This window comes from Salvia hispanica, chromosome 5 (genome assembly GCF_029641045.1).
Source record: "Salvia hispanica isolate PSC_SH4W2 chromosome 5, Shi_PSC_v1, whole genome shotgun sequence".
NCBI lineage: Eukaryota > Viridiplantae > Streptophyta > Magnoliopsida > Lamiales > Lamiaceae > Salvia > Salvia hispanica.
This window is the reverse complement of record NC_142696.1, coordinates 46,545,083-46,654,529: the sequence shown is the minus strand read 5'-3', so window position 1 is coordinate 46,654,529 and position 109,447 is coordinate 46,545,083. Positions and strand designations below refer to the sequence as shown.

At 35.5% G+C, this 109,447-nt stretch overlaps 16 protein-coding genes and 4 pseudogenes across 26 annotated transcripts; 5 read left to right on the top strand and 15 right to left on the bottom strand.

Annotated features, from left to right (window-relative positions):
• Positions 1-2,094: 2,094 nt before the first annotated feature.
• Positions 2,095-4,379, bottom strand: LOC125187229 (putative F-box/LRR-repeat protein 9). The gene is made up of 3 exons (XM_048083779.2): positions 3,913-4,379; positions 2,349-3,060; positions 2,095-2,267 (listed from the first exon to the last, which is right to left on the bottom strand). The coding sequence occupies exons 1-2, from the start codon at positions 4,284-4,286 to the stop codon at positions 2,361-2,363; spliced, it is 1,074 nt and encodes a 357-aa protein (XP_047939736.1). The 5' UTR covers positions 4,287-4,379; the 3' UTR covers positions 2,095-2,267; positions 2,349-2,360.
• A 1,035-nt stretch (positions 4,380-5,414) lies between these two features.
• LOC125187146 (putative F-box/LRR-repeat protein 9) lies at positions 5,415-6,857 on the top strand. Its single transcript, XM_048083676.2, has 2 exons — positions 5,415-5,749; positions 6,097-6,857. Exons 1-2 carry the CDS (start codon positions 5,415-5,417, stop codon positions 6,698-6,700), a joined length of 939 nt encoding a protein of 312 aa, XP_047939633.2. The 3' UTR covers positions 6,701-6,857.
• A 3,298-nt stretch (positions 6,858-10,155) lies between these two features.
• On the top strand, positions 10,156-11,058 carry LOC125186817 (two-component response regulator 24-like). The gene is made up of 2 exons (XM_048083269.2): positions 10,156-10,628; positions 10,759-11,058. Exons 1-2 carry the CDS (start codon positions 10,422-10,424, stop codon positions 10,936-10,938), a joined length of 387 nt encoding a protein of 128 aa, XP_047939226.1. The 5' UTR covers positions 10,156-10,421; the 3' UTR covers positions 10,939-11,058.
• Positions 11,059-11,371: 313 nt separating this feature from the next.
• LOC125188258 (putative F-box/LRR-repeat protein 9) lies at positions 11,372-12,919 on the bottom strand. The gene is made up of 2 exons (XM_048085026.2): positions 12,464-12,919; positions 11,372-12,158 (listed from the first exon to the last, which is right to left on the bottom strand). Exons 1-2 carry the CDS (start codon positions 12,838-12,840, stop codon positions 11,555-11,557), a joined length of 981 nt encoding a protein of 326 aa, XP_047940983.2. The 5' UTR covers positions 12,841-12,919; the 3' UTR covers positions 11,372-11,554.
• A 1,273-nt stretch (positions 12,920-14,192) lies between these two features.
• LOC125186226 (putative lipid-binding protein AIR1 pseudogene) lies at positions 14,193-14,590 on the bottom strand (annotated as a pseudogene).
• A 7,835-nt stretch (positions 14,591-22,425) lies between these two features.
• Positions 22,426-22,785, bottom strand: LOC125187383 (putative lipid-binding protein AIR1B). The gene has a single exon (XM_048083967.1). It carries the CDS (start codon positions 22,783-22,785, stop codon positions 22,426-22,428), a length of 360 nt encoding a protein of 119 aa, XP_047939924.1.
• Positions 22,786-26,917: 4,132 nt separating this feature from the next.
• LOC125187382 (putative lipid-binding protein AIR1 pseudogene) lies at positions 26,918-27,488 on the bottom strand (annotated as a pseudogene).
• Positions 27,489-28,950: 1,462 nt separating this feature from the next.
• Positions 28,951-30,810, bottom strand: LOC125187381 (putative F-box/LRR-repeat protein 9). The gene is made up of 2 exons (XM_048083964.2): positions 30,444-30,810; positions 28,951-29,713 (listed from the first exon to the last, which is right to left on the bottom strand). The coding sequence occupies exons 1-2, from the start codon at positions 30,797-30,799 to the stop codon at positions 29,095-29,097; spliced, it is 975 nt and encodes a 324-aa protein (XP_047939921.1). The 5' UTR covers positions 30,800-30,810; the 3' UTR covers positions 28,951-29,094.
• Positions 30,811-34,806: 3,996 nt separating this feature from the next.
• LOC148926928 (putative lipid-binding protein AIR1 pseudogene) lies at positions 34,807-35,154 on the bottom strand (annotated as a pseudogene).
• Positions 35,155-39,246: 4,092 nt separating this feature from the next.
• Positions 39,247-41,497, bottom strand: LOC125186474 (putative F-box/LRR-repeat protein 23). Its single transcript, XM_048082845.2, has 2 exons — positions 41,069-41,497; positions 39,247-39,917 (listed from the first exon to the last, which is right to left on the bottom strand). Exons 1-2 carry the CDS (start codon positions 41,410-41,412, stop codon positions 39,404-39,406), a joined length of 858 nt encoding a protein of 285 aa, XP_047938802.1. The 5' UTR covers positions 41,413-41,497; the 3' UTR covers positions 39,247-39,403.
• Positions 41,498-43,693: 2,196 nt separating this feature from the next.
• On the bottom strand, positions 43,694-45,961 carry LOC125190730 (putative F-box/LRR-repeat protein 22). Its single transcript, XM_048088106.2, has 2 exons — positions 45,547-45,961; positions 43,694-44,447 (listed from the first exon to the last, which is right to left on the bottom strand). The coding sequence occupies exons 1-2, from the start codon at positions 45,903-45,905 to the stop codon at positions 43,814-43,816; spliced, it is 993 nt and encodes a 330-aa protein (XP_047944063.1). The 5' UTR covers positions 45,906-45,961; the 3' UTR covers positions 43,694-43,813.
• An 838-nt stretch (positions 45,962-46,799) lies between these two features.
• On the top strand, positions 46,800-48,230 carry LOC125189215 (uncharacterized). Its single transcript, XM_048086496.2, has 2 exons — positions 46,800-47,105; positions 47,176-48,230. Exons 1-2 carry the CDS (start codon positions 47,021-47,023, stop codon positions 47,979-47,981), a joined length of 891 nt encoding a protein of 296 aa, XP_047942453.1. The 5' UTR covers positions 46,800-47,020; the 3' UTR covers positions 47,982-48,230.
• Positions 48,231-48,349: 119 nt separating this feature from the next.
• LOC125189213 (protein BREAST CANCER SUSCEPTIBILITY 1 homolog) lies at positions 48,350-52,924 on the bottom strand (annotated as a pseudogene). Its single transcript, XR_016130600.1, has 14 exons — positions 52,678-52,924; positions 52,526-52,579; positions 52,367-52,437; positions 52,150-52,263; positions 51,636-52,018; positions 51,365-51,472; positions 50,351-51,295; positions 50,138-50,232; positions 49,736-49,922; positions 49,558-49,658; positions 49,310-49,442; positions 49,055-49,220; positions 48,797-48,915; positions 48,350-48,706 (listed from the first exon to the last, which is right to left on the bottom strand). The product of XR_016130600.1 is annotated as a protein BREAST CANCER SUSCEPTIBILITY 1 homolog (transcript).
• Positions 52,925-52,959: 35 nt separating this feature from the next.
• Positions 52,960-57,384, top strand: LOC125189214 (Tetratricopeptide repeat (TPR)-like superfamily protein). Of its 6 annotated transcripts, none has more exons than XM_089058809.1 (4): positions 52,960-53,150; positions 53,230-53,287; positions 53,682-53,848; positions 54,652-57,384. In XM_089058809.1, the coding sequence occupies exon 4, from the start codon at positions 54,754-54,756 to the stop codon at positions 57,226-57,228; it is 2,475 nt and encodes an 824-aa protein (XP_088914935.1). In that variant the 5' UTR covers positions 52,960-53,150; positions 53,230-53,287; positions 53,682-53,848; positions 54,652-54,753; the 3' UTR covers positions 57,229-57,384. The 6 variants fall into 6 exon arrangements, with proteins under 6 accessions (XP_088914935.1, XP_088914936.1, XP_047942451.2 ...); XM_089058810.1 differs by lacking the exon at positions 53,682-53,848 and adding an exon at positions 53,354-53,496; XM_048086494.2 differs by lacking the exon at positions 53,230-53,287.
• An 11,965-nt stretch (positions 57,385-69,349) lies between these two features.
• On the bottom strand, positions 69,350-71,040 carry LOC125186894 (tyrosine decarboxylase-like). Its single transcript, XM_048083380.2, has one exon. It carries the CDS (start codon positions 70,937-70,939, stop codon positions 69,416-69,418), a length of 1,524 nt encoding a protein of 507 aa, XP_047939337.1. The 5' UTR covers positions 70,940-71,040; the 3' UTR covers positions 69,350-69,415.
• Positions 71,041-81,477: 10,437 nt separating this feature from the next.
• Positions 81,478-81,780, bottom strand: LOC148926927 (tyrosine decarboxylase-like). Its single transcript, XM_089059298.1, has one exon. The coding sequence runs from the start codon at positions 81,778-81,780 to the stop codon at positions 81,478-81,480; it is 303 nt and encodes a 100-aa protein (XP_088915424.1).
• A 682-nt stretch (positions 81,781-82,462) lies between these two features.
• On the bottom strand, positions 82,463-84,164 carry LOC125187762 (tyrosine decarboxylase-like). The gene has a single exon (XM_048084393.2). It carries the CDS (start codon positions 84,082-84,084, stop codon positions 82,561-82,563), a length of 1,524 nt encoding a protein of 507 aa, XP_047940350.2. The 5' UTR covers positions 84,085-84,164; the 3' UTR covers positions 82,463-82,560.
• Positions 84,165-92,523: 8,359 nt separating this feature from the next.
• DLAH (alpha/beta-Hydrolases superfamily protein) lies at positions 92,524-94,158 on the bottom strand. The gene has a single exon (XM_048082955.2). The coding sequence runs from the start codon at positions 94,127-94,129 to the stop codon at positions 92,609-92,611; it is 1,521 nt and encodes a 506-aa protein (XP_047938912.2). The 5' UTR covers positions 94,130-94,158; the 3' UTR covers positions 92,524-92,608.
• A 2,426-nt stretch (positions 94,159-96,584) lies between these two features.
• On the bottom strand, positions 96,585-99,913 carry ERD4 (Early-responsive to dehydration stress protein (ERD4)). The gene is made up of 6 exons (XM_048086274.2): positions 99,445-99,913; positions 99,084-99,232; positions 98,716-98,991; positions 97,767-98,611; positions 97,325-97,580; positions 96,585-97,216 (listed from the first exon to the last, which is right to left on the bottom strand). The coding sequence occupies exons 1-6, from the start codon at positions 99,713-99,715 to the stop codon at positions 96,836-96,838; spliced, it is 2,178 nt and encodes a 725-aa protein (XP_047942231.1). The 5' UTR covers positions 99,716-99,913; the 3' UTR covers positions 96,585-96,835.
• Positions 99,914-105,943: 6,030 nt separating this feature from the next.
• Positions 105,944-109,206, top strand: LOC125188573 (WD repeat-containing protein LWD1). Of its 5 annotated transcripts, none has more exons than XR_007170751.2 (3): positions 105,944-107,194; positions 107,886-108,015; positions 108,673-109,206. XR_007170751.2 is itself a non-coding variant. In XM_089058941.1 (2 exons), the coding sequence occupies exons 1-2, from the start codon at positions 106,148-106,150 to the stop codon at positions 107,892-107,894; spliced, it is 1,056 nt and encodes a 351-aa protein (XP_088915067.1). In that variant the 5' UTR covers positions 105,944-106,147; the 3' UTR covers positions 107,895-109,206. The 5 variants fall into 5 exon arrangements, 3 of the variants coding, with proteins under 3 accessions (XP_088915067.1, XP_088915068.1, XP_047941464.1); XR_007170749.2 differs by having other exon boundaries at positions 108,122-109,206; XM_089058941.1 differs by having other exon boundaries at positions 107,886-109,206.
• The last annotated feature ends 241 nt before the right edge of the window (positions 109,207-109,447 follow it).

Here is a 109,447-nt window from a genome sequence, read left to right as displayed (position 1 = left end):
ATGCAAAAGAAGCTCAAAAGTGACCTAATTTTCTAAATTCCTGATGTTTCCAATCGCCATGGGACAAAGGGAATGCAAAAGGCAGAAGGTGAGCGATATTACGGTGGTTGGTTCATCTCCGTTGCCGCCGTGGATCGAACTGCCGGAAGATGTAACTTTCAATATTATGCATAGGCTGGGGGCGGAGGATTTATTGTGCAGCGCGCAGCATGTGTGTAGTACGTGGTGGAAGGTATGCAAGGATCCCTCCTTGTGGCGAGTCGTTGATTTCTCAAACCCTTATCAAGAGAATTCGACCGACAAGTACGCTGCCATGTACCGCAGAGCAGTGGATCGTAGCCAGGGACAATTGGTCGAACTCACCATTCACTACTTGGGCGACGACACACTCATGGAGTACATCGCCCATCGGTATATTACGATACAATCATAATATATGATATGATGTGATATGATATGAATATGTGATTAGGGATGTCAATGTAGCCCGCAACCTGTGGGCTGCCCCGAATAGCCCGTCAAATTTGTAGGGTTGGGGCTGAAAATTTCTAGCGCGATAAAATTAAAACCAGATTAGCCCGCACCTAATTAACCCGCGACCCGTTAGGGCCAGACCCGAAAACCCGATAAAGTTTATATTATTCTATTTTTTTACTTCTAATTCGACACTTCATTGATTAATTTTAGAGTAGATAACTAAAAAAATTACTTTCAATTTTATATTAAATATAAAAATTATATATTGAATTTTTATTAATATAATAGTTAATAAATAATTAAAAACTTCAAATTCACTTTAAAAAATATTTAAATTCCTAAAATATGCATTAAAATTTCACGAAATATCTCAAAAATTAGTATTTGATCATGTTTATGATTGAGTTTGAGCATATATCTCAAATTTATCATAATTAAACATTTTACTCTTTATGAATATATCTAATTTTCATCATTATTTATTGGTTTGATCGCATGTTAATCTTATTGGTAGTAACCCGATTAAATATGCATTAAAATTTCACGAAATATATCAAAAATTAGTATTTGATCATGTTTATGATTGAGTTTGGTCATATATCTCAAATTTATCATAATTAAATATTTTACTCTTTATGAATATAACTAATTTTCATCATTATTTATTGGTTTGATCGCATGTTAATCTTATCGGTAGTAACCCGATTAACCCGTTGGGCTAGCCCGAAACCCAAGCATTTAGGGCAAGGGTTGAACTTTTATAACCCGAAAAAAAATCACAACCCGATTAACCCACTCCGATTAACCCGCAACCCGATGGGCCGGCTCTATTGACATCCCTATATGTGATGTCTTCTAAGAGGTAAATTGGCATGATTTTATATTTTGGGTGAAATGTGGCTAATCCTTTGATTTTTTTTTAACAGATCACCATGTCTCAAACGCCTTCATCTTGAATCTTGTCATCTCACGTCTAAAGATTCTATAGAGAAAGCGGTGGCAAAATTTGGAGATTTGGAAGAATTGCACCTTACTATTACTATGAGGCCGTGCCTGGTTGGCGGCGACATTATAGTAAGGGGCAATTCGCGCCCAACGTTGAAATCATTCTCATACAACGGATATGCACCACATCATAACAGAACATGTACTACAAGATTCCATGAGAGTGATTATTTCCGGCATCAATTTGAATTAGCATTGAATCGGCAAACGCATGCTAGAAGAATGCTAGATTGGACGACTAATAATGAAGAATTTGGAGCCACCATCCTTAACGCCTGTCCGCGCCTCAAATCACTTGACATCCGAACAAACTCTCTTGTCCAATACTTATGAGTCGGACATTATGGCAAGGCAACAATCCGTTTGGTTCTGTCTATTGTTCTAGCAGCAATCCTAGGCCTGGAGGTTTCAGCTCTGGTTTAGTTGTGGTTGTGCTATTATTTTGGAGGTTTAGTTTTATCCTTAGCTTATCCCTTCTATTAGTAGACTCTGCCCTTAGTTAGAAAGACTTTGTAGCTAGTATTTAACGAATTTGAATAACAATATGTTTTTATTTATGAATAATGATTGATGTGTCATTACCACTTATAGCAGACAAAGAAGACAACCTGATAGGTAGTAGAAAGAGGTTGATACAAAGCCATCTAAAATGAACAACAAAAGCAAGAATAGTCAAAATGAAGGCAGAGTCATAAGCTTGCTAATAAAAGATAAAAGGGTCTATTGATAAAATGAAAGCTCTAACATGCTGATATAATCACTTGAAATCAACTTATCCAGCAAACCTACACATGGGGAAAAAGAAGGTGAGTAATATTTGTCCAGATATCTTAAGCCATAAACTGTTACAAGAAAGAAAACTTTACCATCTGCCATACTCAGAAATGGTCGAGTTCGAAAAACCCAAGCCCGTCGTCATTGAAGAAACCATAACCAAGAGGAGAGAAGTAGTCGTCGTAATACTCATAATCTCCATAATCTTCATAATCTTCGTCATAGTCATAATCGCTAACAACTATGCCGTTACCAAACGAGTCTCTGCCATCCCATTCAAGCCACGACATAGTACTGACGGAGTCATTTGGGAGTCTAAGATCTTTTATCTGCTGACGGCATCTTTCCCCCAAATCCCCTCCAAGCTCGAGACCAAGGCATCGCCTGATGTCAAGTGATTCGAGGCGTGGAAAGCCATTAAGGATGGCTTCAAGTCCTTCATTTTGCATACAATGTGCACAAAGTTGAAGATGCTTAAGATTAGGCATGCTTTTGACGATTGCGAGAGCATAATCATTCCGACCGAATCCTTTACTAAATTCATCATCATCATCATAATCATCATCATCACCATCATCTTCCAATCCTAGTGGAAAAGGATGCTCTGTTCCATGCCCATTGTATGAGAATGATATCAACTTTGGGCAAGAATTTCCTATAGCTTCAATGTGGGCAGGAACAATCCATGGTTTACCAGTAAGGTGCAATTCTTCTAACTGTTGAAGTTTTGCTACCGCTTTAATCACAGCATCTATTGAGATCTCATGAAAAGATCCAAGTTTAAGGCGTTTGAGATTTTGTGACCTGTCAAATAGCAAAATATCAGACCACATAAGCGTATTTTTTTTTGTTGTACAGAATAAACATGAAGCAAGATAAAGGAATCTCTTGAAAGCAAAGACTACTACACTGGTTTCAGAAAATGTCCAAAACAACTCAAATATCTTTTAAAATCCAGTGCATAAATAAAATAACTGAAAACCTTTAGGGAAAATAGTAAGCAAGGAGAAAACACAAGCAATATATTCGCGTAAAATAATACAAAATGCATGATTTTTTAGCCTAGAAGTGCAGAGCATTGAGTACGAACCTCGAGTAAATCCTATACTCGCCAAATCTAATCTTTCATCCATCGTTATTACGAAGGAAGTTGTGCATATGTTCAACCAAGTACAGTATCCTCTTCTTTTCATAATGCAACCTCACATCATCATTAAGTGACCAAAACTAACAAGATTTCCTGCCTCAGCGATATTAAAATGAAAATCAAACCTCCTCGAACATGTTTTTATATCTGAATTTCTGCAGGAGGTGTTCTAATTTCTAAACACAGGAAAATACAATTTCAAATACAATTTCTTAACACACACAACTGCAACTTCAAAATACAACCAAAATGCAAAGGCTTTTCACAATGCAAGTACAACACGCCAATGCCATACATGAACCAAAACACAATCATTTTCTTATTTCAACAATCCCACTAGCACTAGCAGCCTCATAGAACACAATGAACATAAAATTCGATAACGATAAATCACAATTCTTCAAGTAACGAGTTCAACAATCACACTAGCAGCCTCATAGAACACAATGAACATAAAATTCGATAACGATAAATCATAATTCTTCAAGTAACGAGCGCGGAATATTTACCGATCAGCAATATACTCAATGAGTTCGTCGTCGCAGTAGTTCTGAATTGTGAGGTCGACCAATTGTCCCTGGCTACGATCCACTGCCCGGCGGCACATATTGTACACGGTGTACCAATCGATCAGCATAGTTTTTGAGAAATCGATCACTCGCCACAAGGCGGGATCCTTGCAAACCTTCCACCACGTACTACACACTTGCTGCGCGCTGCTAAGTATCGCGTCTGGCCCCAGCCTCTGCAAAATATTGGCGGTTATATCTCTCGGAAGTTCGATCCATGGCGGCGGAGGGGCTGAGGATGAAGCGACCACCGCCGGCGCCGGAATTTTGCTCTTAACCCTAGGCCTCCGGTTTCTGCCTTTTCTACGTCCCATGGCGATTGAAAACGGGAGAGGAAATGAATAGGAAAAGGTTTTTATTTGATTGAGGTTTTAGGCGGAGGAGATTTAAGGCCGTGTTTGGATTGCAGAGGGGAAAAATTCATTTAAATTTGGGGAGATTTTCAGAGAATAATTATGCATAGAAAAACACTTAATTTTGATTTTGCACATAAAATAAGAATTCTACTATTTACAATCACACAATCTTTCAATTGCTTTAATTTTACACATAACTTCCAATTTCATGACTATAAATTAAAAGTAAGAAATAAATATCCTCGTAGGCCACGTTAAAATTACACATATTCATGGCAACGTGGACTGAATACTTAGGAATTTTTTATTTAAAAACATTTCTTTGTATTACAGGATAATCACCATTCATATTATTGTGATTACAACTCAATTTATTTTCTATTTTGAACTTCAATATCTAAAAGGAATTTCTCTAGTGTGGGACAAGAGACTAATATCTATGTTCGATGATATAGTATTGTGATCACATTTAAAATAAATTATATTATGAGTGTTGGACAGAAGGCTAATAAACAATGTCTATGTTCGATCATATAGTATTGTATCGTTGTGATATCAATGGATCATAGTGTCATATTATTTGTAAATATTGTGGAAAAATTGAGATTTATAAAATCTAATTACTACAAAAGAAATTTCAGAAAAAGGATGATTAAATTCGGAGCTTTTAGATTTTGGGATGTGAATGAGAGATTTTTGCATTTTTCTTTCTTTTTATTTATATATATTTGTATGTTTTTAGTTATTTAATTTTTCAGTATGTTTTTAATTATTTAATGAAATATTTTTCTTATTTTTATCTTTTTTTTTTTAACAAAACGTGGAGTATATAGTATATCCCTTTAGATTAAATTATTTGATTTTTGAAAATCCATTTGACATATATTCTGATATAGCTATAAATCAGGTAACCGTTGAACAAGTTCTCCCTTCCATTGCGCCACGTTACCTCTATCACCATTCATTCAACAAGTAACCGATCAATCCAATATCACAGTCACGAAATGACTTGTTCAATTCCCTTCAAATTAACCTTAATTATATATCCATCCACGCCTCCATCACCACTCCTCATTGAGCCTATTCATGCAAGCTCGCCGCATTCCCATCGATATTCCGGTTGCCGCATCCTCACCACCATGGACTGAGCTTCCGGGAGATGTAACGGCCGATATTCTGCGGCGGCTGGGGGCCGCGGGGATGCTGCTTATCGCGCAGCGCGTGTGTACCACGTGGTGGAAGGCTTGCAAGGATCCCGCCTTGTGGCGAGTCATCAATTTCTCCGACCCTAATGAAAGGAAATGCACCCGCAAGTACATTGCCATGTGCCGCCACGCAGTGGATCGTAGCCAGGGACGGTTGCTCGACCTCACCATTCAGTATTTCGGCGACGACGCACTCATGAACTACATCGTTGATCGGTATAAATTTTAACCTAGTTTCATTTTAAGGCATTTCTGTTTATTTAATTTGAGGCATTTTTTGTTTTATGATTTTAAATTCGAGATTGGTTTATATGGTATATTGTACTCCCTCCGTCCTACAATAGGAGTCGCACGAGTTTTAAGAAATGTGAGTGAAGTGAGATAGTGGAATGTGAGACCTACTTAGTATTTAAAGTGACTCTGCTTGTGGGACGGACCATAATGGCAAAGTGTGACTTTTATTGTGGGAGGAGGGAATATTTGGTGAAAAACCATTTTCTCTCAGATTATATCACATAACCTTTTTTATCTCACTCCATGTCTAATCTTTTGTTGATTGACAGATCACCAAATCTAAAACGCCTTAAACTTGGATCTTGCTTTTACATATCAGGATATTGTGCAACTAGAATGGCTGCAAAACTTGGCCATTTGGAAGAATTGCACCTTACTCTTAGACCAGGCATTGGTGCTGCCGACATTGAAGCTATTGGCTATTCTTGCCCAATGTTGAAATCATTCTCATGCAACGGATTGAAGTACAGGTTTCCGCCATTGTTAACAGGTGTTTATTTACCCGTATACTATCGGAATCTGTATGCTTTTGCAATCAGTAAAAGCATGCCTAATCTGCAGCATCTTCAACTCTTTGCACATTGGATCGAAAATGAAGGACTAGAATTGATCCTTGGCGGATGTCCGCGCCTCGAATCTCTTGACATCAGGCAATGTTTTGAACTCGATCTTCGAGGGGATTTGGGGGAAAGATGCCATCAGCGAATGAAAGAGCTTAAACTCCCTAACGACTCCGTCAGTGATGTACCGTGGCCTAATTGCTATGGTGGCGATCCGTTTGATCCTTCTACCCCCATGGTTGAATATTACGTGTATGACTATCATAAAGAATATGGAGATTATCATGGACGTTACCCCAACAACTTCAATTGATTCTTAGCATGGTAGACGTAAAGGTATCTTTCTTCTATATATTTCTAGCTTATATAGTCGTGGTTATGCTTTGATTCTATTTTATATTTTATCAATACATCTTTATGTCTTTATTTAATAGGCTCTATTAGCATGATTTTGTAGCTACATATTTTTAATGCACAACAATATAGTATATAGTACATATTTTTAATGCATAACAATAAAGTAATTTTACTAATTAGCCATTTTTCCATAATAACGATTGCGTTATGCAATATCGACAGTTGATGAATTTGAACTGTGAAACAGAAAGAAGAATCGAATTCAGAGTCATTAGAGAGTTTGGGCATGATGAATTTGGCTATCGAAAGTTGTTTGATATGGGAGTGCATTAGAGTTGATGCAGCGAAAATTTTATTTTAATGTTATGCAGATTTTATTTCCTTATTTTTTTGAGGTTTAGATGTAGTGGGAAAAACTTTTTATAAATGTAGTTTTTGATATTGAATAGAAGCAAGGTGCCAAGAAATTTGGGTTGTTTTGGATTCTGCTAATTCAATCTTGTAGGTCCATAGACACCAATATATGTATACCTAATTTCGTGTTAAAGATTTCAATTACAATTCCATACAAGTGTTAATAAGATTAAAAGGTAAATATATAAGGCAGGCATATCAAGTGTTTAGTTGTGGAGATTGGTTGAGCTTTTGCTTGAGCTGCTTGGTGCCCTTGAAGATGTACTCCATCACCATGGTCATGTAGGCGGCGACAGCCTTAGTCTCGCCCTCGATCACGCCCTCCACCAGCTTGGTCACGTCGTTGGAGGAGAGCATGAGCTTGGTGTACTTGTGGAGGCTGTCGCGGTCGTCAGTGTTGGGGCCGATGGTGAACACCACGGGGACGTTGAAGTGGAGCTTGTCGTCGGTCATGGCTCGGAGGTGGAAGGTGTACTGGACAGGGGAGAGGTCGAGTCAGGTGCATCTTTGCCAAGGAAACACCCACGATTTTGTGGGTCCTACTTTTATTATTATTATTATTATTATTATTATTATTATTATTATTATTATTATTATTATTATTATTATTATTATTATTATTATTATTACACAAGGGAATTGCACGTTGACACTTGTATTCTAAATTAACTATACAACTTTAATTTAAACAAAAACATTCAATATATATGCATCATATAAATATTCAAAATATTGATTTTACCATTAAAAATAACAAAAAGTGAAATACTAGATCAAAATCCAATAGCTGATCACACAAATATTACATATGAGTTGACGTGGATTTTAATCTAAATATAATAAATACTCGATAGCATCACAACATATAGCACCACCTTGTTTGTAATGTCACAATCAATATAATTTTTTCCATGATTTAAAATTGGATTTTTGCAATTCAATAGTTGCGTATGAAATTTGACATTTATATTTCATGCGTCCTCAATCACTACCATTGTTTTTTCAGTTTGACATGTCTATAAAATTTAGTGGGGAAAGCCATCCACTGCAAAGTAAAGCCAAACAGAGAAAATTCACTCCAAATTTTCTAACTCCCAAAGCCAACATCATGTCTACCAAGTCCATAAAAAGAACCATCACCTCTCAAGCTTCCATCCACAACCAGCCGGCGAAATCACCAACGACTGATCCTCGTCACGAGAAGAAGCTGATGACGGAGCCAACGGGATCATCAAAGGGAACCGTAGAAATCCATGCTCAACAACACAACAAAGGTAACAAGGACAAAACCAAACTTCAAGTTGAAGAACTAATGGAGTTGGTGGACAGACAACTCCAACGAGCCGCCGGACCATTGAAGGAAAACATAGTAGCCGCCATGAAAATCCTCCAGACGAACCATCGCCTGGCTAAGGAGAAGACACAACACGCTGAGCGTCAGAAAAGGCTCGCCGAGGATGACTACATGCTGGCTCAAATCGAACTGGCTGACGCGGAGGAGTATGCAGAGGCTACACTGCTGAAATACGAGAGAATGATGAATGAGGACGTAATGAAAAATAATCAAGTCGAAGCTGAAGCAACGGTGGAGGAAAAAACGGAGGGGGAGGTGAAAGAAAACCCTACTAGCATTGAAGAGTTGGAAGAGTTGATGAATGAACACCTCCACATGAGCGATGGATTGACGAAGGAGATTGCGAGAGCTGAGATAGAAGCTCTCTCCTCGCAGCGTAAATTGTTGAAGGAAAGATGCATTGAGGCCGAGGAAGATATGGAGAGAGCTGGCAGGCTTTTTGAAGAGGCGCCTCCCGGTGAAGATTGGGAAGCCTATTGGATGAAGGAAACGACGACGAAAATATACGAGGTGTCACAATTTAATTTAGCGAAAATGGAGGAACGAATGAGGGGGTACTTGCAGAGGCTTAGGAAGCGAGTTGCGAGTCAGAAACAGCCCTCGATCCGTTAAAGGATCAAAGCGTTCGACCGAGCAATGAATCAACGAGTTTTGTAGAATCCGTGTTGCATTTCATTAGACATATATTTTTAAGGGATAAAACATGATGTGATTATTTTTATTAGAGTACTTCAATAAGCATATTTACAGGGAACGAGATGAACTACTATAAATGAAATCTTGAGTAGGGTACCTTTACAATCTCTTAAAAATTAGAGTGTTTCATTATCGTGTGATTTAAGATGGGAATTGCACGTTAACATTTGGTATTACAAATTATTTAACTTAGAACAAAAATGTCCCGAATTATGTGATATGGATAATTAAATACTCAAAATATTAATCTTACCAAAATATGAAATACGGAGTGTATCGAAATCCATCACAGAGATCATATATGGCTTGGCGTAGATTTTAATTGAAATACAATAAATTTGAGATAGCATCATAAAATATTATTTGTATTTTTTTAACTTCATAAGCAATATATTTTTCATGATTGAAATTTGTTTTATTGCAATTAAAAAATTGCTATCTAATTGTAGTTATATATTTCATGCATCCACAATCAACACTATTGGTTTTCCATTTTGGCATGTCTAAAAGTTAGTCTCTTTCTATTTTTTTTTAAGTTTCTCTAATAAGGTGACACCATTTTACGATTAATAATATTTCAACTATTTATTCTATATTAAAATTTAATAGTGTCCACTATTAAGACTATTGATAGTGAATGGATGGAGTATTATTTATGAAGACCCAAAACAAATCCACCTAAATTGAACCCATTGCCAAACTCTTGGCCAATATCATCACTTACAATTTCATTATCTCAGTTAGGAAAAAAGGAAACAAAATTGATGTGATTTCACCTATAACAAGAATTTGTTCGAAAAACGTGCAAAATCCCAATATGAAAAATGGATCACACCACATGATTTCATAAAGCTACAAAATGTTTAAACCATTAATGGCAGATTTCACAAATAAACACTGCAAATCCACTCCACAGATATTCATTCGACACTTGAACATGATGAATGCCAATCCCCATTCATTACATACGAATTCAAAATCTCCTAATTACACACCAAAAAATCTTGGATCGACCAAAATATATCTACCATGGAAGAAATATCACCTAAACCAAATCCATCATGCAAAAATTCTAACAAAGGCAATAAAGTAACCTTTCATATCACTCTCCAAAAAGTTGTTCTATTAGTATCTCTTCTTCTTCTTCTTCTCTCTCTTTTCTCTCTCTATATATACATTAAACATGCATATGTTGTGCTTACTCTGAAAGAAAATGAAAAAGGTAGAGCGAAAATTTAGCGCGCTTGTGGTGGACGACGACCAAATGATCCGTAAAGTTGAGGAGAAGTTGTTGGCGAGTTTCGGACTCGAGACAAAAGTAGTGAACAATGGGGAGGAAGCTTTGAAGTTGTTCCTTGAGGGGTATACTTTTGATGTTGTTGTCATGGACATGGAGATGCCCGTCAAGAATGGGCCCGAGGTAGATATTGTCAATTTAATTAATGTTACCATCTTTCAATTTTTTTTTATAGAGTAAATGCCAAAATTGGTCATAAACATATGTTTATTTTATGGAGTGTATTTATATAGTGGTATGGTGGCACGTGCAGGCCACTCGCGAGTTGCGAGCAATGGGGGTGGACTGCATGATCGTTGGGGTGACTTCCCGTGGTGACGGACCCGAGAAGGTGGAGTTCGAGGCCGCCGGGTTGAATTGCTGTTGGGAGAAGCCGTTGAACGCTAAGATAGTCAGGACAATCCTCGACGAGTTGGAAATGAAACTATCTTGAACAACCAAAATTTTATTGTTGTTGTACTAAACTTTTTGTGCTTAAAACAGTTGTACTTCCCAAAAATGAACAAATGAGAATCAACGAAATTGTTGCCTGTGGGCCGTGGTTATAACTAAATTATCTATATTTGGTAGTACATATTACTCATTTTATTTAATCAAAATAAATTAATTAATCATTTTTAAAACTATTTTTATTGGGACAAATGGAAGTGTTATTTTTTCATTTAATTCTTTCACGCGAAACTAGTTTTAAGATTTGAATACTCGTTTAACATCGAGCTATATAAATTTTATCATCAAATGCGTTATATATAATCACAACTTGTGACATGAAATTGTAAATTTTTCTTTGAAATCTTTAGTACCAAATTACGTTATGTATATTGGTAGCTATGGACTTACAAGATTGAATTCGCAGAATTGAAAAAAAACCTTGGTACCTAACTTCTTATTCAAAGGAGTATCAAAACGCGAAGGAAATTTACAAAAAAAAAAAAAAAGATATAGTACTAAAATCAAAAATTAAAATAACAATAAAATAAAATCAACTTAAAAATAAAATACTAACATTTTCGCTCCACCAAACGACTTCCAAAATCCAATGTGCAAAATCAATTGAAGTTTCCCTCGTAACGTCCAAAATAATCTTCATTGTCTTTATAATGGTCATACACGTAATATTCAAACATGAGCGCAGAAGGACTAAACGGATCGCCACCATCGCAATTAGGCCACGGTACATCACTAACAGAGTCGTTAGGGAGTTTAAGATGTTTGATTCGCTGATGGCATCTTCCCCCCAAATACCCTCCAAGATTGAGATCAAAACATTGCCTGATGTCAAGAGATTCGAGGTGCGGACAGCTGGCAAGGATCATTTCAAGTCCTTCGTTTCCAATCCAATGCGCAAAGAGCTGAAGATGCTGCAAACCAGGCATGCTTCTGCTGATTGCGATAGCATACATATTCCGATAGTATGCCTCATCAGAAGCACCTTTTAACGACGTAGGAACTTCGTATTTAGATCCGTTGCACGAGAATGATTTCAACATTGGGCAAGAAAAGCCAATAGCTTCAATGTCGGCAACGCCAATGCACGGTCTAAGAGTAAGGTGCAATTCTTCCAAATGGCCAAGTTTTGGAGCTATTCTAGTCACACAATATTTTGATATGGAAAAGCAAGCTCCAAGTTTAAGCCGCTTGAGATTTGGTGATCTGTCAATCAATTAAAAATTAAACTAGTTTTTACACGGAGAGAAATATCTTAAAATAAATAAATAGAAAAATAAAACTATATTCCATTCGTTCCATAAGAATATGCACTTTCTAATTTGGGAAGGTGTGACTCATTCTTCACTAATAATTCACTAATAATTTTTTAATTACATTTTCTCTCTATACATCTCTCTTATTTTACCAATTTTACATTAAAACCTGTGCCAAACCCAAATTGCATATTCTTGAGTATTTAAATATGTATCGATCAACGATGTAGAATGAAACCAGATTTAAATATTTACCGATCAACGATGTAGTCCATGAGTGCGTCGTCGCCGAAATACTGAACGGTGAGGTCAACCAATTGTCCCCGGCTACGATCCACCGCGTGGCGACACATGGCAGTGTACTTGTGGGTCCACTTCCCTTGAATAGGGTCAGAGAAATCAATGACTCGCCACAATGCAGGATCCTTGCAAGCCTTCCACCACGTGGTGCACACGCGCTGCGCGGTGAATAGCATCCCAGAAGCCCCCAGCCTCCGCAGAATATCGGCCGTTACATCTCCCGGAAGCTGAGTCCATGGGGGCGAGGATGCAGCAACCACATAGGGCTCGAGGTTTTGGATCCGGAAGCGGGGAGGGCCGGCCCACATCCACGGGGAGAGGTGGCCCTGCATGAAGAGGCTGAGGAGGCCGAGGCGCTGGTCGGGAGGAGTGGCGGAGAAGTCGAAGTATTCGTTGATGCGGTTGCCGTCGAAATGGGAAGGGTTGATGTAGGCGTGGATGAAGGCATGGGTGCGGAGAGAAGGATGAGGAGGGATGTAACTATAAGGGGGGTTAGTTTGAAGGGGAAAAAGAGGGGGTATAATAAAAGGGTCAATTGGGAGGGGGTATGGACCTAAATATTGCTGAATAGTGACTGGGAAATTGGGTTCATTGCTTAGTTGTGGGATGAATATTGGTGAAAGAAATAGATTGGACATGGTGGAAGGGAAGGGAGTAGCAATTGGATATAGCAAATACAAAGCCTCTATTTATATTTATATAGAACAAATCCTATCATATCTGAAAATAAGAATATTCAAGAGAATCGGATTAAATGGTTACCTGATTTATAGAGATACTATCATACTATAAGATATGGAAGTTGAGAGTTTGGAGGGCGTAGAATAGCGGAACCGGTTTCAATTTACTATTTTTAATAAATAGACTATTTACTAGTAATTCATTTTTGCTCCTATTTTATTGTAAACATAAAAGGGGAGTGATGGGTGTATTTTTTTTATATTTTTATTGGAAATTATCAAAGATATCTATCGGCGAACTTAGTGACTATTTTCCGATTTAAAGCTGCTCAGAGATCAATTCCCTGACTATTTAATTAATAATGGACGAGTCTCATGTCACTCGACCACACCCTTTGAATTAGCGACGTGGGTATTCTAATATTTCATTTACTAATTTTCATTCACTAGTTTTAGTAAATTGGACTCACCAAGAAAAATAGTGTAGTGGCACCCCCACACTAACTTGCCCTTTATATAAGTAGTGCATTTTTAAGGAAGTGTAAATATTTATATATTTATTTTAGTCAAACTTATTAGCAATTTTAGTCATTTTAGTCAAACTTAATAAATCGATCGTTAATAAAAAAACCTCCCCCTTCTTAATAAATCGATCGTTAATATTCATTTTAGTCAAACTTATTAGCAATTTTGCACTATATTTATTATCTTGTTGTTTGCGAGCCCACCTTTTGTTTAAATATTTACAACGAAATTATCATGGAGTACTACATTACAGACCAATTACATTGTATCCTAATTAACTAAAGATATCGTCACACAACGTACACGAGAAATAAATGATGAATGCGCCATAGACAAATAAAATATAGAAATTATCACAAGTTGAACTTAAAGCAAATTATTTAGTACTAGTATAACTCAACAAGGGTTACTATTATAAGATTTGCAAGTGAGCAGTACACAACATCCATAATTGGGGTACAAATCACAATCCAACAAAACATTGTAGAAACTTAAATCACTAGAAATTGATCATTTAGGCACATTGGAAGCCTGATGGATCCTTCATGGAGCAAGCATTGAGAAGCAAACTAACAGAAATGGGAAGACTGAGGTGGTTGTCCAAAATGTCGGCCTTGAGGGCGGCGCAGAGGCACACGGCCGCCTCAAGATCGACCAGCCCGTCGATGAGGGAGCAACACGGAGTTAACGGGGGATCAGTCCCGATTATGACACCAATCAATGCACCAAGCAAATCAGAGCAAACACCAAGTTTACGGATATCGATAGGGCAAGTATCATTGGTCACCTTAGGTGGTGTAGAGGCACTAGAAAGAGTGAAAAATAAAAGGTTTAGCACTAGGAAAAGAGCAAAGGGTGTAGTGCTCTTGGAAGCCATTTTCACTCTTAGGATAAAAAGTTTTGGTAGAAGAAGTTAATTTTGGGATGTGCAAATTTGATGCAGCAAATGAAGTTTTTATAGGCAAAAAAAAAAATTGCTTAATTGTCATTGCATGCTGGTGATATAAATATTTATTGCTTGTAATAAAATCATATTTCTAGTATTTTGATAGTAATTCAATGTACGTAGGAGTTATTACCAGTATTTTAATACCAGTAAATTTAATGAAATTAAACAGAAGGGTGGAGTTATTAGTAATTTCCATGAAAGCAAACGGAATATGAAGTTATTAAACTCAATGAAAACGAATGGATGGCTGAGTTAAATCCTATTACCAATATTTTGATGATAAATTCCATGAAAACAAATAGAGTAATAATATGATAGAACGTGAGGTTCTATCGAGGCAAAAAGAGCACGCGTACGACAGAGATTGATCAGAAAATATGATAAACACACCTAGTTTTAGTTCTAGGGTTTTGGAACAAGAATGAGAAAAGAAGTATTTTATTTCTTAATTCTCAATGGATCAAAATGATAGAAGTTTCTATAATTTATAGAATTCTAAACCCTAAAGCCTATCTTGCTAAGCAAGCAAAATATTTTAAAAAGATTACAAAAAGATATGCAAAATCAAATCAAATACTATTAAAAGATACTTTGGAGATTGAGAGAGATTTGGACGCGATCTTGGGCGTGATTTGGATTCTCGAGGGCCCTATCAACTCTCCCCCGGTTGAAATCCACCTTGTCCTCAAGGTGGAAAATCTGAATTGCAATAGTATGTCCACGGAAATCACCAAGCCGCTGCCGAAGCCTTCGTAAGCTCCAATCAGCATCTGCCCTAAATGAGAACCGTAAATTATCGCGATGAAGGCTTCTCGGGCTCATAACAACATCAATCTCATCCGACTCAAATATTCCTGGATCAAATATGCGAACTCCTTCTTCTCCACTAAATTGAAGAGTATCACGGCTATCGACGCCATCAAGTAAAAACTCAACCAAGTGCCCATATTTGTTGCTTGAATAGTACCAAGGTGCACAAACAATAATTGAACAGAATTGATAATAATTAGAAGCAAAAGCAACGGTGTAGTATGGATCAAGAAGACCCGCTGCATCACCGGAAAACCCTCGTTTAGTTCGTGGCACACACTTCAATCCACCGTCGTTGCTGGAATCGACGTCATTATTTTTCTCCATAGCAATGATCTCAGTTGGTTGTACAGAATCAACCGGGCCATTGAAAATAACATCTCCAACCTTCACAACAATATTTTCTGACTCCAATACAATATTAGGAACAAAAGCTCTCGCTTCATGAGGTGAGTCCCTGCTATTTGCATCAAAACTTTCTCGATCCATGAGCGGCGGTGGTGGCTCCGTGCTGATAATATCCTGCACCTGCACCGGCGACATCGTGTTGTGGACGTGCTGGCGGTCATCACGGGATGTATATGTTGGTCGAGGGGAGGCTCCTTGCACGCCAACCAAGGTTTGGCAGGTCTGCTGTAGGGCTGGAAGACATTCTACGTACTCATTATGTGAATCGGGCTCGAATCGCTGTTTGACAGCAACTAAAAAATCGTCCCAACCTTTGCCTTTATTGTTTTCCTCCCAATACGTCATCCACTCTGATGCCGGATGATCAAACAAGTATTGCGTCAGGTACAAACGATCATGGAGCGGCATGTACTGATGATTGTAGTAGGTTTGGATTTTATGAATCCAATCTCGAGCATTGTCACCGTCAAAGCGAGGGGGATCGAAGCGAAGGTGCGGTAAGACCTCAGGTGCAACGCCAAGAGGTGCCTGCGTGAGCGATGGCGGAATTTTCCATCCCCGTGTCGTGGTCGCAGCTGCTGGTGGGTCAGGCGGCTCCTTTTGCGTCGTAAAGATGGCAGCCAATTTGGCCAGGTTTTCCTCAATTCTTTTGTTGAACACATTTTGTTGTCGTGCGAAGGCCTCCAACTCAAGCTCTTGTGTCAACAATTCCTCGTCTTGCTTGGCGAATCGGATGTTCATATCGAACAACATCCGACCGATGTCGTTGAGGAAATATGTTTGTGGTTGCGGTGACATTGTGCGCTTGGCGGTGGTCGCAGCCATGGAAGGAGTACCAGATTTGAGAGAGTTGTTGTGGCGGGGCTGCCAGATCTGGACGACGACTCAGCAACGGAGGAGATGCTTGAGCAGCGAGTGCAATGCAGAGAAACGTGGGTGGTGACTGATGTACGGCGGCGAGACCGGCTGACGCTGACTCCACAGCGATGGCGGTGGGACCTGGCTGGTATGGACTGTGGTGTAAGGCTCGGCTATTGGATTGTGGAGCGTGAGTTTTTGGTCTTGGAGATTTGAGGTTTTAGAGAGGTTGAGGAAGATGGAAAACAACCGTGAGTGAGGTTGAGGGATGGAGGAAGAGTAAATCAATGGAAGCACCAATTGATAGAACGTGAGGTTCTATCGAGGCAAAAAGAGCACGCGTACGACAGAGATTGATCAGAAAATATGATAAACATACCTAGTTGAAGTTCTAGGGTTTTGGAACAAGAATGAGAAAAGAAGTATTTTATTTCTTAATTCTCAATGGATCAAAATGATAGAAGTTTCTATAATTTATAGAATTCTAAACCCTAAAGCCTATCTTGCTAAGCAAGCAAAATATTTTAAAAAGATTACAAAAAGATATGCAAAATCAAATCAAATACTATTAAAAGATACTTTGGAGATTGAGAGAGATTTGGACGCGATCTTGGGCGTGATTTGGATTCTCGAGGGCCCTATCATAATACATTCCAATATATTGCTTGCCAAAATGTATATCATGCGATTGGCGTATGGAAATAGAATGACTATCACTTTCTACGACCATTTGTAAAAACCACCAAAAAATAAGATGCGTCATTTCTAATATATTACTCGCTCCATCCCGGTTAAGTAACGCAATTTTTTAGCAAGAAAAATATGCTAAGTGTGTTAAATTTGGAGAAAAAAAAAGAAAGAAAGAATAAAGTAGTACGGCAAATAAAAATAGAGAATTGATTTTATTTTGACAAAAACTGAAATCAGTCAATTAAGTTTAAATGCCTCAAAAAGAAATACGAATCAATTAGTTTAAAATAGATGGAATATGTTTGCTTATTTGACTCTCGTGTTTATCATAATTAGAATATTATTATTGCAACTATCGAAAATATCGTATGTTAATAACATTAATCGCAAATATGTCGCGCTAAGATAGCTACACTAATTTTTATAAGGTCATGTTAAAAATGGATATAGTGATCTAATTCAAAATTAAGATCAATCTTGCACCACTAGATCTTAAAATGAGTGAATGAAATCAAAATTCATGGATTTCAATAAATAATAGATAAAAGGTCAATAAAAAGGTAAAATCGTCAATATATCATAATATGATAATTTTCATGATTTTTCTAATATCAACATAGTGTATTACAAATATCGACACAATGATTATGAAAACGAAAATTTCAACACAATGTTATTGATATTGTACATGAATTGTACTTATTGAAACTTTTTGATGCATTTATTAACCTATACGAAAATTTAAATAAAAACTACTCTATCCGTCCCACTCTAAGTGAAACATTTCTATTCTAGCACATGATTTTATGTTGTGTTGTTTTGTGAGTTAAATGAAGAGAATAAAGTAAGAGAGAGTGAAAAAATAGAGAGAGTGATGTTTCTATTTTTAGAAATGTGCCATTTAGAATGAGACATCCAAAAAGGAAAATGGTTCACTTAGAGTGGGGCGAAGCCGATCATCGTCGGAATATATGCAATTGAGATTTTGTTAGAATAATTACCTTTAATTTGATACTATATTTTTTAACGAAAAAATAATCCAAATCGAGACAACTACATAAATTTAAAATTTTTAAGATGATTTTGAGGAAAGAGAAAGTCGTTAGTTTTAAATACCATACATAAACCCTTTAATAATTTAAAATATAAATATAATTTTTAAGATGATTTTTAAGAGGATTTTGAGGAAAGAGAAAATCGTTATTTAATAATTTTTAAAATTTAAAATATAATTTAATTGACATTATTTCAATCATTAAATTTTCTAATTTAATAGCTAATAATTGACCTTAGATTGATATCGCTAACTAGCAACTGATTACCCTCATTTTTATACTTATATTATAGTCACAAACTACACGAAATTCTTAAATATAAAAAAATAAGTTATTTTAAATAAATTCCACTTAGGAATAGTATAAGCCCGTACATTTACATGATTAATTATCATAAATAATACTCCCTACATCCCAACTAAATTGAGTCATATTCCTTTTTGGGATTTCCGAACTAAGTTGAGTCATTTCCTTTTTTAACAAAAAATAAAAAATCCAATCACACTTACTTTATTCCACCATCTACTTTACTCTCTCTTTATTTTTCTTACTTTGTACATCTCTCATATTTTTTAACACAATTTCTTAATCTTCATGTCAAAAGATTTATCTCAACTATGGAGGGAGTACTCATTCCCTTATAACTAAGTTGAATAAAAAATTTTAGGCACGCAGATTAAAAAATTGTAATGAAAAGTAGGAGAAGAAAATAAAGTGAGAAAGATAAGCATGAATGATTAAATATTTTGTTTTTATGAAAAGAGTAAATGACTATACTTAATCCCAAAAAAGAATATGACCCAACTTAGTTAAGACAAAGGGAGTATTAGACTTAGTCCCAAAAAATTCACATTATATCGGCATTTGCTTAAAATGTTATCAATTTATTCTATGTATAAGACGGATTTTCACAAAAAAATCACATCAACAAAATCAACATAATTTTACAAACTACTATATATTTTTAAGGATAATTTTTCTGTAAATACACAAACTTTCAACATTTTTTGGTTTTTCCCCTAAACTTTTATTTTAAGAATGCAAATAACTTATTTTGGAATTTTGTTAAAAAAAATTCCAATAAATACTTTCAGTCAAATTAAAACTAATGTGGAGTATACTTGACATATTATAATGTGCATGACAAAAGGTGACAAATCTGTATGACATGTTATTAGCACGTAAATATACAAACTTTCGACATTTTCAAAATTTCCCTAAATGTTTCGTTTTCTCATTTAAATGATTGAGAATTTCTAATTTTTTTCTCAATGAAAATTTTCAATCAAAATAATTTTTGTTTTTTTGAATTGCTCTAGTTTTACCATTTTCTAAAATTTGATTTAGGTTGTTTAGACGATAAATAACTTTTTATTTATATTAAACAATGTCAAATATTTTGAAAATTTAATAAAGTTTAGGATATATTATGAATTAAAATATTTGTGATTTTTTTCTTTGACTTTACTTTCTCAATTAATATCACTAATGAATTACTATCTCTAGTCTCTAACTATGCCTATATCTATCTCTACCAATTAATTACTATCTCGGTCTCGATCTATTTTCATTCCAATCTATCTAACCTTAAGGTTTTACTTTAATTTCTCAATAAATATCTGCAATTTAATTATCTCTCAATCTATTTACTGCATTTCTATCTTACTATCTCTATCTGCAATTTAATTTACTCTCAATCTATTTACTACATTCCAATCTTACTATCTCTATCTCTATGTCTATCTCCAATTTAATTAACTCTCAATCTATTTAATGTACATTCCAATCTTACTATCTCCATCTCGTTAATTTCATTCCAATCTCTCCGTCTCTCTAGAAATGGACGCATACATTCATTTTAATTATATTCCCATATCTCCTCCATCAATAACCATCGAGTTATGCTGAATACTATTATAATCTCTCTCTAAAGTACTGCAATTTTTAACTCCATTCATCCATCATTAAATGTTTTTATAAAATCACCAATCCAGGTCTTCCCTAATCTTCCCTAATGTTCAGAGTTGTTCTGGTTTGAGATGAGAAAGGAGCACCGGCCGAGCGCCATGAATGAATAAAAAATTGACAGCAGAGGGAATCAATGATTCTTATTCGAACGAGTTATAGCTAGCAAGATGTCGATTACACACTGGAGGTTGGTAAGAACTGAGGGGCAATTCCCCCTAACCTAAGTGGACTTACTCTCTCTATTCTGGCACATAAATGATAAATGAAGGGATGACAATCATTAAATATTTTAATTTTTTATTCTTTATCATAAAATATTTCATTCTATTTTTATTATTTTTACTAAAATATATATATGTCACTGATCACCAGTGGTGGACGCAGAAATATTTATCGATAGAGACTGAAATTTTTAAATTTTATTTTAGTGTACTTTTATATAATTTAGATTATTTGTAGGGACTTTTCCATTATAATTTACACTAAACTTGATTAAATTTAAAAAAAAAAAACAATATCAATGAGGGCTTTAGCCCCTCCCTCCTCTTACTTGGGTCCGCCCATGCTGATCACCCATGAGCGAAACCCGCACTTCGTCTTCTTCGATGAAACGAATTTCCTCTTACACTTCTGTACTCTATATCCTTACAAATAGGAACCAAGAGGCACAATAATTCAACCAAGATTTGTTTTAATGTTGTCGACGAAGTTCAACATTGAGAAATTTAACGGTAAAATTAGTTTTGCTATCTACTCATTTTTTGTAATTAATTTGTTTCCATCTGACGACGGTACCTTAATTAGAAAAATGAGAGAACCAAAAATATGAAATATTTGTGACGAGAAATATTCTCATAGTAGTATTATTTTTCAGAAACGATAATCTAGTTATATTAACTCACTGGAAGAAAATCGTGGCTCCCGAACCTACTTGATTTCATAAGGGTTCATTATATTTGAGGAAATGTATATATTTAGGATAGTGTTATGGTGCCACCACATCTTAAAATAACACCATACCATCATTCCTAGCCAATCATTTGTATACGTGGATAAATAATAAGCTGTCATGTGGCAAAAAAAAAAGGTAAGAAACACGGCCAGCAATATGCAACACCTTATAAAGCAAGGCCAACAATATCCAATACACCTATACAACAATCTATAGATTGTTGTGTAGCGTTTATAATATTGTTGTGTAGCGTTAATAATATTATTGTATATGTGGTGTCATGGTGTCACTTTAAGAGTTGTTGTCATTTTAACACAAATCTATTTAAATAAATAAAAACACCTCCCCTTTTTAATAAATAGACAGTATATAGTAGTTAGATCAAACTTATTTTATATTTTATCTGGTTTGTTTGCGAGCCCACCCTTTGTTTAAATATTTAACAACGAATTATCAAGTCATGGAATACTAATTCCGTCCTTTAATAAAATCATAGTAGTACTAACCATTTTCATTTTTTTTTTCAATTTTTTAAAATTATACAATTTCTACATTAAGAAACTTTTGAACAACATAACACTACTAATGTGGAATTAGTGTAAGTGGGTAACACTATTTCTGATATTTTTCACTTTCACTCTCTTACTTTATTCGAAAATTGATGCAAGAAATAAATGTGTCATTTCAAATTCAAAGAAAGGATGTAGTATATATATTTTAGACCAATTACGTTGTATTATCCTATATAATTAAGTCAAGATATCGTCATACAAAGTACTACATGAGATATAGTAAATGCTTAATGCAAATGCCTTAGACTAGTAATATATAGAAATTGTCACAACTTGAAATTAAAGTAAATTATTTAGTATTATAACTCAAAAAGGGTCACAATTAGCATCTCACTCTCTATCACATAGGTGAGCATTCAACTTCCATATTGGGGGTACAAATCACAATCTAGCAAAACATTGTAGAAATTTAAATCACAAGAAATCAATGGAAGCCAATGGTGTGATCATTTAGGCACATTGGAAGCCTGATGGAACCTTCTTAGAGCAAGCATTGAGAAGCAAACTAAGAGAAATGGGAAGATTGATGTGGATGCCCAAAATGTCGACCTTGAGGGCGGTGCAGAGGCACGTGGCCGCCTCAAGATCGACCAGCCCATCGATGAGGGAGCAACATGGAGTTACTGGGGGTGTTCCGATTACGAGACCAAGTAATCCACTGAGCAAATTAGCACAAACACCAAGCTTTAGGGTATCAATAGGGCAAGTGTCCTTAGTTAGCTTAGGTGGTGTAGAGGCACTAGAAAGAGTGAAAAATAAAAGGTTTAGCACTAGGAAAAGGGCAAAGGGTGTTGTGCTCTTGGAACCCATTTTCACTCTTAGGATAAAAAGTTTTGGTTGAAAGAAGTTAATTGGTGAATTTTGGATGTGTAAGTTTGATGCAGGAAATGAAGTTTTTTATAGGCAAAAAACTTAGATGCTTAATTGTCAGTTGCTGGTGATATAAATATTTATTGGTTTTAATAAAATCTTGTTACTAGTATTTTGATAGTAATTCAATGTAAATAAACGTAGGAGTTATTACCAGTATTTTAATACTAGTAAATTTAATGAAATCAAACAGAAGGTGGAGTTATTACCTACATTTTAATAGTAAATTCCATGAAAGCAAACGGAATATGAAGTTATTACCTGTATTTTAATACATAGTAAATTTAATGAAAACGAATGAATTTAATGAATCATATTACCAATATTTTGATAATAAATTCCATGAAAATGAATTTTTGATTCTTATTTTTTTGACCTAATAACCAATTCCGACCAAATTAAAGTTGATCTTGTACACTTGCCACTTGGCATATTGCAATCTACATGGCGAAAAGTGGCAAATTCGTATGACATGTTATTAGCCCGCAAATATACGAATTTTTTACCTTTTTTTATTTTTGTTCTAAATTTTTTTAATTTTAGACTATACTACATTTTCTTAATTATATTAAACTATGTTTAATGTGTTGAAAAATTAGTACTCCTACTTCATATGTCCTATAAAATAATCTTCTTTTTTAATTCTCACCCATTTACAAAATTAGTCCACTTCTATTTTTTAATCAATTTTTCTTATGAAGTGAAGCCCATTTTCCATAAATAATATTACGATCACTTTTTTATTTCTGTCTTTCATGCTTTACCAATTTTGCATTAAATTAATATATTTTTTCAAAATATCTATTTTTATGGACAAATGGAATAAATTTTATGATAGATATTGTGAATTGAAATATTTGTAATTAATTATTTGCAATAATAATACTAGCATTTAATTATCTCTATCTCTAATTATTTCTATATCTTTAATTTCCCAACAAATATTTGCAATGAATTATCGTTATCTATTTAATTATCTCTCTCCCAACCTATTTAAGGCTTTAATTTCTCAACAAATATCTGCAATTTAATTATCTCTCTCCCAACCTATTTACGTTCCAATCTATCTATCTTTCTAAGCCTTAGATATCAAACATGCAAGCGAGATTTTCTTGGAACATAATATTTCCACGGTTCCACCTAGTCTTATACGGAAGCGTATAATCTCTGGTCTCTTAGGCCTTATCATTTACAAGAAAAGGATTAGTGATACGAACATTACTTAGTTTAGATTAGGGATTTGTATATCTTTTCCGTATCTTTGTTTTCTTTATTGTTAAGTTAGTTATTAGTATTATATATATGGGTCAATTGTTATATTTTGAATCAATCAATGATATAACATATTTTGCCCTACTTTTTTTATCGTTTATTTTCTTTCTGCAAACTCAACTCTAGTCATAGATTGATTGACGATGCTCATTTTCCTCACGACTTTCTCCTATCTTTCTACTTGCCTTATCAATTGATGCTTTTATAGGAAGATAGGAGAAAGTAAACATCGTTCTGTCAACAATCTTAGGATTCTTGACAGAAAACTAAATAAGGATAAAAGCTAAAATATATTATTTTATTGATTGATTCCAAAATATAACAATAGCTCATATTTATAATACTAATAAATATATGGAAAAAGATATGTAAATTCCTTATTTATCTAAACTAAAGAATGATCTTATGATCGTATCAATTAGTCATACTCTTAACTATCAAAATATTTCACAAAAATCAATTCAGGGGGTGTGGTCGAGTGTTATGGGACTCGTCTAACCTTAACCAAATGGTTAGGATCAATCCCTTCCTTTGGGGTGAGAAAAATACCCAAAATCAATCCCTTTCTTTGGGGTGAGAAAAAATACCCAAAAATCGAATATTCAATTCGAACCAAACCGAAATTTGACATTTGTTCGGTTTGTATTTATGAAAACAAAAAAATTGAAAAAACTGAATTTTTCTTAATATTAGTAATATTACATATGCCTAAAGAAACTCTATGTGTTGATTTATATCCATAAATGTATTAATATTTAGATTATACTAGTATATTAGTTGTGTTATTTATAGAAAATTAATTTTTGGACTTTTGATTTTTTGGATATATTTGCAATTCCGGGTTAGGATTTTGTAGTTGAATTTTGCTTTTTCAGGTATATTTATATAATTTTGATTATTTGGTTCGAATCGAATTTTATGGTTTGAATTTCAATTTTTCCAGTTCAATTTAGAAAAAAATCGAATAAAAACTGAATATTCATGACCCTTAAGTATATATAATAGCTCTATCAACCATGCATACTAAATCAAGATAAATTATTACTACTATATATCAAATTAACACTTCTTATCTATCAAATGAGAAATCAAAGATGTCGAAATATCCAGAATTTAATTGTAATTCATGGTAATCCCAACCATCATCAGATTCAAATGGATTGATAATTCAATCCATACAAGTGATAGAGTCGAAGAAGAGCATTGCTCAGAACATCGTTCGCCTAGACCCTCATACCACAATCTATGTCGAATTTATACAACTTTTTTTTTCTTCTTATTTATCTAAAATCTAAAGCTTATACTGTTAAAGTGGTTAATAAGATTAATATCTTTTGAACTTTTCTACTAATTTAAGTGCTTGAATTTGTGTAATTATAAAAATAATTATAAATTAGTCCAATATAAAATTATCACCGAATTTAAACGACTCACACCCTTGTTTTATACATCGAACTCCCTAAGAGAAAAACCGTGGCTCCCGACACCTATTTGCACTTCATAAGGAGTGCATTATATTTGAGAAAATGTAAATATTTAAATAAATAAAACGCATCCCCCAAGAAATCGACAGTATGTCGTTTGTTCAAACTTATTATGTTTTTTATATCTTGTTGTTTGCGTTCCATCTTTTGTTTAAACGTTTACAAGTACCGTCCTTTAGAAATGACCATCCGTCTTTTAAAATTATGCAATTTCTACTTTATTAAACTTTTAAACAACATAAACACTACTAATGATGTGAGTCTCACAATCCACTAAAACTTACTATTACTATTTTTTCTCTTTCTAATCTTTTATTTACCAATTGTACATTAAAACCTAGGGATGTCAATTCAACCCGAAACCCGTGGGCCGGCCCGAACAACCCGATAATATGAGCGGGTTAGGGCTATAATTTTTTTACCCGAATACAAAACGGGCTAAACGGGTTGGCCCGAATGGGTTGGTGGGTTAAATGGGTTGGCCCGAACGGGTTGCGGTCAGCCCGATGGGTTGTGAGTTTTAATTATAAAATATTAAGTTTTAGGAGTTTTTCATATTTTTGAATCCCCAATCTTCATTCTACACAATCATTGGTCTTATTCAATCTTTATTCTACACTTTTCCACTCGATCCCACAATATCAGCTTTCAAGTTCTATCTCAACTCATTATTGCATCGTCCCATCATCTGCCACTAGTGTCTTACCACCACCAAAGCCAATCAAGACAAAATTAAGAACTAACTCATCAAAATCTTAATATATTTATCATTTTAATAATGATTCATGTAAGATATGATTTTTAATTTCCATAAAGAATTAGTTACAAGCAATGCCATAATAACGACACGAACACATGCTTTAATTTATATTGTAGTTGATCGAGATGAAAGGCTTTTTTTGAAGTATTATTGAAGAAAACTATGAAAATTTGAAGATTTTATATGATTATATACTAAAAAGAAAAAAGTATCTAAAATTTAAAATCATTTTATAGAAGAAAATTTTGATACGAGAGATTATTTTCGAAAGCTTTTAGGCAAGAATAGCCCTATGGGTTAGCCCAAAACCCAATGGGTTAGGGTTAGGATTGAAAATTTATGACCTGAAAAATCCATAACCCGAATAACCCGCACCCAAATAGCCCAGCAACCCGAGTGGGCTGATCAAAACCCGAACGGGTTAGTCCGATTGACATCCCTATTAAAACCTATGTTTTTTTTCAAAAGTTGCTAGTTTTAAAGGTCGGATGTGTTATATTTTAGACCAATTGCATTGTATGCTAATTAAGTACCTGAGAAATAAATGCACAATCCCTTAGACAATAGCACTCCATATATAGAAATTGACACAACTTGCACCAACTCAAAAAAAAAGGCAGTTAACATTGTGCAACTTCCATAATCAGGGTACAAATCACAATCTAACAAAACATTGTAGAAACTTAAATAACAAGAAATCAATGGAAGCCATTGATTTGATCATTTAGGCACATTGGAAGCCCGATGGAACCTTCTTGGAGCAAGCATTGAGCAGCAAACTAAGAGAAATGGGAACATCGAGGTGGATGCCTAAAATGTCGGCCTTGAGGGCGGTGCAGAGGCACACGGCCGCCTCAAGATCGACCAGCCCGTCGATGAGGGAGCAACATGGTTTTACCGGGGGAGTTCCGATTATGGCACCAATCAATCCACCAAGCAAATTAGCACAAATACCAAGTTTTAGGGTATCAATAGGGCAAGTGTCCGTGTGCAGAGTAAGTGGTGTAGATGCACTAGACAGAGTGAAAAATAAAAGGTTTAGCAACATGAAAAGGGCTAAAGGTGTTGTGGTTTTGGAACCCATTATACCTCTTAAGTGATATTTTTTGGAAGAAGAAGGTACTTGGTGAATTTTGGGTGTGTGAATTTGATGCAAGAAATGGAGATTTTATAGCGAAAAAAAAAAATGTTTAATTGTCATTGCATAGCTGGTGATATAAGTACGTAGTGCTTGTAGTTGAAACAAACGGAAGGTGGAGTTATCACGAGTATTTTTTATAGTAAAGTCAATGAAAAAAAACAAAAGGACGAAGTTGAATCATATTAGTATTATGATAGTAAATTCAATAAAAACAAAGTAGAATAATAGTCGGTTGGCAAAATTTATGTAAGGTGGTTAGTGCAGTGGTAGATACATATTGGAAAAATGGAGGAGCATGACCACTACTAGTAAAGACTTCATCTATCATAAAACTACATTAGAAGAGAACACCAAAAGTCAATGATATTAATTGGAGCTAAATCACATTGGTATTTTGATAGTAAATTCAATGAAAATAAAATGGAGTACTTCCTCCGTCCCATAGTAGTCGTGTCATTTTGTTATTTTGATACGTTCTATAGTTAGAGTGACTCATAATATGGGACGGATGTAGTATTATTTCTGAATTAACAATGACATCGTTTTATCTATTAGATCTTTAATTTCTATATAGTCTAAATTTGAGAAAAGTCAAAAAACCGACCATACACGACGCTCAATTATTGATATATATGCACGAAGGACCAACGGTTATCCCGAAATGATCTGCAACATCAATAGAAGGGTACACCTAAGGTGTAAAACCAATTTTTTTTTAAGACAATTATAAATGACCAAATATGGATTTTAGTCTAATTTAAATGACAAAATTTTATTCAAAGTCTGATAAGATATTTTGGTGATGTTTGAAGCCATTTCACAAGAATTAATATTTTTATTTTCCTTTCTTTTCTTTTCATTACTATTTTACAAAGCAACGTAATTTTGGACATAATTAACTAAATGATATATTGTTTTATAGGGGTGTACTAGTATAACAACTAATTTTAAAGTTACAACGTACATCCAACCACGTGCTGCCACATGGCACGAAAAATGCAATATTGTATACAGAAAAATGCAATACGCATTTGTAGAAGCTATAAATGAATTTCGGCGGATTGCATTTTTGTTATATGCATATTGCATTTTTTATCATTGAGTTTTGCATTTTTTATATTGACTGTTTAATTTGCATTTTATATATAGACGAATTGCATTTTTATATGTGAAAATGCAAAACTTAACAATAAAAAATGCAATTTATGTGAAAATGCAAAACTCAACACTATAAAATGCAATTTACATACAACTAAAATGCAATCTGTGAAAATGCATATACAACTAGATTGCATTTTTGTGTTTAAAATATTGCATGTTTTGTGCCACATGGCAGCACCAGATTGGATGTACGTTGTGACTCTAAATAAGGGGGCACTCTAGTGCTCCCCTATATTGTTTTATACACAAATGAGCGAGTACAAAAAATTAAATGTCAACATTTAATGTTTCATTTTCAAATCTCAACTCAATGGCTAGAAATTAACCAAATTGCATAATTTAAATGAGTAACATAAAAGTAAAGTAGCACCATTGTTAATCAACCTAACATCTCAGGACCTAGCACTTTAACCATTATAATCTTCAAAAAATTAATCATAATCACTATCACTATCACTATTCTGCTTCCAATAGCTGAAATCAAAGACGTCGACCATCCTAGAATTTGATAATAATTCATCCCAATCCACATCATCACATTCAAATGGATTGGTGGTAAGCCAATCCAAATCAATGGTAGAGTCAGAAGGGAGCCTCAAATCTTTCATTTGCTTAGAACATCTTTTGCCTAGACAATCCCATTCTTGCAGTTCAAGGCCAGAGCATTGCCGAAGATCGAGTGATTTAAGATGGGGGCAGCCATCGAGGATCGCTTCTAGTCCCTTATTGTTCATCCGCTGATCCAAAATTCGGAGACAACGCAAATTAGGCATGGTTTTTCCAATTACTACACCAAGCTCATTGGGGATAGTGTTATCATAATCCCACAAATCTTCGAAGATATCTGGAGTCACACGCCGGGGTTCATTATACGTAAACGATTTCAACATGGGGCAAGAGATGCCAATTATTTCAATATCTTCGGGGCCAATGAATATAGTCCCGATAAGGTGCAACTCTTCCAATTGTGGCAGTTTTTTCATCACCTCGACAAAAGATTCTCCGAATATAGCATAGTCCACAAGTGTAAGGCGTCGAAGCTTACTCGATCTATCAAAAGAGTAGAAGAAAATAAGTAGAAGACATAACAAAAACCAGAAATAGCCATTTCCTTTAGCCACATGAAATTCTTTGTTAACATATTCAACAAGATAAAAACACAAGTGCTATTAATAAGAAAATATCGGATCAAGTATATAGCCTTTTCTTGTGATAGGCATGTTCGAATAAACAAACTCAATAAACGAATTTATATATAGATCTATAACCATAGGAAAAGATTGATCAATATTTATTCCAGAGGATATACAAGATTAACTATACAACCACATCAATTCAAGAAAATAAGTACTCTGCTTCCTTGCGCGCAGAACGAGATTTTATTCAGTTTTATTTTGTATGTTAAGGGGAGAGAATAACTTAAAAGAGATTAAAAAAATTTCTATTTTTAATAATGAGTTACCAGGACAAACTAAAAAGAAAAACGAGACATTTTCGGTGGTGGATGGAGAGAGTATATACTACCTCCGTATTTTAAAAATAACAACTCTTTCCATTTTCATACGTCTCTTAAAAATATAAACTTTAGAATCTTTCTATTTATATATGTAAACCCACAATCCACTACTTTCACTAATTTTTCTCTTCCTCTCTCTAACTTTATTCAATTTTTTTTTCATTCTCTTTCTTACTATACCAATTTTTCATCCACAACCCACAACCCAGATTTCGTAACAGAACAAAATAAATAGTACTATCAAATGCAAAGGAAAGAATATACCGGTCGGCTACGTAGTTTAGCAGCCTATCCTCTCCAAAAGCGGTAACCGTTAACTCGACCAATTGTCCCTGGCTGCGATCTACCGCGCAACGGCAAATGGTCTCAAATTTGCGGTGCGCGGAATCATAATATCGATAATTCAAATCAAGCACGCGCCACGTGGCGGGATCCTTGCAGACTCTCCGCCACGTGGTGCACACTATCTGCGCACTCTCGAATATCTCTTTAGGATCCAGCCGTTGGAGGATATTCGCCGTCAAATCATCGGGCAAATCGATCCACGGCGCCGGCGGAGGGACCGGGGATGAAGTAACCACCGCCGGCGCCGGAAGCTTTCTCCTTTTTCTTCGTCCCATGCCGACTTTACTATCGAGGAGAAGTGCGTATGACTGTATATATAATGTTGATTCAAATAATTTGAACACAACAATAAATAAAAAAATGTAACCATCAAAGAGTTTCATAATACCACACGAATAGGGTTCCCAAACGACGCCGTAATCGGGACGCGGAAGAAAAAACTTATGAAGGGTTAATCATTTATCTTCGAGAATACAGAGAGATATCTGCATGTGTCCGTTGTATTTTTTTAATTTATTTTTTTACATTTTTGAATTGCACGTCCATTTAATTTGATAATCAAAAGAATTTACTCACTCCTGTCCTCATTAATCGACTGCTATTTTTATTTGGTCATTGTATCTTTTTTTAATTTTTATTTTAGTTGAGGAATTATATGCTACATATCTTATATGGGCTCTTTATGTGAACACTACTCTCGTTTGACATACTTTTAGCATTGTTCGTTTCAATTTATCTATTTAGTTTAATTCTATTACATTAAAAAATGTTATTGAAATTTTTAATTTCACAAAATTCATAAAAATCAAAGCTCTACTGAAAATATAGTCTAGTCCATAGAAATATAGTTTAGGTTATCTTTGGTTGTCAGGATTCTATATGGGAAAGTACTTTGATTTCTTAAATTTTACTACCTCCCGTCCCTTAAATATTGACACACTTTGATCCGACACCGGTTTTAAGAAATGTAATGAAAAGTGAATTGAAAAAGCTGGTGGGATGTGGGTCCTACTTTTAAAGTATTAGTTTTATGATAAAATGTGAGTAGAAATGAGTTAGTGGAATATGGGGTCCACTACCAAAAATGGTAAAAAGTGAAGTGTGTCAAACTTTGAGGGACGAACCGAAATGGTAAACTGTGTCAAACTTTCAGGGACGGAGGTAGTAAAATATTATGTTTGTTTTGGTTTTTAATCAAACTAATCAGAATCCAGAGTCAAAGAAAGTTAGTACTTTCCAGAATTCTAAATCCCAATTTTTCTTAGGTATTCTTTTTCAAAATTTTAGGATTCTTACATATTTAATGCAATGTAAGTATAGTTACATATGTCAAGTGGGCCGGGCCGGCCCTGCCCGGCCTGGGCCCGTCGAGGCCAGCCTATATTGAGGCCCGGCCCGGCCCGGCCCAGGCCCATGTCTGAGGCGGTCCGGGTTGGGCCGGGCTTTTTCTAATTTTGCTAAGCTCGGCACGGCCCAGGCCCACTTGCCACATGGGCCCGGACTGGGATGGGCTTTGTTTAAATTTTTGTTTAAGTATTTTAAAGATATCCTAAATGTATTATATGCAAAAATAAAACATATAACTTGTATTTTTATATCACATTAACTAAATCTAAATTTAATAATGTGTAAGTTCATCTATTGACTTTAAGTCAACAATATTTTTCATGTTCTTTATTCTATTTTAAAGTTAGTGTATAACTAAAGGAATAAACAACATTGTTAGTTTTGTTTTATTAGTAGATGATGACATATGGGTAGATGTTGTATTTTTAAAGCTACGAGAAAATATAAACGTACATCAATTCTACGTACATAATACCCTTTATTTTTTAATTGGACCGAACCGGTTTTATTATTAATTATATTGTTTAATTACTAAATTACCCTTTAATATATTTTAAATCTTAAAAAAACTTTAACTGTAGTCATTAAATATCTCATCAAATTATATTCCATATCTAAAGAGTTGAAATGCGCCCCTCACATCAAAATCTTATCCAGATTTTTTCTTTAATTTTCTTTTCTTCTACCATTCTCTATCCTAGCTATTTTTAATTAAGAATATATATCCAATCGTATCACACTGCTGTTTACTCCATCCCTCCCCCGAATATTCTCTTCAAACTTTTTTGCTAGCTACGGCCTCATAAATTTATTTGTTGATTTCTCATCACCATATTTATTAAATCTCACACTTCATTCTATCAATTATCATTCACACCAAGAACGTGCACAACAGTTCTTCCTTTAATAATAATAAATAAATATATAAATTATCGTACGTAGATGGACCCAGTCAAAGGATTTCCTGTAATTTGATTCAGATAGTGATTTAGCTCCTAAACATCATTTAAAAAATATATAAACATGACCTTTTAAGAGAACAAGTAACGACTAATTCTAAGCATGATGTATGATGACGCCGAGCAGTGTTGCAAGTGTAATTAATTTGAAAGTGTAATTAATTAACTAATGGAGTAGTAAGCTTCACCTCATCTATAATTAATTCCAATCATATGTAAATTTATAACTCACTGTAACATCGTCACAAGTGTTAATTCGTAAGAAAACCACAATTTCATGTTTTCAACTTTTAGTTGAAAGTTATGAATTTCATATACTCTTATATGTACACAAGATATATATAATTAAAATTATACATATATTATTGAAATTCACAAAAAGAAAAACAGATGACGAAATTGCACATTTCATTGTTTAGAAAATAAAAAAAAAATGAAAAAAAGGAGCAAAAATCAGGAACTGTTCAAGAGCGCGTCTGCATGTTCTTAAACGATTTTCCAAACCAAGATGACGTGTCTGTTTGCATGTATATCTTCCCCGATTCGATTTTTATGGTTTGAATTTCAATTTTTCCAGTTCAATTTAGTAAAAAATCGAACCCAAACTGAATATTAAACCTTAAGCATAGTAGCTCTATCAACAATACTAAATGATAGGAGTAATAAACAGTTAAAGTAGAGAATTGGTAAAGTAAGAGAGAGTATCTCGCTAACTTTATCATTTTCTCTATTTTAACTATTTATTATCTTTTTTATAAAACGAGTGGATAAACGTGACCGGAATTCTTAAAGTGGTACAAAAGGAGTATCAAATTAACACTTCTTATCTATCAAATGAGAAATCAAAGATGTCGAAATTAAATATCCAGAATTTAATTGCAATTCATGGTAATCCCAATGATCATTAGATTCAAATGGATTGATAATTCGATCCAGACAAGTGATAGAGTCGAAGAAGAGCATTGCTCAGGACATCGTTCGCCTAGACCCTCATACCACAATCTATGTCGAATTTATACAACTTTTTTTTTTCTTATTTATCTAAAATCTAAAGCTTATACTGCTGAAATGATTAATAAGATTAATATCTGTTGAACTTTTCTAGTACTAATTTTAAGTGCTCAAATTTGTGTAATTTAAAAATATTTATAAATTAGTCAAATATAAAGTTATCATTGAATTTAAACGAGTTACACCCTAGTTTTATACATTGAACTAACTTCCTGGGAGAAAAATCGTGGCTCCCGACACCTACTTGCACTTCATAAGGTATATGTGAGAAAATGTAAATATTTAAATAAATAAAAATGCCCCCCTCAATAAATCGACAGTATTTCGTTTGTTCAAACTTATTTTGTTTTTTATCTTGTTGTTTGCATGCCCACCTTTGTTTGAAGGTTTATAAGTACCATCCTTTAAAAATAACCACCCGGTCTTTTAAAATTATGCAATTTCTACTTTAGGAAACTTTTAATCAACATAAACACCACTAATGATGTGAATCTCACAATCCACTAATACTATATCTGTTTTTTATTCTTTTTTTTATCTTTTGCTTTACCAATTATACATTAAAGCTATGTTTTTTCAGAAGTTGCTATTTTTAAAAGGTCGGATGTGTTATATTTTAGATCGATTGCATTGTATCCTAATTAAGTCACGATATCGGTGTATAAAGTACATAGAAATAAATGCACAATCCCTTAGACAATAGCACTCCATATATAGAAATTGACACAACTTGCACCACCTCAAAAAAGGCAGTTATAAAATACATGAGAAATAAATGCACAATCCCTTAGACAATATAGAAATTGACACAACTTGCCCCAACCCAAGAAAGGCAGTTATCACACAGCTTTGCAAGTGAGCATTGTGCTATGCAACTTCCATAATTGGGGTACAAATGACAATCCTACAAAACATTATTGAAACTTAAATAACAAGAAATCAATGGAAGCCATTGATTTGATCATTTAGCCACACAGCAGGGTGTGAGATGTAATCTTCCTGGAGCAAGCATCGAGAAGCATATTAAGAAAAGTGTGAAAATTGGGGTGATTGCGCCAAACGCTGGTCTTGAGGGCGGTGCAGAGGCATATGGTCACTTCAAGATCGTCCAGCTGTTCGAATAGGGAGCAACATGGAGTTACTGGGGGAGTTCCGACTGTGGTATTAAGTAATCCATCAAGCAAATTAATACAAAGACCAAGGTTTTCGGTATCACCAATGCAAGCAAGTGGTAAAGAAGCACTAGACAGAGTGAAAAATAAAAGGTTTAGCACTATGAAAAGAGCAAAAGGTATTGTGGTTTTGGAACCCATTATACCTCTTAAGTGAAAATATTTGGCAGAAGAAGTTAGTTGGTGAATTTTGGGTGTGTGAATTTGATGCAAGAAATGGAGATTTTATAGCCAAAAAATAGGTGCTTAATTGTCATTGCCTAGCTGGTGATACAGGCACGTATTGCTTGTAGTTGAATCTTTATAATTTGATAATACTTCAATATTAACACACGGAAGGTGGCAGTGTGTTTTTATTGTAAAGGATCAATGAAAAATGAAGTTGTAGACTTGTAGTATTATGATAGAAAATTCAGTATAAACAAAATAGAATAATAGTCGATTGGCAAAATTTGTGTAAGGTGGAATATATTGTTTTACTTTATTCCCTCTTCATCTCTCTATCTTTTTCATTTTCTATTTTATTCTTTCTTTAATTAATTCACTTAATAATTTTTAAAATCGTATGCCGAAAAAACATCTCCACTTTGCAGAATGGATGGAGTAATACATTGTAATGTTGCTATGTCTAACGGTTGGTGCAGTGACGGATACAAATTCGGAATGTGATGAAGAAGAACGACTACCACTAGTATAAACTTCATCTATATATAGTTCTTATTTGTTATAGAACTACATTAGGAAAAAAAACATTAAATCACAATGTGGGTCATTTTTCAATATATATTACTAGCGGGTAGTGATAAAATGCAAATTTATATATTGTACAAGCTCAAAACTCATCAACACAGTTTCAATACAATATCAACACAGTGTAAAATTTCAAGATTTAATGTCAACACAGTATCAACACAGTTTCATTTACTGTTAATGTTTTTTTGTAATCTGTTGACATTTTTCAATGATCTAGATCATAATTTTAAGTTTGTACAATATTTAGAATTTTTTATTTGATCACATCACTATTACTGTCCTGGGTGAACTTCGGCAACTCATTTTAGCACGAAAAAAGATGTTAAGTTAGGTCAGTTAAATTTAGAAAAAATAAAATAAGAAAAATGATAGAATGAAGTAGTTGAAATATAAAAGGACACGAGAAAAGAGAATCAATTATTTTGCCAAATTCAACTAGCTTGAAATGACCCAAAACTAAAATATACCAATTAATTAACTTGACACCGATTAAGTATATTATTTTATTTGAGTCTCGTGTTTATCATGATTAGAATATTTTTATTGCAATTATTAAAAAAGCATCATAAGTCATTGACACTAGGCGCAAATAGGGTCGTGCTATGATAAATACTCTATATTTTATATTTTTACCCAGAGGGTCCTATTCTGATGATTATAACACCCTAAAATAAAATTAAGACTAAATCTCTACTCTTGGATTTTAAAATGAGTGGATAAGATTAAAGCTCACAAAGCTCAATAAATAGTAGACAAAATATCAACAAAAGGGTAATATCGTCATTATGTTATCATATAATAATTTTCGTGAGTGTTTTTTTATATCAACATTGTGTATTACAAATATCAACAATATGACATTAGAATATCAATACAAGGACACGAAAATATCAACACATTTTTATTGAGATTGGACATGCATAATATTGAGATTTTGCCTACAATATATTGAGATTTTTTGTTGCATTTGTTGATAAAAGCTGCTTATCAACATGTAAAATTGAAATATAATTTATCAAATTTCATCATCCGAACATCGTCGGAACATATGCAATTGAGATCTCGTTGAAATCCTTATTAAATTATCTTTAATTTGATATATTTTTTGCGAAAAAATAATTTAAATTGAGAGAGTTACGTAAATTTAAAGATTTGAGATGATTTTGAGGAGAGAGAAAGTAGTTAGTTATAATTACTACATATAGGATTTTGACATTAATACCCTTTTAATTTAATTAATAATTATTTAAATTTAAAATATATTACACTTGACATTATATACACTTGGTAATTAGTTAGCAATTGATTACATCCATTTACCCAGATACTACATGAAATAATTAGACATAATTATGTCTAATATAGAGCTGTATATAAATTAAATATATACAAAATCTTTATATTTATAACTCAGTAATATAGAGCAGTACATAAGTAACATGATTAATTATCATAAAATAGAACATACGCAATAATAAATTATTTTAAGATCTAAATATTAATACATATCATGTCAACAATTGCATAAAAAAGTTTGCAATTAATTCTACGTATAATAAGGATTTCACTTATAATCGGTGCTCGGATGGTTGCAAATGTCCGAGCACTTGTAATGCTTGGAAATATGTGCTTGCTATTGGACATTTTGGAAATATGTGCTTGCTATTGGACATTTTTTTTTTGTAGTGTATAGTAATACTACTAATTTATATTATTGAGGAATAGATCTATAGATCCATTTAAATAAAATACAGACTCCTTTTATAATACTATATGCAAATTCTTTCTGTTCAATAAATACATATTCAATTTGCTAGTATATTATAGATTTGCTTTTAAAAACACGGAATGTCACATATGCATTTTGAAGGCGTTAGATCTTAAAATTTAGCCGTCCAAATTTGATTTTAATTGGCATATAAGATGGTCTTAGTTGTCAATTAATTAACATATAATATGTAATTATCATTTGAACATATAAGTTATAACTCATATTATATGGCAATATATTTTTTATGGTAAAATTAACTCTTTTAGAAATGCCCGGAGGATTGGATGGGACAAAAGCAAATTTAATTCGACGGATGGATTGGACTGGATTGGATGTAACACACAAAATACTCCTTCCGTCTCTGTTTAATTGTCACTATTTGATCGGACACAGGTTTTAAGAAATGTAAGGAAAAATTGGTTGAAAAAGTTAGTGGAGTGCGAGACTCACTTTTTATATTGATTTTCTAATAAAATATAAGTGATCTAGAATTGGTGACTTATTTTGCTTAGCTTTTCAAACTTAATCATGCCGATGTATTAGCGACCTATATTTTCTAGGTTATGTTGCTTTTGTCATGAACTGATCTGTTTATATTGTATTTTATTTGCTTTGTCGTAGTGAACAAGTTGTACTGGTTTGAAACTGGTGTTTTCCCTTGGCGGGTTCTAGCTTTCAGGGACAGCTCCACATCCTCATTATCAAACTGAGGGATGAACAGATTGGAATATCCACGGTACATATTCTGCTCCTCGTTTGCTCCATATCTATATTCAGGCTACTCCATTACTTGATTTACCACTCCCTTATCTGATCTCATCACGATATGTTTTGTTTCGTCTTGTCATTTGAAGCATAGAGTTTCTTGAACACAGGATGCAAATGTTGCAAAGCTTTTCCCCAAATTTTCAGAGCAAACGAAACTTAGTATGGTCTTAAATAGCAACTTGTCATGAGCTATAAAGAGATAATTTCTTGTGTGTGAGTTGACCTAGTGGTAGTGCGGTAATGCCCGAGGCTAAAGGTCTGATGATTGAAGCTTTAATCTACCAAGAAACTTATGTGCTATGGTACTAAACAATTGTTTATTGCATCTTAATAATCATAATGAGTAACTAGTTTTCCAGATTGCATCTCTTGAAAGATTGCATCTACTTGCTGCAAATTTCAACTGTTTACTTGTAGGATTAACCGTGGAGATTTGGGGATATCAAAGTATATTGCCGTTTGAAAGTTTATTGTGTGTATTAATTTTGCAGGAGTCATAGTAACTAAAGAATCTACCCCAACAATCAAGTCACTCCTGATGTTAATGATGACGATGATGATGATGCTACTAGCTAGAATTTATGATGCTGCTGCTGCTGCTGCTGCTAGTTATTAGAATTGATGTCTCACAAAGTAACTTCTAAACTTGATACACTATGCTTCCTTTTGATTCGTACAATATTGGTTATGTTTTGGCAAAGAATCCCGAAGTTTATCTTTTGTGATTGTTATTTTGTTGGTCATTATTTATTTAATTATATAGCTAGAAACATGATATTGTGTATAGGCATGATGAAAAGTGAAATGGTGCTGTATAAAATTTCTGGTAATTCTCCAAACCATAATCATCAGTTACCCTTGGTATAAAAAATTTGCGAAAATGTACACAAATTATTAAGATGTCTTGACAAACATATAATGCCATAAAAATATACTGGAACTAGCAAAATCATCATGATCCATTAGTAAAAACAAAGTTCCCGAATCTAACACAATACTTAACACAAAAAAAAATTTCAAAATCAGAAATAGTTGAAACCATCAGAATCATAATCACAGAAGTAGTCTGATTTCAAGTCCTCCCATGTAATAACATATTCAGGTGGTTTGAACTTGGCGACTGAAATCACTGGTACAGTAAATAGGGAGCTTCAGATCTTTTATACGCTTACATCTTTTAACTAAATCCCATTGCAGAACAAGACCGCGGCATTGCCGGAGATTAAGTGATTCGAGGTGGGGGCAGCCATTGAGGATTGCTTCCAGACCCTCATTCGTCATCTTAAGTCCCCAAGGTTGGAGATGGCGTAAATTAGGCATGCTTTTTCCAATGGCTACACCATACTCTTCATCAGCGTCCTCAAATTCTGAACGATCCTCATTCCAATATTGATTTTCTGCATGTAGACGAGCCTCATCCCAATATTTAATATATTGAAATGATTTCAACGTGGGGCAAGAGATGCCAATGTTCGCAACCTCTTCGGGACTGACCGCTGACCACATGATAAGGTGCAGCTCTTCTAACTGTGGGAGTTTTTTTATAGCCTTAGCCAAATCAGTTGCCTTATAATTACAATCCACAAGTGTAAGGCGTAGAAGCTTGCTCGATCTGTCAAAAGAGTAGAATGAAATAGACCAGTTAAGTGATTCTGGGAAAAAATATCTACCCAAAAAGTAGAGGTTACTTCTAAAAGAAAGAACTAATTCACCAAGTGTATTAAGGTTGTACAAAGAGCATTCACATTGAGAGCACATGATCAGGATGATAAACAGAATATCAAAATTCAGTATTGTTAAAGAATAATGATACGCGTTGGAAGGTGTACAACCGCGAAAGCAGGGAAGTTGAATAGAGGAAGGAGTCAAGCCTATAAATATTGAGATCTCCAGAGACGAGAAATCATCTTGGGAACTCGATCTTTTGGGCGTTCTAGCGCAGGCCTCCTGGTGAGGATTTATTTTTCATTCACCTGTTCGTTTATATCGATCAAATAAAGCCGAGCCATTTTCCTCTTATTTACCATATCCATTGTGTTCTTAATTTTCAGCAATTGAGTAATCTATCCTAAGTAATTTCCAGAGCACCTCTTGTGCTCCTCACTTCCGCCGGCCTTTACTCTATCAAATAACTACATGATACACACAAGCACTTATCCTAAAATGAGCATAGTACTATCACAGAAACAGTTGTGAGGTTTTTGTACCAATAACCAAGATGAATATGAGCATAGAGTAAGCAGAAAACATAACAAAACAGTAGTGCTACACATATGAGCTCGTAACTGCACTGGCCACAGATTTGTATAGCGATACGACTTTCTACCAAGGCTGTCTGTTACACTTACACGTACCACAACTTCAAATATTGAAAACAGTCATTAATCGACCCAAAATTAGTTCAAACACTACTTCTCAAAGCTAATTTTGCGCAAGTTCTCCCATTCAAGGGATATTTAAATCACACACAACTAAATACTAAAGTTTCATTCACATACTTGCAAGTTATTTCCATTCAAGGAAAAGTAATTACTGAGTTTTCAGTCATTCTCAATCTCATCAATCATCCCTCTAAAAAAATCAATCAATCTCCCGCAAGCTCTACAAAACTCAGCATCAACAAAATTAACAAAAACCAATCACCAGCCTCCATAAAAAAAAGTTAAATTACTGCCACATAAAGCAGAAGCAATCGAATTTGGTGCTAGGACAAATTAAAACACAGAGAACAGAGGATTATGGCAGCAAAGGAAGGAATTATACCTCTTGACTACGTAGTCTAGCAAATCCTTCTTTCTATAACAATATACCTTTAGGTCGGTCAGTTCTCCCTGACTACGATCAACTGCGCGAGTGTAAAACCTTTTAAAATGGCTGCCGCCGTAACGATGAATATCCAACTCAAGCACGCGCCACGTGGGAAGATTCTTGGAGACTCTCCACCATGTAGTGCACACTTCCTGCACTCTCTCCAGTATATCTTCAGCGCTCAGCCTTTGCAGGATATTCGCCGTCAATGCATCGGGGAGGTCGATCCATGGCGGAGGCGTCGGCGCGGCAGTGGAAATTGGAGGTTCAATTTCGCTGAATTTTGCTTTTCCTTCCATGTTCGATTTCTAGGGCTCCGTTGTGAAATGAAATGAGACGCGATTTGGGTGGAATTCTAAAGGTGGTGATAATATAGTCTAGTCAATAGAAATACATTAGTTTAGTGTTAAAATTTAAACAGTTGTTATTTGTTGATTCTTGAAGGTGGTGATAGATGTCGAAGTGATGGTGGTTTAAAATACTTTGTTGCGCAATCAATTCTTTGCTATTTAAAAATGCAATAATGTTCAATTATAAAGAATTGAGCGTCCATAATGGGGCGTCCTATGCGACGCCCTAAGATCTGTCCTAGGCACAGTCACATCAGCATTTTATCCTTCGCCCTTTTTCACATAAAGTGGGACGGATTATAGCCCGCCCTAAACATTTTACTTCTATTTTGTATTTATATTTTTATGTTTACAAATGTAAATAAAAATAAACAAATAAAAACGACACAATTAAAGGGAAATTCTAAATTTACTTAACTAAAAGAAAAGGTTACAAAATGAGAAATAAAAAAAGCACTAAATACAAAAAAAAGGAGGCTAGTCTAGAGTAGTCCCAACTTGCAGATGAGGCCATCGATCATCCGCTGGATGCCTTCGATTTGAGCCGGGTTGGTCGTCTGCATGAGGGCGGTATGCGCATCCAACAACGTCCTGTAGTCGGAGGAGACCGCCAAATCCGCGTAGGTATGGGCCGCAGTCAAAGTCGCGGACGAGGTCGAACTTGGGGTCGGCGACGGGGCCTAGTCAGGCGGCGTGGCGGAGGTGGATGTGGCCTTGCCCTTGCCCTTGGCAGCCTTGACGCCAAGGGGACGCCGGGAGGACATCGGTGTGCCGGAACTCTCATCCTCGAACACCGGACTGTTGAGGTCCATTGGAGACGCGCCGCTATCGCTACTTGTATAATCAGCGAAGGTGCGCTTCGACGCCCTCCTCCTCGCCGCCGTCGATTGGGGAATCACACCACCAACGAACTTCTGCTTGTCCCTCAAGAGCGCCCAGGACTGGTAGTGCTTGAAATCGTCGTACAATGAAATGTACGACTGCATCGCTTTGTCCCGCACATCCGCGAGACTCTCGCCACTGCCCTGCTCCCTCTCGGACTTCTCGTACTCCCCCGCGAACAAATTTACCTACTTCTTTTTTTTATCCCAGTGCTTGCGGAGCTGTTCCCTGCGGCGCTTGTACGTGTACGCGGGCTTGGCCGCGTTGTATTTCTTAGCGATGCGCTCCCAATGCGCAATCACCTTCTGGTTGTTGGCGTACACCGGATCCTCTGAAACATCAATCCAACATCTCGTCAAGACGATGGATTCGGGGTCGGAGTAGTTCGTCCTTCCTAGAGCGAACTCTTCACACACCTCCGTTGTAGACAACTTTTGGGCTCGTGCCTTGGTCCGCTTCTTCTTGGTGGCGGAGTAGCGGACCCAGACGCGGCGGCGGCGGCGGGCCGGCCGCGAGGTGCGGCGGCGGCGGAGGGGCGGTGGGGAAAAGGCTCCATGTCGGACAGCCCGTACGAGCCGGTGCTGAAGTCGGGATCGTACTCGGCGTTGGTGTCGAATGGCCGGTATTTGTCGGGTTCTGTATCCGGCCATCGTGCACCACCAAACATCGGACTATTCAGATTTGGGTAATCTCCGGAATCCATTTTGCTTGAAATGTAGAAAATGTAGTGTGAATTTGAGAGTGAAGAGAGTGAAAAATGAAGTGAAAAATGAGAGGTATATATAGGTTTTGAAAATTTAATAAAATTAAAAAAAAAACGGAAACGTGTCGCATCGTCCGCGTCGTCCACAGTGGCGGACGATGCGACGGACGATGGGTATCCTCCGCGCATCGTCCGCGGACGATACGCGGACGGTAGTTAACCCATCGTCCGCACCATTGCGGATGCCCTAACAATACGAATCAACACAGACATGTTATAGATGCAATATGACTAGATTACATAATGTAGATGTGATTGTGGTTGTGTTGCGAGATGTCTTGGATTTGTATATCAACACAAATTATTAAGATGTCTTGAAAATCTATGATAAGTAGTACTCCCTCCGTCTCAGATAATTCGTCCCAGTTTTTTATTTCGGTCCGTCCCACATAATTTGTCCCATTTCACTTTTACTATTTTTGGTAGTGGACCCTATATTTCACTAACTCATTCCTACTCACATTTTCAACCCACTTTTCATTACAATTCTTAAAATCCATGCTCCGTCAAAGTGACCCGAATTATCCAGGACGGAGGGAATAATAAATTTAATGCAAACGTTGACAAATATATAATGCCATAAAATTCTGGAACCAGCAAAATCATCATGCTCCATTAGTAAAAACAAAGTTCACCAATCTAACACAACACTTATACAAAAGAAATTAAGACCCTTGTCTTGAAATCTTAGGCCTCACAAAATTTTCAAGGCCAGAAATAGTTGAAACGATCAGAATCAGAATCAGGATAACTGAAGTAGTCTGCTTTCAAGTCCTCCCATGTAATATCAGCATCAGGTGGTTTGAACGAGCGGCCGATATCACGGGTACAATCAGAAGGGAGCCTCAGATCTTTTATACGCTCAGAACATCTTTTACCCAAAGCCCCTTCCAGATCAAGACCAAAGCATAGCCGGAGATCAAGTGATTCGAGGTGGGGGCAGCCATTGAGGATTGCTTCCAGTCCCTCATTCGTCAGCTTAACTGCCCAAAGTTGGAGATGGCGTAAATTAGGCATGCTTTTTCCAATTGCTACACCATAATCATTGCGCTCATTAGCAAATTCTTCTTCGGAGGCCTCATAAGCGTCCTCATCAGAGTCCTCATAAGAGTCCTCGTCGGTGTCCTCAAATTCCTCAAATTCTAGACGATAGTCCCAACATACTTTATATGTAAACGATTTCAGCGCAGGGCAAGAGATGCCAATGGTTGCAAATCCTTTGGGAGTGAGTATTGACATGATAAGGTGCAACTCTTCCAACAGTTGAAGTTTTTTTATTACCTTAGGCAAATCAGTTCCCGGAAACTCCGCAATTTTAAGGCGTAGAAGCTTGCTCGATCTGTCAAAAGAGCATAAGACCAGGTAAGTGATTCTGGGAAAAGAGTGGGAAAGAATATCTACTCAAAAAGTAGAGGAAACTTCTACAAGAAAGAACTTATATCAAGGTTGTACGCGTTCACATTGAGAGCAAATGATCAAGATGATAAACTGAATATCAAAATTCGGTATTGTTACAGAATAACCACATGATACACACTAAATACTTATCCTAAAATGAGCATAATACTATCGTACACAATCTGGGATTTTCTCATAAACAGTGGTGAGCTTTTTGTAAGGCTAATCTTCACCTCTGCCATTTTGTATGAATAACCAGGAATATGAGCATAGAGGAAGCAGAAACCATAACAAAACAGTAGTGCTATGGATAAGAACCCATAACTGCACCAATCACAGATTTGTACTAGCCACATAAACTATTCACATATTCATCAAACAACATAAAAACACAAGTGCTATGAATAAGAAAATCATTGATCAAGTATAGCCCTTTCTCATTATAGGACAACACATCCTATAACTAGATCCATTGCCTCACAAGATGAAAATAAAAATTCCACCACCAAATTTCCAATGTTTAGCAGCACAACACTCTAGTACTCCATCGATATGACTTTCTACAAAGGCTGTCTGGTACACGTGTCACTACTTCAAAAATTGAAAACACAATCCTTACTAGTCATCAATCGAGCCAAAATTAGTTCAAACACTACTTCTCAAAGCTAATTTTGCACATACTTGCAAGTTCTTCCCACTCAAAGGATTTCAAATCATACACAACTAATTAGTAAAGTTTCATTCACATACTTGCAAGTTCTTTCCAATCAAGGAAAAGTAATTACTGAGTTTTCAGTCATTCGCAGTCTCATTAATCATCCCTCTAAAATCACTTCACTTACAACATTAAATTTAAAATTAATCAATCTCCGGAAGCTCTACAAAACTCAGCATCAACAAAATTAATAAAAATCAATCACCAGCCTCAATAAAAACCAGATAAATTACTTTCACATAAAGCAGAAGTAATCCAATTTGGGGCTAGAACAAATCAAAGCACATAGAACAGAGAATCATGCCAGCAAAGGAAGGAATTATACCGCTCGACTACGTAGTCTAGCATATCCTCATATTTGGTACAATATGTCCTGTTCAGGTCGGTCAATTCTCCCTGGCTGCGATTAATTGCGCAGGTGTAAAACATTTCAAAATCGTTGCCGCCGTAACGATCAATATCCAACTCAAGCACGCGCCACGTGGGGAGAGTCTTGGAGATTCTCCACCATGTAGTACACACTTCCTGCGCAGTCTCCAGTATCTCTTCGGCGCTCAGCCTTTGCAGGATATTCGCTGTCAATTCATCGGGGAGCTCGATCCATGGCGGAGGCGTCGGCGCGGCCGTGGAAATCGGAGGTTCAGTTTCGCTTATCGGCTCGCTGGATTTGGCTTTTGCTTCCATTTTCGATTTTCTAGGGTTCCGTTGTGAAATGAAATGAGGCGCGAATTGGATGGAATTCAAAAGGCTTGATTTATCTATACTTTAATATCGACTGAAAATATAATCTAGTATATAATAATAATAATAATAATAATAATAATAATAATAATAATATGGATATTGACACCCACGAACTTTGAAATTGACAAATAATATTATAATATCACAAACTTTACCCCGAGTTTGTTATTTCTCACCAATGAAAATTTTTTGGCTGTATTAATAGATTGAAGAACAAATTTGGAGGGTGTGCTTCAAGAAAAACTATTCTCAAATATTGAAAATCTTGAAACTCTCGAAGTTGTTATAGAGAAATTACGAAAAAAATTATTTTATTTTGTCGGAATTTTTTCATTGGCGAGAAATAATAAACTCGGGTAAAGTTCGTGATATTATTTGAAAGTTCCATGATATTAGATGTCAATTGATATTAATATGATATCCAATTAATCCGATCCAAACTCGGTCCAAAAATGATCGCATCGATAAAACTTGGACTAATCATGCTTACTTTTCATTAATCAAGCATATACAGAGGTGTTGATTCTACGCACAAACATTATATGGTTAGAACCTAATGAAAGTTATGATAAAAGTATAAGGACCTACCAAGACGAAAAATTGTACGAAGACCTGATGAAAATATTGTAAAAAGTATAAGGACCTATTAAAACGAAACAATTGTATAAATAACTAATGAACATTTTGACTAAAATATAATGACCTAAGAATGTGTTTTGCCAATAATTTTTGTATTTCATTTGAAAAAAATGAAAACCACGCAAAAGTGCAACCCATTAGAGCCTCCCACATACACACTCCCAACAATTTCGTGGAATAGTAACCACCCAACAATTCAACCGCTCTTCCTCCCTTCCCTTCCGACAATTAAATAACAAACAAGAAGAGAGAAGAAAGAGAGTCACAGAGAGGGAGAGGGACAGAACGAGAGGGCTTGGCATGCCAAGCGCTCTTTAACTGCATTTCACTAAAAGATAAAATCAAAAAATAATCTCTTTTGTCAAACCACATTCTCCTTCATCACCCTATCGCGTTTTCGTATTCAAATAGAGAAAATGAGAAACCAGGATCGGTCAAATTCAGTACCTGATATCCCCCAAATGATAGACGAACAGCAACACGATGATTCTAGTTTAGATGGTAAGAAAATTTACATATTGTCTCGCTATAAATTAGATTGATTTGATGGAGATGTATTTGTGTGGTGCAGGAGCAGCAGCGCCTATAAAGCTGTTGCTAAAGCTTATCCAAGATCACAAAGACGCCTGCGGGAAAGGCCACGACAGCAGGAGGATGCTCAGGGTGGCTACCATGGTCACAATCTTGGACACTGTCAAGACAAGAATCCAAAAATGCCAGTCCTTTGGCAATAAGACCACCAAAGCCACCCTGCGCCGCTGCAACACCGGCCTCAGCCAGCCGCCTAAGGACAAGAAGGGCAGGGTCGAGGCTGCGGGGGATGAGAAGGAGAAGCTGAGGAGAGAGCTCACCGCGTGCACTGCTGCCAGGAAGCGGCTCGAGCTCATGTGCTCGAGCCTGGGGAAGGAGAAGGAGATCATGGCTGCTGAGCTCTCTAGGAAGGCGCATGAGTTGTCCGAGATGGAGGATCTCATGCACGGCCTCAAGGCGCAGAATGAGAAGCTGGTGAGGAAAGTGCAGGAATGTGTGGGAGGAGAATCGCAGGGAAGGGAGTTCGAAGAGCAGAACAAGCTCCTTAGGGAGATGCTCGTGAGGTCGCACGATGGGTACCAGACAATGAAGGAGAGGCTCAATGAGGAACGGGGGAAGAACATGGTGCTGTGTAGCACGATAGATGAGATGAGGGAGAAGATTGAGTCGAGCTGTGGCAATGTAAGGAGATTACAGGAACGCACTGTTGATGTTGATGAAGATATGGAGAGTTTGGAGAATATGTTTGAGCGTTTCCAGACAATGCTTGAAAAGCATGATAAGATGCAACAAGGGTTCTCTACAGTTCAAGTGGCACAAGAAGAAGATGAAGAAGGAACGAGTTAGGACAAGGAGAGGATGGGATGGAATACTATGATGTTTCTCTTCAGTTCTCTCAGAACTTGGACTGGCTTTGTTTGATTTTGCTATAAATAGCAGTGTCATTATGAGATGTAAAACAGGTGGAAAAAGGTTACCTTAGAGGAGACTTCTTGAACGTAGCTTTCGCAACTAGAGAGATACATGGCTAAGAACCTGTAACCAATGTGAATATGATACTGCATTTTTGGCAAGGATTGTATTCTGTTTTTGCAACTTTTTCTTATGTATAATGATCGTGTACCAAAGTTCACAACGGAATATGGAGGCAACGATGGTGCATAAATAAACCTATTTTTGTCACAATCACAAGTGGGAAAGGCGATGAGACACAACTATTTACTATATTTACTAACCGTTTGCAGTTTGCAACCTGCAATAGAATTCATAATCCATGAATTGCTCGCTACCATGGCTCCGGCAGAAGAGGCTAAAGCTTCTGCACATGCACGTCTCTGGCCCATGACTGAACTTTCATTGGATGGCTTGCACTGTTGAGGAAGCTCGACACTGTAAATGATGAAGGTTGTCTTGGAGCTTCCATTAGATGCAGTTGTCTGGTCTCCTGCAACGGGCTTCCTGTTCAGAACTTTTCCCCCAGCAGCAATCACAAGATCGTGAAGATATCCTCTGTATGAAGGAGCAAAATCTCCCATGAAAAAGAATGTGTAACCATCAAATAGTTTTGGTTGCTGCAAAATCACAGGAAGTGGGAATCAAATCATGTGAATAACTACGAAAGAAGAAACAGTGAAGAATCTACATCAGAAGCAAAGATTAACCTTGTTTAAAAGTCTTAATCTTCCAAGCTTTGGTCCATCCCTGATTCCATGAATGTCGACTGAGATCTCAAACTGTTCCTCATCAGCTATATCTCCAGCTTCAATGCAAGCTTTAATCCCTGAATCAGTAGAAACATATTAATGGCATGAAATATATAAACAAATAGATTGAAGCTTGAACATAGAAATATTTGAAATAACTTCATACAAAGAATTTGGAGTCAATTCAAATTCATTTGTACATAGAAAATTACTCACACTGAACATTCAAAACCCATTTTCCTTCCAAGACAGCCATTAAAAATTTGAGTGTACGTCGGCACACGCCATTCTCATCTGTCGAAGCTATTACATGGGTGACAGTCGGATCCTAGTTCTTCAGAATTGTTACTCCAAACAAGTTCTCAAATTCAGCAACAGTTTCCTGAATTTACACCATAGTGGTGATTTATAAAATTATTATCTCCTTATTTCACACGGCATATTAAATAAAGTAATTACTGGTTTATTTACTTTCTCGGTATTGGTGAGAGCTGAACAGCAGAACACCAAATTCTTGAACCTCTTCTGGGACTTCCACTGTAAGGGTGATCTGTCTTTGCATTCTTCATTCGTTTTCACTTTATGTGGATGGAGGCAAGACTTTCTGGAGGAAGTAAAAATGGAAAAGAAAGTCGTGATATAAACCATGCTAAAATATGAATTGTCAATCTGGAAGCTGCACAATGTCCATGTAAATATTGCTGGAAAGTGCAACAAACCTTTCAGCAGAAAGTTTACTTTTCTTCCTTGATTGAGATTGAGGAAAATCAGTTGGCAGTTGAGATGATTTATGAATTGGACATAGCATAACAAAGTTTTCCTGTCACGTGTTGAAAACCACAATATTAATCTCAGTGTTTTCTCCATGTTCAGAAATAACTGCTAGTTTATACTTACAGAATCCCATCGACATTCTGGAGTCAACGTAGCACAAGGAACATGAAAGCTTTTGCGACAACTCTTATCATAACACCCGAGAGCCGCTCCCTTGATGCCACAACAACTGCACCTAATTCTTCGACTTCTGTACAATTCATTGTCAAGGTTGACAACGGTATCATCTTCAAAATACACATTAGGTGCCCTACAAAAGATGAACAGACTTATTTTGCTATAGATTACAATGAAAATTACAAAATTGATACTATTTGTTTGATGACCACCCTAATAAAGCACAAAAAGGTAGATAGTAGCATGTGACAGCAACATAATGAAGCAAACTAGATAAATTTGATTAATCTACCACCAGCGAAGTCGGCATGCTAGAAAAATGTGCAGATATTGTTGCAAATGTCATACCATTCTGCACATTTCTTGTGAACATGTATAGCATCCTTTCTTGCGTCATCTATCACCAACTTCCCACTGACGTAGTGAACCATGATCCCTGAAGCCTGAACTTTTGAATTTCAGTAATAAACCACATACACAAAATCATTCCTTTCTTGGACAATCAACTAATATGTAGCATAAATAATAAAAAACATAAGCTATATTTTAAAAGGGATGTACCTCAGACTCTTCAGATGATTGGCAGAAAGCACAATGAATTGTACTGGGAGATGTATTACATTTTAGCAAAGCATGCCCGCCAAGGGAGGAAGGTAGTTTATCAACTTTTGATGGAGTTTTTATGTCTGATCGATCCCTTTCAAAAGACTGATCTCTGGTTGCATCCTTTTCATTAGCACCTAAAGCTTTAGAATCATAGTTGTCCTTGCACATGCTCTTAACAGATAATTTAACTGTATTTCCAGAACTTGGTGCCTTTCTACATACATTTACATACTTTCTTTTGACACATCTATCCGAAATTTCTTCATGCATTCCTGGTGAATGCAGATTAGTAAGCATCTGGGAAACTGACCCCCCTTTGTTTTGTTCAGTATCTAAGAACTTTTTTCCAATTTCAGATTTTTCAGTTTCTTCTTTACTGCCAGATTTTGGTAGCTGAGTTGGTTTCTTAGAGTGTTTATCACCATCACCATGTTTCCTTAACTTTGTACGCCCTTCATTGCTTTTTCCACAATTTTCTGATGCTGAAACTTGAGTGAACTCCTCACCCTTGTCGTCTGCTGGAGGCTTTACCTCATCAGATAAAGTTAAAACATTTTTCTCTAGAACACTGGCCAGGACCTTTCTGCCTTTTCTGGATTTTCCTTTTATAACCAATGGAGTGTCTTTATTGCCCTCTTGCAAATCTTGATAGATTACATTGCCAAATTCTGCACGGCCTGTGGTTACCGTAGAAATCCTTCTAGCTTTCTTGTCTTTTTCAGGCTCATTTGTGTTGACTTTCTTATTAGAATTTCTCATTCTGCATTTGCCTTCAGAGGTTTCTTCCCTCGTACGCTTGCCTCCTGTGCTAGTAGATCCGTTCTTTGGAACAGCAGCTTCTGTTGAGTTCGCTTCTACACTTTTTAAGGCCACATCCTCTTCAGCAGTATGATCTTCAATCTACACCAACATAATTAGATCAAACATGGTAAATAATGGATTGTTGAAATATTAAAAAATGTTATGCACCTGTATTGTTGGACTTGAACAGAGTTCAGGAGAGCAAGGCCTTTGAGTCCATTCAAACATTTCACTATCAATGAAATTTGCATTGTTCGATAAGTTACCAGCTCCTATCTGCATAAAAAAAACAAATGAAATTTAAAATTATTGTGTTGCCAAGAAAAGTAATTGCATCAATTATCACTCAGGAAATAATTAATGAACTCTATAATCCTAAATTCTGTAGCATTAGTTCATAATCAATGACATTAGAAGCTTTATCTGGGGGAGAACAAACCCCATCATCCGAGTCTTTGATGTCGCTGAAGCAAGGAGCTTCTGGCGGTGTATACATGACCAGACTGTCAGCCGTCTGCTGAGTTGATTTCTCCATGTCCTCTTCATCTCTCAACCAGAAAAAAGGAGGTAACTTGGCTCCCCCCTTTTCAGATGTAGAAGGCATGTCATTTTGCAAAGTAGGACTGCTTTTAGTTTCATTTCTGTTGATTTCAGCAGCTCCATCCTTCAGCTTTTCTCGCTCCATTTCAGTCCTTGTATATGGTTGTATCTGAATCCTCTTCTTTGAGGGAAAAACTGATGCACTTTTTGATCCTCTCCTACGATGCTGTCTCTGATTCCCAATGTCTGAAGCTTCTAGTTTCATTTGGCCATTATTTTGGACTGCACACACATTATAATTGTGGCAAACAATGAGTTTGTGGCAAGACAACATATAAATTATAAAGCATGTTTGTTTGCCTAATGAAAAATATGGAGGATTGTCAAACACCACACAACAAAGCAATCATTACCAGAAGGGCCAGTTGATGCTTCAGTTTGAGTGACAAAAATATTGACTCCAGATGCTACTTCCATGCTTTTGTAAACACTAACCAAATTATCCATATGAGGCGCAGGCCGAATTTCTGCGAAATGAAAATGAAAAAAATTACAAAATGAAAGCAATCGATATACAAGTCATGAATTCCACAAGTTCGTAATCTATGTGTATAGCAAAAACATATATACCTCTTCGCCTGTATGGAACTTTACAAACAGGACAATTCGATGCTGCTTTCATGGATTTCTCGATACACAAACTGCATCAAAATAATAGGCAGCAAAAACGGGTTGAAATCAGCCCTAAATACACAAACCGTATACGAATCATTTCACTAAAATGCTTACTTGCAAAAGACATGATTGCAGGTGAGCGAAACGGCTGAATTAAATAGACTCAAACTGTTTGACAGACAAATTAATCAATTAATGATATGAAATTCCAGCAATTGAAAAAAAGGGGAAAGGAATACAATTGCATTTGAGAACAGAATCATTACCATATAGGACACTTGAGCTCCCTTCCCATTCTCTCCAGATGTGATGCATCCGCCATTACTCTCCCTCTTCACGAAGCTCTTCTGATTCTCTGTGTGAGTTGTGCTTGTTTTCGAATTGGAGATTTGCTGAGCCGCGCGAAATTAAATATTTCGAATAATTGGAGTTTCCCGCTGCCGCTAAATTCCATAAATAAAATGTGATTTTACTAAACTTTAATTTATTTAAGATGAAATACTGCCATTAATAATGACCTAATTCGCCACTCTCACCCTTCAGCTCTCTTGACTTCTCACACACACAGTCCGACTCTCTTCTCTCTTTATCATTCTCTTTCGGGCCACAATACATCTCTGGCTCTCTTCCATTTTCTGATTTCGTATTCTGATTTTAGAATTTTAGGTGTTTTAGCTGAATTGAAAGCTGATTCGCTGAAATAAAACAGCTTCTGTAGCTGTTTCCAATCAGATTTTGGGTAACTCTCCTGCTTTATTTCTCGAATTTGTTATCTATTGAAGCATTTCTGATTTTATGGTATTTGCTTTTGCTTGCAGTGATGCTTTATTTGCAAATTGCGAGAGATGATTTGCTTCATGTCATGTGTATGTAAGAGTAAGTAGGGTTCCAAAATAGGGAATTAGAAAGTAAACAATTGCTAATGGCTAAATTAAATTACAGTTGTTGATGAGACTTGAATGGTATGCTTGCGGGTGGTTCTTGGTGATGATCGAATCAAGAAATATGGCTAAAGTTGAGACTTTGTCTGAAATTTGATTCAAAAACTATGATATGAATGATGAGAAGCTAACAGCAGATGATAGGTTTTGCATCTTGTTCACATTTTGCGCTCTCTTTTTTTCGGAATAAAGTTCCTCACTTGCTTGTTTATCAGTTGATGTTGGATTCTTCTTTTGTGGTTTGCTCTTTTTGTCAAAATGTCAATGTCTGTTCGGCTTTACGGGTGCCCGCATCAGGTAACCGAGTGAGGTGTCAATGCATTTTTCAGGTGCGGGTACCCCTAGTTAAACCTTTCATGCCTATATACTACACCGCTCTAAGGCAAAGATGGTGGCAGCGTATTTAACTGGTTCGCTGGGTATTCACGATGCATTTTCTTTTCTTCATTCTTTCCGCAAGCGAACTTCCCTTGCTTATTAAGAAGTGAATCACTAGGTATTTAAGCATCAAAAGTCTAGATGCCTCTCCAAATCATCATTTATTGTATGGAACTTAATTGTTTCTATCTATGTGTTTCGATGTTGAATGTTGTTCACTAAGATCATGCTTGTTTAGTTATCTCGACTTTCTTAACTTACATTTTTGATAAATTATTGAAATTATTCACTGTCTATCAGAGCGTCACGATGGTTAAGATTTCTCGTGGGGTTTAAACCAGTGATAAAGAAATACTGGAGTTGTAAAAGATGCTGATCTTGAAATGATCAGCTAGCAAAATGTCTTATGTAGACACCGACTCGAAAATTTCAGAAATGCATTTCCTCCCATTGTTCTAAGTGATAAAATGTTTCCTATAAACCTACTCTGGTTTTAAAACTCAAAACTCTTCTGCAAAATCTAAAAGATAGGCATAAAAGATAGTACACAAGGTAACAAACAGGAAAGACAACTGACTGCACACTGCCTCAGGCTTCATTCCTGTCCTGTAGACACAAATTTCATTATTTTCAAATTTCAAAGTTGGAAAATTCACAGGCTTTGGTTTATAAGTGTATGAAACTTGTTGCATTCCTTAATTGACAAAAAGTTCGGATTCCAGTTGCAGGGTGTAACATTCTTGGATTTGGATGGTGTTGGTTATTGGGATTCTAATGCTGCCATGATAATGTTTTTAATACTTTTTGTCGCAAACCTTATACTATTTCCTCAAGCTTTTCTTGAAATTAAAGATTTAGATGCATATATGTGCAATTTAGTACTAGAGTGTTCTAATGATCTTCTTATTCATGATTTTTCAGTGTTGATGCCAACAGTGAAATCCTCGGGCATGGGTACAGCAGGGGCTGTTCTGGCCTCATCTCCCTATTTACAATTGAACAAAAGCTAACTGTGCAAGGATAATGCGCGTTGGAGGGTTACCAAGAGTAATTACAATTTTTCACGCTTCTATTGCATCGCTCCTCCCAATCACCACTCAATTCAGATTTGTGACAGTGGCAGAAAATGCTGCTAAGTTAGCAAGCGTATCTGAACTGGGTGACCTTCTGGTCGACGCTGCCATTGCCAAAACTCTCTTGAAACCTGGCGGAATTCATGAACTGGAGAAGAAAGGAGATGCCATCCCATTATCTGAAGAGCTTGTGCTTCGAGTGCTCCGTCGCGGCTCTCTTGATTCGTCAAGAAAGTTGGAGTTTTTCCGGTGGTGCTCCAACAGGCAAAACTACAAACACTCGGCATGCACCTACTCACAGGTTTTCAAAGTCCTCTGTTTTTTGACACACCATCATCATGATGACATTCTTGAGCTTGTGGCCACAATGAGGCGTGATGGGGTGGCTCTGGATTCAGTTACTTTAAAGATGATTCTTGATGGGTTCATCAGGGCTGGCAAGTATGATTCCGCATTGGAAGTTTTGGATTATGTTGAGAGGGAATATATTGGTTCCAGCTGTTTCAGCCCTGATGTATATAGTCCTGTTCTTGTTGCACTCATGAGGAAGAATCAGATTTCGATAGCATTATCGATATTATTGAAGCTTGTGGATTCTGCACTGCTCACAGCAAATGGTGAAAATGTGGTCATTCCCGATGCCATAGCTTGTAATGAGGTGCTTGTGGGACTCAAGAAGGCAGACATGAGAGATGAATTCAGACAAGTTTATAGTAATTTACGAAAAACGAAACTTTATCCTATGGATATATGGGGTTACAACATATGCATTCATGCATTAGGATGTTGGGGTGAGTTGAGCTCTGTGTTGGGTTTGTTTAAAGAGATGAAGGAGAGGAACGGTCCATTTGAACCTGATTTGTGCACGTATAACAGCCTCATACATGTCCTTTGCTTGCTTGGGAAGGTGAAGGATGCCCTTATTGTGTGGGAGGAGCTGAAGGCTTCCTCGGGTCATGAGCCGGACGAGTTCACTTACCGGATTATGATCCAAGGTTGTGCCAAGTCATATAGAATCAATGATGCGTTGAGAATCTTTAGTGAGATGCAGTACAACGGCATACGAGCAGGTACTGTTGTTTACAACTCCCTTCTTGATGGTTTGATGAAGTCAAGGAAGTTGATGGAAGCCTGCAATCTGTTTGAAAAAATGGTGGATGATGATGGTGTGAGGGCCTCGTGCTGGACGTATAACATACTTATAGATGGTCTGTACAAGAACGGAAGAGAAGAAGCTGCTTATTCCATGTTTTGTGACTTGAAAAGAAAGGGCAATAGTTTTGTGGATGGAATTACATACAGCATTGTCATTTTGCATCTATGTCGGGAAAACCGGGTTGAGGAAGCATTGCAGCTGGTTGAGGAGATGGAGGGGAGGGGCTTTAAAGTTGATTTGGTTACTATAACTTCACTAGTGATCGCGCTTTACAGACGTGGTCAGTGGGATTCAATCGAGAGGCTCCTGAGGCATATTAGAGATGGGAATTTAGTCCCTTCTCTTATCAAGTGGAAATCAGCCATGGAAGTTTCAATGAGTAGTCCACAGAGCAAGAAGAGGGACTATACACCAATGTTTCCTTCCATACGTGATGTAGCCGAAGTTTTGCATCTGACAAATCCGGATGGCGAAGGTGCAGACGACGCCAAGCAGTTCAGTGACGAAGTGGATGAGTGGTCATCTTCTCCATACATGGATTCACTTGCAAATCAATTTGCCTCTGACAGCAGCCGTGGTCCACCACCTTTCTCGCTGTCGAGAGGAGTTCGAGTTTTGGCAAAGGGGGAAGATTCTTTTGATGTTGACATGGTGAATACCTACTTATCCATCTTCTTGGCCAAGGGGAAGCTGAGTTTGGCGTGTAAATTGTTCGAGATTCTGACCAATATGCGCGTGAACCCAAATAGCTACACTTACAACTCCATCATGAGCTCCTTCGTGAAGAAAGGGTATTTCAAGGAAGCATGGGGAGTCCTCCACGCGATGGGGGAGGCGGTCACCCCTTCGGACATAGCAACGTACAATGTGGTGATCCAAGGTCTCGGGAAGATGGGGAGGGCGGATCTTGCAAAGGCTGTTCTTGACAAGCTGAACAATGAAGGTGGGTACCTCGACATTGTCATGTACAACACCTTGATCAATGCCCTCGGGAAGGCTGGGCGGTTTGGTGAAGCGGTCGAGCTGTTCCAGCAGATGAAGAGCAGCGGGATAAACCCGGATGTGTTCACCTACAACACTCTAATCGAGGTGCACAGCAAGGCCGGGCTGCTCAAGGAAGCGTATGAGTTCTTGAAGATGATGCTGGATGCTGGATGTGCACCTAATCACGTGACTGATACGTGTCTCGATTTTCTTGAAAAGGAAATCGAGAGACGGAGGTACGACAAGGCGTCGATCCTACGGTCCGAAACTGATGATCTTTGCTGAGTATCTCAACTTCTTTCAGTCCTTAAAGTGCCAATGTTGCTTGCTCATGCAATGCAAGTCCTTAATGATTATAGTTATCTCATAAATTCATGTAACGAGTTAAATGTAAGTATGCAGGAATCAAAGTGGCAAATGAGTTCATGTTGAGAGATGTTATTCTCTTCTTTTTTTTTTTTTTTCAGAAACGAACTAAATAAATCAAGCTACATAATTATGCACGAAGCAAAGTTGAAATACTATTGGTATATTTTAGTGTTAATATTTCTAATAATCATTATTAAACTGTAGAGACCCCTAATTAACCACTGATTAATTAATTAATTAAAATTTTAATTATTATATGCGGATCTAATGACCCATTGTGCCACTAATGGGCTATTGGCCCGCTTTTATCACAAACACATTTTATAATTTTTCTCAACTAGATTGGGACCTATTTAGAGATTTACTGTAACAAAAATAAATCATTATAATGTAATCATAGGGAAAATTATATTTTTACACCCGAAGTTTTACTTCATTTCAACGATTAGAACACATTCCTGTTTTTGGCCTTTCCTATTCAGTGCTTATATGTTAATTTTGAAAATGTGTTCAAATCTGAAAAAAAAAAAAAAAAAAAACTCTTTAGATTATATTCTTAAAAGAAGTGCTTTTATGGTAAAATATTGGATATAGAAATATGATGAAATTAAAGTAATTAGTCAGTGAACATGTTTATATAGTTAAGGATCTAGCGATTAATTCAACCAAAGTGCATACTTGAGTTCATGTATGACAATGATGTGCAAAGTCATAATGGTAATGGAAAAAATGAAGTTTGGTATAATTGCAATAGATAAATAATTAATTACTATCCTTTCAAAATATTTTATACTACTTATATATTATTGTGCGCTAATGGATATTTACTTAGCATATCCCAGTTAAGCAGCCTTAGTCCACTAAACCAAATGCACTTGCAAATTCAATCATAAATTTTATTTATAGAGAATAAATAAATAGATTTAGGAAGCAACTGAAACATGTTTCAAAGTAATTTTAATAGTGGATCCTCACTTTTTCATGATGATTGTAACTAGTGCACGAGAAAAGGTGATTTAGGTTATCCCATGCATAATGCTAACAAATAGAAACTATATGAAACAATTGAACTTATATAGTACTAATACACAACTTTTTAGCTTTATTTACTTTATCTTCCATAGACGCGATATATCTTGATTCTTTATTTTAATAAAACGTCATTACGTTACAATGTTATCAGTGAATAAATGTGGTTAAAAGCATTTGGTTGCTTCTCCATGAATTGTACTTTAAATTACGATGAATGACTACAAAGTGGGTTGGTAGCAAAAAGGAAAACTATTTATGTAAATATATTAAGACACATGTTAGAAACTAAAAAGAAGTAAATTCCAACTTGAATAGTTGAGGTAAAGGTGTTGGTTGCATAATGACATATGAGTAGTTCCCAACGGTTGAATTTAATGGAGTTTCTCAATCCTTAACATCAACATTGAAAATCGATCGAACCCCAAATCTAGTGAGAATTGCTAAGAAATATGCATTGTGGTCGATACCTTGGTTGTTGAATCTACTAGGAAACATGTAACGTGAGATCGATGAGAGCTTCAAATGTCGTATTTAGTGAAATTTTGTAGTTGATCTTGTAGAACTGCGGCGGGGTTGGTTGACCCTGAGCCCACCTGGATCCGCAAAATATATATTCCGTCCATCGTATTAAATATGAAACATTTGGTTTTCGGTACAAGATTTTATGTAGTGTTGTTTTGTGATCTATTGAAAAGATAATAATGTATGAGAGAAGAAAAGATAAAGATGGTATTTTTTCAATTTTAGGAAATGTTTCATTTTTAATGGATTAACTTATAAACGAAAACGTTTCATTTTTAATGAGATAGAGGAAGTAGTTTTTTCTTTTCCTCGTTGTACTGATGGGCAAAGTTGTCGCTACTAAAGAACTAAGTCGTTTTAGTTGAATTATACTCCCTCCTTACCATAAAAGATGTCTCATTTTCCTTCTTAGTTTGTCCAATTAATGATATCAAATTTTAGAAAAAGTTTTCTCTCACAATAATATACTCCCCCCGTCCCCACTTTAGGAGTCCCGATTGAGTTCGGCATGGGTTTTAAGAAATATAAAGAAAAGTTGGTGAAAAAAGATAGTGGAATGTGAATCCTACTTTTATATATTAATTTTATAACAAAATGTGAGTGGAAAAAGATGAGTGGAATGTGGGGCCTATTACCAATTATGGAATATTCCAACCGGAACTCATAAAGTGGGACACCCAAAAATAGTAAACCGAGACTCCTAAAGTGGGACGGATGGAGTATATGTTATATTTTCTCTTTCCACCTAACACACAAAATAAAACTTCCTAAAATCTAGTGCCGTTCGACAAATGTGACTTTTTTTTGTGGGACAGAGGAACTATATCTGGAATGTTTGGTGGTGGTTTGACTATCGTTATGCCAGTTGCTCACGTGCCACGTGTGTACATGGAAACTGTTATCACGTGCTTAATTACATATTTTTTCTTTGTTGGTAGATTTCAATAGGATTTACTTTTTCTTGTTACTGGTGGTTCTTTAATGATTACACAATCAACTCATTTAATTGAGTTCTTTTTCTAAGATATTTTGCCGACGTCGATATATTAGATTATTCAGAATTATTATGGTGCATAATTTTTGAGTTGATCGTTTGAGGAAATAATTAACTGATCTAATATAAATGAAGTGTTAAGCATATATTGGGTGAGAAAGAATTAATAATTATATATTTCCACCGCTTTATAAGATTATAATAACTGCAAGAATTGAAGGGTAAATCCCACTAGGAACAAGAAATTAGTATACTTTTCGGATGTAGTGAAGTTCATAACAATTTCATTAAATTTATACTCCCTCCGTCTCATGTTACTTGCACTTTTACTTTTTGAAACGTCACAAACTCTTTACATTATTTATATTTTAAGTTAGAATTAATGAATTAAATTAATATGTTAGTTTAAGTTAAGAGGTCCTTTATTAAGTGACGTCTCATTACACTTAATTCTAATTTAATTACACAAAAAATTCAATCTCAAATTTTACGGTCTAAAATGAAAAGTGCGAGTAGCAGGGAGTATATCATTATTCTCATGAAAATGTATTTTTCGCGATAATGCATCTTGTCATGTACGCCATTATTTATTGTAAGGGTATATTAATTTGTTTATTAAAAAAGAAGATCGACTTATGAAACTAACCAAGTAGTACTCTACTATTTAAGATTACTATGATGATAATTAAATCTTGTTATTCTAGCTAGTGTACGAACACAATTTTTATTTTTTAGAATATGTATGCATTTGTAACGGAATTTAAGAGACATAATATATTAGAATTTATAATGGAGTAATGAAGAATATAACATACACATATGAACGCTTAAATCATGCCATCATTGAACAAAAATTCATTGTTATCTTTCTTGAAGATAGAATTTTGGTACTATGATTATATTACTAAAACAAAATGTCAAAAATTATACAAAGCATTTTAGGTTGGTAGTGGTACATATTCAGTCAGAAACATCTTGGAAAGGGAATCATTCCATATTTCAACTTCAAAAATAATTTACATATTTTATTCAATTCACCAACTTAATATTGACCTAGTTGGTGTATCACTAAAAATGAATTGACTAATTGCTTATAAACATTTCTAATGGAAATTGGATTTGACAACATTTGTCGACGGTTCTACCAAAGGATTTCATTGTCGTCGCAGTGATTGTTTTGTATATGTGAAAATAAGGTCACCTTTCAAGTTTAGCTGCTAATTGAATATTGCCAAATTTTAATGTTATATATTCATGTCAATGAAAATGGTCCCTCGAAATTAGTAGTTGTGCTAACAAAATTAATAGGAACATCTTAACTCCCAAATGATTATGAACTTTTTATTTGTCTCTTAATCCAATTGATTGACTATGGTTTATTTTTGTAATTGTTGAGTATATGAATAACCTACTCAAAAGAGTTGTTACCCTATAGAATTAGCTTTAAAGTCTAAAGGCATTGTGACGTTTCCACTGCAATTAATTGTCATTATTTTTGTGGGAGTTTGGTAGAGTAGCCATGACTTAGGGTAAATACTCCACGCGTGACATTTTATTTTATTGGCAATATATATCCAAATTAAGAATATTAATAAGATTCAAATTCACAACACATTTTTAACAATGTCATGTAGTGTAATTACAGTTATGGGTTTGGATAAAATATGTATACAAGTAATCTGGTTTTTAGCTGCAGATTCAGAAATCAAAACTCGCAAGTCCAAACTTATAATATAGATAAATTTATATATATCTTAACAACATTTTAAACAGCTAGCACATTAAATAACGATATTGAACGACAACGTACACCTTGCTTTATAAAACAAGCATGTTTGACTCATTTTTTTTACATTCCGTCTCAACCATCTACGCTAGGTCATAAGTTTTCGAAATTGTGCTTTGGAGGTAGGTGTGTGTGTGAAATCGGAGGCTGTAAAACTTGCTTGACCCCACACTATCGGTCCTTGCTTGTATGTTGTCTCTATAAGTGCGAACGTGCGTGTCCATTTACTAATCGATTTTCAACGCATCTCAACAACATGATTACATAATTGAAAATCTAGTTGGGGTTGAGGACTTTGTGGGCTCAACCGACCAAATTGCTGGCCCATATGGAACTGAAAAACTCCATTAAATTCAGTCTTGAGTTGTCGTCGATCCCACGTTGTGACAATTCCACTTCAATCCTCCGGGGTTGGATTTCCCTTCATTCTTCTTCTACAACTCATTGCCGCCAACGACCTTCATCACTGTATCTGATCACATATACTCCTATAAGTTTCATTTTTCGGATTCACCGTGCGGATATATGGCATATGGAAACTACAATTTCGTTTAATTGGTTTATACTATTCCCTATCGTGACAATATCTTTGTAACATTACATATCCTTTAGTCAAATATTGAGCCAAAAGTCTAAATGGAAAAGAATAAATAATGAAAACAAAATCAATGGAGCAACGACTAGAGAAACTTCCAAGAGTTGGTGATTGATTAAGTACTACGGATCGAGTTTACTCGTTCATATTTAAGTAAATCCAAACTTAGAACAATAACAAAACTCATATATTTGTCCCCAGTTGCTAATTTTATATATTTATGTATACAAAAATTTAAACGAAAATTTAGTTTACTAATATAATTGGGTACAACTGCTTGGAAATTATGCTCGATTAATTCGAGAGGAATTAGTCTTTTCCAATATATAAATAATAAGTGAATGATTTGTCATTTCCCTATCAACCGTAGTGCAATGCGTCACGCATGTTATTTTTAATGCAATATTGACGAAGTATTTATCATTATTTTAGTTTCTTTAAATCTTTGAAAGTGTTACAGTATGTAGGAGAGTTTACGAGTTCTTCTCTATGAAAGTTCTTAATATATCCCAAGTTTTTAGAAACTTTTATTTATTATAGTGGTTTTATTAACCTTTTAAATATGAATGAGATCATACGCGTCTCTAAAAAAATTTGTAGAGATCATAAAATGAAAGTTTTTTGCAACAACCTTATTCACCATCTGCAACAACCTTATTCACCATGTCCGACTCTACGTACTCTCTTTCCTAAATTTGTAATTGACTATACAAGTTTATATGCCATAGTGGCACTAATTAACTAACAAAAATATGTGCACTCAACTTAAAAAGTATTTTTGGTGGATTTTGAACTTGAATTTATCGTTTCATCACCATTCATGATTTATCTTTATTTATATTTTCAATATCTTATCGTAAATATGTGAATGTGACAAAACGATTCAGTCTATTCGTATATAAAAAGGGTTAACAATTGCTACTATATTAAAATCAAGTTAGTCTTGTGGCTAAACATCGAAATTATGCCCACGTATTAAGTCGTATTGCATCGCTCATCATCGATGCAAATATATCCATATGTATATTACACATTAATTTGAATATTTCTTCGACGAAAATTAGTTTGGAATTTTGATTAGGCAAGCACGACTTTTTCCAAAAATTACATTTTAATTCACGAGTTAGTTGAGCCATCCCCAAAAAAGATTGAGACTATCGACTCTCAACACTTGTTTTTTTATCAACCGAAACTCCAAAACAATTTAATTTTTATATCTATGGATTTCTCAAAGGGTATGGATATAGCTCAACTAACGCTAGTTATTAAAATTTTGTTTATTTAGGCTTTCCTTTTATCTTTATCTTCATCTTCATCTCTTGACTAAGATAAAAGCACAGTGAAATTGACTAAGATAAAAGCACAGTGAAATGCGAATAGGGGTGTGACCGTTGCTAACTTGCTAACTCATCAATACAATGTATTAAAAATGTCAACATAATGATACTGAAATGTCAACATAAACTTAAGTTGATATTTTAATACATTATGTTGGCATTGATATTTAAATGTTAACACAAATATGTGTTGACATTTTTAGTGCACTACATTGATGAATTAGCAAGTTAGCAAATTTAAGAAAAGTTAGCATTTTAACACACTCCAAGGTGAACATCACACGTTATTTATAAAATTCGTAACTTATAATTTATGTGAAGAAAATCAAGAATATTCTCGGTTTAAATTAGGTAATGGGCACGTAGTATGCTGACATTTATTACATTTATAGGATAAAGTCAAACATCGAGTTGGTGGTCCTTTTCATACCACAATATATTCTTGTGAGGTTGTTAGCATATAAACCTCATTATATAAAAATACTGATGATTAAGATGTCCTGTAAATTGACAAGCAATATCGGAGTATAAGGTAAATCTTTGTGCTGACTATTTAACTATCAAAATTTGTATACTTGGTTTCTTGGTCTATGAGGTAAATCATTGTGCTGACTATTTAATTTTAGAGTCAAGAACTACCATTGAAACTTTCCACGAAAACAAATTTTCTTTTCGCAAAACACGTGTTTTTTTTATTAGCGAAAACACATGCTCAAGTCTGAATGTAAACCTAGAAACATCAAACCCAAAACCAATAAGAGAAAAGCTAGCAGAGACACCCTAAACTTAAGCCACTACAAGAAGCTCGTGATCAACACACGAGCAGACACAATCCTTTTGTTTCGATAAGTCATTTTACATTTTTTTAGTTTTAATAGCTACTTTATACTCCTATTATGTATTTTTAAATTATAAAAAAACGATTGAAATCAACGCCATTAAGTTTCAGCCTTTTTCGCGATAACAATGCTCGAGTCCTAATCACTAGATTTGAAGGGTGAGAGGGTTGGAAAGAAATTACAAAGACAAGAAGAGAAAAGTGTGTGTGAGAGTTAGTCTAGCCAGTGGTATTGGTTAATGCTTGAGATCAAAGGTCTTGGGTACAAGTTCATAGTAATCTTGATATCATCGAGATTTCTCTCCAAATTGAACCACCACCATTTTTTGTATGCCCTTGGCTTCTCGACGCCATTAAATTAATTCATTAGTATTATTTAATTTAATTTTCTAATTATCAGCTCTTACATGAATATGAGTTTGAAAAAAATTGCAAGAGAGATAATGAAATAAAATGCTTATTTGTTTTCCAAATTTCTGATCAATTCATGACGTGGAGTTTATCTAAATAATTGATGGTATATGTGAAATTTAATTAACGGAATAGTTAATTGATTTAGTAAATTTGAATGGCATGGAACTCGTTCATCCTTAACCAAATGATCAGATGATCGATCCTTGCTATGGAGCAGCATTAAATCCTTGAGTCTCCCATTGAGATGAAAAAAACTTATCTAAATAGAGTAACATAAAATTACCACTCTAAGCAAAAAAAAAAAAAAACGTTAATAAAATAGGACGCTTGGGTTTGGTGACATTTGACTTTGAAGATTATTTGTCTAATTAATTACACACACACGCGTAAATATACTAACCACGTCATCAAAACTAATTTGCGCCTCAAAATTTAAAAGGAGTTAGGTATTTAATTTATAGTAATGAGAGTCTACAAATATTACTTCGTCTGTTTCTAAAAAGTATGAACTACTCCCTCCATCCGGAAATAGGAGTCCTATTTAGTTATGACACGTGTTAAGAATTGTAGAGAAAAGTGAGTTGAATAAGTTAGTGGAATTTGGATCTCACTTATAATATACTCCCCCCGTCGCCAAAGAATATGCACTTCGGGGACGACACGGATTTTAATGTAAAATTGGTAAAGTATGAGAAATGTCAAGAGAAAAAATAAGTAAAGTATTGTTAGTGGAGAGGTCCCACCTCATTAGAGAGAAGAGACTTTCTAAAATTAGAAAGTGCATATTCTTGTGAGATGGACTAAAAAGAAAAGAGTGCATATTCTTGTGGGATGGAGGGAGTATTAGTTTTATAACAAAATGTGGGTGGAATAAGTTGGTGGAATGTGGAGTCTACGTACCATTTATGGAAAAGTGAAATATGACTCTTATTGAGGGACGGAGCGAAATGCCAAAACAGGACTTTTATTGTGGGACAGAGGGGGTATTTCTTTATTAGATTGTTTTTAAAAATTACTAAATTTCTAAATTTAAAATAGTTAAACAACACATTACCTCTATAGTATTTAATTTACAACTTATACATTACACTACACTACTAATGGTGTGGCTCTCACTCTCCACTAACCGTCTTACACTACTCTTTGTCTCTCTCTTACTTCACCAATTATACATTAAAACTCATACTAATCAAATGGTTATACTGTTCAGGGGGGCGGAGGGAGTAGTAATTTGTGAAATTCTGTATGCGACCTTGCCATGTGCTCTATAATTAATACTTCATTGTCCATCCACGAAAAAAAGTCTCATTTTACCATTTTGGGATGTCTACAAAAAGTAGTCATAATTATAAAATGGAAAGTTTATTTCTCATACTTTATTCACTTTTTCTCCTTTGTGTCTCTCTTACTTTATCCACTTTTTCTCATCTCTCTTATTTTACCTACTTTTTCTCCTTTTTTTACACTTTATCAATTTATCATTAAAACTCACGACGTCCGCAAATTGGGCTATTTTTTATGGACAAATAGAATTATAAATTTTAACTATAAGTAAGTATAGTTAAGTTTAATACTACGTCCTACAAAATAATTGAATATACATTAATTATAGGTATTTAATATATATTCAAACATAGTATTGAAATATTATCACATATAAAAAATATCTCAATCAAATGTATCATACTGAGTAGTAGTATTTATCCCATGATGCATTAGGTAACTCCATTAACTTCTTTTTTTTATGTGAATTGTGAAACTACAGATATAATATGAATTTACAATAAACTTTGTTAACTACGGAACGTTAATCCATGTTTTAAACTTTAGACGTACTTATCCACAAAAGTTACGTATTTACGCACTAAATATAAGCATTAGTATTTTATTTGAATAAAAAATTAAGCATGATGAATGTATAGATAATATTGTGTGCTGATCATACCAAAACCAATCCAAATAGTACAACTTTTTTGCTTTATGCACTTAGTTTATTATTATTTGATATTAAATGTATTGCCAATTACAAATCCGCAAAAAAACAACTTTTTAACAAAATTTACATTCAAGTATTGAGTAAATGATTATATAGAAATATAAATCGATTTTAGAGTAAGAGCGATCTGGATTTCTTCTCATTAAATATACTGCTATACGTGGGGGGGACTTGGGCACATGTTCCATGACTCGTGTGCATTTTTCATTGCCCTATGAAGATTCTAGTTGTCGTTACTCATTTGAGTATAAAAATTTGTACTCCCTCCGTTTCATTATAGTTGAGTCATTTTACTATTTTGGAAAGTTTCATCATAGTTGAGTCATTTCCTTATATGATAACTTTTTTCTCTTTCTTACTTTACTCTCTCTTACTTTATTATCTCTACTTTATTCACTTTATACTTTATTCTCTCTACATTTTTTTCTCTCTTACTTTTTATCTACTCCCTCCGTCCCACAAAGATTGTCCCAGTTCATTTTCTGCACTCATTTTGCAAAAATAATAATAAATAGGTAAAGTTGAAAGAGAGTAATATAAAAGAAAGAATAATGTAGGTAAGACTATTCTCTACATTATTCTCTCTTTTACTTTACTTTCTTTCTACTTTAACTATTTATTATTATTTTTGCGAAACGAGTGTGAAAAAGGAAATGAGACAATCTCTCTGGGACGGAGGGAGTATTTATTTAACACACTCAATATTCATTTCTAAAACTCCGTGCCGAAAGGTTTCGCCACAACTATGGCGAAACGGAGGGAGTACTATGTTTATTTCCCCCATTTTTTAAAAAATTAATTTAAATTTTATTTTTATATATTACTTTTATATAAAAATAAAAATATAATTTTAAATGAGTTAATAGTATTTGAGGACCAGTATTAAAAATAAAAAAATAAAACTATAAACATGATAAATTTTATAAGATGGATAAAAATGGAAATATGTGACAAACTTTATACAATGAAAAAAATAGTATTAAATTCGATATTTAAAGTTGCTGTCGAATCATGGTCAATAGTTTTGCCATAGCCTCCAGGCTTGAGTATAACTTAATTGTTTACACGAAGAAGCTTAAAACGATGTTAGTTTCACCTTAATTTTTTTATAAAAAAAAACTACTTAATATACTCCATTTGATATAAATTTTTATTATATTCACGAGTTCGAATTTCTTCAATTGATTAACACAAAGAATTTCAAATAGAAAGTAGGTTCGACCACCTCATATTAGTGTTTCTAAACTAATACATTTCGTGAAAAAGTTATAATATCATCTTCTTACAACTTAATCCATATATAGTATGCGGGTTAGGAAACAGAAACACACAATCATTTCTAAATTCTACAAAAAATCTCATAAGAAATTAGAAGTAAAGAACTGGATAATATAATCTGATCAGATGTAAGAATTTGATTATCCTAAAACATACTCCTATTTTATTAAAAAATACTTATATAGTAGTAGTATATAACTCTGAATGACTCTGCCTATTGAAAATGAAACATTTTTCTTTTTAGATTATTACATTAAAAATGAAATAAATTTTAAAATAGAAATAACACTATGCCTATTTTTGACTCTCTCTCTATTAATTTACAAAACAGTACACTATATAAAATCTTACACTAAAATCAAATATTTTATATTTATTGGTACGGAGGAAGTATATATTATTTTGTCGACCATGATGAAAGCATACATATGAGGCAGCTGCCACCCACAATACGACACTCACCAAAAACAACAAAAATAAGAAAGAATTTGCAAACTATTTATGTGTTATTGGTGGTGCAGTTCAATTCTTCAAATAATATCTCTATCAACTACTCCTGGATTAAATAACGACTATATATGGTTGGAATTTGGAAATAAGCATTAAAATTTATATCTAATTAAGTAGTATGTATAACTCTCACTCGATTATACATGAATTAATCATTCAAAGCTAGCTACCCTCATAAATTTATTTGTTGAATTCTCATCACCATATTTATTAAATCTCACACAATCCATCATATCATTGACACCAAGAACATGCACAGCAGTTCTTCTCTGGCAACCAACAATAATAAATAAATATATAAATTATCCTAGATGGACCCAGTCAAAGGATTTCCTGTAATTTGATAGTTCAGATAGTGATTTAGCTCCTAAACATCATATAAAAAATATAAACATGACCTTTTAAGAGAACAAGTAACGACTAATTCTAAGCAGGATGACGCCTAGCAGTGTTGCAATGTCTCACCTAATTCACGTAAATTTAAAAGTGTAATTAATTAATAGAGTAGTATGCCTCACTTCATCTATAATTAATTCCAATCATATGTAAATTATCACTCACTGTAACATCGTCACAAGTGTTAATTCGTAAGAAAACCACTATTTTTCAACTTTTAGTTGAAAAATATTAACTTCATATACTCCATTAATACATATATGTACACAAGATATATATAATTTTAATTATATATATTATTCAAATTCACAAAAAAAAACAAAAAAAAAAAAAAACAGATGACCGGAATTGCACATTTCATTGTTAAGAAATAAAAATAAAAATGAAAAAAAAAATGAGCAAAAATCAGGAACTGTTCAAGAGCGCGTTTGCATGTTCTTGAACGATTTTCCAAGCCAAGATGACGTGTCTGTTCTCCGTCAAGGTAGCTCCAACGGCAAACCGCATCACATAAACTCCTCCGATCACCGCATGCGTCATGTAAATCTTCCCCGATTCGTTTATCGTTTCCAGTAATTTCGCGTTTATATTGTTCGCCGCCTCCTCCTTCGACACGATCTGGTGATTTCCGCTGATCTCGATCGGCGAAATGCGGAAGCACACGGTGGCGAAGTTTCTCGGCACCACCACCTCGAATCGCTTATCCATTCCGATCAATCCTTCGAAATTCTTCGCCATTTTGATGTGGCTCCGCAGAAATTTCCTCAGATTCGCCACGCCGTAGCTCCGGATCACGAGCCAGAGTTTCAGAGATCTGAATCGACGGCTCAGAGTGATCTGCCAATCCTTGTAATCGATCACCGATTTCTCATCGGAAGCTTTGTTTCTTAGATATTCCGGATAAGTCGAGAGAGCTTTTACCAACGCGCTCGGATCCTTCACCCACATACAGCAGCAATCGAGCGTTGTGAGGAACCATTTGTGCGCGTTGAAGCTGAATGAGTCGGCGTTTTCGACGCCGTCGAGGAAATGGCGGTATTCCGGGCAGATGCAGGCGCTTCCGGCGTAGGCGGCGTCGACGTGCACCCAAATGTTGAACTCCTTCGCTACAGAGCAGAGCGGGCCGAGCGGATCTACAGCGGTGGACGACGTCGTTCCAATCGTTGCACACAGAAACAGAGGAACCAGGCCCGATTCCACGTCGGATTCGACTTGAGCCCGAAATGCCTCTGCTGTGAGCCCGAATGCGTTCGATTTAGACGTCGCTATGGCGCGAAAATTACTCGGATTAATTCCGGCAATCTGAGCTGCTTTCTGGATCGCGGAATGCGTCTGATCCGATCCGTAAACCACCAATTTGTTGATGTTTTCCCTCCCAATCCTCTTCAGGACTCGATCCCTGGCGGCGACCATTGTGCAGAGTATGGCCTCGCAGGTGGTCCCCTGCAACACGCCGCCGCCGCCGCCGGAGAAGAGAAACTCCGACGGAAGCTTGAGCATCTTCCCGAGCCAGTCCATGACGATGCTCTCGAGCTCGGTGGCGGCCGGAGACGACATCCAGTTGAAACCGACGACGTTGAATCCCGTGCTCAGCATTTCCCCGAGGAATCCGGCAATGCTCCCGCTCGAGGGGAAGTAGGCAAAGTAGTTAGGGCTCTGCCAGTGTGTGATGCCGGGGACGATGTCGTTCTGGACGTCCCCGAGGATTTTCTCGATCGGCTCCGCGTCGTAGGGAGCCGATTCGGGTAACCGCTTCTTCAGGTAGCCCGGCTCGACCTGGCTGCGAACCGGGTATTTATCGACGTTCTTGTAGTAATCTGCAAGAAAGTCGATGACTAGATGCCCCTGTCTCCTGAATTCTTCAGGGTCCAGGGGCTTGATGACACCGGAGAATCCGGTGTCAAGTTTTTGATTGGGTAAACTGCCCATGAATTTGATATTTTTGTGGAAATGAGAGTTTCACCTTGTGAGCTAATTTGGAGTTGGAAACGCGAGCCAAAAATTAAATTTGGGGGGTTTCCTGAATTGAATGAGAGACAATATGGTAGGTATATATAGAAATAGAGAGAGGAGGGAAGGGCAAGTTGAGGATTTCTTTTTGGTCGTAAAATCGAGTGGGGTTGTTGGACAGCATTACTAGTCTTATAAATTATTTTTCTTTTTTCTTTTTCTTTTTTTTTTCTTTTGCATGTTTAATTGTGAGTAGAACTTAGAACTGTTCAAGGTTCACACAGGGTCAGGGTATTTGGTATTCAATTTGGATTTTGCTCAGAAAATAATAGTGGATGTAATGATAAAATGAGTAGTGGGGTTATTGTAGGAAGGATCCATTCTCCTTCACACGATTTTAGGGTATATGGCTCGTCGTGCTAAAATAAGCGAGTCATATTCCTCTTTGGGATGTTTCAATATAAGTGAGTCATTTTCCTTTTTAGTAAAGAAAACATTTTCTTTTACTTTATTCTCCACATACTTTATTACTCCCTCCGTCCCACAAAGATTGTCTCACTTTGACCGGACACGAGTTTTAAGAAATGTAATGAAAAGTGAGTTGAAAAAGTTAGTGGAATATGAGTCCTACTTTTATATACTCCCTCCGTCCCATAATAGATGACACACTTGGGTAATGACACGGGATTTTAGGAGATGTTTGGTGTGTTGAGTGATGAGAGAAAATAGTATATTTATATTAATGTGAGAGATAACTTTTTCCAAAAAATGAAAAGTGAGATCTTTTGTGAGACTAACTAAAAAGAAAAGTGCGACATCTATTATGGGACGGAGGGAATACTAGTTTTATAAAAAAATGAATTAGTGGAATATGAGGTCCACTACCAAAAATGGTAAAAAGTGAAATGGGACAAATTTTGTGGGACAGACAGAAATGGAAAAATAGAACAATCTTTATGAGACGGGGGGAGTATTTTTTTACTTCTCTATTTTTCTCTCTCTCGTACTTTATTTTGACTCTTTAAATATCAATTATTTAAATCTCATGAAAAAAAAATGCTTTCGCATGTCTTGGAATGGAGGGAGTACATTTTTGCTCTATCATATGATAAGTGTCGAGACTCGGCTATAAATTAATTGGCTATATACTGTATTATATTGGCAATTGGGCACGAAGTTTGATGTACATATTGCTATAAATGGCGCATACAAATCTACACAATAAAAAGAATAAACAATGCAAAATCCTAACAAAAATTTAACATGGAAAAATTTAAGAGAGAAAAAAATAAAGATGACCAGCACACGAAAGCAACCATAAAATGCACGGTAAAGAATTGTTTGTAGAGATATTACATGACGAATTGGGGTAAGAACAAAGACTTAACCGTAATTCGTTGCACTTAACCTATGTATGCTTTTTATTAATGAAAATTTAATTTTCTATTCACTTAGATATATCATTATGTATGATTTTTAATGTTTGTAAAGATTAAAATCTATTATTTTGTATATTAATTATTCTCATAAGTCTTATGTCTGCTAGTATTTGTCTCATTTTGCTATTTTTATGCGACTATCACTACTTATCTTATTTTAATTATACTCTATGTATAGTAAATAGGTAAAATCATATATTCCATCAATCTACAAACATTCTAGTATAAAGTTAGGAGTAGCTATTATACTAACTTTTGGTATAATTCTTCATATTTTTTCAAACCATGCCACTAATGTAACCAGTATTATTAATACTATGAAATAAATGAAGTGAAACAGTATAAAATAAAACGTGAAGGATAGGAAACAAATAGAAGAGGCCGATACTTGCAGCAGCGGGCATCTCGTATAGCTGTACTTTTCTTTATATAATTAAAGAGTAAACAAATTATTTTATAGCTGGCATAGAAACAAGAAACATGTTTAACGACTACTAATATTGAGGCTCTCTCGTGGCAGTAAAAATAATAATAAAAATAATAATACAATAATAATAATAATAATGCTCTAGATCTACTTCTTGATTTGATGAATAATTGAGCATAACAATGTCTCAGTAGATGGAATCTTGATAGTATTTTATTTCTCACTATTTTGCACTAACTAATTAAATAATTTGATTCTAATAACCAATAAACCTGTTTATGGTAGTTGACTAGATGTAGTTGGCTGTGTGTGCAGTATATATTCTTTTGAAATTTGAAAAGAAATTACGTTAATTTATGCTTTTTGTCCCGGTAGCAGAAGTATATACTTTAGTTTAGATATCAATTATTTCATCAACATCAACATAGGGAGTGTGCATGTGCAAATGAATTAAATGTGCGTGATGTGACACAAGTACGACAAATTCTTTAGTGTTAATTATTTTCAACCGAAACTAATTAGCCGCTTAGAAATTGTTTTCTGATGTTGTTACCTCAAAACTACATATTCAGTTTCATTTAAATTGGTCACGTTCTTGAATTACACTATGTATTTTTAAGGGTTCGATTGGTTGCCTACGTTGGAAAATGTAAGAAAGCAAATACTATCACTAGTTTATAATACTTTCCTACTTTTCATGATAGAGATAAGTAATCCTTTTCATTGTTTGGTTGCAGTTTAGGAATTCTGCAGCCACATTTTTTTAGATTTTGTTAAAATAACAAAATAATAGAATATGCAACCAAAAAGACCACTATGTCCCTTGAATTAATTTGTAAACCCCATGTTACCCTTAAACCCTAATTTAGCGATAAAATAGGGGCAAAATTTCAGATTCCTAATTTAGCGGTAAAAATAGATGACATAGCCTTCCAAAAGTGTTCCTGTCCATCCTGAGATTATCAATGCATGCCCTGTCTGTAAGCCTAACCATTATGTTGATATGGCATACTTGTTTAGGCCTTTTGTTTATCAAACTATAACTGACATTGGCCCCAGCACGTCCTTCCTTTTGGATTTGCCTCTAATTAAGGAAACCACGATGCGAAGAAGAAGCAAGTTTGTTTTGTAATTACGAACAATTTCCTCTAACACTAACATGTATTCAGCCATTTTCTTCCGGGACGAAGCATCCTATGATTTGGAATAAAGTAATTTGCATAATCAGTGTCAATGTCACAAACCTGCAGTTCAACAATGCAACGCAATAGGTAAAAAAACGCAGAAATGAAGTAATTAGCATATTCATTCATCACTGCCACAAATCAACATCTCAACAATTCCTTCCAAAAGATGCACAAAGACACTTCAATATGCAAAGCAAAACATAAAAAAATAGCAAAAATGGAGTAAATAGCATATGCATTCATCGATGTCACAAATCTGTAGTTCAACACAAAAGTTAAAAAATAGAGATTTTCGTAAACACCTACTAATAAAAAATAAATCAATCATTTGTTCTAATTTGTTAATGGGTCGAAAGCATATAACAAGAATTTTGTGAATGGAGAACAAAATCATACTCTAATTTTGTGGATGGAGATAACCCATCATAAATCTGAGACATTGTATTCATTCCTCCACCAAAACAAACCTAGTTCGAAAAGTAATTAGGATTGTGAAGAAATCGATACCTTCCGAATCAAGTCCGCATCAGACACGCTTGAAGCCTATCGTGTCGTCCTCGTCAAGGGAGCACAACTAGCAGCGAGTGGTTTCTTCTTTCCCAAATCTGTATTTGCCCCAATTTCTGTTCGCCCTAATTGGGCGTGAGATTTAGGCTCCCTCTCAATTGAAGCAGTTTGAAGCAATTTTGCTGAAGTGGATGAGGGAGAAGTTGGTAAAATCTAATTTAGCATTAATTATTGCAACCATAGATACAACTAATCGCAGGGGTGGAGGGGAGGTAGAGATAGCTCAAAAAATTGGTTTACTATCCCAAAAAGTGAGACGGGTCAGGTTTATCTTCCTGGTCAACAACCCTTTCCCAAAGGTGAACCAAACAGAGGAAAATGGGTGAAAATATTCCACTAACCTATAGTTTCAAGGCAACCAATCGAACCCAAGTGGGATAGTTGAATATGATTAGGTAGAGTAAAGGTTGTGAATGAATATTTTAATAGATAGAGAAGAGAGAAATATTTATTTTAAAGTATAGAAAGTGGACATCTAGACTGAGACAAACTAAAAATGAAAGGTGGATATCTTTGTCTTGGAGTACATCGCTAATTTTCATGAAAGACGGAAAAAAGTGCACCTTTTTTCTTGTAAACTACATACACCTTTCATTCCACAGTAGCAGAGTCATTTCATTTGTAGCACTTTTTAGAAAAATGATATTTAAATTGGAGAAAAAGTAAAGTAAGAGAGAGAATATAATAATGTAGAGAAGAAAATGAAATGAGTGCTCAAAATAAAATGACTCTCCACTTTAATTATTCTCTACATTATTCTCTATATTATTCTCTCTTGTCTTACTCTCCACTTTAATTATTTTTTCAAAATGAGTGCTGAAAAAGAAATGACTCTACTATTGTGGAATGGAGTGAGTAGTTAACAAGAGATTTTGAATTCAAACTTCACTGTTTTCGGTCCCAAATAGAAAATTTGTTGCCTTCATCCCACGTCACTTGAGTTACTTCTTTTTTGCACTCATTTTAGAAAAATAATACTCCACTTTATTCTATTTTTAGTTTACTCTATCTCTATTTTAACTATTTATTATATTATTTTTTTGAAACGAGTGAAAAAAAAAATGACTCAAGTAACGGGCGACAAATAGAATATCAATTTTTTTCTTCAAAAACAACTAAATTAGTGTCTTTCTCACATGGCTCGAAAGTTCGCCCAAAGGCATTGATAAGAAAATCTTGATCACAATGTTGTACTCCCTCCGTCCCAATAAATATGAAATATTTGATTTACGGCACAGGATTTTATGCAAGTATTGTTTTGTGAGTTAATGAAGAGAGAGTAAAGTAAGAGAGGGGGAAAAATAGAGAGAGTGATGTTTCTATTTTAAGAAACGTTTCATTTTTAGTGGGGCAACCCAAAAAAAAAAACGTTGCATTTCTAATGGGACATAGGGAATATGTCATTTTGTGGCGTACTTTTCTTTATATAATTAAAAAGCGAACAAATTATTTTATAGCTGGCATAGAAACAAGCAACTGGCGAAAGATAAACTATATCATGATTAACGACTATTAATATCGAGGCTCTCTCGTGGCAGTAAAAATACTAATACTCTAGATCTTCTTCTTGATTTGATGAATAATTGAGCATAACAATGTCTCAGCAGATGGAATCTTGATATTTTATTTCCCACAATTTTGCGTTAACTAATTAAATAATTTGATTCTAATAACCAATAAACCTGCTCATGGGATAGTTGTAGTTGGGTGTGTGTGCAGTATATGTTCTTTTGAAAAGAAATTACGTTAATTAATGCTTTTTGTCCCGGTAGCAGAAGTATATACTTGAGTTTAGATATTACTCCATCCGTCTCCGATTAAAAGACACACTTTTCTATTTCGGTCCGTCCCCAATTAAGAGTCACACTTCATTTTTACCATAAATAGTAAGTAGGTCTCACATTCCACTAACTCAATTCACTCATATTTTATTATAAAACAATATAAAAAAAATGGATCTCACATTCCACTAACTTTTTCAACCAACTTCTCTTTACATTTCTTAAAACTCGTGCTCAGTCAAAGTGTGACTCCTAATGAGAGACGGAGGGAGTAATTATTTGCGTGCATGTGCAAATGAATTAAATGTGCGTGATGTGACACAAGTACGACAAATTCTTTAGGGTTAATTATTTTCAACCGAAACTTAGCCGCTTAGAAATTGTTTTCTGATGCCATTATCTCAAAACTACACCTCAGTTTAATTCAACATGGTCACGTTCTTGAATGACACCGAATTTTAAATGGAATAATTGAATATGATTAACTTGAGTAAAAATATGAATGAATATTTTAATGAAAAAAGAGGAGAAAAATATTTATTTTAAAGTGTAGAAAATGGACATCTAGAGTGAGAAATGAAAGGTGGACATCTTGAAAGACAAAGGGAGTAACATCGCTAATTTTCATGAAAGAAGAAAAAAAGTGCACCTTTTGTCTTGTAAACAACATGCTCTCTCTGTTCCACAATAGCAGAGTCATTTCATTTGTAGCACTTTTTAAAAAAATGGTACTCCCTTTGTCTCTCTGTAGTAGAGGCGTTTCTTTTCGGCATGGAATTTAAGAAATTGTGTTAAAAGTGATTTAAGTGAAGAAAGAATAAAGTAGGGAAGGAAAAATGTAGACAGGTGATGAGAGAATAAAATAAGAGAGATTATAAAGTAAGAGAGAAGAAAAAGTTAGTGTTTTTTACCAAAATAAGAAATGACTCGGCTACAGTAGGACAACCAAAAAAGGAATACGACTCAACTACAAATGGACAGAGGGAGTACTTAAAGTGGAGAAAGAGTAAAGTAAGAGAGAGAATAATGTAGAGAAGAAAATGAAATGAGTGCTGAAAATGAAATGATTCTCCACTTTAATTATTTTCTACATTATTCTCTCTCTTACATTGCTCACCACTTTATTTTTTCAAAATGAGTGCTGAAAATGAAATGACTCTACTACTATGGAATATAGAGAGTAGTTAACAAGAGATTTTGAACTCAAACTTCACTGTTTTCGGTCCCAAATAGAAAATTTGCTTAGAAAAAATTTGCTCCCTTCATCCCACGTCACTTGAGTTACTTCTTTTTTGCACTCGTTTTCGAAAAATAATACTCCACTTTATTTTGTCTTTACTTTACTCTATCTCCACTTTAACTATTTATTATATCATTTTTTCAAAGCGAGTGCAAGAAAGAACTAACTCAAGTATCGTGGGACAGATGAAATATCATTTTTGCTTCAGAAACAACTAAATTAATGTCTTCTCACATGGCTCGATAGTTCGCCGCCCAAAGGCATTGATAAGAAAATCTTGATCACAATGTTGTATGTCATTTTGTGGTGTATTTGGAACTTATATAATAAAATGTACTCCAATATAAATGTATCCATTCCATTCCATAACATGGTCAAACACGTTTAATTTGGCCCAAGGGGGTGGAACTTGAATTGTTCAGGGTGTTTGCTAGTTTGGCATTTTATTTGGATTTGGCACAGAGATAATAATAGATATAAATTAATGATAGAATGAGATGGGGAGTATTGCAGAATGGATCCAGTCTCCTTCACACAAATTTAGGGCAGCATAATTGTCCAATATATTTGTCCACTTGTATGGTATGCTATTTTTGAATCTTAGGATACGTGCTCAAGAAAATAAGAAGTGCTATTCGTTATACAACTTCTAACTAATATATGTATGTATACATATTCAATTTATTTTAATATAAGTATGGTTTTTAATGTTTATAAAGATTAAGACTTTTCTATTTCATAATATTAACTGTTTTCATAAGTTTTATGAACCACCTACCTCTCTATCTGCCATTTTCAATCTCATTTTGGGACTTGGATCCCCTGCCGTGGCAAAATGCACAGCAGGGGATGCTGTGTAGATCAAAGCCACTCATTTATGCATAAAAGAAAATAATCTAACTTAATAAAAATCAATTGAGGGATATGATTTGCACAACATCCCCTGCTGTGCATTTTGCCACAGCAGAGGATCCAAGTCCCTCATTTTGTCAGTTCGGTTTATCCATCATTATTTATCTTTTTAATTTTTATTATTTGATAAGTTTGTTCTACATTCAATTAATTCACCATTGACATTTTATTAGTAGTATAAAATAAACATTCTATTTATCTCAACAACTGATCAACTTCTTTCTTTTTTTGCACAAATTTTTTTTAAAAAAAGATAATTATCGAGTTAAGTAGAGAAGTAAAAATAGAATAAAGAAAATAAGAAAGTGATAATGAAAGTGTTGTTTTCACTAGAAAATGTAATTGATTCTTGTAATGGGACAATAAAAAAGGAATATCAATCTCTTGTAGTAAGACAGTGTAATTGATGATTGAGGACACTTGTTAATTATCATAGTAAATGCATATATAACTAATTGTCAAATTTTAATAGTACTACTAAAGAAGTGTAACAATTTCGATATTTTTGTACGAAAGAAAGGAAAGGAAAACGAGTGAAATTATGAACTATAGCTGCAAATATACAATGGGTATGTATACCATATTAAATATGGTCATTGTTTACGAGGTCCCATTTGTTACTATATGTACCACATAAAATGTAACCATTGATTATGAGGTCTCCTTAGTTGTTTCTCATATGTGGGCACGGAAATGTTTCTTTTTCGCTTTTAAGACAGTTGATATTGAAAGGTTTCCGACGACCTATATGTATTAATTGTGCAAGACCTTTATCCTAGAGTCAATATTGTTGTCTTTGTGAAGACATATATTAGTCCTCATGTATTCAATCAATCTGTACATATGGATATTGTTTTTTATTAATCATATTAGACATTTTATGATTCGTGATATTATGATATAAGTGTTCAGTGTTGTACTATAGGGGGAGTGATCAATTGTTAACTCATCATTTAATTGCTAACTACAAGTAATTTAAGATCATAGGATTTTAGAAAACGTGTGGTCTATAATTTGCCACGTGTAATTTTCATTTTTATTAATTAAATCGAAAAAGATAAAAAAAAACTCTAAATTATGGTTTTTGGATGAAAATATCAACACAATGCTTTGAGAATGTCAACACAATGCTTTAAGAATGTTACCCATTGCTTATATTGACATTCTACATGTTTTATATTGACATATTTTATATAGTATGTTGACATTTCTGCTTGTACGAAAAAATTAAAAAATTTCATTTTTTTTTTTTAAATTTTAACGTCGGAACATATGCATGTATGATATCGTTGGAATCCTTATGAAATTATCTTTAATTTGATATATGTTATATGAATTTAAAGTTTTGGGATTTCTTTTAAAAGTTAGTTATAAATAAACATGTAGTTAATTGACATTAATACCCCTATTGATTTTTTTTGGAATTAATCATATGGCCTTATTGACGTTTTTCGTTGATAGTATTGACATTTAGGGATTAATGATCTAAGCCCTTAATTTGAATATCTAATGGCTATTATTTAGTTGTAGTTAGCAATTAAGTTATGAGTTAGCAATATAACACTTCCCATGTACTATAGTCTATATATATGTATGTGATATATATGTATCTTAATATTGTGAAAATATTCCTACTCCAAAATACACAATAATTGGAGCCGGACAGAAGGGAGGGATGTGCGATACATCAACGTTGGTGTACGGAGTTGTTTGTGTTGTAATAAACCTGGTCTCGACTCTCAAGTTTCATTCGATACTCTAGTATTTGTCAATTTTTCCGAATCCGTTGAAAAGGAAAAGTTCGAGACCCAACTAATCGTGTCCGTGCCTAGGCAATGCACCGGCATCAACATTCCAACCTATGACACAGTCAAACGCGTTTAATTTGGCTCAGTCAAAAGTAATTTCACCTTATTTAATTATTTCATTTGAGTAAATTCGATTAGGTTAAGTTAAATTAATATGAAATGCTTATTCAACGCCAAATTAATTTTGACTTGGGAGGCTTCCACGCGTTATTTTAGCCTTTAGGGTGAACAGCATTTCAACCAAAATTTACTGTTAGATGATGAGTAAATTTCTTTGTACAAATTAAATTCTATTTTTCTATAAACTATTTTCCGCATCTATGAACTATCCATCAAAAACAATAATGCAGTAGTTTATAAAACAAGTTAGTTATTTTTATAAATAAATGAGCCACCCAAACCAAGTGAGCATTTTGGAAGCTGGTTGCTATTAAATAATTTCTTTAATGTATATTAAAAATATTTATTGCGATTACATCTATAGCCTTTCTAGAAAACGAACGTGCGGCATTAGTCAACTATATATATGTTGCGCGTATGTTTATATTATGAGTATTAGATTTTATTTCGAATATTACATGTATATCAGTCATTCAGTCTCGACTATATAAATCCCATTTGAAATAAATAGCCCTTAATGATGCATAAAATACTTTTTAATTAAAAGATCATGGCAAGCTAGTACTATAGAAAGACGAATAATATGCAACGAAGTGTCAGCACATAGATTTGTTCTCTCCCACTACGGAAATTTGTAAGGAATATTGGATCGACATTGATACATTCAATGATTCAAGTCACTAAAAACAATTACGAAAATAATGGACTAATAATTAAATACAGTATGTAACTTTAACTAGTTCAGGTCACATGTTCTTCTGCACTATCAACAATCATTGAGTATTGATTTTTGAAATACTCCATTATACTTATCTCTAAATCATTGAGTAATGATTTGTTTTAAAATGTCTAGTTTTGCCAAGCCCACCAAAAAGCCCAAAGTTAATTGTCCACCAAATATACCAATTAAGATTGAGCCCACTATTATTCGAATAAAAAACATAAAACAAAAATATTATTTTCCTTCCAAAATTAACTATGAATAGGACTTACATTTCTACAAATTAAAATGCTAAATAAACCAATATGCTAAAATTTAAGAAGAATTTAAGAGGGCATTTGCATGTTCTTGAACAACTTTCCAAGCCAAGATGACGTGTCTGTTCTCCGTCCAGGTAGCTCCGACGGCAAACCGCATCACATAAACTCCTTCAATCACAACATGCGTCATGTAAATCTTTCCCGATTCGTTTATCGTTTCCAGTAATTTCGCGTTTATATTGTTCGCCGCCTCCTCCTTTGACACGATCTGGTGATTTCCGCTGATCTCGATCGGCGAAATGCGGAAGCACACGGTGGCGAAGTTTCTCTGCACCACCACCTCGAATCGCTTGTCCATTCCGATCAATCCTTTGAAAATTAAAATTAAAATTAAAATTTGAAGATAATTTATAATAGAAATATTTAGGAATAAATAGAACATATGAGAAAAAGTAGAGAATTCTAGAAGTGAAAAAAATAGGATGAAAACTTTAGAACAAATACATATGTAGTCTATATATGCCTATTGTAAATATTTTGTAGATGTTGAGTTTCGCAAGTTTAGTTTTTTTTAGTTTTCAAATACGAGTGATGATAAAGTGATATATTAAATTAGTTTCTGTATAATTAATTGGACCGTGCATCACGCGGGAGTAGATACTAGTGACGAATAATATACAACAAGAATTCGAAGTGTGAGCCCATAGATTTATTCTCTCCCACTACTGAAATTTGTAAGGAATATTAGATCGACATTGATACATTCAATGATTCAAGTCACCAAACAATTACAAAAATAATGGACCAATAATTAAATAAAGTATGTAACTTTAACTAATTCTAAGTCCCATGTTCTTCTGCACCTATCAAAAATCATTGAGTATTGATTTCTTAAGTACTCTTATCTCTAAATTATTAAGTATTGATTTCTTTAAAAATGTCTAGTTTTCTCAGGCCCATTGAAAAACCCAAAGTCAATGGTCCACCAAATATACCAACTAAGTTTGAGCCCACCAGTTCTTTGAATACGAATCTTAAAACAAAAATATTATTTTCCTTCCAAAATTAATTATGAATAGGACTTACATTTCTACAAATTAAAATGCACATTAAATTAAATAAACCAGTATGCTAAAATTTAAGAGGAATTTAAGAGGGCGTTTGCATGTTCTTGAACAACTTTCCAAGCCAAGATGACGTGTCTGTTCTCCGTCAAGGTGGCTCCGACAGCAAACCGCATCACATAAACTCCTCCGATCACCGCATGCGTCATGTAAATCTTCCCCGATTCGTTTATCGTTTCCAGTAATTTTGCGTTTATATTGTTCGCCGCCTCCTCCTTCGACACGATCTGGTGATTTCCGCTTATCTCAATCGGCGAAATGCGGAAGCACACGGTGGCGAAGTTTCTCGGCACCACCACCTCGAATCGCTTGTCCAATCCGATCAATCCTTCGAAATTCTTTGCCATTTTGACGTGGCTCCGCAGAAATTTCCTCAGATTCGCGACGCCGTAGCTCCGGATCACGAGCCAGAGTTTCAGAGATCTGAATCGACGGCTCAGAGTGATCTGCCAATCCTTGTAATCGATCACCGATTTCTCATCAGAAGCTTTGTTTCTTAGATATTCCGGATAAGTCGAGAGAGCTTTTACCAGCACGCTCGGATCCTTCACCCACATACAGCAGCAATCGAGCGTTGTGAGGAACCATTTGTGCGCGTTGAAGCTGAAGGAATCGGCGTTTTCAACACCGTCGAGGAAATGGCGGTATTCCGGGCAGATGCAGGCGCTTCCGGCGTAGGCGGCGTCGACGTGCACCCAAATGTTGAATTCCTTCGCCACAGAGCACAGCGGCCCGAGCGGATCTACTGCTGTAGACGACGTCGTTCCAATCGTTGCGCACAGAAACAGAGGAACAAGGCCCGATTCCACATCAGATTCGACTTGAGCCCGAAATGCCTCTGCTGTGAGCCCGAATTCGGTTGCTCTCGACGTCGCCACGGCGCGGAAATTGCTAGGGTTGATTCCGGCAATCTGAGCTGCTTTCTGCAAAGCAGAGTGCGTCTGATCCGATCCGTACACAACCAATTTGTTGATGTTTTCCCTCCCAATCCTCTTCAGGACTCGATCCCTAGCGGCGACCATTGTGCAGAGTATGGCCTCGCAGGTGGTGCCCTGCAACACGCCGCCGCCGCCGCCGGAGAAGAGAAACTCCGACGGAAGCTGGAGCATCTTCCCGAGCCAGTCCATCACGATGCTCTCGAGCTCGGTGGCGGCCGGAGACGACATCCAGTTGAATCCGACGACGTTGAATCCCGTGCTCAGCATTTCCCCGAGGAATCCGGCGATGCTCCCGCTCGAGGGGAAGTAGGCGAAGTAGTTGGGGCTCTGCCAGTGTGTTAGACCGGGGACGATGTCGTTTTGAACGTCGTGGAGGATTTGTTCGATCGGTTCCGGTTCGTTTGGGGCCGAGTTGGGTAGCCGGTCCTTCAGGTATCCCGGCTCAACTTGGCTGCGGACTGGGTACTTATCGACGTTCTTGTAGTAATCTGCGAGAAAGTCAACGACTAGATGACCTTGTCTCCTGAACTCCTCTGGGTCTAGGGGTTTCATTGTGGCGATATCACTGGTTTTCGATTTCCGATTGTACATGTTAGTCATTAGATAAGAATTTGGAATTGAATTACAAATCTGAGAAATTGAAAGAATAATTTGGAAGTGGGAGATGAATGAGGATTGTGTTTTTGTATGGTTTGTGTATATGAAGGAAGGAACATTGGCTAATGCATATATATACATATAGTTGAAGTGAGTGAAGAAAAGGTCGTGGACGTGTTATGGTAGTAGATGGGGAAGTTGAGATATCTAATTTAATTTGAAATTTCACTTTTTTTAACAATAGAGTGTGTTGCTGGACGGCATTATATAATTTTTTGCATTGTATTTTAATTAATTAACCGAGTTAATTTGTTAGTATGTCACGTAAATTTGAATTGAACTCGTCTCTAGCTCTCTTTACTCAGTCCAAGATATCATATTATATCATCTAATTTTATTTTTTTGATGTGGCCTATGCGGCCATAGGAGTTCATCGACAGAGAAAAAATCAAACCTAGTAATATAATGATTGTATTTTGCTACTTTTATAATGAATTATATTTGCGACACAATTTTTTTATCTTAGGAAGTGGAGTAACACAGAAGGTTTTGGGGTGCCAACTGCCAAGTCAACAATCGGAAACATTAATTGTGGTAGTGATTGAACAAACTATAAATGGAACGAAGTCGCACTTTAAAATTCAAAAATATTAATAAAATGTAGTATAATAAATATGACAATAAGTTTTAGATATACTTAAATCCAAACATGGTGAAATTTTACCAACTAAGCCTAAATCAACTAGCTTAATTTAGGTAAAGAAGGTCGCCATTGGAATTGGAAATAGACAAATAGTGCACACATGGGTCAATATTAAAATTTACTTCAGTACGTATTTATTACTATAAATTTTGAGTTTGAAATTTTGAAATAATAACGTGCATATATATTTTATACTATACGAGAATTTAAAATAAATAAATGCAGGGGAGTATTGATTATTCATGAGAGGAGACAATATGAGTCGGGCACATGATAAATAAAAATATATCGTGAAAGAGCTAGAGATTTCTGGAGAGAATATGACGCATGTTTATATTATTTGCTTTAGTAATTTTAAATTTTAAAATACACATGCATATCTCTTTTAATAATTTCATTTGTTGTATATTTTTTCTTATTTTATTCTCTATTCACCGAACTTTTTAATATTATTTTTTAAATTTCATGTCCAAAAGAAGTTTCTCGGCAAGACAGAGGAAGTATATGTTTGAGGCAAAAATTTAAAAAAAAAAACAGAACTTGCAATTTGTCCTCTGAGTTGTGTTTATTTAGTATTGAAATTTAAACGTTTTTGCTTATAAAAAAAAAGTTAAAAGTCGCATTATAGTGGATTTATATATGAGCCTTTAGCCTTGGTATTAACGACATTATAGGGTTCTGATATTAATTCTACTATGTAAAGACATAGAACTACCTCCGTCCCATAAAAGTTGATACAAAATTTTTGGGCATGGAAATTAAGAATTTATATTAAATTAATAGGAGAGATAAAAAAAGTAGGAAAGATGAGAGAGAGTAAAATAAATGATGGAATAAAGTAAGAGTGATTAGATATTTTGTCTTTTGTTACAAAAAAAATGACTCAACTTTATTGGAAAAGACTAAAAAGGAATACGACTAAACTTTTTATTGGGAGAGAGGGAGTACAAAACAACAAAAATAAATCACTTCATAAAATGGAGATGGGTCTCGCAATTGAGTTGGACTTAAAGTTTAAAACGTGCTTATTAAAAATTATAGCCCAAATTTTGTTATGCTAACTTTTAAGCCCAAATCTAAATATACTAATAATACGGTCAATACCTGTTTCCGTTTATTCAGACAATAGTCCGACTCACAATTTTCCGAATAATTTTATACCAAAATCATTATTTGTTCAATATAATTTGTTTTTTGCGTCTTTATTGAAGATACGTCAATTTAAGTAGATCAAAAGTTATGACTGATTATTTATTGAGTTAAGAAAGAAAAATAGATGCTATAAATTTATAATATTTTTAAACTTAGACAAAAGGGTAATCATGAAATCAAATTTTATTAGAACTACAATTTAAGAATAATCATTTACGTAATTAACTCCTGTAACAAAGACTAAAAGTTATGGTGTTACAAGATCAGCAAGGAGTAGCAAGAACGAAATACAATTGCAGTGAAGCAAAGAAAATGTAACAGTGAAGAAGAATGGAGTAACAGTGAAGTATTTTGAGAAACAATAAAAACTCTTATTGAATTGGATAGAACGAATACACTCTTGAATTTTTAACTAATTCAAGTAGAAGAAGTATATGTAGTGAAGTGAATACAAGTAACTGCTTTCAACAAACTATTGAGCTACACTAAAGACTCACCACTAACAATAACCAAAAGGAGGTTATGACAAACCGTTACAATGGAAAAAAATCTATTATACCCAAAATATTCAAAAAAATAATTCTAGTGTTCAACTACTTCAAAATGTCCAAAACAATTAAACTTCACCACAATCAAATCTTGTTCATACAATCATTCTTTTTAAATTTTAGTATAAATAACATAAATATATATATGGGGAACGTTTAGGTCCTACTACCTCCTTAGAATTAAGCATCAAACAGATCACAACTCATGGATCATTGGATTGGATGGTTGTAATAAACTACATATTAGACTAAAATTCTACATTATTAGTCAAGTTACATTATTACACTTTTATGCTACATTATTTTACTAAAATATTACATTATTAGCTAAGTTTCATTATTAGACTAATAATCTACTCCATTTGTTCCCTCATAGTTGAGGCGGAACTTTTCGGCACGGAGTTTAAGAAATGAATGTTGAGTGTGTTAAATAAATAGATAAAAAAGTAAGAAAGAGAAAAAAGGTAGAGAGAATAAAGTATACTAGTACTATTGCTTAAGCACTTGTTAACTTTGACAGATCTTATTTTTAAAAATATATTTAGAAACTTTATTGAATTTGAGATATTATAAGTATAAGTAATTGATAGTACACAAATTAAAATAGACTATTTTGACATTGCAAATTTGTAAGATGAGACTTTGACAAAATTTGGAAGTAAATTACAGATTCTTCTATTGTGTCAAAGTTTAAAAGTAAATTACAATTTCTTCTATTATTAATTAAAAATATAATAAAAAATAAAATTGTTTATGGTTTAACTTTTAACTTGTTATCTACATTATTATTATTATACTCCTATTTACAAGTAATACATATATTGTTTAGGCTCTTTAATAGACTTAAACTTCAAATGATCTAAAATTTGAAAACTTTTCTATAATAATAAATAAAAGATTATCTTATTTTTAAAATAGTAGTATTGCTTAAGCACTTGTTAACTTTAAGAGATCTTATTTTTTAAAAATATATTTAGAAACTTTATTGAATTTGAGGTAATTTAGTATTAATTAGCCGATTTAATTTGTTAGTATGTCACGTAAATTTGAATTGAACTCGTCTCTAGCTCTCATTACTCAGTCCAAGTTATCATATTTTATTATCTAATTTTATTTTTTTTGATGTGGCCTATGCGGCCATAGGAGTTCATCGACAGAGAAAAATTCAAACCTAGTAATATAATGATTGTATTTTGCTACTTTTATAATGAATTATATTTGCGACACAATTTTTTTATCTTACGAAGTTAAGTTACGCAGAAGGTTTTGGGGTGCCAAGTCAACAATCGGAAACAATAATAAACCTTATTCTGATAGTCTGTAAATTAAGAAACCTTATTGTGATAGTGTGCATACAATGTAGTACTATAAATGAAATAAAAGTCGCACTTATAAATTCAAAAATATAAAAAGATTGGCGTGTTGATATGATCCTACATCATAGGATTTATTTATTTTTTGATTCATCATCTTTTTCCCATAGATTGTTTTCTTATTAGATAAATTATGAAATATTCTAGTATTATAAATAGGTTGGACTATTATCATTTAATCGATCAATGAATAACAAGTTTGTGTTATAGATTTCTCAAACCATAAAACTTTTTCACACAAAGTACCAAACACCTTCCGCCGACCCCTCTAATAAGGTGCTGGGCTTCGGCCGCTTCCGAACAACAGCCACTAACCTCCGCTAGAGAAAACGTCCTGTTGAGAAGATTTGGTATTCATTCAAAATTGTTCACTGATCATTACAATATTCACGCCTTTTAATTGGCTTAGAGAAGGATAATACATGTTAAGATTTGCTCTAATTACACAATAGGAAAATATATCAATTCCCTTAGTCATGTGATCTCAGTCAATCTTATTCTCCTTTAATTGATTCTTTCCAACACTCCCCCTCAAGTTAAAGTAATGGGATCACCCATTCTTAACTTGCCCAATACTTCACGGAAGCTCCTAGCATCAATGGCTTTTGTAAGAATATCCGCCAACTGGTTTCCAGACCTCACGAAAGGAGGTTCTACCGTCTTGGATTCTATGTTGTCCTTGATGAAATGTCGATCCACCTCGACATGCTTAGTACGATCATGCTGGACTGGATTCTCAGATATGTTAATTGCCGCCTTATTATCACAAAACAACTTACACGATTTCTGTGAGTTCAAATCCAGCTCTATCATCAACTTCTTCAACCATAAAATCCCTGTCAATCCACTCTTGATTCCTCGGAACTCTACTTCAGCGCTCGATAGTGCTACCACCTTTTGTTTCTTGCTCCGCGCTGTGACAAGATTTCCTCCTACAAAGATGAAATAACCAGCAGTTGATTTCCTGTCATTTGGATTTCCTGCCCAGTCAGCATCTGTAAACCCATGAATCTCCAAATGTCCATGATTCTCGAACAAAATTCCATGGCCCGCAGTCCCCTTTAGTATCGAACGATCCTCAGTGGTGCTTCCCATTGAGCTACTTGAGGCGCATGCATGAACTGACTGACTACTCCAACTGCATAAGCTATGACAGGTCTCGTGTGGGATAGGTATATCAGTTTCCCAACCAGACGCTGATATCGAGTGCGGTGAGTAGCTTCAGCTCCTTCTACTATCTGCAGTCCGTGATTCTGAACCATAGGAGTGTCAGCTGGCTTGCATTCCAGTAGCCCCGTTTCATCCTGTAAATCAAGAACATACTTCTTCTGACTGATAAAGATCCCTTTTTTCGATCTCAGCACTTCTATACCTTGAAAGTACTTCAGCAGTTCTAAGTCCTTCATTTCAAATTCTGTGAATAAACTCTTCTTTAGTCGATCCATCTCCTCTTCGTCATCACCAGTGAGGATCATATCATCTACATAGATGATTAGGCATGTGATTTTTCCTTCTCTCTTTTTTAGAAACAATGTGTGATCAGAATTGTTTTGCTTGTACCCACACTTCTTCATCACCTCTATAAACCTTCCAAGCCAAGCTCTAGACGACTGTTTTAGCCCATGCAGTGTTCACTTCAGCTTGCAAATCTTCTCTCCTTTAAATTCCTCAGCAAATCCAGATTTATAATTAACTCCTGTCACAAGGACTAAAAGTTAGAGAATTGTGGTCCCGTGGAGTTGGTGTGCACGTAAATGAAATACATGTATGAGTTTTTAATATTATCATTACGTAAATGATATACTTGTTATTTGGTTCTTTTGTACCTTTGTTCATGACATATCTACAAGACTACAACCGATTTCTCATCATCACAAAAATGGGATTTCTTGAATATATAGATATCGGGTTTTATAGGGTTGTCATTACTAAAAATGACATTTTAATATTCCCTCCGTCCCGCTTTAGCAGTCTCATTGACTTTTCTGCCCTCTTTTTATAAAATGATAAAAAAATAGTTAAATTGGAGAAATGGTAAAGTAAGATAGACAATAATGTAGATAAGACTTTTCTCTATATTATTCTCTCTCTTAATTTGACATTTCTCCTCTTTAACTATTTTTTATCATTTTTATAAAAAGATGGGAGAAAAGTCAATGAGACTGCTAAAGCGGGACAGAGGGAATATTTCCTTACTATGAGAACGGGAACGTGAAGAAATTATTATTAGATAGATAACTAAATCAGAAGACATAATAATTGTTCATTGTCGTGGATTATTTATATGAAGATGAAGATTGGGTACACGAAATCAAACATATAAATCATATATATACGTGAATCTTGTGATGAGTCGGAAGGATATAAAAAACTAGGTATTTCGTCATCAACAATAGCCATTATTTTCGTTTGTTTTCATAAAAAATATACCACCTACTCATCATCCTAACTCTCGAATTTTTTTATTTTCAAAAATATGAACTTGGAAAAAAACAGTTTTCCATAATTTACACAAATTTTATAAAGTAAAAAGAGTGTAAAAACTGAACTCTTTTGTTACGGTATAAAGAGTAAAGGTCAATTTGGGTTCTAAACATATAACCAAAATATGAATTTGATAAAAAAATATTCACTTTTTGAAAAATAGATCCATAAGTACATAACAAATGAAAATGTTGACGAAGTAGTCCTTTTTTTAACGGTTCCGTCAAAAAACTAACGGCCAAAGCGAATTGCACAGTGGCATGACCGTTAGTTTTTTGACGGAACCGTAAAAAAAGAATCACTCTGACAAGGATTTCATTTGTTATGGACCTGTTTTTCAAAAAGTGAATGTTTTAGACTAAATTCATATTTTGGTTATATGTTTAGGACCAAAATTGACTTTTACTCTTTTAAAAAATATATATACACAATTCTATAATGATTTCTTAGCTTTCTCTATGGAAGAGTTGTAACTAGAATTGTTTGTGCATTAAACTGACACACATAAATACCAAAAATAGTGGATTCACATGTAGAATTCGATCAAACTAATAAAATGGATTATGTAACAAGTATTTCTGCTGTCCTGTAATTTATTGTTCAACAGGTAACTTAATTATGAATCAGTGTTTGATACGAAGTACTCCCTCCGTCCACGAAAATTCGTCCCGGTTTGACCGGGCATGGGTTTTAAGAAATGTAATGGAAAGTGAGTTGAAAAAGTCAGCGGATTGTGGGTCCTACTTATATATATTAGTTTTATAGTAAAATGTGAGTAGGAATGAGTTAGTGGAATATGAGGTCCACTATCAAAAATGCTAAGAGTGAAATGGGACAAATTTTGGGGGATGGATGGAAATGGAAAAATGGGATAAATTTTGGTATATGAAGGGGTACCAAAATTTTGGTATATGAAGGGGTACCAAATTTTGGTATATGAAGGGGTACCAAAATTTTGGTATATGAAGGGGTACCAAATTTTGGTATATAATTTTAAGTATGTACCATAAAATGGTGATAAGAATTTCTAACAAGGGGTAATGACAAAGTAAAGTGAAATGAATATTAATTTATGGGCACATTGTGCAACATACTATTGATTACTTAAACCTATTTTGGGAAATAAAAGTTTAAGCTAAATGAAATAATAAAGTAAATCAGGAATAACAGTCTACACACTGCATGTTTTGGGCCCCAATATAATTTAGAGTCAACAACTTAGTTGGCTTAATAAATGTGTGATGTCGCATGCAATTTCCGTCCAAATTTGTCAAAATATTTGTCAAAAACCCCACAAGATAGAGACAAAAAGTCGAAAAATTCGCAGGAAAAATAGGATTAAGGACAACGCTAAAAATATAGCAATGTGATTTTTTGTTCAAATTTTGTACGGTTTTATATTATTTCGTGTGAATATAAAATCTAAATCAGAGTCAAAAAACTTAGTAGTTGAAATAGGGTGTGAGTAAAAAAAAATTAGTTTCCGTCCAAATTCATAGAATTCAATTTAGTAATTAATAGGTTCAAATATAATACCAAAATCGTCAAAACATTAAGGGGATGTTCGGTTTGCATGATTATATCCGAGATTAAATTTGTAGCTCAACAAGTATTTCGCCATCAAGAAAGAACTTCGCTTTTCTCCCTATAAATTTGAATAACTTGTGTATATATGTTGATTGTTATGGATTAAAAGTCTAATCGTCTAAAAAATCACAAAGTTTAATTCTGCTATCACATAAGTATCTATTTAGTAATCATATTAAGATCATAATTGACGTCACTGTCAATGAGTTAAATAATGCCATCAAATTCATGAAAAAAAAAGTTATTGTTTGGTCAAAAACATCAATAATATATTGCATGTAGTTAATCACATTGTTTTGTCAAAGGGAGAATAAATCTGAACTTCAACTCATAGTTTTTCTTGATGATTTATAAATTCACGGAAAGAAACAAAATTTGATAAAATTTTAAGATATTTTACATAACTTGGACCATATCGAATTAGTCTATCGATAGAATGTTACATTTGGACATGTCAAAACAGTATATTATCTATTCATCAAATAGTCTTTTAAATTTTCAAGGTTCATATTCCAAGTTACTCTTATTTTTGTATCAAAACATCTATATATATGTATAAAAACATAAATGTGAAAAGTTTAATTAAGCCACTTCATAAATCAACTGAGATATACTCCTTCATCATATACAAAACTCCGTTATCTAAATCATACTACTTCTAATCAAATACTAAATCAAACTCATAATAATTTAGAACTATATTCAATACTAATATTATTTGCATATGATTCGTTGGTCGGTGATGGTATATCTTCCGGATCTCTCTCGGGTTTGACCCATCTCCCATGTTGGTTTTGGACCAACCCTTTATTGGCCAATTGATACCAATTAGGTGGGATTCTCAATTCATCCACTAGCATGTCACAATCCTTGTTCACCAACGCCACGTCTCTCTTCGAATCGACCCGAAAATCCGAATTACTACTGTGATATCCATCCACTAAATGCAGATACGTCTCTAACATATGAAATCCTATTAAATTCAATCCCTTCTTAAGGTACGGCGACGACCGGGCGTCGACCTTCAGCTCGACCCCTACGTGCGTGTACACCCACTCCAACGTGCCCGTGATGTCGTCGAACCGTTGCAATCCCTCGTTGAACACGATCCCGGGCATCCGTGGCACCACGTCCTGCTTTAGTGTCACGCGGAGGGTCTTTACCCCCATTTGGTACAGCTCGTCGCGGAACGCGATGTTCCCGACGCGCGGGGCCGCGAAGGAGACCACGCTGATGGGCAGCGTGGGGAAATTCTTCGCGGCCTCGTACGCGTTTAGTAGGCCCAATGCGCCGCCTAGGCTGTGGCCCGTGATGGTTAGGCTTACTTTTTGCCCTAATTTATTGTAGTGGTTAATTAGTCTTTTCACTTCGGTCATGACTTGTTCCGAGGCGCTTGACTTGTTGTACCTCGAGGTATCACACTTTGAAGCGTAGATGCTGAGGAAGCCATGCTCGACCTTGGCGTCGGCCTGGCCGATCGGCTCGAGGTCCTGCTGCATATTGTCGTACCACTCCGCCGGCGCCACCGTGCCGCGCCACGACACGACGATGTCGCGGCGGCCGATCCGATCCGATTCGGCGTCGTCGCTGACGGCGACGAATCCGATCCAATTGGAATCGGAGCTCCACGAATTGACCAATCGCGATGTCTCGAGCCATTGGGGGAGATCGATCTGAGACATGGCGTAGATGTATTTGGTGACGGAGTAGCCGCGGGAGGTGAGGCCGAGCTTGTCGAAGAGGCGGCTGGGGCTGTAGCGGCAGCTGCCGTAGTATTCGGAGTAGAAATCGAAGTCGAAGGCGTCGTAGTTGGCCTGGGCGAACTCGCCGTACTTGACGATCTCGCGGCGGAGCCAGGGGTGGAGGGGATCGAGGAGGCCGTCCCAGTCGCCGGAGCCGTGGATCTCGCGCCAGATCGAGGAGATGTTCTCCTTGGGGGAGGTGGTGGGGGTGTCGTGCTTCTCCTTGAAGCTGGAGACGTTTGCGTTCGAGGTCTCGATCGATTTCTGGATCGTCTTCTCGATCTGGTGATTCAGCATGTGCGAGATCGATTCCGCTAGCTTGACGGCGCGTTTTGAGGCCGGATCCTTGCCGATTTTGAAATCCTGGAAGGAGGCGAAGGCGGCGGGGGATGGGCGGTGGGAATTTTGGGCGGTGCGGAGGTGGTTGTGGTGGGGAAGAAATGAATTGGTGGTAGCCATCTTTTTTCTTCTAATTTGAGGTTTTGAGAGTGAAGAAATGGGGATTGTGTATATATATAAGGAGTGGGATTTGTTAATTGGTTTTTTTTTTTGACTTGTGAAAAATATTTGAAATAAACTAATCTGTACTATTCCATAATGCATTAAACGTTTGATGGTTTGACCAATCAACGCGGTTGGGTCCCACCTCCTCCCTCGTGGGCTCCGTCTACGAAACTGACCAAAAATGAGGAACTCAATAAAACAGTTGAATACTCCCCCTCCGTCCGCGAATAAGAGTTTCATTTCTATCCGACACGGATTTTAAGAAATGTTAAGAAAAATGGGTTGAAGAAAGTTAGTGGAATATGAGTCTCACTCGTATATATTAGTTTTAAATGATACTCCCTCTGTCCGCGAATAGGAGTCTTATTTGTTTCCGGCACGAGTTTTAAGAAAAGTGGATGGAAGAAAGTTAGTGGAATATGGGTCCCACTTATATATATTAGTTTTAAATGATATGTGAGTGGAATGAGTTAGTGGAATGTGGGGTCTCTTTACCATTTATGGTAATTATGAACCGGGACTCCTATTCGCGGACGGACCAAAATGGAAAAACGGAACTCGTATTCGCGGACAGAGGGAGTATGTGAGTGGGGTGAGTTAGTGGAATGTGAGGCCTCTTTACCATTTATAGTAATTATGAACCGAGACTCCTATTCACAGATGGATCAAAATGGAAAAACGAAACTCTTATTCGCAGACAGAGAGAGTATATATAAATTGATCAATTCGTTCAAATAGAAGTCCTTTTTTCCAATCCGATAAGATTTTAGGCCAAATCGATAACTTATTGAATTTATCGTGTGAAATTAAATTACTGCATAAAGTAAAAATTAAAGTTAAATGCTTATGATTGGCTGAATTAAAATTTTTAGGTGCCATCAATAAAATAATTAAACCATATATAGCAATAATAGAATACTGAAAGCAAGTAGACCAACTCCCGTAACGTAATAAAAAATCTTAAAATAAATATACATGTCGAGTGTTGTACTTTTTTACTACGTAATATAAACGTTTTCCTCACTATCCATAAAAATTTCCGACTTTGATAGTAAAATAAATAATCCAAAATGAAAATGTATATTTAACGGTCATACGTCTCTTTCTAACCTCTGCTGCCAAAAGTCAAATAGTTCAGCTGCTAAATCAAGGACAAACTAATAAACAGGGAAAGGTAGACATGCTTAACCGGCCAGTTTCAGTTCTATCTGGTCCGGTTTGACCGAGTATTCGGTTACAAATTTTCACGAATTCTGGAATCGGAATTGACAGGTACTTACACGGCCAATTCCGATTACGAACCGGATCTAATTTGTAGTTTTAATTTTAATTTTTTTGAATAATTCAACATCTCAATTTGTACCTAAAAATTGAGAGAAACACAAAAATACAAATCAATAACCTAAAAACAATATTTCAATAAAAAAGTATAACACCTAAAAATTAAAATCAATACTACACACACATCATCATCTTAAACACGTACACACAACACCTTAAATTAAACACACACACACACATCAAGTTACACGCGCGCACACAGCCCCTATAAGATAATGGGATACTAATTATTATCTTATAAATTCTAAAATTGATTTATTATTCGATTCCGGGTGACACCGGAACCAAAATTTTTTAGAACATTAGAACCGGTACCGGAACTGGAACCGAAAAACCGTTTCCCAGTTCCTCAATTACTCGGTCGGTTCCTGTTTCGATCCCGGGTACCCAAGAATCGGAGAACCGAATTAAGCAGGTCTAGAACCGGAATTTTTAAGAACATTAGAACCGGTACCGGAACTGGAACTGAAAAACCGGTTCCCGTTCCTCAATTACTCGGTCCGTTCCGGTTCCGATTTCAAGTACCCTAGAATCAGAGAACCGAATTAGGCAGGCCTAGGGAAAAAGCATGCATTATTCCACTTCAGGCAACTCAAATCCATTTTATTTTATTTAAAACATTATTTTGAATTTATACGGATTAAATTACTACTGTATAATTTTAGTCAATCATATTAGTCTAGTGGTGCTCTAGTTTGAAGGACTTTGAAAAACAGATTGGGTCTTAGACAATGAAAATCAATATTTGTCACCTATATAAATAAAGTAATTCGCCAACTCAAAAGAAAAAGAGAAAAATAATCGAACCCCACACACGTTAAGATGCTCAATTTTCAAAGATGGGTGTTCAGTGTCCCACAAATTTTGGATGAGCAACAAACTACAGCTTGTATACAACTCAAGCACTTTATTTAAAATTATTATTAATTATAATTCCTTTGAATAACTAATTAAAAATTTAATCTTTTTATGTCGGGCTTAAGCCTTAAAGACTTTCATAAAGGAATATGTGGATAGCTAATTTCTGCAAAACAGAAAAAGAGAGGTTATTTCAGAATTGAGACCATAATAATCAGGAGAAAGGGGAACATTTTTTTTCACTAAATTCCACAATCACAATCACAAATACACACCAAATTCTGGCAGAGAAATGACTGAAATCGATAAATAACAAATTTTCTAGCACTACATTTTACACAGCTTCTCAACAACAAACCTAGTGGAAACAATGAACAAAAGGCTAGAACAACTCTAAGGAGCATAATACAAAACCTAAGAAATGTAACATACATCAAACAAATTCACAAAATGATAAAAACATCAAACCACAGAACCCGGTCTTGAAACGTGAACCAAATCATTTACGAACTGAACATCATCGGTCCCCTTCTCCGCGCTCAGGCTACGTGCGAGGTACGACCTGAGCACACCTTCCAAATTGGGAGTGTCCTTCAGTTCCCGGCAGGCAACGTCCAGCGCTGTCACCTGGAAGAAGCGGTAGTACTTCATCGTGCATAAGTAGATGAAGAGGAGGGTCAAAATAGGAAGTGGGATCAGAACCGGGCTGTAGATGAACTGCTTTGCGCTGAAGTAACCGATCATTGTGGCTTGATACAAGAGCAACGATGCTGCGATGCGGTTGTACATGTGGGGCCACATCCGGCCGTAGGTCTCGTATGCAGGCACGTAAACTTTGAGCACCTGTTGATGGAAACCAGAGGCAAATGCAGGGTCAGGGGTCGGGTAAACATGAAAATATATATAACCAGAACGAGAAGCAAATGCAGGATGAGGAATGAGGAGAATCACCTGATTCCGTAGAATGAGCCATCCCAAACCAAAGTACAACACTCCGAATATAAGGATTATCGGAGCTATGCAAGCGTAGCAGAGAACGATTGTAAGAATGAGCATGTCATTAGGAAATCTAGTCCCATACTTAAGATCTCCCGGAGCCCAAGCTTCTTTCACTTCATCTTCAGTCTTGCAGAGATACTTCTTCTTTAGATGATATATTATTAAAGGAATGATGCGTGATAACTCAAGCCCATAGCCGACAAAGAACCTGAAAGAACAAAGTCAGTCGAACATTGGAGTCAGTCTACAAATAATCGAGATGAAGATATGTTGTCATGGTGTAGAAATTCGATTACAACACAACAGCCCAACTCATAGAAGAGATTATGTCACTAAGGTAATGACAATCAAGTAACAAAACCACAAGTAGTTGAGAAAGGAAAAGGATTCTTACTTCAAAGCTACAAAAGTCAAGAAGAATGTAGCACTTCCAGGAAGACTTGCTGCTAGTACATCGAATATAGAGTTTGGATCATCCTGAATAGTTTTCAACGAATCGAAAAGCGTGTGGCCAACTGTGACACCAATAAATACGTTCAGCACCGAGAAATAGAAGTACTTCCCGGAGGCGGCCCTTTCTGCATGACTCAGAGAAGGTATGCCCTCGGCCTTGGAAAGGAACAACAAGAAACTTGGCAACAGTGCCAAGAATATTATAAGAGCAAGCTGAGGCAAGTACGCCCCAAGGACTGTCCTGACTGTAGCCTGATCCAACACTGGTTTTAAGAAAGGGAGCAACTTCTTCAAGTTATCTAAAGTAGTCAGTGCTGAAATCAATCCAATTGGTATCATGTAAAAGAAGATGGTGAGAAACACTATGAAATAGACAAGGTATTGCCGAATCAGTCTCTCGTAGAAATTCTTGGAAAGATTGTCCCATAGTAACTGGCGGGCCTCAGGAGCTTCCATGGCGGTCCATTTATCCACCATTGTATCATGCAGACATTGTGCAGCGGATGCTGCAGATACCCTGTTATTGAAGAAAATCACAGCTGCAGGTTGCTGTTTGTCTTTCATGGCAATCTTTTGCTCGGATTCTAACTTCGGAACCAACTCCCTTATCTTCTCATTATAGTACTCTATTGCATCAACCTTGTCACCTACAAGCCCCATAAAGCCAGTTTTTGTAGTCGGCCTCGTTCCTTCAGGGGTAGCAGTCCCTTTAGACCCGGCATATATGGCTTCTGAACGCGCAAGCTTCTTTCTGTATCCTTCCAACTCCGCAAATATTTTGTTGGGCTGAACAAAAAGATGACAAGTTACAATATGTGATATGAACACACACCTACGCAAATGAATCAAAACATTGATGGAGAGATGCAAAAGAGAGTCAAAGTAAGTACCACTTTGTTGTCCGTGATCACCATTGACTTGTAATACGAATCTGGATAGATTGCCTTAAAATACGAGTCCACCTGTTCGTTCCTGGTTTGACTGTTTTGGAGAGGGGGAATGTCCCGAACAAGAACAGCAAACTGCTCGTTCTTGACTTCAGACGACATAAGGGCTTCGGCCCTCATACTGGAAACATGCTTGTATGCGCGCCACAAGAGGTAATACGTGACGAAAGAAACCCAATATGTAGCTGCAACGAATGCCCATAGCCGGTGGCTCTTTTGCTGCAGCCACAAACATAATTCAGAGGCTATTAAGCACACACATCATTCCACAACACATTGATCATCAGTAAATGGAAAGGGAGAGTACTAACTGCAATATGCGCCATGGAAAGCTTGTCAAGTTCATTGAAAGATCCTTCACTAGTGGTTTCATTTGCAGAAATTGTCATCTCAGCAGTATAAGCAACAGGAAGAAGCACAGGTAGAAGGATAACACCAGACAAAACCAGTATTCCCAGTGCTACACCAGATCCAATAAAACTCAACACAATCAGTCTAATTCACAAAGAATTGCAAAATTAAATAGATCTAGTCTGCAATTACATCCCCAACTACCAAACAATAAGCCTAATTTGAATCTACATTTAGCTCAAACGAAAAAAAAAACCTAAAATTCGATCAAATCCACACTAATGCAGCTTATACAGTAGAGAGAGAGAGAGAGAGAGATACCGGTGGAGAGGTAGACGAAATAGACGGCGGCATCGACGCCGGAATGCCGGATGACATCAGCCTCAGTGGAGGAGACAGCCTCCTTGATCCAAGTGAACGGGCTGCGGGAGAGGCGGATTCCGTCGTAGGGCTCCAGCCCTCTGATGATCCGATTCGGATAGTAGACGACGTGGTTGCCCGGTTTCCTGGAGAGCCAGGTGAAGATGAGCATCAACACCACGAAAATGACAAACGACGTCCCCAGCGACGTCAGGAACGAGCTGAAATCCATGGCAGCTCAGTTGAAGAAGAAGCCGTTGAGAGGAAGTAACCGTTGGGAGAGGCAGTTGGCAATAGTGGGTGCTTTATTTATAGCAGAAGAAACAAAGCGGAAAATATCTTATCTGCAAATTGATTGCATTTCTGTCAATTTCTCTTTTTCTCTTTACCGCCATGTAAAGAAATAGGCTCCTGAAATCTGGATTTGAGGGTTTGAACGAGCTTCAGATGAATGATATTTTGTCGTTTTCGAGATTTTACTTTTTTATTATTTTATTATTATCTGGTTTTCTCCGACACAAGGAAACTGTGTGTAGTGCGTGTGCGAGATTAGTGAAGGTAAGCCGGATTTAAAGGGAGCAAAGTGAGGAGGATATTTTGAGAGCTTCATGCTTAAGTTTACTAAACTACCCTTTTTGCTAGATTTTTACAGGTGAGTGAGATTATAATCGCTCACTCCTACAAGTAAATTTCGTAGGTCCGGTTTCAATCAGAGTCGATGGCTTTTTACAGTTTCGGTTGGATTTTTATCTATTTTCTATGATTTTACTAGGGATCTTGGGCCAATATCGATAGTTAATCGTCATTTACGGTGTTATATCGAGTCGATGACTACGATTTAACCATACATCCATTCCAGGATATTGGTGATATAAAGCAATATAATGAATAAAATGATAATTTGAGTTAGTGCATTAATTCGATATATTATACTGTACTAATATAAAGTATAGTATTTAATGGATTTCTATCTACGATGGAATATATAACTACCAAAGTAGCACTGTAGCACTGTAGCACTAGTAACTAGTAAGCATTGTGTGAATGAGAATGAAGGTAGAGATTAGGAAAATTGAGTTGCAAGAAAATTGAGTATATGTAAATAATCATGCTCTAGTGACTTCAAATATAAAATCCATGTGACTATTATATGTGATACAACTTGAAATAGTTTGGACAAATCATTATTCAGTGAGGTCACCAAATTGATGGGTACGTGGAATTGATTATTACGTGTCTCATGTGTGTGTATTACTATAACATACCGTGTGTAGTACTCTATCGGTGTGTTGTTTAACTATTTTATGCATTTTAATGGGATACCTAAATTATGAAAATTGTATTGGGTGTAAAGTAATAAAGCATACTCCTATTAAATTAGCAAAATTTTAATGTAAAATATTTAATTTTTTGGTCATGCAATAATAGTGGATAACCCAATAACATAGTAGTATACTCTATCTCAGATTACTTGAATCACAATTCATTTTTGATTATTTCATTTTACTTGAATAATGGAGTATATATTATTGAAAAAAAAACTTCTATTTTATTTTTCTACTTTATGCTTGTCTATTTTATTAAATATCAATTTCTAAAATCCCGTTAAAAAAATTTCAAGTATATTACTCCTAGTACTAGTTTGTTGTCTAATTAAAGAAAAGATTAGCTTTAATCTTGCAATAAACTAGATTACTAAAAGTAATTATAAAGTAGATTAATTTAAAATGCGCCATCAATATGTCTCGCAACTTGTTTTTTTAGGAGTATCTTTTTTTTAATTGCGAAGCATTCAAAGTTACTTTTACTCTTTTTATTAATATACTACTATCAAATTGATTTTCTTTATTTTAAAATTGCTGGTAGCCCTCGCTTTTCACAAAGTCGCCTTGCTTTATGCTTTTATTGATTTAGCACAACATATTTAATTTCACACCATGCATTCATTATGTAAACATATTATTATATTAATAAGCTATAGATATTTTCCCCTTTTATTGATTAAGCTAACTGTCGTGAGACTCCACCACAATCAATAATGCGTGGAACCTAATTGTCCACACATTGATCAGAAATATCTATGATTCTCATATGCCAATATTTGCATATATGGGTCCCACTTGATATCTGATAATAGTATAACTATAAACTATAAAGTATAAACCTACAAGTACAAGCAAGGTTTGAATAATCGGTCTTACATCTGTAAATTCAAATTGTCAAAATATATGAGCATCTGTGAAACGAAAAAATTGATCAATTCAACCATAAATCGACCAACGATTGAACAAGTTCTTATTACTTGTTCTTTATTGCGCAACATTTTGAATTCATTTCGCAAACCATCATCCCATCATAATAACAATACCAAACAAATACTCCCTCCGTCCAACAATAGGAGTCCCATTTCTTATTGGTGCGGGTTTTAAGAAATGTTAAGAAAAGTAAGTGGAAGAAAGTTAGTGGAATAGGAGTCCCACTTGTATATATTAGTTTTAAATGATATGTGAGTGAAATGGGTTGGTGGAATGTGGGGCCTCTTTACCATTTATGGTAATTATGAACCGGGACTCCTATTCATGGATGGACCCAAATGGAAAAACGGGACTCCTATTCGCGGACGGAGGGAGTAACTTATATATCATCTTTTGTGATTATTAACTATTGTTCATGTCTAAGACATTTTGATAAAATAATTTAGTAGTATTTGAACTTAATTGTACCTATAAACTCGTAGACAAATAATGTTACTAAGACTAAAGAGTTATGTTTTAAAATGTTTTTTCAGTTTATTATTTACTAAATTTTATTAAGTGGTCCATAATACTGTATGATACTTCATCCATTTTATAAAATTTGTTATGTTTTAATCCGACGCAAGTTTTTAAAAATAGAGTGAGGTGGAAAAATTAGTAAAACGTTAGTACTATTACTATTTTTAAATAATTTTATATAAATAAAATGCGAGTAAGAATGAATTATTAAAATGGAAAATTCACTCCTAAAAATAATATTTCACAAATAATAAAAGTGAAACAAAAAATTTCGTCCGATAGAATAAAAATGAAAATAAACTACAAACTTTTGGAAGAGAGGAAGTATATTGGAAATATATGTTATTTCGACTCGATCAATAATCACATATCTTTGAAGATGAACCATCAACCAACAACTTCGCTTATTCAGTTACCAATCCAATTTTTAAAACCAACATCTAATTTTATGCTCGATAGAAATCCATGGGTTCCATCCTAAAACTAATTAGTGATAGGAGGAGAGGCCCATGAGACTTGTATAGTGATTTTCAGTTCTCTTTGTACACCGATGTGGGATAGTTCTAATATAATTTTTTATTTTCAATTGCCAACACCCTCCCTCAAACCCTTCAAGGTTCACCTTGGAGGGGTTGGATTTTTTTCTAATCGGTTGGACGATTGACCCGATTTTTTATCCAATCGGTTGGACCACTGGCCCAAATTTTAAGCCCATATATACTGATGGGTTTGTCATTTTTTCGGTTTCAGCCCAGATATACTGCTGGGTCAATTAAATTTGACCCACAATCGGCGACCCGCTCTGATACCATGGTAGAAATCCAGAAGTTCTATCCTAAAACCTACCAATTGGTGATAGGAGGAGAGGCTCATGAGACTTATATATTCATTTCAGTTCTCTTTACACATCACGTGAGATAATCCCAATATAACTTTTTCGTTTCAGTGGGCAACAATGCTCCATCAAACAATATTTATGCTTGATACGCCAGAAATGAAATCTTGATGTAGTGAAGACCATGAAACACAAAGAAATTAAATAAAAAAGGAAAAAGATAAACGTACATAATTGTACATGTACATAATATTTTAAAAAATTTTAGATTTAAGTGAATTTAATTAAAAATTAATTTTGTTATTTATTGTAATATATGTAGCAATAACAAAGAAGTGATATAGAAATTTTATGTCGAATCGTAGCATGATTTCGACTATGATTTGAATTAATATACAATATTTAGTAGAAAATATATATTTTATTAAATATACAAATATTTAAGTATAAATTTTAAATCTTTCTTGAAGTGTTGCAAAATGATTAGTATGAAATTTATTTTAAATCAATTAATGTTTATAAAATGATTTTCAATGTAAAATGTTTTAAAAAGTTCGGTTATGTACATACGTATACGTACGTTTATCACTACATAAAAAAAAAAACTCATAATTCAAAATACTTACAGCTATTCCACTTTGCCGACACCAAAGAAATGAATCCGCTCATATGCGCTGGCGAAAAGCGACACATAATCGTGGACCCCACAAAGCTCGATAAATTATCGATTTTATCCATCCGGTATTTGCAAACTTGTCGGCAGTTACTGACAACCAAATAGCCTGCCACGTGTCTTTGCCATCCATCAATATTTTTTGGACCACTTCCAAAAATAAAATAAATTAATAAAGAAGAAATTAAGGCTCCAACTATAGGCCCAGCAATTCTTGTTAAAACAGGAACATGAACAAAACTGTTTTGTCCGGACCAGTAATGTCAAATTGCTGGCAGTGTCCATGTTTTGTCACCATACATGAAAAGCATTTAATCATACAGTAAATACCTACAATAATCACATGTTTTACACTAACAATAATCATATGCATTAGAAGCACTTAAATCGTGAGCACGGCCCTGTGCTAGCTAAGCGCATACACAACTACTATTGCCCTAAGTTTTGCCGGCGCAAGGCAATGTGTCCTAAAACAAACAACAACATGTACTCAATGGCGTTCCCGCAAAATTTAAGCAATGAGCGAACACAGTCATGACATTAGTGCTACTAAAGACACTAGATGACTATCGCAACACGGTAAAACATCCTATACTGCTCAATCGAGCATCGGTGAAAAGTGTGTTATCATTAAACATAATGTCATCCTTCATCGACAAAATCTTGGACCGCAGAGTTGCTGCAACAAAAATTTAAGAACACACTACTAATAAAAAACAAGTTTACATAAAATATCCTTACCGTTTTCATAAAAAACATGACATTTTGATTGGCAAGGTCCTTGATAGATATTATAATTTTTGAATATGATCCCTAACTTGGACATCATAATCAGCAATAGGTCCATAGCCCCGGGTCACGATTTAAACTTTCTGAATTAAATTCAACACTTTTATATAAGTGATTCTATCAAACTCTGCCAAAGTCAAACTAATAAGAAATTATATAATGACTTACTTGTTGTACATACTCTCATTTAATAATTTTATTACTATCAAATACTCCATCAACCATTACTCAAGCTGTAGAAATTATGCTATCAAGAAGTACTCCATTCAGGTATCAAATAGGAAACTCAAATCTCACAAGCCCTCAAGTAGAATCAAATAGGAGACGGCGGAAATGGTAATCTCAATTCTATTCTCATCTATTCTCATCTAGGATTTAGGATGTGAAATTGGAAGTAAAATTTGGGCTTCCAAATTAAAGGTAAATTGGGCCAAGTGAGTATATTATTAGTGGCCCAAAGGATCATTAAAATTAGTCCAGAAACCCACAACTCAATATTCAATTCATTTTCAGCAGCGGCCGCTTGCGGGGGCGTGGGCCGGAGGGTTCCGGAAGGGATCTCCTACTCCACTTTCCCTACTTCATTCCTAATCCACATTCTCACAATTTAATAAAATAATCTTAAAATATATAAGTGATGGTTAAGTGACGATAGGATTATTTTATTAAGTTGTGAATGTGGATTAGGAATGGTGTAGGGAAAGTGGTGTAGGAGAGGTGGAATCACTCTATTAAATAAATTTTTCAAGAGAGTAAACTACAAACATTTTATCTGATTGTAATCTAGTACTCCCTCTGCCCCTAATAATTCGTCACCATACCATTTGACTTGGCACGGGTTTTAAGAAATGTAATAGAAAGTGGTTTGAAAAAGTAGGTCTTCCTTTTATATAGTCCCTCCATTCCATAGTAATAGGGACGTTTTTCCATTTCCGTCCGTTCCATAGTAATAGAGTCATTTCTCTTTTTAGTAAAAGTCAACACATTTTTCTACACCTACTTTACTCTCTCTTACTTTTTTCTATCTCTATCTCTCTACCTTTTTTATTTTCCACTTTATTCTCTCTTTACTTAACTCACCTAACACAATTTTTCTTAGTCTCCGTGCCGAAAAGTTTTGCCTCCTTTACTATGGAACGGAGGAAGTACTAGTTTTACAGTAATAAAATGTGAGTGTGAATGAGTTAGTGAAATATATGATCAACTACTAAAAATAGTAAAAATAAAAAGTAACAGTTTTTTTGGGACGAACGGACATGAAAATAAGTGACGAATTTTGAGAGACGGAAGGATTACTCATTTCCATCTCATATTAGTTTAATTTAACCATAGGATAGGGTCGGGATATTTCGAAATAAGGAAAATAAGGGTGTTACTGTAAAATGGCTTGACCTAAAAATGGGTACATGAAAATCGAATTGGGTTTTTCTGCCGGGATTATTTATCTGTGGACTGGAATGGAGTAGTACGTCAAGGTACAACCCCCGCGTGCGGCATTTCTTCTCCAGTGGGATTCGTTTCTGAAACATCCATCCACAGTCAGAGAGAGTGAAGAGCTAGAAATAGATAGAGATATCCAAATCCGCGCCGAAAATGGGTGCGAGCAGCGATCCGAACCAAGACGGATCGGACGAGCAGCAGCGCCGCTCCGAAATCTACACCTACGAAGCCCCCTGGCACATCTACGCCATGAACTGGAGCGTCCGCAAGGACAAGAAGTACCGCCTCGCCATCGCCAGCCTCCTCGAGCAGTACCCTAACCGCGTCGAAATCGTCCAGCTCGACGACTCCACCGGCGAGATCCGCTCCGACTCCGCCCTCTCCTTCGACCACCCCTACCCCCCTACCAAGCTCATCTTCGTCCCCGACAAGGACTGCCACCGCCCCGATCTCCTCGCCTCCTCCTCCGATTTCCTCCGCCTCTGGCAGATCTCCGACTCCGACTCCTCCGCCGCCCGCCGCGTCGAGCTCAAGAGCCTCCTCAACAACAACCGCAACAGCGAATTCTCCGGCCCGCTCACCTCCTTCGACTGGAACGAGGCCGAGCCGCGCCGGATCGGGACCTCCAGCATCGACACCACCTGCACGATCTGGGACATCGAGAAGGAGGTCGTCGATACGCAGCTGATCGCGCACGATAAGGAGGTCTACGACATCGCCTGGGGCGGCGTTGGCGTTTTCGCCTCCGTCTCCGCCGACGGCTCGGTTAGGGTTTTCGATCTCCGCGACAAGGAGCACTCGACTATAATCTACGAGAGCTCCGAGCCGGACACGCCGCTGGTGCGGCTCGGCTGGAACAAGCAGGATCCGAGATACATGGCGACGATCATAATGGACAGTAGCAAGGTCGTGGTGCTGGATATTCGCTTCCCGACGCTGCCGGTGGTGGAGCTGCAGCGGCATCAGGCCGGTGTGAATGCGATTGCGTGGGCGCCGCACAGCTCCTGCCACATTTGCACGGCGGGGGATGATTCGCAGGCGTTGATTTGGGACCTCTCGTCGATGGGGCAGCCGGTGGAGGGCGGATTGGACCCGATTCTGGCGTACACTGCCGGGGCGGAGATTGAGCAGCTGCAGTGGTCGTCCTCGCAGCCGGATTGGGTGGCGATTGCGTTTTCGAACAAGCTACAGATTCTGAGGGTATGAGTAGAGTAGATGATGATTCTGTTTGTGAATTAGTGGTGCTTTACTGACCATTGTTGGTAGCTTGACCTAGTGTTTTGAACAAGGTTTATTTTATACAAACATTGTTCAGTTTTGTTTAGTCTTTCAACTCCTTGATTGTTTAATTTGACAAAAGAGAAGCTGCTTAATTCTATTGTTTTTGGTCTTTGTTACTCATGATGATTTACTTCCTTTGCTTGTTTTTTTGCCTACTTTACTAGAAAGATTGTATTTTCGCCTCAATTCAAAGAACACTTGATGATTTACTTGTCCTGAACGGATTTGTTATGATGATGATGGTTTTTCTACTGGATTAACTCCTAATTTACCCATCGTTATTATATTTTTACACGCTTGATCAACTCCCACCATATATAAATACATAGTGTTATTGCATAATATGACTATAAAGCTCTCAGCTTTACACAGTTAAGCTCTCAGCAACTCCAACTATTTGGTATTTTGCTTGATAAAACCTTTTGAATTTCTTGTTAGCTATAAATGACGAAAAATTAGGAGACAATCAGAGCTGTGAGTTAAGGAACTTCCTCACAGAATCTCAAAAGCTGACGTTAAGTTAGAACCTACTGGCTTGTGGTAACAACATCAGTTCTTCCACCAGTCAAGCCCCTGTTGTGGGCCTAAGATGACAGACGGTTTATGTCAGGAGTCATGACGTTTTGCTCAACGACTCAAAGTGCTTGGCGTTTAAGAGTCCAGCAGGTTGAAGAAAGTGTGTTGTAGATTAAGCAGTGCAACAGTGGTCTGCGGTTAAACGATGGTGGATTAACAGGGTTGTAAGTCACTTGCTGCCTCTACTGTTTATTTTATTAAAATTAGTTTAGTTTCCAAATGAACTTTGCCTTGCGGGAGTAAGCATATTAATTCATTTGTGTGCTGCAGCTACAGCGCCGACTTACGTGCTGCTCTCTGCTCTCTACTTTAACTTTGTATGCAAGTCCACACTGTGTTATTACTTATGTGTGTATTTTAGCTAGTTGTGACTTGTGAACGTAATTAGTCATTTTGACCTTAATCGTAAGGACTCTTATCTGAATAAACAATATACCTGAGACAGATATGATGACTTGAAAATTCTCTCTGCATCTGATGTCTTTTATGCTTATGCCTCTTCCCTGTCTTATAATGGCTGATGACCCCGGAATGTTGGTTTGAAATCCTACATGATACTCTTAACATAGATGGGCAGGTTATGCTCTACTAGTACCAAAAGGCCCAAAACTATATAAAGACAACCATTCTTGTTAACAAATTTTACGTATTTCCTATCTATCTTTCTGTGTTATGTTCTTAGGTTATGTTAAGATGCTCTAGCCTCTTGTCTGCCCCCAACCCAGAGAGAGAGGGAGAGCACTATGTTTAAATCAATTGGAGGGCTGTGTTTGATTTGATTCTTTAGATCATTCTGATGAATACCAGTTTGTCTAATACAGTTATAATTCTGTGATATGCAATGATTTTCCAATTTACATATGGTTGGGAGATCAATTTGATGGCCAAAGGATCGTGTATCCGAGCAACCGGGTTAGTTTTTACCTTGAATAATGGCCATGGTATGTGTCTATTATAAGGAGGAGAATCTTTATTTCAATTTCTTCATTTTATCTTTACCAGTTCTCTTACCATTGAATCTGCAAATTTAAATCTGTAACTACATTTGGGTCCATTTTTAGTTTTTACTTGTTAGTTCCTGACATGCAGCCTTGGCAATAGCTTCATACTTCATGTCTGAAGATTCATCTATAAGCTTTGGTAAAAGATGATGTTTGGTTTGGTGGAAGCTTGTTACATGAAATTGAGAAAATTATGATTGATTTCTTTGTGTTTGACTTATATGTTGATGTTCCAGTTGTAAGGACTACTCACAAGATTTACCCATTTAGCGGAGAAAAAATTCCCTAGTCTAGATATACCCGTTAGACACTTATACAATGACGGGCTGGGGACTTTTTTGTTTCCATTCCTTATCAATGTTGCATGACTTGAACCGACCTACTATGAGTTTGGTATCTATACTTGGATTTCAAACACGAACAAAATTATAATTATATCATTAGAAATGTGTTTGGATTCGGATCTTGATTTATTACCCTGACAAGTGATTAAGTGAACCTATGAGACAAGCAGAGTGATAATGGGGTGAATACTAGAAATATGTGAATTAGAGTTTGTATTATTTACTTGAAATAGTCAATAACAACAAAAAAA

What these genes read in the sequence shown, in the direction of transcription:
- LOC125187229 (XM_048083779.2), bottom strand. Translation starts at nt 4,286, where the DNA reads ATGGGACGTAGAAAAGGCAGAAACCGGAGGCCTAGGGTTAAGAGCAAA. An exon ending in ATTGAGTATATTGCTGATCG is followed by an intron (nt 3,061 to 3,912) that starts GTAAATATTCCG and finishes GCTATTTGACAG; the next exon opens with GTCACAAAATCTCAAACGCC.
- LOC125187146 (XM_048083676.2), top strand. Translation starts at nt 5,415, where the DNA reads ATGCAAGCTCGCCGCATTCCCATCGATATTCCGGTTGCCGCATCCTCA. An exon ending in ATGAACTACATCGTTGATCG is followed by an intron (nt 5,750 to 6,096) that starts GTATAAATTTTA and finishes GTTGATTGACAG; the next exon opens with ATCACCAAATCTAAAACGCC.
- LOC125186817 (XM_048083269.2), top strand. Translation starts at nt 10,422, where the DNA reads ATGAAAAAGGTAGAGCGAAAATTTAGCGCGCTTGTGGTGGACGACGAC. An exon ending in CCGTCAAGAATGGGCCCGAG is followed by an intron (nt 10,629 to 10,758) that starts GTAGATATTGTC and finishes TGGCACGTGCAG; the next exon opens with GCCACTCGCGAGTTGCGAGC.
- LOC125188258 (XM_048085026.2), bottom strand. Translation starts at nt 12,840, where the DNA reads ATGCAGGGCCACCTCTCCCCGTGGATGTGGGCCGGCCCTCCCCGCTTC. An exon ending in ATGGACTACATCGTTGATCG is followed by an intron (nt 12,159 to 12,463) that starts GTAAATATTTAA and finishes ATTGATTGACAG; the next exon opens with ATCACCAAATCTCAAGCGGC.
- LOC125187383 (XM_048083967.1), bottom strand. Translation starts at nt 22,785, where the DNA reads ATGGGTTCCAAGAGCACAACACCCTTTGCCCTTTTCCTAGTGCTAAAC.
- LOC125187381 (XM_048083964.2), bottom strand. Translation starts at nt 30,799, where the DNA reads ATGGGACGAAGAAAAAGGAGAAAGCTTCCGGCGCCGGCGGTGGTTACT. An exon ending in CTAAACTACGTAGCCGACCG is followed by an intron (nt 29,714 to 30,443) that starts GTATATTCTTTC and finishes CTCTTTTGATAG; the next exon opens with ATCGAGTAAGCTTCGACGCC.
- LOC125186474 (XM_048082845.2), bottom strand. Translation starts at nt 41,412, where the DNA reads ATGGAAGGAAAAGCAAAATTCAGCGAAATTGAACCTCCAATTTCCACT. An exon ending in CTAGACTACGTAGTCAAGAG is followed by an intron (nt 39,918 to 41,068) that starts GTATAATTCCTT and finishes CTCTTTTGACAG; the next exon opens with ATCGAGCAAGCTTCTACGCC.
- LOC125190730 (XM_048088106.2), bottom strand. Translation starts at nt 45,905, where the DNA reads ATGGAAGCAAAAGCCAAATCCAGCGAGCCGATAAGCGAAACTGAACCT. An exon ending in CTAGACTACGTAGTCGAGCG is followed by an intron (nt 44,448 to 45,546) that starts GTATAATTCCTT and finishes CTCTTTTGACAG; the next exon opens with ATCGAGCAAGCTTCTACGCC.
- LOC125189215 (XM_048086496.2), top strand. Translation starts at nt 47,021, where the DNA reads ATGAGAAACCAGGATCGGTCAAATTCAGTACCTGATATCCCCCAAATG. An exon ending in CGATGATTCTAGTTTAGATG is followed by an intron (nt 47,106 to 47,175) that starts GTAAGAAAATTT and finishes TGTGTGGTGCAG; the next exon opens with GAGCAGCAGCGCCTATAAAG.
- LOC125189214 (XM_048086492.2), top strand. Translation starts at nt 54,754, where the DNA reads ATGCGCGTTGGAGGGTTACCAAGAGTAATTACAATTTTTCACGCTTCT.
- LOC125186894 (XM_048083380.2), bottom strand. Translation starts at nt 70,939, where the DNA reads ATGGGCAGTTTACCCAATCAAAAACTTGACACCGGATTCTCCGGTGTC.
- LOC148926927 (XM_089059298.1), bottom strand. Translation starts at nt 81,780, where the DNA reads ATGGACAAGCGATTCGAGGTGGTGGTGCAGAGAAACTTCGCCACCGTG.
- LOC125187762 (XM_048084393.2), bottom strand. Translation starts at nt 84,084, where the DNA reads ATGACTAACATGTACAATCGGAAATCGAAAACCAGTGATATCGCCACA.
- DLAH (XM_048082955.2), bottom strand. Translation starts at nt 94,129, where the DNA reads ATGGCTACCACCAATTCATTTCTTCCCCACCACAACCACCTCCGCACC.
- ERD4 (XM_048086274.2), bottom strand. Translation starts at nt 99,715, where the DNA reads ATGGATTTCAGCTCGTTCCTGACGTCGCTGGGGACGTCGTTTGTCATT. An exon ending in TTTCCATGGCGCATATTGCA is followed by an intron (nt 98,992 to 99,083) that starts GTTAGTACTCTC and finishes TTGTGGCTGCAG; the next exon opens with CAAAAGAGCCACCGGCTATG. An exon ending in TGATCACGGACAACAAAGTG is followed by an intron (nt 98,612 to 98,715) that starts GTACTTACTTTG and finishes CTTTTTGTTCAG; the next exon opens with CCCAACAAAATATTTGCGGA.
- LOC125188573 (XM_089058941.1), top strand. Translation starts at nt 106,148, where the DNA reads ATGGGTGCGAGCAGCGATCCGAACCAAGACGGATCGGACGAGCAGCAG.